The sequence below is a fragment of the Nomascus leucogenys genome, chromosome 7b (assembly GCF_006542625.1).
Source record: "Nomascus leucogenys isolate Asia chromosome 7b, Asia_NLE_v1, whole genome shotgun sequence".
In the NCBI taxonomy this organism is placed as follows: domain Eukaryota; kingdom Metazoa; phylum Chordata; class Mammalia; order Primates; family Hylobatidae; genus Nomascus; species Nomascus leucogenys.
Genome location: NC_044387.1, coordinates 53,732,391 through 53,851,636, shown reverse-complemented (window position 1 = coordinate 53,851,636; position 119,246 = coordinate 53,732,391). Strand labels below are relative to the sequence as shown.

The 119,246-nt window shown below is 48.1% G+C and overlaps 3 protein-coding genes and 1 pseudogene across 6 annotated transcripts; 2 read left to right on the top strand and 2 right to left on the bottom strand.

The window, feature by feature from the left end:
• Positions 1 to 8,702: 8,702 nt before the first annotated feature.
• CRYBA4 (crystallin beta A4) lies at positions 8,703 to 17,130 on the bottom strand. The gene is made up of 6 exons (XM_003277735.1): positions 17,108 to 17,130; positions 16,458 to 16,508; positions 15,740 to 15,858; positions 13,535 to 13,676; positions 10,936 to 11,078; positions 8,703 to 9,035 (listed from the first exon to the last, which is right to left on the bottom strand). Exons 1-6 carry the CDS (start codon positions 17,126 to 17,128, stop codon positions 8,888 to 8,890), a joined length of 624 nt encoding a protein of 207 aa, XP_003277783.1. The 5' UTR covers positions 17,129 to 17,130; the 3' UTR covers positions 8,703 to 8,887.
• Positions 17,131 to 21,018: 3,888 nt separating this feature from the next.
• CRYBB1 (crystallin beta B1) lies at positions 21,019 to 39,772 on the top strand. Its single transcript, XM_003277734.3, has 6 exons — positions 21,019 to 21,130; positions 22,759 to 22,957; positions 27,221 to 27,339; positions 31,082 to 31,214; positions 37,024 to 37,166; positions 39,380 to 39,772. The coding sequence occupies exons 2-6, from the start codon at positions 22,778 to 22,780 to the stop codon at positions 39,561 to 39,563; spliced, it is 759 nt and encodes a 252-aa protein (XP_003277782.1). The 5' UTR covers positions 21,019 to 21,130; positions 22,759 to 22,777; the 3' UTR covers positions 39,564 to 39,772.
• A 9,106-nt stretch (positions 39,773 to 48,878) lies between these two features.
• Positions 48,879 to 113,366, top strand: TPST2 (tyrosylprotein sulfotransferase 2). 4 transcript variants are annotated; one of them, XR_004030987.1, is made up of 8 exons: positions 48,879 to 48,983; positions 94,464 to 94,535; positions 97,418 to 98,347; positions 102,656 to 102,854; positions 104,143 to 104,212; positions 106,391 to 106,441; positions 110,852 to 110,900; positions 112,849 to 113,361. XR_004030987.1 is itself a non-coding variant. In XM_030816018.1 (7 exons), exons 3-6 carry the CDS (start codon positions 97,506 to 97,508, stop codon positions 110,891 to 110,893), a joined length of 1,134 nt encoding a protein of 377 aa, XP_030671878.1. In that variant the 5' UTR covers positions 48,879 to 48,983; positions 94,464 to 94,535; positions 97,418 to 97,505; the 3' UTR covers positions 110,894 to 110,900; positions 112,849 to 113,366. The 4 variants fall into 4 exon arrangements, 3 of the variants coding, with proteins under 3 accessions (XP_030671878.1, XP_030671876.1, XP_030671877.1); XM_030816018.1 differs by lacking the exon at positions 104,143 to 104,212 and having other exon boundaries at positions 112,849 to 113,366; XM_030816016.1 differs by lacking the exons at positions 104,143 to 104,212; positions 106,391 to 106,441; positions 110,852 to 110,900; positions 112,849 to 113,361 and having other exon boundaries at positions 102,656 to 103,218.
• On the bottom strand, positions 77,198 to 78,263 carry LOC105740045 (annotated as a pseudogene).
• Positions 113,367 to 119,246: the final 5,880 nt, after the last annotated feature.

The window sequence follows — 119,246 nt, the reverse complement described above, 5'->3', positions numbered from 1 at the left end:
GCCAAAATGGGCAGATCACTTGAGCCCAGGAGTTTGAGACAAGCCTGGCAAATGTAGTGAGACCTATCTCTACAAAAAGAGTTTAAAAATTACCCAGGCATGGCCCAGCTACTCAGGGGGCTGAGGTGGGAGGATCACTTGAGCCCAGGAGGTAGAGGCTGCAGTGAGCTGTGATTGTTCCTGCACTCCAGTCTTTGTGAGAGAGCAAGACCCAGTCACAAAAAAGAAAAAAAGAGAAGGCTCACATTGTGTATTATTTTCAAAGCATTTTTCCAGGTATCAACTCCTCAGACCCTCATAACAGCCTTCCTCTTTAAGAGGCGAGGAAACTGAGGCTCAGTGGGGCAAAGCAGCTCACTGAAGATCACCTTACCTGGTAAACACGGGATCCAGGATTCACACCCAGGTGTGTGCAACACCAGTGTCTTTTCTTCTGTGCTGTGTCACCTACTCACAAGTGTGAGCACCTAGGGAACAGGCTGCAAGGGGCAACATGGACAGTGCCTACCCTGTGGTCTTGGACAAGTCCCCTTCCCTCTCTGGGCAAAGAGGTTGCTGGTTTGGGATCCGCAGCCCTGGACCCTGCGTTCAGTCCTGTCGGCTGTGTGCATTGTTCCAGGTGATGGGTGTTCCATGCCTACCACTCACTTCTGACCAAATAGCATCAATAATTTAAGCTCTCTTTCTTTTATAACCTAAGAAAATTGGTCCCCTGGCAAGACATGAAAAATAATTTCATGCTCTGTTATCTCCCCTCTCAAGATAGCCCCTGACAAATTGTCTCTATTGTCTGTTGCTCTAGCATCAGCTCACATTTGGGCTCCCATTTTTTATGGTTGCCAGCCTTACTCCTGGCTCTAACTGGGGTGGCTCCTGAAATGATCACCACCAAATTTCAATTTCCTGCCTTCCTTCCTTCCTTCCTTCCTTCCTTCCTTCCCTCCCTCTCTCCCTCCCTTCCTTTCCTCCCTCATTCCATCCTCCCTCTCTCACTCCCTTCCTTTCCTCTCTCCTTCTTTCCTCCCTCTTTCCCTCCCTCCTTCCTCCACTCCTTCCTTCCTTCCTTTCTTTCTTCCTTCCTGCAGCAAGTATGGCCTGCTTAGCCCCAAGGACCTGAGGCTTTCCTATAAGAAACTCCATAGTTGTTAATACTAAAGTGTGAAGGGCTTTTTTTTTTTTTTTTTCTCCTGAGATGAAGTCTTGCTCTGTCACCCAGCCTGGAGTGCAGTGGCACCCTCTCAGCTCACTGTAACCTCTGCCTCCCGGGTTCAAGCGATTCTCCTGCCTTAGCCTCCCGAGGAGCTGGGATTACAGGTACACACCACCACGCCTGGCTAATTTTTGTATTTTTAGTAGAGACAGGGTTTCACCATGTTGGCCAGGCTGATCTCAAACTCCTGACCTCGTGTTCCGCCTGCCTTGGCCCCCAAAGTGCTGGGATTACAGCGTGAGCCACCACACCCTGCCCCTTATTTAACTCTTTTAAGGGAGGACATGAACCCAGCAACTTATTGTTTATACATTTTATTTGTGCCCATTATCGCTTTCATCCAACCCCCAAAACCTTGCACAACCTACAGTGGGCTCAATGGTCCTGCAGGCTGGGTGGTCTCCGGCAAGTTGCTTGAACTCTCAGAGCCTCTGAGCCTCACGTCTTGCTTTAAAGAGACAATAATTGCATCAAGAAGTTACTGTGAGGTTTTTTTGTTTTGTTTTGTTTTGTTTTTTTTTTTTTTTGAGACGGAGTCTCTCTGTCTCCCAGGCTGGAGTGCAGTGGCGCGATCTCAGCTCACTGCAAGCTCTGCCTCCCGGCTTCACGCCATTCTCCTGCCTCAGCCTCCCGAGTAGCTGGGACTACAGGCGCCACCACCACCACGCTTGGCTAATTTTTTTGTATTTTTAGTAAAGACGGGGTTTCACCATGTTAGCCAGGATGGTCTCGATTTCCTGGCCTCGTGATCTGCCCGCCTTGGCCTCCCAAAGTGCTGGGATTACAGGCGTGAGCCACCATGCCCGGCCCTGTGAGGTTCAAATTATATCACATGTGAAAGGGATAAGCACAGTATGTATCATCGATATTATTATCATCATTATTCTGAGAAATGTATGCTTGGGTAAAGGGTTTTGGGTGGAGATGAGGGAGGAGGTCAAAGCAAAGGGACTGAGAAATGTACAATAATACTGATAACAATATTAAGAATGATACTAACAATTTCCATCAACCTTTACTGAGAGCTTACCAAGTTCTTTGTGTGTACCCTGGGCACAGGCATATATATAATATATCATTTAACTTTTTGCAAGCAAAGAGATGAGAATTTCTCCATTAAAAGATGAGGAAACTGAGGTTACATGCTGATAAACCCAGATGCAAACCCAAACCTATGATGGCCTCTTCCTGGAGGCTGGTGCCAACTCAGCCTTCCTGTCAAAGTCAATCAGTGGCCTCTCTGTGGGAGGTGCAGCAGAGCCCTCTACATCCAGTGCCTTCTAGGGCCTCGGGGGCTCAGAGTGAGGAAACTTCTAGCTGGAAGATGGTAGCCAGGCCCAGCCCTCATTCTGGGCCTCAGAGTCCACAGAGATTGACTTCATGGGCCTCTCTAAATTGTCCTCACCCCGATGTCTTCCTAATCCCGTTTCCCTAGGACTGACCATGGAACCCGTTCCTGGACAGTACCCCTGCTCCTACAGCAACACTTACAACTTCCAAAGTCCATTTCATAAAGCTCGTTAGGAAACTAATTCATACTAGGCTGTGAGTGGCTATCCCAGCTAACTCTAGCATTTCCTACCTTATGTTCCACAGGCCACTCGTAATGCAAGGTGCTCCACAGAAGGGAAAGAACAAGTTCATAATTGTTCTGTGGTCAAATAAATTTGGAAAACTCTGAATATTCTATTCTCCCTTCCAGAGATTCACAATACATGTTAAACTATTGTAGGCACTGAGAAGTCCTGCAGTGTGGACACCAACAATACCCAAAACTAATGCACGTGATTTTTTTATTCAAAGAACAATGTTACAACATCTGTGTAACAGTCTGAAAAATTCTAACTGAGCAGCCATAGAGGTATAGGGGAAATATCTGTACCCCCGGACGATTATATAAATTCCCCAAGGCAAGGGATTTTATCTTTGTTCCCTATTAGATCCTGGAAACTGTAACAGTGTTTGGTACACAGCAGACATTTGATACATGTTGAATGAATGAATGAATGAATGAACGAACAAGTCTGTGTCTGAATCCTGGCTTTGCCTTTAACTTGCTGTATGACCTTGATCAAGTCCCCACACTTCCCTGGGTTTCCATTTCCCTACATGTTAAAAAGGGATGAAGGCCAGGTGTGGTGGCTCACGCCTGTAATCCTAACAATTTGGGAAGGTGAAGCAGGCAGATTGCTTGAGCCCAGGTATGCGAGACCAGCCGGGGCAACACAGCAAACCCCAGTCTCTACAAAAAACAAAAAACCTGGGCATGGTGTCATGTGCCTGTAGTTTAGTCCCAGCTGCTTGGGAGGCTGAGGTGGGAGGGTTGCTGGAGCCTGGGAGGCAGAGGTTGCAGTAAGCCAAGAATGTGCCACTGCACTCCAGCCTGGGTGACAGAGTGAGACCCTGTCACACACACACACACACACACACGATGAGATAAAATTATGCATTCTCAATATTGTTAAGAATGTTGTTGAAGCCCCAACCGCCAGTACTTCAGTAGAACCCCCAGGAGGTGAAAATTGATCTTGGGAAGCAAAAAACACATCTTACTCTTTATGCATAAAACACAGATGTATATACAGAGTTTGTACAGACATATATTACATACTTTATATTTGTGATATTAAAACTTCATGGGGTGGGATCTGGTGTGGTGGCTCACACCTGTAATCCAAGCACTTTGGGAAGCCAGGGTGGGAAGATCACTTGAGCCCAGGAGTTCAAGACCAGCCTGGGCAACATGGTGAGACCCCATCTCTAAAAACAAAATTTGATGGAGGAAGGTGTAGGAAAACAACATCTAAAAAGACTCTCTAGGGGGATGACAAGGAAAGACAAAAGGTTGGGAAATGCTAGACTTGATGATCTAGAAGCGTCCTTGTTCTAGATCCAGATCTAGAAGTTCTGACGGTCTATGAATCTGGCTCTATGGGAGAAAGTTGGTGGGAAATAGCAGAGGGAAGAGTGTTCTAGGAACAGGGAACGGCACAAGCTGAAAACCTCAGATGGGAATGAGCCTGGGTTATGGGCTGGACTGTGTGCCCCTCTAGCAGCTGAAATAGCTCAGATGGGAGAGGGTTTGACCAAACTATGTCCCCCTAAAATTCATATGTCCCAAACCCCCAGTACCTTGAAATGTGACTGTATTTGAAGGTAAGGTGTTGAAAGAGGTGATGAAGTTTAAATGAGACCATTAGGGTGAGGCCCTAATCCAACAGGACTGGTGTCCTTATAAAAAGAGGAAGAGGCAGCCGGGATGCACGTGCATAGCAACAAGACCATGTGAAGATTCAGGAAGAGGCTGGGCAAGGTGGCTCACAACTGTAATCCCAGCACTTTGGGAGGCGAAGGCAGGCGGATCACCTGAAGTCAGGAGTTCAAGATCAGCCTGGCCAACATGGAAAAACCCTGTCTCTACTAAAAATACAAAAATTAGCCAGGCACGGTGGCACAAGCCTGTAATTCTAGCTACTCGAGAGGCTGAAGCAGGAGAATCTCTTGAACCTGGGAGGCAGAGACTGCAGTGAGCCAAGATCTCACCACTGCACTCCAGCCTGGGCAACAGAGTGAGACTCCATCTTAATAATAATAATAATAATAATAATTATTATTATAACAATAATTATTATTATTATTATTATAACAATAATATTATAATAACAATAATAATAATTATTATTATTATAACAATAATAATAATTATTATTATTATAACAATAATAATAATAATAATAAAAGAAGATGCAGGGAGAAAGGGGCCATCTACTAGCCAAGGAGAGAGGCCTCAGGAGAAACCAGCCTTGCCGACACCTCGATTTTGGGATCCAGCCTCAAGAACTATGAGAAACATTTCTGTGGTTTGAGTCACCCAGGCTGCGGTATTGTGTTATATCAACTGGAGCGGACTCATACACTTGCCCTCTTCTTCTTCTTTGTTTTTTTAAATACAGAGACAGGGTCTTGCTATGTTGCCCAGGCTGGTCTCAAACTCCTGGGCTCAAGTGATTCTCCCACCTCAGCCTCCCAAAGTGCTGGGATTACAAGCATGAGCCACGGCACCTGGCTTTTTGTTGTTGTTCTTTCAGCGTGCTATTTTTTTTTTTTGATACAGTGTATCTCATTGCCCAGGCTGGAATGCAGTGGCATGATTATGGCTCACTTCAGCCTCAACCTCCCAGGCTTAAGTGACCCTCCCACCTCAGCCTCCCAAGTAGCTAGGGCCACAGGTGCACGCCACCAGACCTGGCTAATTTTTAAAAATATTTTATGTAGAGATGAGATCTCAGTATGTTGCCCAGGCTGGTCTTGAACTCCTGGGCTCAAAGGATCCTACCACCTTGGCATCCCAAAATGTTGAGATTACAGATGTTAGCCACTGGCATCTTTAAAGAACAACCAATACAGGGACATGAGATCAAAATAGGTTGTGGGGAGAGTGGGGAGATGCAGATGATGACAAGCTTCACAGGACTGGGAATAATACTGGGTTTTTTTGTTGTTGTTTTCTTGGCATGGTGGGGAGCATGGGAGGGTTTTAAGCAGGAGTGTGACAAGATCTGCCTTACGTTTCTAGCAGGACCACTCTGGATGCTGGGCAGAGAGCATATCACTCATGGGCAAAGACAAAAGCAGAGGGACCGTGAGAAGGAGAGAGAAGAGGGTGGCTGGGACCAGAATGGCAGCAGTGGGCATGATGAGTGGGTTGGATTCTAATACATATTAAGAGTAGAGCTAGTGGCTGGGTGCCGTGGCTCACACCTATAATCCCAGCACTTCGGGAGGCTGCGGCAGGCAGATCACTTGAGGTCAGGAGGTCGAGACCAGCCTGGTCAACATGGTGAAACCCTGTCTCTACAAAAAACACAAAAACTAGCTGGGTGTGATGCACATGCCTGTAATCCTAGCTACTCGGGAGGCTGAGGCAGCAGAATCACTTGAACCCGGGAGGCAGAGGTTGCAGTAAGCCAAGATCGCGCCACTGCACTCCAGCCTGGGGACAAAGCAAGATGCCGTCTAAAAAAAAAAAAAAAGAGTAGAGCTAGTAGGAATTGCCAATGGATTAGAATGTGAGGTGTGAGAGAAAGAGAAGGGTTATGGATCATTCCAGACATTTAGCCTGAACAACTTGAAAAGTGTAGCTTCAGTCATGTTTGGTCCAGTTTTGTTTGAGATGTGTATTAGACATTCACATCGAGGTGTCAAGCAAGTGGTCAGATGTTCAGGGACGGTCTGAGTAGAGGTAGGCACAAGAAGGGTCTGTCCCCCAACCCCATGCTTCCCCACCACAGCCCCTATCATAGAATATTTGCAAACAGCTCTGTACTTGTCTGCATTCATTCCCCATTAAACTGAGTGAGAGAAAAAACTTTACGTGTCATGTTTACCATTGTACGTCCCAGGCAAGTGATCTGTTGAATAAATGGTACAATACAATGAGGAGTTAAAGTTTACTGAGGCGCAAATGTTCCTAAACATTCCCCTCCCCTTCCTGAGCCAGATAATGTTATCTTTTCCAGCAGACTGTTCTGGTCCCCACCCCTTCCTGTCCCCATCAGACTGATCAGGGACATTTGTGGGCAGAGGGAGATGGGCCAAGAGAGCCTGAAACAAGAGCTAGAGGGCTCATGAGAGAGGTTTAGACAACCTATAAAATGCAGAGCCAGGAGAAAGTAAGGAGGGGAGGAGAAAAAGAGAGATAGAGAGAAGAGACCAATCCTGCCACTCAGTCTGCAAGTGAAACAGGGGTTTCTTTGTTTTATAGGCTTTCTTTGGAGCATGGAGGGTGTTAAATGAGAAACTCCAGGGAAGTGTGTGTGTGAGAGAGAATTGGGAAGAGAGAAAAAAGGTATGAGAAGTTTTGCTAGGGGAGAGAACTGACTCTTTCCGTGCGTGGCTTTGAAAACCACAAGCTAGGAACAATTTATCAAGAAGACATAGCAATCATAAATATATGTACACCTAACAACAGAGCATCACAATTCCTGAAGGAAAAAAAATCAGGAAGCAAAAATAGACAAAACTAAGGGAAGAAACAGATAAATCCAAATAATCAATGATTCTTTCTATGTAATTCACTAAAATTGATTTGTTGGCCGGGCGCGGTGGCTCACGCTTGTAATCCCAGCACTTTGGGAGGCCGAGGCGGGTGGATCACGAGGTCAGGAGATCGAGACCACGGTGAAACCCCGTCTCTACTAAAAATACAAAAAAATTAGCCGGGCGTGGTGGCAGGCGCCTGTAGTCCCAGCTACCCGGAGAGGCTGAGGCAGGAGAATGGCGTGAACCCGGCAGGCAGAGCTTGCAGTGAGCCGAGATTGCGCCACTGCACTCCAGCCTGGGCGACAGAGCGAGACTCTGTCCCAAAAAAAAAAAAAAAAAAAAAAAATTGATTTGTTAAAAATCAGCTGCAGTGAACTATGATTGTGCCATTATACTCCTGCCTGGGCAACAGAATGAGATCCTGTCTCAAAAAAAGAAAAAAAAAAAAAAGCAAAGCAGCAAGGATATAGAAAAATCGCATCAACACTGTTAACAAATTTGATCTGACATTTACAGAACACTGTACCCAACAACTGCAGAATATAAATAGTTTTCAAGTGTACTACCAAGCCTTTCAAAGATAGACCATGTGGCCAGGAGCAGTGGCTCAGGCCTGTAATCCTGGCACTTTGGGAGGCTGAGGCAGGCAGATGTCCTGAGCTCAGGAGTTCAAGACAAGCTTGGGCAACATGGCGAACCCTGTCTCTACCTAATACAAAAATTACCGGATGTGGTGGCAGACACCTGTAATCTCAGCTGCTTGTGGGGCTAAGGCAGGAGAATTGCTTGAACCTGGGAGGTCGAGGCTGCAGTGAGATGAGATTGCACCACTGCACTCCAGCCTGGGTGACAGAGTGAAACCTTATTTCATTAAAAACAAAACAAACAAACAAAAATAAAATAAAATAAAAATAAAAAGACCATGTGCTGGGCCATAAAATAAGTCTTAATTCATTTCAGAAGACTTAAATCTTACGGAGTATGTTCTCCGACCACATTGGTCTTTAAAAACACAACAATAACAATACCTAGAAAATCCCAAAACAAAACACACCTAGAAAATCCTAAAGTATTTGGAATTTAAATAACATCCCTTTAAATAACCCATAGGTCAAAAGAAAAAAAAAAACACAAGTGAAACTAGAAAATATCAAACTGAATGATAATGAAAACACATCAAATTAATATTTGTGGTAAGCAGCTAAAGCCATACTTGGAGGGAAATTTATAGCTAAATGACCATACTGGGTTGGGGAAAGAGAGGCCTAAAATTAATGACCCAAAAGTCTGCCTTAAAAAAAAGCTGGAAAAACTAAGAACAAAGTAGGCCTGAAGTAAATAGAAGAAAGGAAATACTGAAGTTAAGAGTAAAAATCAGTGGAATAATGATAGACAACACAAGGCTAAAAACCGGTTCTTTGAAAAGATTAATAAAATTGAAAAGCACAACTAATACCGGACTTTCTCTTTTTTATTCGTCTGAGTTTTTTGTGCTGACTGTGCATGGACCAGTTCACATGGGTGCTGGGTTCACACGGGTTACAGGGGGAGGCGGAAGGAGAGAACACGCCACAGCCTCCAGAGCGCCTCCATTGCAGACAAGCATGTATGCGCTCCTCCGTGTCGCACCCCTGTTCACTGCTGGATCCTTCGGATGCTCTGCACCTGGAAGGTCGGGGCATGAGAGCCCCATTCCCGGAAATGCTTGTAGTCACCGGAATGGTGATCGCATTCCAGCACATACTGAAATCCTCGGTAGCCCGGAAACTGGGAGCAAACCCAACTGGAAAAGAGAAAAGGCAGACAGTTACTCTACAGAGACACCGGCATGGTGATCAACACAGGGGCAAAGAGATCTATGCACATGCACACAATTCCAGCCATCCTGGCCTTTCTTCAGTGCTCACAATGTGCCATGCTGTCTCCCCTACCACAGGGCCTTTGATCATGCCATTCCCTTTGCCAGAAGCACCATCCCAGCCTTTCTTTTCCTAGACAAGTTGTATTTGTCCTTCATGGCTCAGCTTAATTATGAGGGCAATCTGACTCGTTCCAAATCAGCCCACAGTCCCTTATTATACCTTTGTAGCACTCATGTAATTCGACATTTTTCAAATTATTTGTAAAATATCAGCCTCCCCTGCCAGCAGGTAAGCTCCTGAGTGTAGGAACGTGTATGTTTTGTTCATCGTTTTCACCACCTGCATAAATATATAAAAGTCTAGCACAGAAGAAGGGATCCCTAAATATTTGCTGAATAAATGAACAAGTGAAGGAATGGGAAGTCTTGTTCTTTCCCCTTTCCCCCTCCTTCCTTATCCAGAGGCACTTCCAAGAAAAAAAGCTATCATTTCAATTCATTGATTTCTTTTTTTTTTTTTTTGAGACAGAGTCTCACTCTGTTGCCCAGACTGAAGTGCAGTGGCATGACCTCGGCTCACTGCAACCTCTGCCTCCTGGGTTCAAGTAATTCTGCCTCATCCGAGTGGCTGGGACTAGAGGCATAGCCACGACACCCGGCTAATTTTTTGTATTTTTAGTAGAAACGGGGTTTCACCATGTTGGCCAGGCTGGTCTCAAACTCCTGACCTCGGGTGATCTGCCCACCTCGGCCTCCCAAAGTACTGGGATTACAGGAGTGAGCCACAGCGTCTGGCCCAATTCATTGATTTCTACTCTGTTCAGGACAAGGATTGGTGTCTGGTTTTCCAAGCCTCCATTTCCCTTTCTGTAAAACAGGAAGTGGACTCAAGAATCACAAGGGGTCCCTCTTACTCTAAAACAACATGATTCTTTGGTGGTTCCTGAGAAAACTAAAGCCAAAAAAAGAAAAAAAAAGATGAAAAACCCTACCTCCTATCTTTGCCCCCTGCCTACCAGGAGCCAAGGGGCACCTCAGAAAGTGTCTCTGATGTCCTCCCTAAATAAGAATCTCACACCTTAGCCTTCACCTGCCACCTCCTGGGTGGAAAGGAAAGGGCCAGTCAGTGCTGAGTTTGAAGCTGGATTGTCACCTACCTGCTGATGGACTTTGAGAAGGTTGCTGGAGCCACACCTGTTTTTTATGGCTAGGGGCATTCATTCTCCCCTCTTCTAGCCAAAGAGCCTGTTGCCTCTCACTCTCAGCCAAGGTGAGAAAACGAAGCTGAATCTAGCAATGACCACATGACCAAACCTAGCCAATCAGAACACCCCATTCCTGTGGGCATGGTGATTGGTTCAGAGTTGAGCACAGGACCCAGCTGGACCAATGAGCACCTTTCTTGGAACCTTTAATAGAATCACTGAGCCTGGACACTGTCTTTCCCTAGGGCTGGATGTAAAGATGAAGCTGCCACCTTTGCCTTCACACAGGAAGAGCTTGTCTAAGAATATAGTCACACAGAGGCAGGCAGGGCAACAGGTTGGGGGTTGTGGGGGGAGAGAGATACCTGCTGTAGCATCTGGATCCAGCTGTGCTTGAAGCTAATTACAGGGGCCGGTAAATATCTTTTGGGCTTAAACCAGTTTGATCTGGGTTTCAGTCCCTCAAATTCTGCCTGATACCTCCCTGTGCCTCAGTGTTCTCCTCTGGAATGTGGGCATCAGAGCACAAAAGTCCCCAGCACACAGTTTCCACAGGAGGTACCCCTACCCCTCCCAGTATCCCCTCCCCTGCCAGGTAGAGCCTTGAATACACTTACGCCCCAGACTGGACGTGGAAGGACCCTACTTCATTGCCTTCCCATCCCATGGCCTGGAGGGAAGGATAGTCATCGCTCAGCTCTCCTTTCTTGCCCAGGAAGTTCTCTTGCTCGAAGATTGTCAGCCTCGAGTCACGGTGATTCTACAGGAACAAGGAACACAGTCAGACCACCAGGCTCCCAGCTGGAAACCCAGGAGCCTCTCCTGGCCTCCACACTCCCTGCCCTTGTCTCCCAAATCAGCCTTCCTTGCAAACCTTTTGGAAGGGCAATAAGGCAACAGGTACCAGAAACCTTACCATTTGCCCTTCCAGAAATTTCCACAAAGAAAATAATCATGGAATAAATAGGCTGCAAGAATGTTCATCATAACAGTTTTTTCAAAAACAAACAAACAAAAAAAGGAGTCAATCTTTATGTCCAAAATTGGGGATCCAGTGGGTAAGCTGAGGTATTACACTGTGGTTAAGAAAAAGGGTGTAGTGGCCGGGCGCGGTGGCTCACGCATATAATTCCAGCATTTTGGGAGGCCGAGGAGGGTGGATCACCTGAGGTCAGGAGTTCAAGACCAGCCCGACGAACATGGTGAAACCCTGTCTCTACTAAATACAAAAAATTAGCCAAGCGTGGTGGCACATGCCTGTAATCTCAGCTACTTGGGAGACTAAGGCAGGAGAATCCCTTGAACCTGGGAAGCACAGGTTGCAGTGAGCCGAGATTGTGTCATTGCACTCCAGCCTGGACAATAAAAGCGAAAACTCTATCAAAAGAAAGAAAGAAAGAAAAAGAAAAGAAAGAGAGAGAGAGAGAAAGAAAGGAAAGAGAAAGAAAGAAAGAAAGAAAGAAAGAAAGAAAGAAAGAAAGAGAGAGAGAGAGAAAGGGAAAGAAAGAAAGAGAGAAAGAAAAGAAAGAAAGGAGGGAGGGAGGGAGGGAGGGGAAAGGAAAAGAAAAGAAAAGAAAAAAGAAGGAAAGAAAGGGGGTGTAGAGATACAATCTCAAATCCTTCCTACCAGGAGGCAGCTGCCACTTACCAACTGACTGGGTTAGATAGGATTTCTGAGCCTCTGTTCCTGTATCTATAAAATGAAACTAACCATACCCATTTTTCAGGGTTCTTTTGAGGACTAAATGAAATCAGGAGTTGGAAACTGCTGGGAATGAGGGATTCTATCTGTTGCAGCCCACCACGGGTCTCCATATTAGCACAATATCTAGACTGTTTGCAGAATAAATGAACAAATGGACATTCACAAAACCGAATACTAGGGAGCTATGAAAAATGATGGAAGTGAGATTTAATCACCTGGACTGATGATTGTGACACATTTGCTCAGTGAGAAAAACTAGTTTCCAAGCCTTAGATTCATTATGATTCCATTTTTATGACAAAATTATGTGTACAATATAGATAAGATATATAGAGTATATAGATATAGATGTAGATGTTGATTTGGATGTGTATCTACATAGAGACACTAATGTATAGGTTGAACATCCCTAACCTAAAAATCCAAAATCCAAAATGCTCCAAAATCTAAAACTTTTTGAGTGACGACATGACACTCAAAGAATGCTCCCTAGAGTATTTCAGATTTTGGATTTTTGGATTCAGGCTGCTCAACTGTAAGTATTACAAATATTGCAAAATCTGGGGAAAATATTCAAAATCCAAAACACTTCTGGTCCCAAGCATTTCAAAGAAGGGATACTCAACCCTGACCATAGCAGAATTTTCCTTCAGAATTTTGGATGGTAAATATGGTGACTTATGTCATTTTAAATCAATAAGAGTTGAAAAATAAAATACACTTTTTTTTTTTGAGACAGAGTCTTGCTCTGGCGCCCGGGCTGGAATGCAGTGGCACGATCTCGGCTCACTGTAACCTCTGTCTCCTGGGTTCAAGTGATTCTCCTGCCTCAGCCTCCTGAGTAGCTGGGACTACAGGCATTTGCCACCACACTCAACTAATTTTTTTGTATTTTTAGTAGAGACAGGGTTTTGCCATGTTGGCCAAGCTGATCTTGAACTCCTGGCCTCAAGTGATCCACCTGCCTTGGCCTCCCAAAGTGCTGGGATTACAGGTGTGAGCCACCATGCCCAGCCTAAAATATACCTTTCTGAGCCTCAATTTTTTCACTGGTGAGATGGGAATAACAATGCCCACCTCCACCCACACTCCAAAAACAGCAGTAAAATGTAAGATCAGGAGCACTGATACTGAATTAGGAGCAAGAAATGAAAACTTTCCTCCCCACTTGGCCCTACCATCCCTGGTACCCAGATTCTCTCAGGGTCCCTGAATCACAAAAAAAGGGGCACAAAACTGGCAGGGGCTCCTATCACAACCAGGGTTGCTGTGAGCAGAGAGTTTAAGGCAGGCTCTGGCCAGATGTTATACGTTCTTCTTCCCAACAACATTGGTACTATTGCCCCATTTCAAGATGAAGAAACCCAGGCTTGGAGAGGAAAGAGACTGAACAGTCCTTGTCACACAGCTTGAAGTGGTGACATGAGAATTTCAACTCTGGGACATTTGATTCCCAAGTGCCTATGTGAGGGGCTTGGGCCTCCCCAGGACACAGCAGTGGTAGAACTCACAGCACAGGCCACAGGCCGGAAGGAGGTGAGCCTCTCGGCGGGGTAGGCCGTGTTGCCGCCCCAGGCATCCCAGCTTGGATATTCGCCCCGTTCCAGAATGTACTGCTGCCCTTGGAAGCCAGCGTGCTCGAAGCCCACCCACCTGCAGACAGAGGGTAGAGCATGCAGGAGGTAAGCATCCCCCTCACCCTGCCATTCTAGACCAGCAAATGGGTCTAGAACGGTCACAATCACAACCATTCAGGGGTGATTGTGCCCCTTTCACTTGACGATGCCTGGAGACATTTTTGGTTGTCACGACTGGGGGAGGGACTGCGAAGGCCATCTATCGGGTAGAGGCCAGGGATGCTGCTAAACATCCCATAATGCACAGGCCAGCCTCCCCTGCAGAGGATGATCCAGCCTGAAACATCACTAGCGCTGGAGTTGAGGAACCCAGCTCTAGACCTGACTTGCTGTGTGTCTCATAGGTAGGGAAACTGTTTCACCCAGGTGCCCTGACAACCTTGCTCCTCTGTCCATGTCCACAGAGGCCACGGAGGTGAGGCTGATCACAGACTGACCTCACCTTGGTGGAATTCCCTGTGATCCTGCCAGGGTGTGGGAGACGGGCAATCTTGCGGGGAGCTACTGCAAGGCCATCTCTCGTTTTCCTCCCTCTCTTGTGGGAGGCTGCCATGAGGCAGTCCCTCCTCTGCCTCTCTGGCCACTCTGAGATGTGGGGCTTTCCACCTCGCCGCCCCACAGGCGACAGCAGCAAGCTATCGTTGAAGCATGGAAGCAGCTCTTCAGCCATGGGGTTCCCACCATTCCTGCTGCCTGTCATTCAGTGGCCTTTGTTTTGGTGTCATCTCACAGGACAAGGGACATAGGAGGCTGACACCATGTGCACCTTGCCTTTACTGTCTGTATAAGTAATAAACTGTCTGAATCTATCCAAGCTCACTGTCTGCTTACTGGCTGAGTCTGGCAGCCTGCTGGACATATCCCTAGAAAGCCTCTGTTCCCATCTGACCCCCATTCCCCACCTGCACAAATCAGAAGCTAAAAGGGTATTTACTAAAGCATGAGATGTGCAAAAATCACCCAAGATGACCTCAGGTGGCACTCACAGGCATAGCATTAAGTGACTCCAAATCTCCTATCTACTTTCTAAACTTCTACAACCTTCTATCCAATATGGTAGCTACTGGCCACATCTCCTTTCTACTTTCCAACTTTCCAGAACCTTCTATCCAATATGGTAGCTACTGGCCACATCTCCTTTCGATCTACTTTCCAACCTTCTAGAACTTTTATCCAGTATGGTAGCTACTGGCCACATCTCCTTTCTATTTACTTTCCAGCCTTCTAGAACCTTCTACCCAATATGGTAGTTACTGGCCACATCTTTCTAACTACTTTCCAACCTTCTAGAGCCTTCTATCCAATATGGTAGCTACTGGCCACATCTCCTTTCTACCTGCTTTCCAACCTTCTAGAACCTTCTATCTAATATGGTAGCTACTGGTCACATGTAGCTAATTAAATTTAAACTTAAATAAATTAAGATTAAACAAGATTCAGTTCTCTAGTCATGCTGACTAACTTTCAAATCCTCAATGGTCACATCTGGCCAGTGGCTCTGAAATGGACAGTGCAGATGTAGAACATCTCCATCATTGCAGACAGGTCCACTGAATGGCACTGGTCTAGAAAGTCTTGGTGTGTTAGTGTGTCCTTAACACCTCTCTATGTCTCACTAATCTCTCTCTCTCACTCTCTTTTTTGTTTTTTCATTTTTTTTTAACAAAAAAATGATTGGGCCACATGCTTAGCAACAAGATTATTTAGCTAAAAATTAATAGCATTAAAACATTTTGTTTATTTTTACAGTTACCTTCTACTTTTGGTGAGTGATGTTGGCTTTCAATTTATGGCTAGGAGGGACATTTTTAGATCCAACACTGGATTCTAAGGATCTTCTCCTGCAGAGCTGCCTCATCCAGTGGGCAGGGTCTGTGTAAATGGCACCCTCCTACTGTTGGGCAGTGTGTAACCTGCATAACCTTACATGGCAGTGCTGCACACTCCTCAGCACTTCAGGAGGGCCCAACAGTAAAAGCCTAGGAAGAGAGGACCTAGAATATCTAAAAGTCCTAGCACCCGTCTCTAGGTCCCTTCCTGTCCACCCTCTACCTCAACTCAGTATCCCCCTAGACTCACGCTCCACTCAGCACTTTCAAAGATCGCACAGTCTCGAAGCCAAGCTCCAGCACGCTGGGGCACTCAGCTGTGAACTCCTGCCGCCGGCCCTGGAAGCCATCCTCATCCCACACCACCATCTGTGCCAGGAAAAAAAAAAAGGTGGAGATCCGCATCAGAGTCCCGTGGAGGGTGAGAGGTTGGGGGCTAACCCCAGGATCTGGCAGGTAAAGCAGGGATTGCAAACTCAGATTCCTCCAGGAACCAGGAAGGCAAGGGCAGTGAGGACTGTGAGATACTAGACAGCACAGGTGCCAGGTAAATGGGTGGCCTCTTCCCAGTGCCATCAATGGTTGCCAAGTGAGAATGCAGGCCAGACCTTCCAATTTCTCAAGACAATCACTAGATCTGGACTTTTATGTGGTTCTTCCAGGCTTTTAAAGGCTGATGATAAATCCAAAAGCTTTATAAAACAAACAAACACACACAGAGATGGTCAAAGAAATCATGCCCAAAGACTGCAACCTCTGCCAAAGAGTGTAACAGGTCAACTTTGGGAACCAGAAGACCCAAGTTCACATTCATCCTCCCTGTATGTGACATACAAGTCCCTTCTTGACGCTGAGTCTTGATTGCACCTCTGTGAAATAGGCATTTATAATGCCCCCCTCCTAGGATTCATGGGGACCCGAACCCTCCCCATACCCCCTGAACACCCCCTCCCCATTCCTCTTCCTACCTTCCAGGGTCCCGCTGACTTTGTGCATTGCAAGGTCATCGTGGCCTCTTCCTACAGAAGAGAAGAACATCATAATCTTCCACCCTGACCCTCCGCTCTCCTCTTTATGGAGATGGCTGGCTTGGACCTGGTCAGGATCCACATGGGGAGTCCAGGAGAGACTGGGCTAGGGGCAACGCGTGGCTTTGGCCTGTCCCTCTCCTGTCCTTTCCATCTGTCACCAATGCCATCTTCCATCCTATCACCATCTCAAAACTCACCCTTGCTGGGTCTCATTGACTCTGAGCCCCACTCTGTATTCTCTTATCTGCTTGTTATGGGAAAATTTCTGTGGCTGCCGGTGGGTGGGTGCATCACCCCAGCGAGTGCTAAAATGCTCAGCGTAAGAGAGCCCTTCCAAAGACAGCACCTAGCTCAAAGAGGTAGCTCTAATGGCGGAAATTTAGGCAATAGGGCTACAGGAATAATTTTGTTTTTAAATGAAGGAAGCAGGTGCTGGTCTTGATGGTTTGGGCTCATCCTTGGTTAGGATGAGGATGGCATTCAGGATGACACAGTGACATCCCTAGGACTGGGGACCTGGGCTCCTCGCCTCCCAGGATGCTCACTCAGAACTCTGATCCCACCCCTCCTCCAAACCCGGGACTTACCGAGATAGGCCCAGGGAACATGTCAGATCTGAGACCAGCTGAGGTCGGGCTCTTATAGGCAGGGAGGGAAGAGGGGCCCCTGGGAGACAAAGCCCCGACTCAGCAACTGGGCTGCAGAAACAAAAGCCAGCCCTGGCTGAAGAGCCAATGGCAAGCTGTCAGCAGCTCTGGCTTTAGCAGGGAGGGAATGGACCAGATCACCACCCCCAGGGATCAGCCACGGAGAAGGAAAGAGGTGGAATATTGGCCATCATCAGCCCCACAAGGTTCCTGACTAGAGCAGGAGAATGAGCACTAGATGAGGAGTCCAGAAGCATCCTTCCTAGCTATGTGAGCTTCAGCGAGTCACTTCCCCTCAATTTCTGCCTATAAAATGGGGTAGAAACAAACTATATCACAGAGTTGTTGTGAGGTTACGTAATATGCCTGGTACAGAGTAAACATTCAGGAAATGCCTATTCTTTTCCTCCTCTCTTTCCCCTTTCTCTTCCAGTTGAAGCAATCAGGATAGGCTGCCTGTTGGAGAAGGCATTTGAACTAGACTCTGAAAGATGAGGAAGATACGTACAGAGTGAGATGGAAGGAAAGGCACTCTAAGAAAAAGTTCAGAGGTGGGAACTTGGGGCACATGTACAAGAAAGAGCTGGTAGCCCAATTGGCCTGGAGCTCAGGGGACCTGAAGGGAAGTGAGGCAGGAGAAGAGGGCCAGGCCAGGGCCTGCCGGGTCCACAAAGCCTGAAGATGAATCCAGATGGCACTGTGGGCAGCAAAAAGGAGCTGTTAGTTGCAAACATGCTTAGCAAACTGTAGCACACTTGCCAAATATCCAGGACTTGTACAATTTGCTGGGCGCCTCTTGTCCCGAAACCCTGCCCTCTGAATTGGCCTATGAGGGACCTCTTAGGTCCCTCATACATACATACTTGTGTGTAAAATGGGTGTAACAAGCATAGGAAAACAGCATGACTGGAAACCAGATCATCTGAGATGAAATCCAGCCCTGCTTCTTACTTACCATCTATGTGACCTGGAGGATATCTGAGTCCTGCTCATGACCTGTAAAGTGGTCACACCAGTTTCCTTTTAAGAGGGTGAAATGCAGCTCTATCAAACGCATGACTTTAGTCTGGGCGCAATGGCTCACGCCTGTAATCTCAGCACTTTGGGAGGCTGAGGTGGGTGGATCACCTGAGGTCAGGAGTTCAAGACCAGGCTGGTCAACATGATGAAACCCCATTTCTACTAAAAACACAAAAATTAGCCAGGAGTAGTGGCGGGTGCCTGTAATCCCAGCGACTAGGGAGGCTGAGGCAGGAGAATTGCTTGAGCCTGGAGGCAGGGGTTTCAGTGAGCCAAGATCATGCCATTTCTCTCAAGCCTGGGTGACAGAGTAAGACTCCGTCTCAAAAAAAAAAAAAAAAAAAATGGAATGCATGACTCTGATGAAGGGTTGGCATGAAAATTAAAGATTAACAATGCACCCTCTACAGCCAGACTGCCTGGGTTTGCTTTCCATTCTTGCTGGCTGGGTAACTTTTAAGCATGTTACTTACTCACTCTGAGCCTCAGTTTACTTGTGTGTAAAATGGGCGTAACAAGGGAAGTTGGGATTAGCCTGAGAAACAGGGGTATTGTGAGGAGAAATGTGAATTGCACATGAATAGCAGCTGGAATTACTCCTGCAAACATCAAAAATATTACGGTATTTGCATCATCTTCATCATCATCATTGCTAATAAGAAAGATGATTATTATTAATTGTTGATGAAAAAGCAGGGGTGCATAGTTTTTCAGAGCCTGGGTTCATGAGTAAAGAAGATGTGAGTTCCAATGTTATTTTACATTTCCATTTTTATGAGAAAGTAGGCTGAGAGAGAGGAAGGAAAGGGAGTTGCTTCAGTTTCCTTATCTGTAATTGGGGTTAATCCCAGAAGCTTCATCCTTACACTGAGGAGTACAGGAAAATGCAAAAAAATAATAATAATAATAAAAAGAAAGAAAAAGAAAAAAGAAAAAAAGAAAAGAAATTGGCTCTATAAGTGAGCAAAAAAGAGAAAGATATAATGAAGGATACAGTAATAATAATAAATGCTCAGAGTGGAGCCATCAGCATGGTGGGCCAACCCCCTTCTCTGCCCCCACCCTCTGGCAGACAGCCCATTCCTAGGGGTTTCGGGGGGCACGGAACTGCCCCAGATGACCTGGCTTTGAAGCCCAGACTGGTGGGTGGGCCCCCACCACAGGCATCTTGGCCCCAGTTCCAGTGGCTACCCCATCTTGCTGTTCCTGCCCACACCCCACCCACCTAGTCTTGGCCCAGGATAAAAGGCCAAGGAGAGGCTGGGAAGCGAGGGGGTGCTGGGTGGGTGGAGGGACAGAGGCAAAGCTGGCTCGAGGCCATGGAGAGCTCAGGACAGAGCTGGGCTCCATGGGGAGCCCAGACCCCCGAAGAAGAGGCAGGAGCCTATCCAGACGCTCCCTCAATACAGCCTGCCTGGGACTGGGGAGCTGACTGCAGGTGACCTAGCTGAGCAGCTCCCCAGGCTCCCTCTGACCCCAGCTCTACTGTGAGTTCCCACTGTGTGACTGTGTTGAAGTCATTTGTTCCACCTGGGCCTCGGTTTCTCCACTTGTGAAATGAGAGGATTGGGCCCTGTGATTTCTGGCATCTGTTCTGCCGTCCTGAGGCTTGATCACCCCACCTTGACCCCTGTCTCTCCGTCTCTCGCTCCTTCACTGTCCATGTCCCCTGTGCCTCTCTGTGTCTCTGTCTCCACCTCTCTCTTTGTCTGTTACTTCTATCTGCCTCCTTACTTCTCTCTCCTTGCCTTGATTTCCCTATCTCCCCCGTACCCTACCTTCTGTTCCGCTCCATCGGAACCACCATTGAGTCACCAGTTATTGACTGAGAACCCACGATGTGCCAAGCTCTACCTAGCCAGGCGCAGCTAGGTGCTGGGGCCAGTGGTGAATAAGATGTGGTGGGCATCTGGGGCTTCCCAGGGCAGGAGGCTCTGAGACAGGCAGTCATATTCCTGGCCACCAGCACTGTCCTCCGAGTCAGATAACGTGGCCTGGGTAGAGGTGGGGAACTGGGGTGGTGAGAGGGGTCACTATCAATAGGTCAGGAAAGGATGGGGCCCAATGTGGGTAAAAGAAAAAGACCTAGGTCTCCAATATCCAACCCAGCTGAGCACAGTGCCACTCCCCCATTCCCACCCCAACCTACGAAGAGGAAGTCAGGCCAGGGGCCCTCAGGCCAAGGTCAAGGCTGGACAGCAGGAGAAGGAAGCACACAGGCCCGGAGCTGGCTGGCCTGGGCTGGCTCTGACGTCTCTGTGCCTTCACTTTCCTCTTCTGTGAAATGGGCATAATGAAAGTACCAAATAAGGCAGATTGTCCTGGGGACTGACCGAGATAACACGGGTTCGGCACACAGTAAGCACTCTGTAAAAAAGGCTGTCCATATCAAACCCACATCTGCCTTTACGAAATGCTTCTACGCTCATTGTCACCTTCTTTTCTGTGCAGCATCCAATAGGGACACGTGACCACCTTATAATTGCAGACACAGAGGCCCCCCCTAGAGGTAGAGACCTACCAAAAGCCACACAGCGCACAGTGGCTGAGTCAGGATTCAAACTCTGGTCTCCTGCCTCCTAGGGTCTCCCCTTTTCCCTGCTCCATGTTGGCAGCCAGCAGGGACCCTTTTGGGGGCCCATCCCTGGCTGGGGTTGTTGAGAAAGGGGTCAGGGTAGGGTTGGAAGGTGAAGCTGCTGTGGCCAGGGTTTCTGCTGTGTGTGCTGGCCTCACAAAGGAAAGTGCTGCTGTCTGCAGTGATCCAGGCGAGGTCAGGGCCCCAGTCCCCCACTCCCTGCCCAGGCCTGCTGAGCCAGCTTCCCCTTTGTGCCACAGACTATAGGGCCTGATGTCTGCCAGACTATAAAATGGGGGGTCGGACTCTAGTCACTCATAGCACCTGCCCGCCTGCCTGTCCTCCAGCAGGAAGTAGCAAGTCCCCAGGTAAGAGGGAACCCACAGCGCAGCTGAGAGCTGAAGGGGAGGGGAAGAGAAAAGGGAGACAGAGAGAGTGAGGCAGAGATAGCAGTGCCATGAGAGTCAGAGAGCAGGGCCACGGAGATAAAGACGGAAGTGGAGAGAGGAAGAAAGGCAGGGAGAAGGAGAGGGGAGAGAGCGAGAAAAGACAGAAATAAACAGAGGCAGATGTAAAGATAATTAAAAAGAACAGATAGAGAGATAAGCAAAGATATAATGAGGGCGAGATAGTGGGGGAGAAAGGAACAGAGAGGGGGAGAGAGAAACGACAGGAAGATAGGCAGAAAGAGGGAGAGAAGTAAGAAACAGATAGAGAGGCAAAGAGAGGGAGGAGAGGAGGAACAGAGGGAGAGGGTGAATCGGGAAGAGAGAGAAAATGAGAACATCTCCAGGAAGGCATGAGTCCAGCTGCCAGCCCTGGGGGGAGTGTTTAAAGCCACAGATGTGGCCCAGATGTCTGGCCTCACCCCTGGTGAACAGGGCACCCCAGAATATGCACAGCCTTCCTGGAGGAGGCTGGGGGAGGGATGTGCTTATCCCAGCTAGCTCCTCCTTACAGAATGTGTTCGGGAATCAGCTTGACCAGAGGGTCTTAATCTGTGCTAGCAGGGGGTCCTCAAATCCGTTAACATTGTCTCCAAGGTTAAAGGGGGCATTATTTTTGTCTGGGGACAAAGTTGAGGTATTCATCAAACATTCAAAGGAGTCCATGACCCTAAAGCAACAAGGAACCACTGGAATTGACTAAAGCCCTCTCCACCCAACGCCTACCCAGTCCCAGTCCTCATTTTCAGAACCCTCAACATGCAGTAAATACATCCTCTTGGGTCCTCCCATACACCCCAGTCCCCAGCCTGTATTTGCACCCATACACCAACCCCTCAGAGGAAGCGGACTGGGAAAGGAGCTGGGAGCATGCATTCATTTATTCTCTGAAAAAATGTTAATTGGGCATCTCCTATGTGCCAGGTGCAGAGCAAGTGTTAGGGATGGACGGTGAATAAATCAGATTAAGCAAATGGCAGAGCACTTTAAGAGCTCCGTTTCCTTGAGTTGAAATCAGAGCCCTACCACTTAGTAGCTGTTTGGGCCTGAGCTGGGCCCCTTCCTTCTCCAGCCCCCTGCTGCTCAGAGGGGATCATGATAGCAGTTACTCCATGGGGTTAGGGTCATGGTCAGATGGGTTAATTAATGTATGTCACAGTGCCTGGCATACCTTAAGTACTCCCAAATGGGACTTCTTGTTATTAGTCTAGGGAGGCAAATTGGAGTTGCACAAGCAAATCAGCGTGATAAGCAGTGTGGAAAATTGCAGGGGGCTAAGGAAGGACCTAGCAGGGTAATGGAGGGTGGAACAGCTGGTGGAGGGAACCGCATGGTCAAAAGCCTGGAGGAAAGATATATGTGGGATGAGCGGCCCCCAGACGAGAAGGTCTTGGCTGGGGAGTAGGGATGAAAGAAAAACTTCCAGGCTTAAACGTTGCAGAAGGAGATAGGAAACAAGCTCCAAGGAGGCTGAAAGCACAGGATGTGGGGCTATGAGGGCAGGAGGCAGTTTGGGGGTGTCATCCCTGAAGGCCAGGGTTTCTTTACAGACTTTTGCAGGCGGGAACCATGTCTCAGGCTGCAAAGGCCTCGGCCTCGGCCACAGTGGCGGTGAACCCAGGGCCTGATACCAAGGGGAAGGGGGCCCCACCTGCAGGCACATCCCCTAGTCCCGGCACCACCCTGGCCCCAACAACCGTGCCCATTACCAGCGCCAAGGCGGGGGAACTGCCTCCTGGGAACTACAGGGTAAGGACCTGGGGGTGCAGTGGCTGGGTGCCATGCCTTCTCTCCTTCCTTCCCTCCTCCACCTTCTCCTCTTCTTCCTCTTTCACCTCTTACTCCTCCGTACCTCTTTCTCCTCCTTTTTCTTGGCTTATTTTCTCTCCTTTCTCTTTACTCTCCCTTTTCTTCTTCTCCACCTCCCCAGACTCTCATCCTCTGTCTCTATTCTCTTTTTCCCTCACCTTGGCCTCCTCCTCCTCCCTCCTCCTTCTGGGACACAAGTGTGGCCCAGCCAATCTGGGAGCCCATAAAATACCCAGGGGTTCTGACACACTTGGAGAAAGTGGGGCCGGGCGTGGTGGCTCATGCCTGTAATCCCAGCACTTTGGGAAGCCGAGGCAGTTGGATCACCTGAGGTCAGGAGTTCGAGACCAGCCTGGCCAACATGGTGAAACCCTGTCTCTACTAAAAATACAAAAATTAGCCAGGCATAGTGGTGGGCACCTGTAATTCCAGCTACTTGGGAGGCTGAGGCAGGAGAATCACTTGAACCCAGGAGGCGGAGGTTGCAGTGAGCTGAGATCGTGCCACTGCACTCCAGCCTGGGCAACAGAGTGAGACTCCATCAAAAAAAAAGAAAAGAAAAGAAAGAAAAAGGGGACCTATTGTCGAGTTGTGCGATAACAACAACCAGAACATACCACTTCACAGCTGAAGGGACACCTGGCAATCAGGCTACACCTGCACACGCACATGCTTAGAGTTTATCGAAAGCAAGAAAAAAAAAAGAAGAAAAGGAAGTGGGCTGGCTTAGCAGCAGGGAACCAGCTGTCCTTGGAGGCTCACTGGGGCAGCAGGATGGCCTCAGACCCTGAAAATTGCTCAAGGTGGTCTGGGCTGAAAGGGATCCTGTAGAGCAAGGTGTCCAGTCCCCTGGGATTTGGTTTGGTGTGGTTTCAACCTCAGATCACAGAAGTGGGTTGCCATTTTGCAACCCCTATTTCATGACATGCTCTCATGTGGTCTGTGCATGGCAGGCTTCTATTTATGTACCTATTTAATCATTAGTTTTATTTAATTTCTAATAATGCAACATGCACCTACAAACCCACCACCCATATCAAAGCCAGGACTTTGTTAAAAACTTTCTACCTAACTCTAAGGTGTCTCCCTTGATTCCATCATTTTCCTCCCCAACTCCAGGAAATACCGTCCTATCCTCAACCTGTGTCTGTAATCTGCTTGCTTGCTTTTGTATACAATTTTATGCATTATTCCTTTAAAAAGTATACATACATACACACGTATATTTATCTACTTGTTTTATTTATTCATTTATTTTGAGACCGAATTATGAGACAGGGTTTTGCCATATTATCCAGGCTGGTCTCAAACTCCTAGCCTCAGCCTCCCCAAGTGCTGGAATTATAGGTGTGAGCCACTGCAACTGGCCGATTTACTTGTTTTTAACTTATTGAAATATGCAATGTGATTATTCTGGGCTTTTGTTTGTACTTTTCACTTACTATGAGATCTCTAATATCCATCCATATTGTTGTGCATGACTGCGGGCCATTCATTCTGCCTGCTGCCTGATATTTCAGAGCGTGACCGTCTCTTTCCTGCTAAGCACGATTTCAGTGGTTGCTAGCTTTGCTCTCATGAACAGCATGGCTTGGACGTTCTTATCCCTGTCTCCTGGTATTGGGGAACCTGCCCCAGTATTCACGTAGGTTATTTTCTATTTTTCCTAAGCATTGGCCAGCTTGAGAAATAAAGGGACAGAGTACAAAAGACAGAAATTTTAAAGCCGGGCATCCGGGGGAGACATCACATGTCAGTAGGTTCCGTGATGCCCCACAAGCCGCAAAACCCAGCAAGTTTTTATTAGGGAGTTTCAAAAGGGGAGGGAGTGTGTGAATAGGTGTGGGTCACAGACATCAAGTACTTTACAAGGTAATAGAATATCACAAGGCAAGTGGAGGCAGGGCAAGATCATAGGACCACAGGACCAAGGCAAAATTCAAAGTGCTAATGAAGTTTCGGGCACCATTGTCATTGATAACATCTTATCAGGAGACAGCGTTTTGAAGTCAACCGGTCTGACCAAAATTTATTAGGCAGGAATTTCCTCTTCCTGATAAGCCTGGGAGCGCTATGGGAGACTGGAGTTTATTTCACCTCTGCAGCCTCGACCATAAGAGACGACCATGCCCCCGGGGGGGCCAGTTCAGAGACCTATCCCCAGATGCGCATTCTCTTTCTCAGGGATGTTCCATGCTGAGAAAAAGAATTCAGTGATATTTCTCCCATTTGCTTTTGAAAGAAGAGAAATATGGCTCTGTTCTGCCCGGCTCACTGGTGGTCAGAGTTTAAGGTTATCTCTCTTATTCCCTGAACAATTGCTGTTATCCTGTTCTTTTTTAAGGTGCCCACATTTCATATTGCTCAAACACACATGCTGTACAATTTGTGCAGTTAATGCAATTATCACACGGTCCCGAAGCGACATATATCCTCCTCAGCTGACAGGATTAAGAGATTAAAGTAAAGACAGGCATAGGAAAGCACAAGGGTATTGACTGGGGAAGTGATAAGTGTCCATGAAATCTTTACAATTTATGTTTACAGATTGCAGTAAAGACAGGCATAAGAAATTACAAAAGTATTAATTTGGGGAACTAATAAATGTCCATGAAATCTTCACAATCCACGTTCTTCTGCCATGGCTTCAGCCGGTCCCTCCATTTGGGGTCCCTGACTTCCCACAACATCCTGGGGCACACACACAGGAGTTTCTCTTGGGCAATCAAGGATAGAGGTGGAAGTGCTGGGTCATGGTTATATGAACCTCCTCCTCTTACAGCTGGGGAAACTGAGGCTCAAAGAAGGCAGATAATTATGCCTTGGTCCATGTGAATGGCAACATTGTCCCAACTTAGAATAGCAAGTGGACAGGGAACCAAACATGAGGCTTAGTGAGGAGGGAAGATTAGCTCAAGTTTTCCCCTATGTTGTGGAGGGTTGGATTTGCAAGTGTCTCCTGAGCATCAGCTCTGTGGCAGGTACTGGGGCTGGGGCTGGGGCTGGAGATATAGAAATTGATCAACCTCGGCCGGGCGCGGTGGCTCACGCTTGTAATCCCAGCACTTTGGGAGGCCGAGGCGGGCGGATCCCGAGGTCAGGAGATCGAGACCACGGTGAAACCCCGTCTCTACTAAAAATACAAAAAATTAGCCGGGCGTGGTGGCAGGTGCCTGTAGTCCCAGCTACTCAGAGAGGCTGAGGCAGGAGAATGGCGTGAACCCGGGAGGCAGAGCTTGCAGTGAGCCGAGATTGCGTCACTGCACTCCAGCCTGGGTGACAGAGCGAGACTCCGTCTAAAAAAAAAAAAAAAAAAAAAAAAGAAATTGATCAACCTCGGGCCCTGCCCTGGAGGAGCCCTTGGTCTTTGGAGGGGCTGGGTAATGGGAGAGAGGGAGTGCAGAGAGAGAGGGAGACCCCAAAGCAAAATAGCAGTGACAGTGTGGTGGGTTAGTTGTGCTGCTAATGGGGAGAGGACAGTGGGGGATGCTCAACCAAGGCCGATGGAGGAAGGGGCAATCAGGGAAGGCTTCCTGGAGAAGGTGGCACCTGAGCCTAAAACAGAATAACGAGCTGGAATATGAATTAGGGAACTTCAGTTAGGCAGTGGGAGCTCCAAGCTGGATATGTGTGGTGGAGAAGGCATTCCAGGCAAGAGGAACAGCACAAAGAAAGGCCTGAAAGGGAAGTTCATAAGTTCCGAATGATGGTGCAGATCTTAGCTTCAGAATTAGGGCATGTGGCCAGGTGCAATGGCTCATGCCTGTAATCCCAACACTTTGGGAAGCCAAGGCAGGCCAATCACCTGAGCGCAGGAATTCGAGACCAGCCTGAGTAACATGGCAAAATCCTGTCTCTACAAAAAATAGCCAGGCATGGTGGTGGGTGCCTGTAATCTCAACTACTCAGAGGCTGAGGTGGGAGGATCGCTTGAGCCTGGGAGGCGGAGGTTGCAGTGAGCCATGATTGCGCCACTGCACTTCAGCTGGGGCGACAGAGTGAGACTCAGAAAAACAAACAAACAAACAAAAAAACAAAAAACAGTAAAGATTGGGGGATGGGAGGACAGGATCATTTCACAAACCGTGGCTGATCACACTTTTATGTGACTCCTACACTGCCGGCTTTTATTTATGTAGATACTTAATGAATTTTTGACTCCCCCCTCACTCTGCCCTCGGCATGGGGGCTTCTTTCCTGCAGCTGGTGGTCTTCGAACAGGAAAACTTCCAGGGCCGTCGAGCAGAATTCTCGGGGGAGTGCTTGAACCTGGCAGACCGTGGCTTCGACCGCGTGCGCAGCATCATTGTCTCCGCGGGACCGTGAGTGCTGGGCGGAGGAGGGGCACACTCTCTGCCACAGTAAAATGACCACACAACAGTAGCTGCCATTTCTCCAGCATCTGCTCTGTGCCTGCGGCCATTTGTACTCCTGGCACATACATTATTTCCAATCCTCATATCAAACTGAAGAGGGAGGGATTGTTCTCAATCTCATTTTACAGATGAGGAAACTGAGGCTCGGAGAGGTGATCCAATTAGCATAAGATCACACTGGCAGTAAGCCGTGGTTCTGGGCTCTGGAGAAATGCTGCTTCTACTATAGCAAAAACTCTAGCCCATCACCGAGGGCAGAAAGAGGCCAAAGAGTGAAGTGTCCACTCGCTGTCCCCTCTCCTGGGCGTCCAGCTGCCTGGGAGTAATGATAAGCATCTGTGGCATACCCACCAGGTGCCAGGCACTGACTCGGGACTGCACCTAGATGACTCACAGTGCTGTAGGAGGGAGAGGCTATTCTTATGCCCACTTGACAGATGGAAAGACTGAGGCTCAGAGGGGGTAAGTCTCTTGCCCAGTGTCACCTATTGGTAAGTGGCACAGCCAGGATTCAACTCAGGTTGATTGAGTTCATTCCTAAAGCTCTTAATCACCATGTTTCACTGCCTGTTCCTCTCTCTGTGGGAGTCTCTGGGCCTTAGTGACTCCCATATAAAACAGGGATAGTCATCCTTGGGCAGAGTGGTTGCCCTATGTCCAGCCTGTGTGTGCTGAGGTCAGGGTGGAGGGGCAGCCCCAGGACAAGATCCACGTGGCTCGTTTGCTCTTGTCTCCCCACTTTGAAAGCCTGTAAGGGTTCAGTCATCCTGTATTCTGAGCCCATTCTGAGATGAGCTTTGAGGTCAGACAAGCCTCGGTTTGAGTGCTGACTTCCCCTGTTTGCCTTGTTCAGTTTGCAAGCCTCAGTTTCCCCATCTTTGAAATGGGGAGAATGATGGCCCTCACCACTCCTCACAGGATTATGCTGAGGTCTGAGGGAGATCATACAGCATGGGCCTGTTACCTTGTGGGCACCCAAACATGGCAGGTGACTCTGATGGTCACGTACCCACCTCCCTGCCCTGTGAATTTAACCAACTTATCCCGGAGCCTACCCGGGACCATTTCTACCTCCTGCCCCCACTGCACCCTCAGTGTGGTCAACACAACAGCCTCAGCTCCACCCTCAGCCCCAAAACCCAGCTGGAAGCAGAAGCTACCGGATGTGGCCAGCATGGGTTTTCAGGCTTTTTTTGGTACCAGTGACTCAAACCTAGAGTATTTCTCCTCAAACAAAGATGCAGCTGGTGTCTGACGTGTGCCTTGGAGCTGTGCCTGATGGGCATGGAAACGGGCCTGTGGTCCGGGGGCCTGGGTCTGTGTGGGTGCTGGCTGGGCCATGGGAAATAAAGAATGAAGAGGGTGAGCTAGGCATGGGGAAAGTGAGGAGGCCTGCCTGCCTGAAACCCAGGAGACTGCAGCCCGATACCTGACACCATCATGTGACCTTAGGCTGGGGACTTAACCCCTCTTAGCCTCAGTTTCCATTATCTTATAAATTAAAATTCCTGCCCTACCCTCTCTCCTTGCTTGCAGGTTGAAATGAGCCATGGGAGATAAGAAAAGGCATAGATATAAACATTTAAAATTTAGATCCTCACTGGTCCTGCTCAAGAAGATAGGGGAGATTTTAGGGGGACCTTGGGCATGGTGGCAAGACCACATCAGTGTCTGTTTTTCCAGAAGCCTAGAACTCCAGTTTCCTTCTCCCTTTAATCAGCAACAGTATTAATTTGGAGGCTTACTCTGTGCTGTATCTGTTCCATGCATTCCCTCTTTTAGGCCCTCATAATCTCCCAACAAGGTAGATGCAATAAAGTAGATGTATCATTTCTTCTCTGTTACTAAAGCTTAGCAGGCGTAAGTGCTGCCTAAATTCATGCAGCAAATGGCAAAGCTTGGATTAGAACTCAGGTCTGTCTGTTTCCAGGGTCTGTCCTCTTAACTCCTACATGAAACCACCTTCCAAGGCTCCCTTGTTATTCACCCATGCATCTATCCACCCATTTATTCATCATCCATGCATTTACCCATGCATCTACCCATTCATCTATTGATCTATCAATACATACATCCATTCTCCATTTATACACACGTACCCCCTGTGTGTTCTCCATCACCCACCCATCCATCTATAAATCTATCCATCTACCCACCCATCCATCTACCCATCTACCTATCCATCCATTCAACCATCCCTTCATCCATCCCTTTATCCATGCATCCATTCATCTGTCCATCTACCTGTCCACCTATCCATCTATTCAACCATCCTTTCATCCACCCATCCATCCACCCATTCATCTGTCCATCCAACCACCCATTCATCTGTGCAACCATCCATCTATTCTCCCATTTATTTCTCTTCTACTCCAGACCAGACAGGGCTGAGGCAAATGCAACTCTATTCTGGGAAGACAAACATATCTTTAATTTACACCAGTGTGGTTAACTCATCTCTCAGACAAAGACCTGAGGCTCCTGTGATGCATTCTCTCTCAGCCCACTGTGATAGCCCATCATCCTTATCTCCTTCTGGGGAGAGCAGGGTCCCAGCAGCCCCCTGGGAGAAGATGCTAGTGTCAGTGTCCCCTCATCCGTCTCTTTTTTTCCTAAGAACTCTTGAACACACAGGCAGCAAAGGTCAAGGAGTTCCTTAGTCTCAGCTTTCTCATTTGTGGAATGGGGATTGTCTTATCTACCCCACCTGCACTGCCACAATCCCTGGTCCCTCTAACACAAGCTCACTTCTTATCCTTAATCAATCTTCACTGGGAAAGCCCGGAAAATCTTCCATCTAATTTCAAACTTCTAATTAGTCCATGTAAGGAACCTAGCACCTTCATATGTGCTATCACATTATATTATCATAGGTATCTGAGGGTAGATATTACCATCATTCCCTTCCCATTGCCTCATACTAGTTACTGAGTGTCTCCCGAATGCCAGGCCAGTGTTTACCCAGCAAGGATGCAAACACCTGTATCAATTTTTCCCTTACCCCTGTACCTTCGAGACTGTCGTTCATTTAATATATTTCGTTTAAAATGATCCTGCTAAACACAAATAAACACATTTTAAAAGAACCCTCACACCACTGTTTATAAATGGAAGGCTAGTATTATCCATACAAAATTAATTGGTATCCATACAAAATTAATTGGTATTATTATGTTGCTATTACACCATTGTCTGCTGTAGGTTCTGGGCTAGTGGTCTTTTCTCTCTTTGTTACAAAAGAAAAAAAGGAGAGATTAGTAAGTGTTAAAGGCACATTAACATCAAACAGAGCCTTTCTCCTAGCTGGCATCAAGTTTAAAATGTCTATGTGTTCCTTGGCTCCAAGTCCTGATGTACTTGAAGCACGTATGAACCCTACATCTAGAGAAATAGTGTGCTCAGATAATCACACACATTTATCTCACTTAATCCTTCACCAACTCCAAGGAAACAGGCATATGAGTGTAGATGAGAAACAAAGGCTCAGAGAGGTAAAGTCACTTGCCCATAGTCACACAGCCTGTAAGTGTCAGAGCCTAAAATCAAACCCAGACATGTTCAGCCCCCTTTGGACTTTCCTACTGGCCTCAGGGCTGCCTTGCCAGGGGAGAGAGGAAGGCAAGTAGGGAGTGGGGGCTTCTACTAACCATTTGTCTCCTGTCCGCCTCATGGTCCTTCTTGTATCCAGCTGGGTCGCCTTTGAGCAGTCCAACTTGCGTGGGGAGATGTTCATCCTGGAGAAGGGCGAGTACCCTCGCTGGAACACATGGTCAAGCAGCTACCGCAGTGATCGGCTCATGTCCTTCCGGCCCGTCAAAATGGTGAGTGGCTCTCCGGCTGGGGCTGGAGAATCAGCCAGGCGGGGCGGGGCAGGTGTAAGTCTGAGATCTGACAAGGGCAAGAAGGAGATGATGGTGGGTACGGAGGCGTGGCAGCCTCTGAGTTGTCAAAACACCGTGGATTCTTGAGTTCATCAATTCATCAGCATCCTTAACACACTCACTACGTACCCATGTAGGAACCCTGGGCAAATGATAAACACAAAAGCTTCCAAGTTAGAGCTAAAAACTTCAGCATCTTCCTTGATTCTCTTGATATCCCTGGCTGCACATTTAGACTTTACTGGGAGCTTTTTTTTTTTTTCCAAAGATGGGGTTTTGCTGTGTCCCCCAGGCTGGAGTACAGTAGTGTGATCATAGCTCACTGCAGCCTTGGACTCCTGGCCTCAAGTGATCCTCCCGCCTGGGCCTCCTAAAGTGCTAGGATTGCAGCTGTGAGCCACCATGCCAGGCCTGGGGAAGCTTTTCAAATTTCAGTGCCCATTCAAAACACCAAACATGCTGGTTGCAGATCATGCAATGGCTAAGAAGAGGGATACTGTAGCAGGGCATGGTGGCTCATGCCTGTAATTGCAGCACTTTGGGAGGCTGAGGTGGGCGGTTATGCAAGGTCAGGAGTTCAAGACCAGCCTGACCAACATGGCAAAACCCTGTCTTTACTAAAAATACAAAAATTAGCCAGGCATGGTGGTGCATGCCTGTAATCCCAGCTACTAGGGAGGCTGAGGCAGGAGAATTGCTTGAACCTGGGAGCCAGAAGTTGCAGTGAGCCAAGGTCGCGCCATTGCACTCCAGCTGGGGTGACAGTGCGAGACTCCATCTCAAAAAAAAAAAAAAATAGAAGAGGGATACTGTAGAAACGCAGCTTGAACCTCTTAATAATAAGACAATATACTGAATTAGTTTCTTATAATATTAACTAAGTCAACTTCCAGAAGATTCAAGGTCAAAATGGTGGCGATATCTCCAAGTGATTCACACTTTTTTCCAGAATTAAGTTGATGATGAGTCATGAACCAGCTACATCTTACTCACCAATGTTAGTTGCTGATGGTAACCGACTTTTGTCTTCCATGATGGGAACATTTATAAGAATTTTCATGAATGTGCATTTGAGGCTATCAAGTGCCAACCACCAGCTGTTTTGACATCACCAAATTTATCTTAATGGATTATTCAAACAGATCATTCCCAATGCTTTTCACAGAATGTAAGACTGAATTATTTGCCTTCATGATGCACTCTCTGTAAGAATTCACAGATATCTCTCCCAATCATTGAATGGTTCTTATATGCCAACCTATGTTAAGGGGTTTGTTTGGAAGAGTGATCAACCAGGCCATTTCCAGTAGCTTCTAGAAGCTTGCTATTCAACATAATAGGCACTAGCCATATGTGGCCATTGGACACTTGAATTTTGGCTAAATGGAGATGTGTCATAAGTGTAAAATGCACATTAGGTTTTGAAAACATAGTAAAAAAAATTTTAAAGAATGTCAACAATGCATTGATATCATTATATTGGTTACATATTGAAAGTATAATATTTTAGGTACATGTTTAAATAAAATATGTTATTAGAAATGTTTAGAAATCTCAAAGCCTAGACCCCACCCCAGACCAGTTAATTCTGAATCTCTGGGGCTGGGACTCCAGCACTGCTATCTTTTCTATGCCCTCTAAGTAGTCCGTCTGTGTGGCCAGGGCTGAGATCCAATGGTCTAATTCAGGGGTGCCCAATATTTTGGCTTCCCTGGCCCACACTGGAAGAATTGTCTTGGGCTACACATAAAATACACTATCACTAATGATAGCGGATGAGCTTTAAAACAATTGCAAAAAAAATCTCATAATGTTTTAAGAAAGTTCACAAATTTGTGTTGGGCCACATTCAAAGCCATCCTGAGCCACATGTGGCCTGCAGGCCGCAGGTTGAGTAAGCTTGGTCTAACCCTTCCTCTCTCTGCCCTGCCACAGTCCTGGTCCAGGCCACCATCATCTCTGACCTGGTCAGCTTCAGCTGACTCCCTGCTGGGTTCCCTGACTCCTTTCCAGCCCCCTGTCCTGGGAAGTTATAGGGATCTTTTCAAAATAAAAAAAAAAACAAAACCTGACCATGTTCTACTGGAACCCAGGCATTTTGGTTGGCCTGTTTCTATTTTCCCTTTTTTTTTTTTTTTTTTTTTGAGACACATCTAACTCTGTCACCCAGGCTGGAGCGTAGTGGCATGATCTGGCTCACTGCAACCTTCACCTCCCTGGGGCAAGCAATTCTCCTGCCTCAGCCTCCCAAGTAGCTGGGATTATAGGTGTGCACCACCACGCCCAGATAATTTTTGTATTTTTTGTAGAGATGGGGTTTCATCATGTTGGCCAGGATGGTCTCAAACTCCTGATCTCAAGTGATCTACCTGCCTGGGCCCCCGAAAGTGCTGGGATTACAGGCATGAGCCAGTGCACCCAACCAGTTGGCCTGTTTCTGCCAGGCTCTGGTTCTAGGCTCTGAGTGCAAAACTGTGCATCAAACAGACTAGGTCTCTGTCTTCATGGGACTTAAGCTACCCAGGGAGGCAGCTATCGAAAACCTAATAATGGAAATCCATCTACAATTGCAAACTGTGGTAGGTGCTACACAAAGGCCGTGCAATCTAACTAGGAAAGCAGAAGCAGGGACTGGGGGCTCAGATATTGTTAGAGGTGGGAGTGGTCAGGGGGTGGTCAGGGAAGCCAGCTCCCAGAGTTTGGAAACCAACTCAGCCATGTGAAGAGCAGATGGTAAAGCCTTCCCAGGAACGGTGTGTGCAAAACTCCTGGAGCAACGATGGACTGGTGGGACCAAGAAAATTAAAGGTGGCCAACAAAGCTGCAGCAGAGGGAGTGGAGGAGAGAGGGAGGCAAGATGGGAGGGGAGGTGCTGGTGGAGGCCAGGGTCTTGTAGGGTCTCATAGGTGATGGCGAGTTTAGTCTTGACCCCTCTAGCAGTGGGGAGCCATTGACTAACAACCTTCCCAAGGCCCTCAAGACTGTAACAATAATAAGTAATCATTGTCGTACTTTTACCACTGGCTAGTAATTGCACTAAGGGCATTTGTCTTGCCATGCCCCAAAGGGTCCCCTGTGATTACATCCCTGCCTGGCACCTTGCACTTGCCTTCCTGCACCCTGGCCACACAGATATTGTTTTTGCACATTCCCACCTCCCAGCTTTTGCCTATGCCTTCTCTGCCTCAGTGCCTTCCCTCAACCCTCCTTCCCTTCTCAGCTTTGTGCACTCCTCCTTAACCTCCAAGGCCCCTCTCTAGTGTCACTTCTTCCATGAAGCCTTCCCTGATCTGCTCTCCTTTTCTCTGGAAGAATTAACAAGTTCTTTCTTCATCTATAATCTTCTACTGGAGTCTTTCACAGAAGGATGCACTTACATCCTGGGCTCTTCCTCCTAGTGGTGGTGAATAACAGTAGACAATCACAGCGCCCATTTTTAAGTACCAACTACGTACTGGGTATATTACCTGCCTTTTACATAATCCCTACAACTGTCCTATGTGACAGGCTATGATAACATGCATTTCAAAAGCAAGGAAACTGAGATTCAGAGGTAGAAAATGACTGGCCTAAGGCCACACAGCTGGGAGTTGCTGGGGCTGAGATTTGAACCCAGGTCTGTGGGTTTGAACCTAGACACTGAGGTTGGCATCACTCTGCTATTTCCTGTTCATCTCTTTGGCTCTTCAAACCCTTGGGCCCAAAACAGTGCATGATGACTTTTGAAAAGATGGATGATCCCTGCCCTCAGAAATAACAGACAAACTTTAAAAACAAGATACAGGGTCATGAAAGCATTAAAAATAAGTGCAAGCCAGAACTGAATCGTGCCCAAATTCAAGGGTGGGCCTGGTTGTTTGTTTGTTTGTTTTTTGAGACAGAGTCTTGCTCTGTCACCCAGGCTGGAGTGCAGTGATGCAATCTTGGCTCACTGCAACCTCTGCCTCCCAGGTTCAAGCATTTCTCCTGCCTCAGCCTCCCAAGTAGCTGGGACTACAGGCACATGCCACCACGCCCAGCTAATTTTTTTTTTTTTTTTTGTATTTTTGGTAGAGATGGGGTTTCTTCATGTTGGTCAGGCTGGTCTCGAACTCCTTGTGATCCCACCCATCTCAGCCTCCTAAAGTGCTGTGATTATAGGCATGAGCCACCGCACCCGGCCGGGCCTGTTTCATAGTTGGCACTCAACCGTGAGTTGAGTAGCCATGACAATCCCACAAAGCAATAGTAACCCCATTCTTTTTTGTTGTTGTTGTTTGAGACAGTCTTGCTCTGTCGCCCAGGCTGGAGGGCAGTGGCACAATCTTGCCTCACTGCAACCTCTGCCTCCCAGGTTCAAGTGACTCTCCTGCCTCAGCCTCCCAAGTAGCTGGGATTACAGGCACCTGCGACTGCACCTGGCTAATTTTTGTATTTTTAGTAGAGATGGGGTTTCACCACATTGGCCAGGCTGGTCTGGGACTCCTGACCTCAGGTGATCTACCTGCCTCGGCCTCCCAAAGTGCTGGGATTACAGGTATGAGCCACCATGCCTGACAATAACTCTATTCTATAGATGAACAAACTGAGGCTCTGAAGGAGGCAGAGTAAAATGTCCAAGATCGCCAGTGCATAAATATCAGAGGCAGGATGTTTTTTTTGTTTTTTTTTGTTTTTTTTTTGAGACAGAGCCTCGCTCTGTCGCTCAGGCTGGATTGCAGTGGCGCGATCTCGGCTCACTGCAAGCTCTGCCTCCTGGGTTCACGACATTCTCCTGCCTCAGCCTCCCTAGTAGCTGGAACTACAGGCACCCACCACCATGCCCGGCTAATTTTTTTTGTATTTTTAGTGGAGACGGGGTTTCATCGTGTTAGCCAGGATGGTCTTGATCTCTTGACCTCGTGATCTGCCTGCCTTGGCCTCCCAAAGTGCTGGGATTATAGGCATGAGTCACTGCGCCCAGCCTAGAGGCAGGATTTGAACCTAGATCTGTGTTCCACCAACGTTCCACGTTTCACCTGGTTTGTAAGAAGCATTTACAAAAGGGCAATTGGTTAAACCCCTGATGGCACAGGGACGCTGCTTAGGAATGAAATGTTTCTCTGAAAGGTTCTGCCCCTCCCTGGCTGTGTGATGTTGATCAATAAGCTTGACCTCTCTGAGCCTTTTTGTCCCTGATCATAATTTAAAAAATAATAAATACCTTTTTTTTTGAGACAGGGTCTTGCTCTGTCACCCAGGCTGGAGTGCAGTGGTGTAATCATAGCTCACTGCAGCCTCAACTTCCTGGGCTCAAGCAATCCTCCTGCCTCAGCCTTCCAAGTAGCTGAGACTACAGGCGTGCTCCACCATGCCTGGCAAATTAAAAAAAAAAAATTTTTTTTTGAGAGACAGGATCTTGCTATGTTGCCCAGGCTCGTCTTGAACCCTTGGCCTCAAGCAATCCTCCCACCTGGGCCTCTCAAAGTGCTGGGATTATAGACATGAGCCAATAAATGCATTTATTGAGCACTTGATATATGCCAGGCATCGTGCTCAGTGCTCTATGTGGAGGCACTCATTTCATCCTCACCAGGACCCTATGACATGGGAATTGTCATCACATTTTCCTTATGTCTCCTTCGAGACTAGACAGCAGTGGTCCCCGGAGAGTCCCCCAGCAGCCTGAACAGGCTCATCTCTCTCCCTCCACACCCAGAAGGCCCCGCTAAGTTTCTTCTCTTTGTCCCATTTGTACTTCACACACGTGACCCGGCCTCTCTTTCCCCAGGACGCCCAGGAGCACAAAATCTCCCTGTTTGAAGGGGCCAACTTCAAGGGCAACACCATAGAGATCCAGGGGGACGACGCACCCAGTCTCTGGGTCTACGGCTTCAGTGACCGCGTGGGCAGCGTGAAGGTCTCCAGCGGAACGTAAGCATCCCTCCTGCCAGGTCCACGTCCCCTGCTTCAAGCACAGGCAGAATCAGAGGCTGCTCCCCTTATAGGTTATAACATCAGATTCCTAGAGAAGGCCGTGGCCCCTCCCACAGTCTCCCAGTGCTGGTTTCTGGGATTCAGCCAATAGAGCTTTATTCCTCTGGGGAATAGAGTCATACTTTGAGGAATTCCAGGTCAGTGTAAACAAATCAGCTCTAAAAAGTTGTTAGATGGAGAAAATAGGAGCTGCTAAGCCTAGTTGGGGTTGAAGGAACAATCAACTAAAAGGGCCGGCGCTGATGTGGATAGATGAGGCTGGATGCATCCAGGAACAGGGAATATTCAGGGAAATCAGGAGCTTCTGGGAGAATGAACAGAATGAGTTCTAAGCAGTGAATTTGCATCATAAGATGGCCCTGACCCTGCTACTGACATGCTGAGGAACTTGAGTGAGCCTAAACACTTCTCTGCCTCTCAGTGTTGCCAGCTAGGCAGTGGGCACACAAAACTCCCTGATCTAAGAGTGCCCTTTCTGCTCTGAATGCTCAGGATCTGAAGCTATCAAAACTGAGCCCCATGACCTTATGTCATGAGAGTACATGGAAGGGCAGGATCAAAGGAGTCACTTTATCCATCCCCCTGCCTCCAAATGAAAATGCCAGACACCCCTGATCTCCTCTAGGTAAATGTAAGGCTCTGTCTCTCCATTCCCAGACTTGTTCTGAGCTCCTGTAACACCATCAGGGCCATGGCCTTTTTCTTGTTCCTTTCTGCCTCCCTGAAACCTATATCCCTGCCATTCAAGCCATCTGAAATATACTAAGCCTTGTCTGTGAGCCAGGCACTGTGCTAGGTACACTGGGGAAAGCAGTGATGAATACAGCCAAGTTCCTACCTTCAAGGGACTTACTTGGCCTAGCAGGGGAAACCCAGATATACCTGTGAGATGGTGTCCAACAATACTAGGTAAAGAATGGGCCAGCCAGGGCAACTGTGTTGTAGGAGGTCAGAGGAGGAGAGGTTTCTAGGATTTGGCTGTGTGTGTTAGGGTGGAGGGCAGGTCAAAGGTTTATCTGCAGAGGCTGGAACTTAAACCAGGCTTTACAATATAGGGAGGGGGTCTGGCAGAGGCCTGGAAAGACCCTCTCAGCAAAGACAATGAGAGAAGTTAGAAATTAATCACTGATGATAACTTCTATTGAGTGCTTACTATGTACCAAGGACTGTGCTAACCACTTTAAATGAATAACTATTAAATCTTTATAACAAACCAAGGAGGTGGGTGCATTATCATCCCCATTGTACAGACAGTACATTGAGGTTCTGATACCTTATCCACCTAGATTCTCATAGCTAGTAAATCAATGGCAGAGCTAGGATTTGAACCCAGGTATGTTTGATACCAGAGTATGTGCTCCCAGCTGCTACACACCGATGCACTTACCTGCAAAGAAAACCATTTTTTTTTTTTTTTTTTTGAGATGGAGTCTCGCTCTGTCCCCCAGGCTGGAGTACAGTGGTGCAATCTCAGCTCGCTGCAAGCTCCGCCTCCTGGGTTCACGCCATTCTCCTGCCTCAGCCTCCCAAGTAGCTGGGACTACAGGCGCCTGCCACCACGCCCAGCTAATTTTTTTGTATTTTTAGTAGAGACGGGGTTTCACTGCATTAACCAGGATGGTCTCGATCTCCTGACCTTGTGATCCGCCCGCCTCAGCCTCCCTAAGTGCTGGGATTACAGGCTTGAGCCACCGCACCGGGCCAAGAAAACCAATTTTTTGAAATAACACTTCCTCTCTTTCATTTGCTTCATTGTTAACCAGTCCCTAAGTCCTATTCTTGCTTCCTTGGATTTGTTCTCTGAGCCCTGCATCATCACGTTTAATGGGATGTGTATTCATATTCCTACCATGCACAGGCAACATGCTTAGCAAACACTTGAAGTGCATTCTCCATTTGGCCCCCCACCAACACTCTTAATAAAACCAGGCACCGTGACCATGCTCACTTCCTAGAAAAGGAAACCGAGGCCTATCAGAGAGGCAAAGTCCTTGCCCCAGGGCACAGAGCAGGAAGGGATATAGCCAGGACAGAGGTGAAAGAGCAGCAGACTGCGGGGATCAATGAAGGACAGGCTGGTCTGGCAGGGGTCTGGGTGCCAGGCAACGAGGCAGGCTGTCTCCACTCAGTCCTTCTCACTTTCCTCTCAGATGGGTTGGCTATCAGTATCCTGGCTACCGCGGGTACCAGTACCTCCTAGAGCCTGGCGACTTCCGGCACTGGAATGAGTGGGGAGCCTTCCAGCCACAGATGCAGTCCCTGCGTCGCCTGCGTGACAAGCAGTGGCACCTCGAGGGGTCCTTCCCTGTCCTGGCCACAGAGCCCCCCAAGTGAGTTCACACCTCACTCTGCTACCTTGCCCCAACCCTTCTTCATGTTCAATTATTTCCGCCATTTTTCCCAGGCAAATAAAATTCCGTAAAGCCAAAATTTCTCCTGGATCTGTAAACAGATGTGTGCCTTGAGGTCCCCCATCATTACTGGGATGTGACTTCCTCGCTCTTAATAATTACAACGATAATAAAAGCAGCAAACACTGAAAAGTTCTTTCTGCCTTTTATGTGAGTGTACCAAATGTGTAGGCAGAAATGAATAAGGCCAAGTTCCTGCCGTCAAGGAGGTTGCTCCGCCTAGCAGGGGAAACCCAGATACACCTGTGAGATGCTGTCCAAGGATGCTAGGTAAGAGATGGTCCAGCCGGGGCATTTGTGCAGCAGGTCAGAGGAGGCAGGTTGGTTTCTGGGTCCTGAATGGATGTGTTGGGGTGGGGGACAAGTACTTGGCCTTACTCATTATGAAGACTGCACTAGGAGGTTGGTATTATACTTATTCTCATTTAACACATGAGGAAATTGAGGTTCAGAGAGGGGAAATGATTTTCCCAAGGTGACACAGTTAGCAAGTCAAGACTTGAATTTAGGCTGTCTGGCTCCAGAGCCTGTACTCTTCAAGACAAATCTATAGATTTTTTTCTAACTCTAGCCAGTTGAGCGTCCCCCTCAGGACTTTTTGCACTGTCTGCATGCCACCTGGTCTACTTTTGACAATATTTTTATTTAAATAGACTTATTTTTTGTCCTTAAATGCACTGATTTGTAAATAAATCTTTATAATGCTCCAAGAAGTGGAAAATCAGTATCATATACATAGAAAACAATCACATAGGCCAGGCGTGGTGGCTCACCCCCGTAATCCCAACACTGTGGGAGGCTGAGGTGGGTAGTTCACTTGAAGTCAGTAGTTCGAGACCAGCCTGGCCAACATGGCGAAACTCCATCTCTACAAAAATTACAAAAGTTAACCCAGCATGGTGGCGTGCGCCTATAGTCCCAGCTACTTGGGAGACTGAGGTGGCAGAATCACTTGAAGCTTCAGCTTGGGAATTCGAGGCTGCAGTGAGACATGATCATGCCACTGGACTGCAGCCTAGGCAACAGAGTGAGATCCTGTCAAAGAAAGAGAGAGAGAGAGAGAGAGAGAAGGAAGGAGAGGAGAGAGAGAGAAAGGGAGAAAGGACGGAAGGAAGGAAGGAAGGAAGGAAGGAAGGAAGGAAGGAAGGAAGGAAGGAAGGAAGGAAGGAAGGAGGCAATCATATAAATAAATCAAATACAATTTAAAGAAGGCCAAGTATCAAATTTCCAGCAGACACTACTGCCCGCAACCTGCTCACTCTTTGACAAAATGGGAGATTAGCCAGTGTTGAAAAGTGTGAAAGAGGGCCGGGTGCGGTGGCTCACACCTGTAATCCCAGCACTTTGGGAGGCCGAGGCAGGCAGATCACTTGAGGTCAGGAGTTCGAGACCGCCTGGCCAACATGGTGAAACCCCATCTCTACAAAAATATAAAAAGTTAGCCAGCTGTGATGGTGGGTGCCTGTAATCCCAGCTACTTGGGAGGCTGAGGCAGGAAAATCACTTGAACCAGGAGGCAGAGGTTGCAGTGAGCCGAGATCGCACCACTGCACTACAGCCTGGGTGACAGAGTGAGACTCCATCTCAAAAAAAAAAAAAAAAAACAACAACTAACAAAAAAAGAAAAGTGTGAAAGATGTTTGCACCAAACTGAGACTTTTTTCCTCCTTGATTTAATCAATAAAGGTTGAAAAGAGCATCATTTTCTTGTATCTGATTCAGTGTTATTCAATCCTGAGGCTGGGGTCCATCAAGAATCATCTCATTTGGAAATCTCTGCCAGACACTATTGTTTCCCATATCAACAGATAATATTGATTGATGCTATTAATCATTAATCTATGCAGACAGCCTGGTGGAACGGGGTGTGGGGGTTGCTATGGATATCTTCCTGGAAGAGGGAATATCTGAAGGGGGCTTTGAAAGATGGAGCAGGAACTTGCTTGATGGAGAATAGGGGAGATGATATTCCAGGCAGAGCAAACAGCAGTGTCTCCGCTACTCCATATGGCACCTTTGTGCAAATGATAAAAAGATGCCTCTTCCTCAAGACATTTTACTGCCATTTGTTAGAAATTATTGGTATAAATCTTGGATGTCTACCATGTGAATGTGATATCCTTGTGCTGTGCCCAACGTGCACAGCTGTACTTGGCAGCCCTGGAGCACCATGAACAAAGGCATAGAGGTTGAGAGAGTTGTGGTGGGCCCCAGTGAAGCTTACTGAGGTGGGAACATTAGCTTGGTGGTTGTGTGGGCAGAAGCGCAGGGTGGGACGGATACACTTGTACGTCGGGAGATAAAGCTGGCAAGAAAGATAGGGCCTCATGACACCCCACCCTGTGGTTTTGCTGAGCTTCAAAGTTGAGACACCACCTCACATAATCTTGCACAGGTCTCACTCACCTTCCCTCATCTCACTTTGATTCTCCCCACCTCAACAGTCTTGGCCAGCATCTTGGACTAGAAGACAGGGCTGTCTGCGGACCAGGATTCATGGACAGAAATCAGGAATATAAGGGTATTAACCCTGCTGTACTGTTAGAAGTTGGAAAGAACTAGGCAAATTGCTTCCATTCCCTGGGACTTGTTTTTCCCTTCTATAAAATGACAGCTCAAATACCCATCCAGCCCCAAGATTCTGAGGTTCCAAAGTTCCATGACTCTCTAAGGTTCTGATATTTATCTCTAAGCTTCTGTGATTCTCTGATTCCAAAGCCAAGCCACATGGATCCTCATTCTAAGTTCTTAAGTTATGTGAGTAAAGCTCTAAATTCTACTGCAGTGGAGTCCAGCTTCACAATGATAGGAGCCCCCTGAAATTAACTTCCATAGTTCTTCACCTTCAAGGTCCTATTGTTGGTAAGATGCACTATGATTTTATAATTCCAGGAGGAAAAAGAGAAATACTACCAATCAAAATATAACACAATTGTTTTCTGATCACTCAGAATTTTTATACTTATTGAAAGAATTATTTTCAACTTATTTAGACATAACAGATTTTTTTTCAGTATATCAATCTGATAAGTCCCATAAAAGGTAAACATACTAGAAATTCATCAGTTAAGTCAGTTCTAAAACCTCTTTGCGGCCAGGCACAGTGGCTCATGCCTGTAATCCCAGCACTTTGGGAGCCCAAGGCAGGTGGATCACTTAAGGTCAGGAGTTTGAGACCAGCCTGGTCAACATGGTGAAGCCCCACCTCTATTAAAAATACAAAAAATTAGCCGGACATGGTGGTGCACACCTGTAATCGCGGTTGCTCTGGGGGCTGAGGCAGGAGAATACCTTGAACCCAGGAGGCAGAGGTTGCAGTGAGATCGTGCCGCTGCATGTCAGCTTGGGCGACAGAGCAAGATTCCATCTCAAAAATAAAATAAAATAAAATCTCTTTGCATTGATAGTCCAGATTCTGGCCTGGCGTGGTGGCTTATACCTAAAACCCCAGCATTTTGGAAGGCTAAGGTGGGAGGATCACTTCAGCTCAGGAATTTGAGATCAGCCTGGGCAAGACGGTGAGACCTTACCTCTACAAAAAATAAAAAATAAGCTGGGTGCAGTGGTGCATGCCTGTAGTCCCAGCTACTGTGGAGGCAGAGGCAGGAGGATCCCTTGAGCCCAGGATTTCCAGGCAGCAGTGAGCTATAAATGTGCCACTGCACTCCAGTCTGGGGAACAGAGCAAGACCCTGTCTCTAAAAACAAAAACAAGGCCATACATGGTGGCTCACGCCTGCAATCCCAGCACTTTGGGAGGCTGAGGCAGGAGGATCATTTGAGCCCAGGAGTTTGAGACCAGCCTGGGCAACACAGGGAGACTACACATCTATAAAAAATTAGAAACAAAACACAAAGTCCAGGTCTTCTGGATCACTTTCATCTCACAGGCATTTTTTTTTTTTTTTGAGACGGAGTTTCACTCTTGTTGTCCAGGCTGGAGTGCAATGGCCCGATCTTGGCTCACTGTAACCTCCGCCTCCCAGGTTCAAGCGATTTTCCTGCCTCAGCCTCCCCAGTAGCTGGGATTATAGGCATGCACCACCATGCCTGGCTAATTTTTTGTATTTTCAGTAGAGACGGGGTTTCTCCATGTTGGTCAAGCTGGTCTCAAACTCCCAACCTTAGTTGATCCTCCTGCCTCAGCCTCCCAAAGTGCTGGGATTACAGGCGTAAGCCACTGCGCCTGGCCTCACAGGCATTTTAAAATGTGCATATTAGCATCACTGAAACAAGATATATACACTTGGCAAAATAAACACCAGAAGAAAATAACAATTAAAGTCATTTTATATTTAATGTATTGTTTGCTAATGAATTTATGAATAAACAAAATGCCTTGTAATAACAAAGGAGGACATATAAAATTATAAGCAAAAAATAAAGAATAAAGACTAAAAGAAGCAAGTTAAAGAAAATCACATGTAGTAAGGCTGAGAGTGAGTGTGACTTAGGAACCATAAACCTGGTGTTCCTTCCATGGGTCCTAGTTTCAACATATCTCTCAAAACATGAGCATCTCACCACCTGGAGCAGAATTTCAGAGCTTAAAGATAAACCACACTTTTGCCTTCAAACCAAAACTAAGGTTTCATTTCATCAGGTGCTCAACTCAAGAAATCGTGATGAGTCCAAGTCTAATATTGACGGAAACCACTGAAGCTGGACTTCCCAAGGGGCTATGTTGCCTTCAGCCTTTTCGGGGACTTCTCCAAGGCAATTTTGACTGCTCTAAATGCTGGCTTTTTATTTGTTTGTTTTTGTTTTTTGTTTTTTGTTTTTAAGCTAGAGTCTCATTCTGTTGCCCAGGCTGGAGTGCAGTGGCACGATCTCAGCCCACCACAACCTCCACCTCCCGGGTTCAAGCAGGAGTGTCCCTAAACACTGGCTTTAAAATACAATGCCTGAGGAAATTGGGAACTTCATATTGTTTCAAGGCTAGATAGATCCCAGCTTGTGAATCTTTGAGTCTCAGGCCTTTGGAAAGGCAAAGCATCTTGATTATGAGAGAGCGGCTCTCATTCTCATCGACAAGAGGCAACCCATAATCTTCTAGACACTGGAGCATAAGCCCAACGCCAGCAGTGTGTATATGTGGGGTGGAGGCAGGAGGATCACCCAGAGGCATTGAATGCTTTTGTGCCAGCACGAGATGCTGATAGATACACAGCAACTGGGCTCTGGGGAAAAGACATGGTTCCAGGGTGCCCTGCAGAGGTTCTAAAGAGATGAGCCTTGTTAGAGCCACACTTCCACCACAGCCAATCGCCTGGGTCAGATACTCAGGATCAATGAATGCTTTGTGAAGCCTGGATCCCCAGCTAGGAATAATACTACACCCTTCCAGCAGAAGAAAACCTGCTCACTTACTTTTACTTCCTGCCCACTGCCGAGCCACTGCCTTCTATCAGTGTACTAGAAAGGGTCAGAGAGACCTGAGTTTGCATTCCAGCTCTGACAATTACCAGCTATTATCCTTAGCCAAATCAAATTACCTGCTGGAGCCTCTGTTTCCACATCTGTAAAACGGGAGTAATGATAATAAAACACCAAAAGCTTGGAAAGGGTAAATGATCAGCTTAAATACAATAATTATAAGGTGTTTAGCATATAGCAAGCACCTGAATAAAGTGTTTTTTGTGGTTGGGCATGGTGGCTCACACCTGTAATCCCAGCACTTTGGGAGCCCAAGACAGGTGGATCACTTGAGGTCAGGAGTTGGAGACGAGCCTGCCCAACATGAAGAAATCCCATCTCTACTCAAAATACAAAAATTAGCCAGGCATATTGGCACATGCTTGTAATCCCAGATACTCAAAAGGCTGAAGCAGGAGGACTGCTTGGACCCAGGAGGCGGAGGTTGCAGTGAGCCGAGATCACACCATGGTACTCCAGCCTGGGCAACAGAGTGAGACTCTGTCTCAAAAAAATAAATAAAATAAAAATAAATAAAGTGGTTTTTAAAAAATTTTTAATTAAAAAAAAAAGTAGAGACAAGGTCTCACCATGTTGCCCAAGCTGGTCTCAATCCACTGGGTTCAAGCTATCCTCCCTCTTCAGCCTCCCAAAGTGCTGGGATTACAGGAGTGAGCCATTGAGCCTGGCCTAAAGTGTAGTTATTGACATAGCATCAACCTCATTCTCTTGAATGTCAGAGCTGGAAAGAATTTTTGGATCAATGTGTATTATGCTACATCTATTCTTCCTGCTTTTGATAAATATTGACTGAAGACCTCTTAAGTACTGGGTTTTGCCTAGATGCTGGGAAGACAGGTTGGGGAGGAAGACAGAAGAGGTGTCTGCTCTAGGTGTTCCCAGCTGAAGATGCAGACAGGAGGAATGAATTATTTTGTCTGCCTTCAAAGTCACATCAAATTCCTGGGCTGCACAGTCTGGTGTCTGGTCCGCCACGATGTCCTGAGGGGCAGTTAGCCTTCCTCAAGGAGGCGACAGACAGATTGAGACCTGGAAAGGTTCACTGAGCTAGGGGTACTGAGAGGAGAAGTCCCAACCTAGACAACAAGACGATCATTCTGATCCTCCTCCTTAGCCTCTCAACTGAGATCTGCCAATTCTGTCTTCCAAACATCTCTGGAACCAAAATGCCTCCTCCATGCCCACATCCCCTCTCAGGGTTCCTGAATTATTTCAACACCGTCCAAACCAGTTTCTGCCTGTTTCTTCTTCATGCAGCACCAGAGGGATCTTTGCAGAAAATCAGGCTCACCATGCCCTTCCCCTGTCGAACACCCCTGTCTCTCCATCACCGCAAGAGAAAAGCCCCGACTCCTTCCCACGGCCCACAAAGCTCTGCAGCATCCAGCCCTGCAGACACCTCTGATCTCTTCTCTCACCTCCACCACATCCTGTCCACTCTGCACTTCATGCAAGGCCCCACACTCGCTTCCTTCCTGCTAGGCCTTTGCACCTGCTGGATTCTGTGACCCATGCCTGTGGCGTATATACACCCCTGGCCCTCCCTCCCTGGACCAGGTTAATCTCTGCTGCTCCTGCCTCATCAGTTACAGGTGCTCACTTTACTGTGAAGGCTTGTTGAAGGATCTAGCTTCCCCAACTTGGACCTTTGTCCTCCTGTTAGCTGCTGAATCTGTGCCTAGCACAGAGAGCTCAGGAAATGCCATTGCTAGAATGTTATTAAACAAATGCCCCCATTCAGACCTCTTCCTCTGATCTCCATGTTTTTCATCCACAAAAGGACATTATAAGACACCCTGCTGGTGTTTAATTTATGTGTCTATCAGATCAGTCATATGAAGTCTCTAACATGCACGCAATAAACACTATGTAATGTTGTTGTATTGTTTCCAGACCAGTAATGGCTGGCTCCATGGAGGCAGCTTTATCAGTCCCAGCATTTTCCATATGGCAAGCACTATTTATTGGACACATGAATGAATGAATGACCAATGAATGAACACATGGCTGGCCATGGGCAAATTACTTAATAATATCTGTGTGCCTTAGTTTCTGTGTGTGTGTGTGTGTGTGTGTGTACTCACCCAGGATGGAGTGCAGTGGTGCGATCTACACTCACTGTAACCTCTGCCTCCTGGGTTCAAGCGATTCTCGTGCCTCAGCCTCCCGAGTAGGGGAAATTACAGGTGAGCAGCACCATGCCCTGCTCATTTTTTTTTCTTTTTTTTCTTTTTGAGATGGAGTCTCACTCTGTCGCCCAGCTGGGAGTGCGGTGGCGTGATCTTGGCTCACTGCAACCTCCGCCTCCTGGGTTCAAGCGATTCTCCTGCCTCAGCCTCCTGAGTAGCTGGGACTACAGGCATGCACCACCATGCCCAGCTAATTTTTGTATTTTTAGTAGAAACAGGGTTTCACCACATTGGTCAGGCTGGTCTTGGATTCCTGACTTGGTGATCCACCCACCTTGGCCTCCCAAAGTGCTGGGATTACTTTTTTTTTTTTTTTTGAGACGGAGTCTCACTTGTTGCCCAGGCTGGAGTGCAGTGCGATCTCAGCTCACTGCAACCCTTGCCTCCCAGGTTCAAGCGATTCTCCTGTCTCAGCCTCCTGAGTAGCTGGGACTACAGGCATGTACCACCACACCTGGCTAATTTTTGTGTTTTTAGTAGAGACAGGGTTTCGCCATGTTGGCCTGGCTGGTCTCAAACTCCTGACCTCATGTGATCCATCCATCTTGGCCTCCCAAAGTCATTTTCATATTTTTATTAGAAACAAGGTTTCACCATTTTGGCCAGGCTGGTCTTGAACTCCTAGCCTCAAGTGATCTGCCCACCCCGCCTCCCAAAGTGCTAGAATCACAGGTGTGAGCCACCGCACCTGGCCCAGAAACTTATTTTAAACAGATAATATATACATATGGCAAATAGAAAGTTAAAAGAGAACAAAGAACCAAAGTTCACAGTGAAAAGTAAGCCTGCATGCCTACCCTACCTTTTCTTCAGGTATTCAATGCACAAGCATATGATGCATAGATAGGTCTATTATTTTTCCAATTTTACACATGAAGAAGCAGAAGCACTGAAAGGTTATAGAACTTAGACTGTGCTGAGATTTATCAGTCAGGAGTTCTGTTTCATGTGTGTATATCAGGGCTTCACAACCTTTACGCTATTCGGCATTTTTTGCCGGGTTTTTTTGGGGGCTAGTGGCAGGGCCGGGGTGGAAAGGGTGTCCTATGCACCGCAGGATGTTTAGCAGCATCCCAGGCCTCTACTCACTAGATGCCAGTATCGCCTCTCCACTTTCCCAGTTATGACAACCAAAAATGTCTTCAGAGATTGCCAAATGTCGTGGTGGTGGAGGGATGTCAGGGCAAAATCCCTGATAAATGGAGAGAATGTGGTATATCCATAAAACCCCCCCACAAAACCACTGGTGTGTATGACTATACGTCAGACCACCCCTTTCCTTTTTCTGTGTTTTAGACAAACAGTAGCACAAATACACCCCGCTGCAGGTCTACTTTTCTTATACCACTTTTTGGTGATCATTCCACTTCATTGCTTACAGGCAGAAAGGAACTTCTCTTAAACAGAACTGTCCGGGAGAAGTGGTGAGCTGCCCGTCCTAGGGGTAAGCCAGCGAGCAGGCAGGGGCTTCCAGGGCGGCGGGGCGGGGCTCCCGGGGCGAGCCTCCAGGAAACTCCCCTGCCAGCCTCTGCTCACCTCGCGGTCGCCAGGCGCAGTGGAGGGGATGGGACGGGGCGGGGCCGCGTATCGGGCCCGCCCCCGTACGTCACGTCGCCGCGGCCCCGCCCCCGCGCGGGCACCTCCCCCTTCCCCGGCTGGGGCGGCTGGAGAGCCGGGAGTCGCTGGGTGCGCGGGGCTGCCTCGCCGCGCCTTGCCACGGTAGGTGGCCCTGGGGCAGCAGGGGTGGCCTCGGGCTGCAGCCGGGGGCGCGGGCTCGGGGCCGTGCGGGTCGGCCTCGGGCGCCTGGCAGCCCTCCGTCCTGGCGGCTGCCTCCGGGCCCGGCGCGACTGCTCGGGCTCCGGGGCTGGGAGCTGGGATCTGGGAGGCAGGCAGGCGGCGCGGGCGGGCGGTTCTGGGATCCGCACCCGCTCGGCGTCCCGAGCGCTTTCCGCGGGGTGCGGCACCCACTGGGCCCCAGTTACCGCGCTTCCCGCTTCGGACCCAGCGCCTGGGAGACGCTCAGCGTCTGTTGGAGGGGACTGGGGGGGAGGGCGGCGCGTCCCCGCCTTCGGAGTCCCCAACCCCGCCCAGGCGCGCGGGGACCCCCAGGCGCGTGGAAGTTAACTTGCAGCAGCCGTGGAGTTGCGAAGAGCGTCAGAAGTGGAGGCGTTGGGGGCGGAAATCGTCGGCTGGGGAGGTGGGCGCTGGGAGCACGGGGTTGGGGAGCCCTAGTGAACTTGGAGGTCACTGGTGGGGAGCGGAGAGGAATTTGACCCGAGGATCCCACCCCCGCCCCCAACCTCCCTCCGTAACCTCCGCTTCTCAGTGTGAGCTGGATGGGAGGTGCCCGGAAAGCCGGGGCTGGGACGGGTAGCAGGGGACGGGGAGCATGGGCTCAGAGGCTGAGCACGCCTGACCTGGCAGAGTCGTTGTTAGATGGGACAGAGGTCGAGGTCTGGCATTCCCACTCAAAGGCCCGTTCCCTAGGGAAGGAACCATCCACGTCAGCACAGTCAGTAGAAAGCACCGTGCCTAACATCTTGCCCCCTTCCCCTTTTACAGATGGGGAGACTGAGGCTTGGAGAGGTCACCTGCCCGTGGCCCTAGGACCCACAGCTAGGATGTGGCAGAGCTGAAACTCACTCACAGGCCTCCTGACTTAATGTCCTTGGGGATGTTGAGGAGGCGGGCTGTTGAACTCCTACTTATCCTAGAGAAGCCCCCTCAAGCAGCACCTCTTCCGGGAAGCCTTCCCTGGCATTCTCCTGGTATTGTTGGGTGCTTCCTGTTTTGAACCCCACAGAGTTAGCCAGCCCTTTTTCTCACTTCCCAAGAGACATTCCCTTGCATCTGCCAGACCGGGCTGTGGGTGGACACCTCTCCCTAGCCTCCATGTGATAACCCTTTCATCTCAGCAGGGTGGTCTGCTGGTAAGGGTAGGCTTCTGGATTTGAACAGATCTGTGACTCACACCCGATTTAGGAGTGATGTGGCCCAGGCGACCCATTTTCCTTCCTATCTAGCCTCAGTTTCCATAACTGTAAAGCTGGGTTTATTTCATTGTCCTAAAGGAATTGTTGCGTCATTTCTGAATCCCCCCACCCCACTGAACCCCGATTGTACTATTATTTACTTAATATATATCTTTGTATCACCTGATTTTTAAAAATCTCCTGCAAACTTTTGTATAACAGCTTTGTTGAGAGACAGTTCACATACCATACAATTCACCCTTTTAAAGTATATGTTTCTGTAATTTTTAGGATGTTCAGAGTTGCGCAGCCATCACCACTGTCTAATTTTAGAACATTTTTATCATGCCCAAAAGAAACGCTGTTTCGTGGTCACTCCCCAATCCTTTCTTCCCCTATCTGTTGGCAACCGCTTACTGACTCTCAAATTCTCTGTGAATTTGACTGTGCTGGACATTTCATATAAATGTAGTCATATACTATGTGGCCTTTTGTATCTGATGCTTTTCACTTCAGAGAATGTTTCTAAGGTTCAGCCCCTTGCAGCCTGTATCAGTACTTCATTCCTTTTTTTTTTTTTTTAAGTACTTCGTTCCTTTTTATGGCTGAATAATATTCTATTATGTGGATATACCACATTCTGTCCATTTGTCAGTTGATGGATGTTTGGGTTGTTTCTAATTTTTGACTATTATGAATAATACTGCTATGAACATTCATGTACAGGTCTTTGGACATACATTCTCAGTTCTCTCAGGTATATTTCTAGGAGTGGAATGATTGGATCGTAAGGTAACTTTAGGTTTCACCTTTAAATATTTTTTTATTTTATTATTTATTTATTTATTTATTTTGTAGAGATAGGGGGGTCCCGCTATGTCGCCCAGGCTGGTCTCGAACTCCTGGTCTCAAGTGATCCTCCTACCTCAGGCTCCCAAAGTGCTAGGATTATAGGTGTGAGCCACCGCACCCAGGTTTAACCTGTTGAGGACCTGCCAGACTATTTTTCCAGAACAGCTGTACCATTTTATATTCCCACCACCAGTGTATGAGGGTTCCAATAATCTTAAATACATTTAGTGTTCTCTGAAGCAGTCATAACCCTTGAAATCACTGGCCTTGATGTGTTAGTTATAAACTATTTTCAGGCCGGGCGCGGAGGCTCACGCCTGTAATCCCAGCACTTTGGGAGCTAAGGTGGGCAGATCACCTGAGGTCAGGAGTTCGAGACCAGCCTATCCAACATGGTGAAACCCCATCTCTACTAAAAATACAAAAATTAGCCAGGTGTGGTGGCACGCACCTGTAATCCCAGCTGCTCAAGAGGCTGAGGCAGGGGAACCACTTGAACCCAGGAGGCGGAGGTTGCAGTAAGCCAAGATCAATCATACCACTGCACTCTGGCCTGAGTGACAGAGCAAGACTCTGTGAAAATACTGAAGCAAGGAGAGGCAGTGTAGGACCCAGTGGCTTACAGAGCCCACCGCAGGAGCTGGCACACAGTATTAAGAGGGGGTGAAAGGAAGGTGGAAGCTACTTGGATCTTCCCACCCCAGGCCAGCCCAGAGCCCCCTTGCCAGCTGAGGCTTTGTGGAGGCCAGGGAGACCCTCCATGGCTCTCCTAGACCGTAACTGAAGGGGAAGACTTGTCCCTTGACCCCAAAATTAAGTCTAGTCCTGCTCACACCGTATCCGGACCCCCCCACGCTACTCTGAAGGTAACCTCTCTGAGTGGCCACAGGAGTGTCCTATGTGAGTTGCTGCTTATTTCAAGAGGGGCCACCCCCCAGGCCTGCGATAAGCAGTCCTGAGTTACAGACGCTTCATCTGTGAACATTCTGCACACACAACATCTTCCCCCTCCTCTCAGCATCTTCCCCACCCCTAGGACCCTATGTTTCTTCCTTCACGCTCTTTGCTTCAGCAAGAGGCTGCACCGGAAGAACTCAGGTCAGAACCCAGCATTTTCACAGAGGAAGAGTTCCTTGTAGGTAGTTAGTTCACCCCAGCTTGAACCTGTACTCTGCTGGTTCAGGAACTTAGACCAGCACTTATCTGCGTGTTCCTGTTTCCTGACAACTTGGTTGATCTGGGCAGCTGCTGTTTGGGAATGGTGTTAAGACCACGCCTCCCAGCCGCTGTATCTGGCACCTTGTGACTTTATTCTTTTTTGCATACTTGCCTTTGCTTGTCCTTTTAAAATCCTGAATTCCTGTGCATTAAGAAAGCAGCCTAGGCCGGGTGCATGGCTCATGCTTGTAATCCCAGCACTTTTGGAGGCTGAGGTGGGTGGATTGGTTGAGCCTAAGAGTTCGAGACCAGCCTGAATAACATAGTGAAACTCCATCTCTACAAAAAATACAAAAATTAGCCAGGCGTGGTGGTGCGTACCTGTATTCCCAGATAGTCGGGAGGCCAAGGTGGAAGGATCACTTGAGCAGAGGTTGCAGTGAGCTGAGATCGCACCACTGCACTCCAGCCTGGGCAACAGGGCAAGATTGTAGGGTATTAGGTCAATACACAAAAATCAATTAAATATAAAAAAAAAAAGAAAAGAAAGCAGCCTAGGGACATGAAGACAGAGTGGGAAGGCTCCCTAGGCAAGGAACTGCCACTCTCTGGGTCTCAGTGTATCCTACTGAGGAATGGGCATAGACCATTCAGAACTAAGATGTGGTGGTACCTTGGGATCGGTTAGGCTGTTGAAATGTATTATTATTATTATTATTATTATTTTTGAGACGGAGTTTCGCTCTGTTGCCCAGGCTGGAGTGCAGTGGCGTAATCTCGGCTCACCGCAAGCTCTACCTCCCAGCTTCACGCCATTCTTCTGCCTCAGCCTCCTGAGTAGCTGGGACTACAGGTGCACGCCTGACTAATTTTTTTGTATTTTTAGTGGAGACGGGGTTTCACGGTGTTAGCCAGGATGGTCTCGATCTCCTGACCTTGTGATCCGCCCGCTTCGGCCTCCCAAAGTGCTGGGATTACAGGCGTGAGCCACCACGCCTGGCCTGAAATGTATTATTGATGTGACTTTGTGGGTGTATTTGTAGCAAGAGTGGCAGATCAGATATAGCTTCACAGCCTGGGGTTGGTGACCAGAATGTACTTTTTTGGAAAAATGGGTGTGGCTTGTGTGGCTTTGATGTCCCATGTGGCACCAGGGAAGCTTCTCTGGGTAGCAGCAGCTCCTGCTCCCCGACTTGCTGCCTATTCCTATTGCTTGCAAGTCCCCGTGCTCTCTGAGGACCCACAGGTACCTGGTCTGGGGCCCCTCCAGAGATCTGGGATGACTATCCCCTCCCCTGTCACTTCTCAGGTCTCCCCCACCCTGGACTGCAGCCGGAGGAGGATTTGTGGGAATGATTCATTCAGAGCTGCCTGAGATCTTGGCCAAGCCCCAGAAATTGCTGGGAAGGACCTCAGAGGGCAGTGCCCACAGGCCCTAGGGAATGTCTGGGGCTGATGGCCCAGGGAGAAACGTCTTATCCTATGTGCTCAGATGGCTGGCAGCCAGCCCGTCTGCCGAGTGACTTTTTGTATCAGTAAGACTTTTGACCAGGGCTTCTGCAGCCAGAAAGCAGGCAGGCAGCCCAGAAAGCAGGCAGTGTGATAGGGAGCTAGGCGCACTGGCCTGTATTAGAATCCAGGTGCTCCACATCTTTCTGGGGCTGTTGGCTGTTTCTCTATGCGTTGGTTTTCTCATCTGCTGAATGCAGGTATAAGTAGAACCTATCTTCCAGGGGTGCTGGTTGGAAGGGAATGGTGGTAAAGCACTTATCTTGGTACCAGGCAAAAGCTGAGGCTCTGGGGTTAAACAGGCTCTTTGGAATTTTGAACACGTTCGTTTGTGAACCTTAGTTCCTCTGTCTGTCAAAAGGCAACAATTATAAATGCAGCCAATATCAACAGGGCTTGCTGGGTGCCAGACACCGTTCTAAGCACTGTATGTGCTTTAACTCATTTAATTCCCCAATAGCCATATGATGTGAACAGGCTGAGGCTCAGAGAGGTGAAGTAGTTTGCAGAAGGTCACCCAGCTAGAAGTGGGAGACATAGGATTTGGATCCAGAGTCTCTCTTTTTTTTTGTTTTGTGTTTTTTTGTTTGAGACAGGGTCTTGCTGTGTTGCCTAGGGTGGAGTGCAGTGGCACAATCATAGCTCACTATAACCTTGAACTTCTGGGCTCAAGCGATCATCCCACCTTGGCCTCGCAAGTGCTGGGGTTACAGGTGTGAGCCACCACACCCAGCCCAGACTCTGCCCCCGGAATTCTCATTCTTACCCCTCCTTGATATCCCATCTTAAGGCCTAGCACATAGAAAACGCACAGAAAATGTCAGGTGTTGTTATAACTATTCTGAATAAATATTGATCCACTCTCCATCCTTCTGTCCACACTCCTTCCCTGATGGACAGAACATGCAGGGCTCTTGGCCTGTAAAGTCCAGATTCCCACCCACTCCTCCCTACTCGCTCTGTTCCTCCCACTCCCACACTCTCATGCACAGCAGAGCTTGGAAGCAGCCAAGTCCCAACTCTTCCTCCAAATTGCTGTGTGACATTGGGCAAGGAGCTTCCCCTCTCTGAGCCCCAGTTTCCGTACATGTTAAATGGGTGAGTTCACCCTGCTGCATGTTTTTTGTTGAGCTCCCATGCTATGTGTGTGTTTTTAAAATTGAGTCAACATTCAAACATTTCTGGAGAAAAATTCTGATTTCTCATTTCTCTTGGAAACCCAGGAGCTTAGGCCAAACTGGAGTGGCCTGAAGCTGCCCCGTAGGTGGCCTGGGCTCTCCTGGTCACTGTGGTTTCCCCCACTCCCCATTGTCACGTAAGTGCAGCTCTTCAGGGGATCTGAGGATCTCTTCAGGGGACCTGAGGATGCCTCAGGCCTGCCTGGTGCCACCTGAATAAGCAGTTCCATTGCTTTAAAAACAATTTTTTTTTTTTTGAGATGAAGTCTCGCTCTTGTCGCCCAGGCTGGAGTGCAATGGCATGATCTCGGTTCCTTGCAACCTCCGTCTCCTGGGTTCAAGCTATTCTCCTGCCTCAGCCTCCCAAGTAGCTGGGATTACAGGCACATGGCACCACGCCCAGCTAATTTTTGTATTTTTAGTAGAGATGGGGTTTCACCATATTGGCCAGGCTGGTCTTGAACTCTTAACCTTGTGATCCGCCTGCCTCGGCCTCCCAAAGTGCTGGGATTAAAGGTGTGAGCCATCGCGCATGGCCACAATTTTTTTTTTTTTTGGACGTACTCCAAGAGCCCTTCCAGCTCTGTGTTTCTAGGACATTGGAGGTTGTCTGAGGCCTCCCGATACCCTGTCTGCCATTTTAAGCCCTCAAGGCGTTTTTTTTTGAGATAGAGTTTTGTTCTGCCGCCCAGGCTGGAGTGCGGTGGTATGATCTTGGCTCACTGCAACCTCTGCTTCCTCGGTTCAAGTGATTCTCCTGCCTCAGCCTCCCAAGTAGCTGGGATTACAGGTGCCTATCACCATGCCCAGCTAATTTTTGTATTTTTTTGGTAGAGACGGGGTTTCACCATGTTGGCCAGGCTGGTCTTGAACTCCTCACCTCAACTGATCTGCCCGCGTCAGCCTCCCCAAGTACTGGGATTACAGGTGTGAGCCACTGTGCCTGGCCTTTTATTTGTTTTTTTCTTTTTTTCCTTTTTGAGATGGAGTCTCGCTCTGTTGCCCAAGCTAGAGTGCAGTGGCGTGATCTCGGCTCACTGCAACCTCTGCCTCCCAGGCTCAAGCGATCCTCCCACCTCAGCCTCCCAGAGTGCTGGGACTAGAGGTTGTCTCCATTGCATACTCCCTGGGTGGGGAGTTCCTGTCTCTGGGCGCTAGGGTGCCATGCCACCTTACCTGGTACAGCTCTCTACCTAACTGTTGTTCCCCACAGTGAGATATTTGTTATTGACCACGCCATTTCCCAGAAGCCAAGGCTTGGAAATAATCACTTTCCCGAGGTCACACAGGCCTGAGATTCAGCACCAGGACTCAAAGCCCATCTGCCTAACTTCAGAGGCTGCCAGTGCAAGTCATGCCTTGATCCCAGCACTGCATGGATAGCCACTGAGTGATGTCTTCCACTAGAATAAGGACACATGAGAACCCTCAGCTGGATGTTGGGGTGCAAGATTTAAGAAGCAACAAGGTCCTAGTTGTCCTGGAGTTTACGTTCTGGTGGAGGCATCGGGCAAGAAAAAGTAACCCACATCTCCGATGTGAGATGTCAGCCTATGAAGTTGAGTACCCAGGCCTCTCAGATCTTAACATGCATATGATCCCCCTGGGGATCTTGTTAAAGTGCAGATTCTGTGTTTTTGGTTGTTTTTTGTTTTGTTTTGTTTTGTTTTGTTTTGTTTTGTTTTGTTTTGTTTCTAGATGGAGTTTCGATCTTGTTGCCCAGGCTGGAGTGCAATGGCGCAATCTCAGCTCACTGCAACCTCTGCCTCCCAGGTTCAAGCAATTCTCCTGCCTCAGCCTCCCAAGTAGCTGGGACTACAGACGCCTGCCACCATGCCCGGCTAATTTTTGTATTTTTACTGGAGACGGGATTTCACTGTGTTGGCCAGGCTGGTCTCAAACTCCTGACCTCAAGTGATCTGCCTGACTCGGCCTCCCAAAGTGCTGGGATTACAGGCGTGAGCCACCGCACCCGGCTAAACTGCAGATTCTGATTAGCAGGTTTGGGGCAGAGACTAAGACCGTGTTTCTAACCAGCTTCCAGGGGCCTCCGATGTTGTTTGTCTAAAGACCACATTTGCAATAGTGAGGGCCTGGATTAGAAATTGGCAGATTACCACTCATAGACCACATCCGGCCTACTACCTGTATTTGTAAATAAAGTTTTATCGGAACACAGCTATGCTTATTTATTGACATTTTGTCTATGGCTGCTGTTGTGCAACAAAAGCAGAGTGGAGTGGTTGTGATAGAGACCATAGGGCCCACGTTGCTGGCCTTTGAAGAGAAAGTCTGCTAGTCGCTTTTCTGATCATCTTTTGGGTCCCTACAAGTTATAAAACTTTGGTTTGGTGTTAGATGCTAATAAAAATAGTGATGATTGCAGTTAAGATTTGAGTGCTTTCTGGGTACTTAGCTCTTTACGTTTGTTTTTCTTGGCTCAATTCTATCATAGGCGATACTACTGCCTTCACTTTATAGGCGAGAAAACTGAATAGAGGCTGGGCCATTGGCCCAGAGTTTGTGGACCAGTGAGTAGGTGAGGCCAATTTGAGTCAAGTCGCCTGATTCTTACTGGACAGGAGCTTCTGCCTAGAACTTTTTCCCAGAGCACAAAGAGGGTTTTGTTTAGATCTCCTTATGTCCCAGAGTGTTCTGGTGCCTTCATTTCTTTCTCAATCCATCCTTCTGTTTACTCAACAAATACCTGTGCACCCTGTGCTGGAAGTTTGGGGACCATGCTAGGTTCTGAGAGGATATGGGGACTAGGATGGGGTCCCAGCCCTGCACATTCTGTGGGGTCAGCAGGGAAGCAACACCAGCAGCCACACAGGATGCTAAGCACCTTGGGGGATACTGGTACACGGAAAGGAGGCAGTCAGGGAAGGCTTCTTGGAGGAAGGGGTACAAATGATGCCAGTAGGAGTTAGCTTTGTAGAGGAGGTCAGGAAAGGTTTTCCAAGTAGAGAGAATCACAAGTGCAAAAGTTTGGAGGTGTGAGACTCTGTGGCCTGGTACGTTTGGTAGAGTTCAGGGCACAAAGACTATAGCGTGTTTGTGTGTGTGTTGAGGGTTGCGGGAATCGGTGGTGTTAAAATTGGAGGTCAGCAGGAGTTAAGTCACAACCGAGCCTCAGTGCGATGCCAAAGGACTTGAATTTTGCCCTGGAGGCTGCTGTTGCCTAGTATGAAGTGCTAAATCACAGAGCAAAAGTCTTCCTCCCCACCCTCTGATGACTTTCCGGAGAAAGCCTCCATTAGGTGTTAACGCGTCTTTAGTGCTTCTCCCCAGACTCCTCTTGTTTAACAAAGATCAGACACAGCCGGCTTCTTCGGGGATCCTTCCTTAGGCTGGCGGCTGTCTCCAGCCAGAAGGCATAAAAAAGCATTGCTTCCTTCGATTTTATTTTTGCATTAACTTTTTAATTAGGGCATGTTTTTAATTTAATCCAGCAGATTATAGTTTCCCTTGAAAATATGTTTTAAAAATATTGAATCCATTGAACAAAAATGAGTAAGATTAAAGGGAGTTCTGGATGTAATTAACATTGGGAAGGTAGTGTTCAGCAGCTTGGAATTTGGAGAGCCCCACAACAGGTGATAGGGCTGGAGGGGGCTGGGCCAGTAGTCACCTCTCTCTTAACATTCCCCTTCTTCCCTGGAACTCCAGGGGCCTTGACTGAAGGGCAGGATGGCTGTGTAGCTAAGATGTGGGTGCAGGGATGTAGGTGCCCATTGATGGTGTAGGAGCTGAGGTTCCTGCTCCAGGCTGCTTCTGCTCCTCATCTCTCTCCTCTGTCTGGTGTTCTTACTCTGCTTTTCTTTCTTTTTTCTTTTTTTTTTTCTTTTTTTGAGATGGTCTTGCTCTGTTGCCCAAGCTAGAGTGCAATGGCACCATTGCAGCCTTGAACTCCTGGGCTCAAGCAATTCTCCTGCCTCAACCTCTCGAGTAGCTGGGACTACAGGTACAGACCACCACACCTAGTTCATTTTTTATTTTTTGTAGAAATGGGGGTCTGACTATGTTGTCCAGGCTGGTCTTGAACTCCTGGGCTCAAGCAATCCACCTGCCTCAGCCTCCCAAAGTACTGGGATTACAGACGTGAGCTTCTGTGCCCAATTTGTCTTGATTTCTATTTTTGTCTCCCTGCCTCTCTCTCCCTCCCACCCATCCCCCCAACTCATGTCTTCCCCTGTCTCGTCACTCTTTCTGTCTTACTCCCATCTTTGCCTCTCCTTTGACTCTCTCTCCCCATCTATCTCCTCTGTCTCTATCTCCCTCTGTCTCTGCCTTTCTCTGTTTTTGTCTCTCTGTGTCTTCTTCCGCCCCAACCTGCACCACTTCCCCCTTCCTTCCCGCTGCCGACCCCAAGCCCACACAGGTGCCAGCACGGCCCTTCCTTTCTCTCATTAGAAACTTTTCATCTCACTTGCTTTGGCTGGTGACTGACATCCTGCCACAGAACCATCCGGATCCTTGCAGAGCCTGGGGGCTCGGCCAGAAGCCCTTGGAGGTGTGAGAAAGTGGTTGTAGCTACTTGCCAGGTGGAAGACAGAGGCCCTGTGAAGTCAGGCACCTGGCAAGGCCACCCTACAAGGCCATGGTTTCCCCTCAACCCACACCCTTTCCACGCCCCCAGGGCCCTCCCTTCCCTACCGGGCCCCAGGGCTGTGGGGAAGAAGAGGAAGCCTGGGCTAGCAGCAGGACGGCAGATACTGCTTTTGGTTTGATTTGGTTTGGGGTACTGGGGGAGTGTCGGCTACCCTGCCTCTGAGCGCTGCTGGAAGCTGCATGCAGTAGGTGCCTTTGCCCTTCATTCTGCTACGTGGTCATTCCTTGCTCAAGTGCACAGTAGACCAGTAGTGCATATTTGATGGCTAAGAGTTTTGGGAAGAAAAACAAGGTTAGAAATTGAGTCTTGCCTCCAGGCCGGGCACGGTGGCTCACACCTATAATCCCAGCACTCTGGGAGGCCAGTGCGGGCACATCACTTGCGTGAACTCAGGGGTTCAAGACCAGCCTGAGCAACATGGCGAAACTCTGTCTCTACAAAAAAGTACAAAAATCAGCCGGGCATGGTGGTGCATGCTTTATTCCCAGCTACTTTGGAGGCTGAGGTGGGAGATTGTTTGAGCCTGGGAGGTCAAGGCTGCAGTGAGCCAAGATCACGCCACTGCACTGTAGCCTGGGTGACAGAGTGAGACCCTGTCTCAAAAGAAAAAGAAAGAAAGAAAGAAATAGGGTCCAGCTTTTTCTTTTCACAGATGGGGAAACTGAGGCCCAGAGAGTTGAGGTAACTTGTTCTGGATCATGCAAATAGCTTGGAAGTAATGGGGTCTGGGTCTTCCATGCCTCAGAAGCTGGGAACAGTGTACCCCTGTGTTGAGCTGATGGCTGCTTTGACATCCCTCAGGGGTTGTTGTGTAGACACCCACTTCTGAGAGATGGGAGATTCTGGTTCGAGGCCTGGTTTGCTCTCCTCTACCTACTGCGGGACTCTGGGCAAAATCTTCCTTCTCTGAGGACCTTGGGGTCCCCAAGCATAGTCCCCGTGGCACAGTCCTGAGGATTGCAGAGCGTGGTCAGGTTTGTGGGGTCGGAGGTTGCTGACCTCACTGTGGATGGAGGGCTTGTTCAACACAGGTTGCTGTACCCCACTTCCAGAATTCCCATTCAGCGTGGTCTCCTTGAGCCCTGATAATCTGCATTTTGTGTAGGTTCCCAAGCGCTGTTCCTGCTGGTCAGAGAACCCACGTTGAGAGCTGGGGTAGTAGAGGTGCAGCAGATGAAGCACACAGGCGCTAAAACCTGCTGTGAGATCTCAGGCAAGGACTTCACCTTTCTGTGCCTTGGCTTCCTCAGCTGTAAAATGGAATGACAGAGCACTGTCCTCATAGATTAGTTGTGAGGATTAAATGAGCGATTGGGAGGCGGAGGCGGGCGGATCACCTGAGGTCAGGAGTTCAAGACCAGCCTATATAATTGATTTTAATTGAAATTCCTTTTGGTAATTCTTAAAGATAATAATACATTTTGATGTTTATTCATGAGCATTACTGATATTCCTTCCTCCAGCTGCATGATAATGTTTTCTGTCACTCCTGTGGGTGAGACCCAAGAAATGAAACTTGGCCGGACATGGTGGCTAATGCCTGTAATCCTAGCACTTTGGGAGGTCTAGACCTCTTCCTGAGGTCAGGAGTTTGAGACCAGCCTGGCCAACATGGTGAAACCCCATTTCTACTAAAAATACAAAAATTAGCTAGGCATGGTGACACACACCTGTAATCCCAGCTACTCAGGAGGCTGAGGCAGGAGAATCACTTGAACCCGGGAGATGGAAGTTGCAGTGAGCCAAGATTGTGCCACTGCATTCCAGTCTGGGTGACAGACATAGCGAGACTCTGTCTCAAAAAAAAAAAAAAAAAAAAATGGCCGGGCACAGTGGCTCACACCTGTGATCCCAGCACTTTGGGAGGCCAAGGTGGGTAGATTACAAGGTCAGGAGTTCGAGACCATCCTGGCTAACACGGTGAAACCCCATCTCTACTAAAAAAGTACAAAAAATTAGCTAAGTATAGTGGCACACACTTGTAGTCCCAGCTACTACTCGGGAGGCTGAGGCAGGAGAATCGCTTGAACCCGGGAGGTGGAAGTTACAGTGAGCCAAGATAGTGCCACTGCACTTCAACCTGGGTGACAGAGCAAGACCTTGTCTCAAAAAAAAAAAAAAGCCAATATTTGTAAAGCGTGTAGAAACCCCATCCCCCCCACCAGGCACACAGTAAGCACTATATGCATGTTTGCTTTTTTTTTTTTTTAAAGACAGGGTTTTGCTTTGTCACCCAGGCTGGATTGCAGTGGCGTGATCATAGCTTGCTGCAGCCTTGAATTCCTGGGCTCAAGTGATCTCACCCTCCCAAGGAGCAGGGACTACAAGTATGCACCACCATGCTTGGCTTATTTAATTTTCTTTTTTGTTGTTTTTTTTTGGAACAGAGTCTCGCTCTGTCGCCCAGGCTGGAGTGCAGTGGCGCAATCTCGGCTCACTGCAAGCGCCGCCTCCTGAGTTCACACCATTCTCCTGCCTCAGCCTCCTGAGTAGCTGGGACGACAGGCGCCTGCCACCACGCCTGGCTAATTTTTTGTATTTTTAGTAGAGACGGGGTTTCACCGTGTTAGCCAGGATGGTCTCAATCTCCTGACCTCGCGATCCGCCCGCCTTGGCCTCCCAAAGAACTGGGATTACAGGTGTGAGCTACCGTGCCCGGCCTTTTTTTTTTTTTTTTTTTTTTTAAGAGACAGGGTCTTGCTATGTTGCCCAGGCTGGTCTTGAACTCCTTGTCTCAAGTGATTCTCCCACCTCAACCTCCCAAAATGCTTGGGATTATAGGCATGAGCCACTGTGCCCGGCTTTGTCTTACTATTATTGTCATTCTTATTGCCGTGATTATTTACCTTCCCCTCCTCGACAAAGACTATTCTGTTCACAGCGAATTCCTTGCCATTCTCCAAATTTCCAGTGTGCTTTCACACTTCTGCCTTCTGTTCTAGCTGTTCCTTCTACTTGGGACGCTTCTTCTAACTTCTGCACGTGTTAAAATGCTGGCATTCTTTTAGACTCAGCTCAGATTTCCTTCCTCTAATGTCCGTGATGACATGACTTGCTTCCCCTAACCAAGCTCTTATTTCATTCTGTGAATTATCCTGTTACTTGGGTGTCAATCTCCTGTGCTGACCCACAGGCTCCTATAGATCTGACTTGGGGCTTTGCTGGTACAGAGAATCTCCCAGGAATGTTACTTTCAAAGTCCAGCTTTGATGGTGTTTCAAGAAGACCAGCTCCATTGTTGTCAGTGGCAGCTGTCAGAGAAGCCTTCCAAGGCGTATGGGGTGGAGCCCCGTTTGGGACATGGGATTTCCTTAATTAGTAAGAGTGTGAACTTAGCACTCCACAGCCCTAGGTTCATGTCTGTGTTTTGCCATTTAGTGTGATGCAGCCTTGGATAATTTCCTTAATTTGTGTGTGTGTGTCCTTTGCATTTTTAATTTATTTTATTTTATTTATTTTTTTTATTATTTATTTTTTTTGAGACGGAGTCTTGCTCTGTCACCCAGGCTTGAGGGCAGTGGCATGATCTTGGCTCACTGCAACCTCCGCCTCCCAGTTTCAAGCAATTTTCCTGCCTCAGCCTCCTGAGTAGCTGGGATTACAAGCGTGCATCACCACGCCTGGCTAATTTTTTTGTATTTTTAGTAGAGACAGGGTTTCACCATGGTGGTCAGGCTGGTCTCGAACTCCTGACCTCGTGATCCGCCCACCTTGGCCTCCCAAAGTGCTGGGATTACAGACGTGAGCCACTGCGCCTGGCCTGCATCTTCATTTTAAAAGGATGCCATCATCACTTACAGCAGCGGGTTTTTGTGAGGATTCAGTGGGGTCTCATTTAGGCAGCGAATATGAGCACCTCCTGTGTGCTGGATGCCAGGAATCCAGCAGTGAGCAGGAGAGACCCCGTTCCTGCCCTGGGAGAGCTGATGTTTTAGATGGACACAAGGGGAAGTATAGAAATGATAGTGTCGCTGTCTCCGGAGGATGCAACAGGAAGGAGATGGTCTTTGAGAAGCATTCTGTACATGGTCTTGCAAGTAGGAGGCCCTTAGTAATTGGTGAGTGTGATGATTACTGTTATTGCCGTAATTATTTGGGAGAGGAGGCAAAAAGGGAAGGGAGGCATTGTGGGAAGAAGGAATAGTATCAGTACAGGGTCAAGAAGGCATTCGGTTTCAAAGTCGTAATATTCATAGCCAATGTGTATGGATGCCCTAGTGTGTGTCAGGTACTCTGCTAAGGACTTCCTAGGTGCAAATTCATCTCAACCTCCAGGGAAGTGCTGTGGTATCCCCATTTTCCAGATGAAAGACATGGGGCACCGGGGAATTGGACCACTTATCTGGGAAAGTGGAGGGGCGGGAGTCAAACCTAGATTCTTACCCCTGCATCTAGGGTGTGTGATGGGAAGTGAGACTGAGTGGGGACAGGTCCTCGTAGGGAGGGCTCAAATCTTAGAAGTCATGGACTGTGTCCTCTTCCTGGAGTCCCTTAGATGGTCCGGGGATGGACAGGGTGGGGAAGTTCATGGCATATCTCATTTTATGGTCCAGAAAGCCAGTGGCATGCTGCCCCTCCAAGAGTAGGTAGGAAAGGATGGCTCCTCCTGGACCCCTTCTAGTTGGGTTCTCCTGGTTGGTGGCAAATCCCTGGCGGGGCTGGAGTTGTGGGAGGTGATAGGCACAGTGCAACCCATGGTTGGGAGCCTACATTCTGGGTGGTGAGGATGCTGGTGGGTGCTCCTTCATTGCAAGGATGCAGTTGCTTGCTGTTGCCTTTTCCTCATTTCTGCTCTCTGGGACCCTCTCTGCTTAGGACTGGGCATGAGGGGAGCCCAGGAGAAAAGCAGATAATGAGGATCCAAGGGACTTGTATTTGTCTCCAGCCGGTCGCCTCCCGAATACCTATGGCTTGCTGGTTCCTGAGCAAACAGGTGCCTCAGGGAGTATCTTTATCTTTTGTGTGTGTGATGCCGTTGGAACCTCACAGTGACCCGCGAGGCAGGCATCAAGAGGAGGCCTGCTGTTGTGAGATGATAGCAACTCTCAAGTCAGACACACTTGAGTTAGAACTCCAGCTGGCTTATGCATGAGCTCTGAGACCTTGGGCCAGACACTGCTCTGGTCCTCAGTTTCCTCATCTGTGCAACAGGGATCATAATAATGATTATTTTGTGGGTGACAGATAATAGTTATATGGCACCTAATGCATAGAAATGCTCAGTAATTCATAGCAACGAAGATTTTGTTGTTCTTCACCCATTTTACAGATGAGGAAACTGAGGCTCAGAGAAGTTAAGGGACTCTCCCCATGGCATTTTGCTTCCTGGTAATGGCCAGGCAAGTTTGCAGATGGAAATATTTTCCATAAAACCCAGGTGCCCCAAAGCCCTGTACCATTAGGAAAAGGCTGTTCCCGAACTGTGAATCCATCCCCCAAAACAGCGAACCATGAGATCATGCCCCTTCTCTCTCGTGGGTTTCTCCCTGTGATTTTTTAACTGTTCATACTCTGAGCAGCTCTTAAAGCCTTTGCAGTTCTTCCAGTTCTTCCTGCTTCTAGGAGTGAGTGAAAATGAAGAAGATATCACAGTCTGTCCAGGAAGGAAACACAGGAGCAGGTGAATGCTCAGGAAACCGGATTCCTAGTATGCGCTACCCCAGAACTGGGGCTGACAAATTCTGCTCTTAAAACCCCCACCTAGAGCCAACTGCTGCCTCTAGTAATATGCCCAAAATATTACCAGGATGAAGACCTCATGCTTCCTGGATGAACCACAAAAAAAAAAAAGGTTGAGGCCATCTTGTTGAGGAACATTACATCCAGCAAGTATTTATTTATTGTTTCTTTGTTCTTGGTCAAGCCTTTTCACTTTTTGGCCGTCAGCCATTGCAAAACCTCCACAACAAAGAAGTCGAAAGTCATGCAATCAGAAAAGCCATAAACTACAGTTGGGGCCAGGGGAAGAGGGAAGTTAGCTGAAGACTTTGTAAGCAAAAACATCAGGAAACCTTCTGACATGTTAATAAAGATACTCTAGAGTCACATCTTGTGTGGAAACTCAAATCCACATTGTTGGGGCGGAAGTCGGAGTCAATGACTGACCCCAACCATCACCCCGAGCCTTCAGATAAGATGGTGGAACTAGATGGGGCGCCGTGGCTCACGCCTGTCATCTTAGCACTTTGGGAGGCTGAGGAGGGTGGATCGCTTTAGCCCAGGAGTTTGAGACCAGCCTGGACAACATAGTGAGACCTCATCTCGACAAAAAATAAACAAAATTAACCAGGTGTGGTGGTGTGTACCTGTGGTCCTCTCTACTCGGGGGGCTGTGGTGGGAAGATTGCTTGAGCAATCCCTGGAGGAAGAAAGTAGAGCCAGGAACTATCATTAATTAAACACTTAACCAGCTCTAATATGGTAGTAAAGCCCTTATGTGTATTTAGCTGCTCTCCCAATTCACAGATGAGAAAAATGAGGCCCAGAGAGGTTAAGTGATTTACCTGAGGTCACAAAACTAATAGGTGGGGAATTCAAACTCAGGTGCATCTTTCTGCAAAACCCATTCTTTTTTCACTACTCCCTGATATCTGAGGAAACTTACTGATGAGCAAAATGACCTCAAAAAATAAAATATGAATGCCTCTCAGTGTCAGGCTCTGTGATAAGTGTAGGAAAAAAAGAAGAAGAAGAAAATAACCCACCAGACTGCAATGCCTCCCAGCCTGTGAGCACTCACAGTGGAATATGGGAAACAGAAGGGCAAACAGCATTTACCATACAGAATGGTGAGTGGTAGGCAGAGGGGACTGTGAGACATAGGAGGGTGGAGCTTAATCTAGTCGGGGTATTCAGGGAAGGCTTCTTGGAGAAGGAGATACTTGAGCTGAGGAGATAACAAGCAGCCCAAGATAAGGTGGGAAGAGGGTATGGACACACCTATTAGCTAGGACTCTTGATAAACAGAGACAGAAACCCAGCTTCCATAGCATTGAGCAAAAAGGTAAATTTATTGGATTGTGTAAGAGGTAAGCGTCAGGCATGGCTAGATCCAAGGACTCAACTAATTTCAGGGATTTATGTCTCCATCTCTTGGCTCCACCTTCCTAGGTTGGCTTTGCTCTCACGCCAGCTTTGCAGGTGGTGACTAGAGATGGCCCCACACCTCCAGCCCTATACCCTACTAGCTTAGCCTCCCCACAGAATTCTGTAAAAGTCTCCAGTTGAGTTTCATTGACCTAGATTGGGTCAAACATCCATCTTTGAACCAACACTGCAGCCTGGGAATGAAATGCTGTGGTTGGCCAGGCCTAGATTCTGTGTCTGCACCAGGGGTCAAAGGTGGACTGAGAATGAAAATAAGAAAGCCAGGGATGCATAGCACCCTTGGGGCTGATAGAAGGTCCATGGGGCTGGAGAAGGGGTCTGATCATGACATCCCTCTAAGCCATGTGAAGAAATTGCATCCTGAAAACAGTGGGAAGCTTTGGAAGTGTAGTGAAGGCAGGGGGTGACATGCCACCGTATGGGGACAGGCAGGGGTGGAAGCATGATCAGGTGGCAGACAGTGGGGACTTAGACTGGGCTGCTGGTGATGGAGAGAAACAGCTGGATCCTGGGGGTAGTGAGTGTAATGCACAGGACTCAGTGGTGATTGGATCAGGGGTTCATGGGGGAGGAAGAGTTTCATAATGATCTTGGATTTCTGGCTTGTTCCAACAGGCAAGCCTGGAAGAGAAACCAAGCTCAGGAGATCCCATTATGAATTCAGGTTGATTGTGTTGAGTTTCAAATGCTGTCAAGCATCCAAGTGACAGGCTAGTGGAGAATTGGCCATTTCACGGTTGCTATGCTGAGAGGGGCCAGTCAGGATTCTGTGGCCTCAGGAGAAGGGGTGCAGAGTGACAACTCTATCCAGTAAATATTAATTGAGCACCTACTGAGCTGCAGTGCTCAGTAAACACAGCATTCAAGGCCCCCAGACAATGAATGCAGAATATGTAAGTCAATCATATGATGTGTTAGAAGGCGGTGAGTGCTGGGGGAAAAAAAAATCACGCAGGGTGAGGGCTTCTGGATTGCCGTGTTGGAGGGGCAGGTTGCAGCATTAACTGGTTGATCAGAAGAGGCCTTGAAGAGGTGAGATGTGAGAGAGGACAGGAGGGTGAGAGAGTGAGCCAAGTGGATGTTTGGGGAAAGGGCATCCGGGCAGCGGGCACAGCCAGGGCACTGGCCCAGAGGAGGAAGGGTGCTTGTGTGTTTGAGGGACAGCAAGGGGGCCAGCATGGCTGGAGAAGAGGCAGGGGCCAGTGGGGTTGGCGGCAGAAGGGTAAGGGGCGGGGTCAAACCTGTAAGGCAAATGAGGACTGGTTTTTCCTGAGTAAAGTGGGAGCCATGGGAAGATGCGGAGCCCAGGAGGACCATGGCCTGACTTCCGTTTTCCTAAGGTTGCTGTGGCTGCTTGCTGAAAATCAACTGATGAGACAAGGGCAGAATCAGGGAAGCTAGTGATGAGGTGGCTTGGACCAGAGTGGTAAGAAGTGAACGCCTGAAACAAATGCCTGGCAGTGCGGGTGGTGAGAAATGGCAGATTCTGGCTCTGTTTTAAAGGTGAAGTTAACAGGATTTGCTGCTGGATTGGATTAGGGTGAGAAAGAAGAATCAAAGCTGCCTTCAAGGTTTTTGGCACAAGCATGAAAGGATGGAGCTGCTACCAGCTGCAGGTGGGGTATGCTGGGGAAAGGACCAGGCTCAACACCCAGGTGCAGGGAGGAAGAGAGTGGGCAACTATGTCCAAGTGAGGAGAGAGATTTGGGCTCGAGATGACAATTCAGGAGATGTCAGCCTGTGGGGAGCATCCAGGGGTGCTAGTATCTCCTGGACTGGAGGGAGGAGAGAGGGCCACAGAGACAAGTAGCCAAGTGTGACCTCCTGATACCTGTGCCAGAATGGCTGGGTTTGGCCCCGCATAAGGAAAAACCCTGTAAACTTTTTCATGGGGTGGTAGAGAAAGAGGAAGACAAGCAGACATCCCCTCCTTCGCATCTGATCAAGAGCCACCGTGGCCTGGCTGCTCATTTATTGAGTGTGGGTCTGGGAGGTGCCCGTGCCAGGAGCCGGGGTGTGGGTGGCATGATCAGAGGCTGAAGCTCAGTTCTCCTTGAAGTTCCTGGCGCCTGGCACTAGCCTAGCCCTGGGAGAGCACCGTCCTGCAAGTGTTGATTGAATGAATGCAAAGAGTCTTGTGTGTTCCTGTGCAGCAGCCGGGAAAGGTGTGTGGGGTGGAGTGGGGCGGGTAGCATACCCCAGCCAGCAATACCATTCCTCAGCATTTGACAAAATATGATTAATTAATTTTTCTTTCTTTCTTTCTTTCTTTCTTTCTTTCCTTCCTTCCTTCCTTCCTTCCTTCCTTCCTTCCTTCCTTCCTTCCTTCCTTCTTTTTTTTTTTTTAGACAGAGTCTCGCTCTGACACCCAGGCTGGAGTGCAGTGGCATGATCTCAGCCCACTGCAACCTCCACCTCCCAGGTTCAAGCAGTTCTCCCTGCTTCAGTCTCCCGAGTAGCTGGGATTACAGCTGCCTGCGACCACGCCCACCTAATTTTTGTATTTTTTAGTAGAAACAGGGTTTTACCTTGTTGGCCAGGCTGGTCTTGAACTCCTGACCTCAGGTGATCCTCCTGCCTCAGCGTCCCAAAGTGCTGGGATTACAGGCATGAGCCACTGTGCCAGGCCATTAATTTTCTTTTTTTAGGAGACAAAGTCTCTCTGTTGCCCAGGCTGGAGTGCAGTGGTGTAACCATGTCTCATTGCAGCCTCCAGCTCTTGGCCTTGAAGTGATCCTCTTGCCTCAGCCTCCCAAAGTGTTGGTGTGAGCCACCAAGCTTGCTGAAAGTGTGATTCTTTAAGACTATTTTTATTCAAGTCTAACATGTATACAGAAAAGTGCATACTTCATATGCGTACAGCTCAATGAATTTTCAAAAGACGAATGTGTTTGTGTGACCAGCACCTGGATCAATAGCTGAACTTACATAGCACCCCTCCCTGCCCCAGGACACCTTGCTCCCCCTCCAGTTACCCCTTGCCCCACCAGGGTAACCACCATCCTGACATCTCCCCCTAGAATTTCACCTGTTTTTGTACTTTATATCCATGGAACTATTACTGGAATGGGGTCCCGATCCAGACCCCAAGAGAGGGTTCTTAGACATTGTGCAAGAAAGAATTCAGGGTGAGGCTGGGCGCAGTGGCTCACACCTGTAATCCTAGCGCTTTGGGAGGCCGAGGCGGGCGGATCATGAGGTCAGGAGATCAAGACCATCCTGGCTAACATGGTGAAAGCCCGTCTCTACTAAAAATACAAAAAATTAGCCGGGCATGGTGGTGGGCACCTGTAGTCCCAGCTACTCGGGAGGCTGAGGCAGGAGAATGGCGTGAACCCAGGAGGCGGAGCTTGCAGTGAGCCGAGATCGCGCCACTGCACTCCAGCCTGGGGGACAGACCAAGACTCTGTCTCAAAAAAAAAAAAAAAAAAGAATTCCGGGTGAGTTCATAAAGTGAAAGCAAGTTTACTAAGGAAGTAAACAAACAATAGAATGGCTACTGCATAGACAGAGCCTCTCAGAGGACTGCTGGTTGGCTATATTTATGGTTATTTCTTGATCGTATGCTAAATAAGGGGAAAGGAGTGGGCAGTCCCCAGAACTGAGGGTTCCTCACCTTTTTAGACCATATAGGGTAACTTCTGGCATTGCCATGGCATTTGTAAACTCTCATGGCACTGGTGGTGGGAGTGTCTGTTAGCATGCTTATGCATTATAATTGGCCTATAATGAGCAGTGAGGATGACCAGAGGTCACTTTTGTGGCCATCTTGGTTTTGGCGGTTTTGTCCGGCTTCTTTATTGCATCATGTTTTATTAGTGGGGTCTTTATGACCTGTATCTTGTGAAACCAGCCCTGCTGACTTCCTGTCTCTGTGACAAAGAATGCCTGACCTCTTGGGAATGCAACCCAGCAGGTCTCAGCCTCATTTACCCAGCCCGTATTGGAGAGATGGAGTCGCTGTGGTTCCAGTGCCTCTGACAGAGCCAGCGTTATGGTCTCTCTTGTGCCGACTTCTTTCGCTCATCACAGGTGTTGTTATTGCGTGAGGTTCTGGCTTGTTCTTTCTCCTGGCTGTTTAGTATATATCTATTTATTTGTATTTACTTATTTATCCATTCTATTGCCAATGGGCATTTGGATAGTGTCCAGTTGGGGGCAATTACGATCGTGCCACCGGGAACATTTTGATATGTGCCCTTCGGTGAACCGTTGAATGCATTTCTTATGGATGTATAATCAGCAGTAGAAATGCTGGGTTGTAGAGAAGTTGCACATTCAGGCTTTGTCTCAGTTAAGCCAGAGTTTTTCGAAGGGGTTGTACCAGGTTTCCCTCGCGCCAGCCGAGTATGAAGGTTCCGGTTGCATTACATCCTTGCCAACACTCGGTATCCTTTTCTTTTTTTAGTGACTTAGTTACGTAATGATCCCACAATGTACTTTAAATTTGCATTTGTTTCCCTGATGGCTATGAGTTTGAGCACCTTTCATATGCTTATTGACCACTTAGATAACCTCTTTTATGAAGTATGTCTTCAGATGTTCCCATTTTTCTATTGTGTTGCCTGTCGTTTTTTTAATCGATTTCACAGAACTCTTTATATGTTCTCAGTATAAATATTTGATATGTATCACAAATATCTTTTTTCATGCATGACTTCATTTGATCCATAAGAGGAGGAACCAGGAATTGTAAGCCTCAAGGTCATTGGAATCCAGGACAAGCTTCATGTGTGTGAGCCTCAGTTTCCCTCTCTAAATCCTGTGGATATTAGCTCATTGCCTGGTGTATAGATGGAACTGTGACTGATATTAGCACCTTTGCTGGGATGAGGAAGCCCTGAATTAAAATGGGCAAAACTGGCCTTGCATGGCTTTCAACCTAAGTCATCCCTGTTTCTCAGGTCTGTATACCAACTTCCAGGCTGGGCCTTGAAAATACACAGTGAGCAAGGCCCATTTCCTACCCTTGGAGGGGACTGCACCAGCGGTGAGTGCAGGGGGCTGTGGGATCCCAGCAGAAACACTAACTGGGCTAAGGCATTGTGGAAGGCCTCCTGGAAGAGGTGAGTCTCAGGGTGGAGTAAGCCTCTTCTGTTCAGGTACAGGCTTGGGCACCTTTGTGCATCAGGCAATGGACAGGTACCTGGGAGATGGAGAGAATCGGCTCAGTCTCACCCCTCTCTCACCCCGCAATAGACCAGTGTTCTTGATGGGGATGACTGCACCCCCAGGGGACAGTTGGCAATGCCTGGGGACATTTTTGGTTGTCAGGACTCGGGGAGGGGATGCTACTGGCATCTCCTTGGTAGAGGCTGGGGATGCTGCTAAACATCCTAGAACGCACGGGACAGCCCCACCCCACACTACCACAAAGAATGATCTGGTCCAAATGTCTATAGTGCAGAGACTGAGAAACTCCAAGATGGACAATTACGATAAGATGTGAGCGGGGGAAGAGGGGAGAGCAGAGGGATTGGGAGTGTTGTCCTGGCCTTAAGGAGTTTGTTTGTTTGTTTATTTACTTACTTTGAGAGAGTCTTACTCTGTCACCTAGGCTGGAGTGCAGTGGCTCAATCTTGGCTCACTGCAACCTCCGCCTCCCGGGTTCAAGTGATTCTCCTGCCTCAGCCTCCCGAGCAGCTGGGATTACAGGCATCTGCCACCATGCCCAGCTAATTTTTGTAGTGTTTTTTTTCTTTTCTTTCTTTTTTTTTTTTGAGACAGAGTCTCGCTCTGTCGCCAAGTTGGAGTACAACTGGCGTGATCTCAGCTCACTGCAACCTCTGCCTCCCGGGTTCAAGTGATTCTCCTGCCTCAGCCTCCTGAGTAGCTGGGACTACAGGCGCGTGTCACCACGCCTGGCTAATTTTTGTATTTTTAGTAGAGACGGGGTTTCACTATGTTGGCCAGGATGGTCTCGGTCTCTTGACCTCGTGATCTGCCTGCCTCGGCCTCCCAAAGTGCTGTGATTACAGGCATGAGCCACTGCGCCTGGCCAGGAGTTTATTAACCTTCATGCCCACCACGGGAACCACGAACCACGTGTGGCTTCAGAGCCCTCAAAATGTGGCTGCTGTGGCTGAGGAACTGAATTTCAAGTCTTTATCTATTTTAATTTCAGAACAGATACTCATTCCCATTCTTGGAAAACTTTTAAGTGTGTGTGCAACAATTTGGGTGTGTGGATGTACTTTGTTCAACTATCAATTTTATGAAATCTCTGTACAGATGAGCTATTTCTACTGAGAATTTAGCATCCAAATTGAGATGTGCTGAAAGTAGAAGTTATACCCCGGGTTTCAGAGACCGAGTACTTAAAAAAAAAAAAAAGACTATAAACTCTCTCAGTAATGTTCATATTGATTAATGATAATATTTTATATATATTGAGTTAAATAAAACGTTATTAAATTTACTTCTGTAATGTAGCTACTGGAAAACTGAGAATTTGAAGTGTGTCTCACACTGCATTTCTATTGGGTGGCGCTGTTACAAACTACAGGAAGGAGCTAGAATTCTGTGGAAGGTTTTAGGCAGGGGCTGACATCCTCTGGCCAAAATGACAACAGGGGATTCCAGAGACCGGGGCAAGTCTGGCCACAGGGAGACTGCGTGGCCTAGGAGACCTGAGCCACAGCCGCCAAGAGAAGCCCTGATTCCCCAGAGAGGAGGTGCCCGCTGCCAATCCACAGGTGAGCAACAAGACTGGATCCAGAAGAGGGAGGAGCCTTTAGGAGAGGCAGGCCCATCGCAAGGCTGACTGATCCTTCAAAGGAGCCTCCCAGCTAACAGCCAGCAGGAGAGAGACCTTGGCCACCAAGGGTCTGCCAGCTCCTGGTGGTCCCCATTCCAGACACCTGCCAGCTCGAGCCTGACCCTCGCCTCCACCCTGGCTGCTGCCTGTACCGCTCTCAGGTTTGAAACCTCATCTCTTGCTGCTTGGCTCTGCTCTCTACTACTTACCAGCTGTGTCACCTAGAGCAAGTGGCTTTCCCTCTCTGGGGGCTGCCAGCTTTGCATGGCCTGGCCCATGTTGCAGCTAGAGCTCAGGGAAGATCAGAGATGCCCACAGGTGACAAGTCTTCCTGGGCTGGGTGTTTTGGAGGTGGCATTATGAAGTCTCAGTGGGGGCTATGTAGACAGTATTCTCTGTTTGCAGATGGCTTCCCCTCTCCACTTTGTGTGTTATGTCCTCATTTCACTGCTAAAAAAGTGGAGTCTCAGAGAGGTGAAGCAGCTTGCCCAGGGCCACACAGCTCCACAGAGGCAGAATTCAGATGAGTAATGATGACTTTGCAGGTCCAAGGACACCCCTCCCATGGCTATAACTCAAGTGTTCTATCAAGGGCAGAGCACTGCACCTCTCTGGGCCTCAATTTCCCCGTCTGTCAAATGGGGAGAATAACAGTGCCAGTCGGCTGCTGTGAGGCTGTAGTAAGTTGAATAAAGTAACAGAGCACTGGCCCAAAGCAAGGCTTCAGGTGGTGGCTGCTGTTTGTTGACTGATCTGTGCATAAGTGTTCACTGCAGCCTTCTGCAGTGAGTGGTAGGAGCCCATTTTTACGGGGAGGAAACTGAGGCTAAGATGGGCAACTGGTGAGAGCAAAGTTGGGGTCTCATCTGGCTTCTTGGCCCTGGAGCACTTTCCCTCCTCTGCTCGGCCCTCCGGCGTTACCTGTTATTCATGACAGGGCAAGGCTGTGCTGTGCCCAGCCTGGTCCTCGGTCCTGCATGACTGGCCATGAAGGGGCACAGGAGCAGCCTCGCCAGTGGCGCTCACAGATGTCCAGTCCACTAAGCCTGCTCCCTCCCTCAGGAACTCTGCTTCCTTTGCTGGGTGAGCTGTAACCTTTCCTCCTTCCTGCTCCAAGCAGCTGCTGAGAGCGAGAGTGGTTGATCAGGAAGCTGGTACAAAGACACCTAGGCTGTGGCCAGATCCTAGAAGGCAGAACTGGGAGAGGCCTTAGAGGTCATTGGCCCCTGGTGCTGGTTGTCTAGACACCTCATTCAGCCTCAGTCTCCATAGTTGGAAAATGGGAGGAATCGTCAGCTTGGCAAAAACGGCAACCTCTGGCAACACAAAGTTGGTGCAGAAGGGGAACATGCAGACTGCTGGCAGGAGGGTCTTTGGGAAGGCACTTCAGCAGTATCTGCTGAAATATAAAGGGAGAGTGGCCCCTGAGCCCGCCAACCCCCTATAGGTAGCTACCTAGAGCTGTGCTTCTCAAATTGTATTGTGCATGGAAATGCCTGGGGTCTGGTTAAAATGCCGGTTCGGTACCTTCTAAGGCATGGGACTAGCAGGCTTTCGGGTGGCCTTGCTGCTTGCAAGACCGTAGTAAGGCCCTAGGGCACCTTTCATGCATGGGCACAAGGAGGCATGGTCCTTTCTGAGGGTATGTCATTGCAAGAAGATGAAAGCAGCTTACATGTCTGTCAGAAGATCTTGACTAACTGAACGGTGTGCTGTTCCTGCCGGGATGCTCTGGAACAATTAAGAAGAGGGAGGGAGGGCTGGGCGTGGTGGCTCACACCTGTAATCCCAGCACTTTAGGAGGCTGAGGCGGGTGGATCACGAGGTCAGGAGATCGAGACCATCCTGGCTAACACGGTGAAACCCCGTCTCTACTAAAAATACAAAAAAATTAGCTGGGCATGGTGGCAGGCGCCTGTAGTCCCAGCTACTCAGGAGGCTGAGGCAGGTGAATGGCGTGCATCCGGGAGACGGAGCTTGCAGTGAGCTGAGATCGCACCACTGCACTCCAGCCTGGGCTGGAGTGAGACTCCGTTTCAAAAAAAAAAAAAAAAGAAGAAGAAGAGGGAGGGAAGGAGGTCCATAAAGGTGTTGCATGTTGATGTGTCTTGTCTTCTGGAAAGATATCAGTGCCCTCTGGAGGCTGGGGCTTTGTCTTGTTTACTGATTTGGCCCCGGTGCTAGAACAAGGCCTGGCACACAGTGGGTGCTCAAGCAATGTTTACTGGATGGTAGAACAAACATGCTGATACGGAAAGACCTTGTGTTGAGTGAACCCAGTCAGTTTCAGGAGGCTATGTAGAATCCACGGCTTCTTAACCTTGGCACTACTGACATTTGGGACTGGATGATTCTTTGTGCTGGGGGCTACCTGGGCATTATAAGATGTTTAGCAGCATCCGTAGGCTCTACCCATGAGATGATCCCTAATTGTAACAACCAAAACTATCTCTGGACATTACCAATGGCTCCCTGAATGGCAAAATCGCCCCTGGTCCCAGCACTTTGGGAGGCCGAGGTGGGCAGATCACTTGAGGTCGAGAGTTTGAGACCAGCCTGACCAACATGGTGAAACCCTGTCTGTACTAAAAGTATAAAATTAGCTGGACATGGTGGCACATGTCTGTAATCCCAGCTACTTAGGAAACTGAGGCAGGAGAATCGCTTGAACCTGGGAGGCGGAGGTTGCAGTGAGCTGAGATCGCTCCATTGCATTCCAGCCTAGGTGACATAGTGAGAGTCAGTCTCAAAAAAAAAAAGAAAAGAAAAGATAAAGCAAATGTAGATGGCTCCCCTCCAAACTAATCAACAGTAGTTACCTCTTAGAAAAGGGGAAGAACATAGGATTGGATCTTTTACTCCAAAGAGACTTACCTTCTCTCTCCAGTTTTTAATACGGAGGTTGTACTTATGAGTTGAGCAATTAAGTGCATCTTAAAAGTAGAAATGGCACATGGACTGGCTTGTAGAGCTGTGAGGGTTTAGTGAGGTTACACACCTGGAGCGTCCGGCACGGTGTCTGGCTCATGGTGGGGGTGCTGCCGAAGGACACCATTGTTGTTTTATTGTGTTGCATCTCTCCAGCAGCCCCTAAGCATACAGAAGCAGATAAGACCTTCTCGCATATGGGCAGACTGGAGCTCAGAGAGGGAAAGGGACTCTCCCAAGGTCACACAGCAAAGGAGGAGCTAGGCTTGCCTTCATGACTCCAAAGTAGGGACAGTTTCTCCTCTGCCACCCTGTGGCCCCCGCTGGGCCTCTGGGCCTCCTGGTCTTTGTATCTGTGGATTGAGGCTGTGTGGGCTGCTTCAAGTCCCCCAGCTTGTTGACTGCTTGGTGTTCACTAGCCCGGCTGGCACCCAGGAAGCAGACAAGGCTGGAAATGTCAGGGGGTGTAGCCTGTGGGAGTTGTGCTCTGGCTTTGCCCAGCAGCACTGGGAGGACTGCCAGGGATTTGGAGCCTGCAAGGAAGGACCTTGGCAAAGATGTTCCCTGTAGGTGGGTACTGGACTGGCTGCCAGCCCTATGCAGCTTCAAAGTCATGCTGCTCACCCACTGCTCAAACACCTGCCATGGCTCCCTAGTACCTAAGCCTAAATTTTCCTTCCTGTGCCTGCTGGGATAGCATTCCATGTCCTACAAAGGACTCTCCATGAGATGCTAGATTCCAGATACTAATAATAGTAATAATAATAATAAGACCTAGAGCACCTGCTGTTTGCTAGGCGTGGAACTAAGTGCTTCACATGCAATATCTTTTTTTTCTAATAAAAAAATTGTATTTACATAGAAGCATTCAGAATGTCAACAAAACAGCTGCAACTTTTTTTTTTTTTTTGCAATTACAGAGTGGTATTCAGTTAACAGAAAAATTATTTCGTATAAGCTGCATCAGAGACAACTGAAGATGAAAAAACTACCATCCCCATATACTAATTTGTGCTGTGCACGAACAAGAACCCGCTTTAAATTTCCATGCCAATTTACCACCCCCATACTGTACCAGGCAAGGTTAGTGGCTATTGAAAATACCACCAGGACAGGGCTATCTAAAGACACATTCGATAGTGTGTTAACTGTACAAAAAAAGGCACTGTACAGTTTAAAAACAAATCTTACACAGCCTTACATTTCAGTTTTTTTCTTTAAAAGGAGTGAGTTGTGTACGGGGGGGTTAAATGCTTTATAGACAAGAAAAAAACCTGCGCTAGAACCAACTTATTCATCATCATCATCTTCTTCATCTTCCTCCTTCTCCTCATCCTCATCTTCCTCCTCTTCCTTCTTTTTCTTGCTTTTTTCAGCCTTGACAACTCCCTTTTTTACTGCATCGGGCTTTCCTTTAGCTCAATATGCAGCAATATCCTTTTCGTATTTTTCCTTCAGCTTCACAGCCTTCTTTTCATAAGGGTGCTTGTCATCTGCAGCAGTGTTATTCCACATCTCTCCCAGTTTCTTCGCAACATCACCAATGGACAGGCCAGAATGTTCTCCTTTGATTTTTGGGTGATACTCAGCAGAACAGGAAGAAGGCCAAAGGAGGCCTCTTAGGTGCATTTGGATCCTTGAACTTCTTTTTTTGTCTTCCCTTTGGGAGGGATATGGGTTTTCATTTCTCTTTCATAACGGGCCTTGTCCGCCTTTGCCATATCTTCAAATTTTCCTTTCTCTTTAGCAGACATGGCCTTCCACCTCTCTGAGCACTTCTTAGAAAACTCTGAGAAGTTGAATGAAGCATCTGGGTGCTTCTTCTGCCCCTCCCAACAAGTTTGCACAAAAAATGCATGTGATGACATTTTGCCTCTCGGCTTCTTAGGATCTCCTTTGCCCACATTTAGTTATTTTTCCTCAGCAAGGCACAGTTGCCCATTGCCCGTCTGGCTTTCATTTGCCCCGGCGCTGTCTCTGTGGAGCTCAATGTACTGCAATGCGCAATATCTTATTTGATCCTTACAAAACTCATATGGCACTGCTGTAATATGATTCTCATTTTACAAATGAGGAACCTGATGCCCACAGAGGTTAAGTGTCTTGCCCAAAGTCATGTAGCTCTGTAGCCAGCATCTGTAGCCTGACTCCGGAGCCACACTTTAACCAGGAGGCCATCCTACCTTATCTTGTTAGGAGAGCAAGCCAGTATGATGCCAGCAGAGAAGGCCTCTGGGTGCATGGGAAGAAACCAGCCAGATGTTCAGGCCTGGCCGTGCCATTAAGTTGCTGTGTGACCTTGGCCACACTCTCCTTTCTGAGCTTGCCCAGGCTTTCTCTGAGGCCACTGCTGGCTCTGCATTCCAGAGCTCAAGGACCCAAAGTTATGCATCAAATCTAGAAATCATCTTCTCTTATTTTATATCGTATTACAGCATTGATATGTATGTGATACATATACATTGATATGATATGCTCCTATACCTCGTCTGTCACACCGTGTGGATTTCCTCAGAGGCTCCTAGAAGGCCCTGCTGTCCAAGCTAGGAGGTTTCTGGCAGCCCCAAGCTCCCTGGCTCCTGGGTGAAGGTGTGAATAGAACCATGCTGTTAAGTGGGGGTTTGCAGAAACCAGCATTTGACCTGGGAGAGCCCTAGGCAGCAGGGGATGATCAAGTGATCAAGATAATATTTTAACGCAAAATTTGAAAAATCAAAACTAATGGATGAACCTTGAACAGAGTGTGCTAAGTGGAAAAAGCTGGTCATTAAAGAACATGCTTTGCGTGATTCCATTTTTATGAAATGTTCAGAATAGGTGAACTCATAGAGACGGAAAGTAGAGTAGTGGTCTCCTGGGGCTGGGAGGAGAAGGGGGTTAGAGTTTGATACGTAAGGGTATGAGGTTTCTCTTTGGGTGATGAAAATGTTGCAAAATTGACTATAACTGTACAAAAACTCTGTGAGTGTGCTACTCTGAATATACTAGAAACCTGTGACTATACTATGTGATTATACTAAAGACCATTGAACTGTACACTTTTTTTTTTTATTTTTTTTTTTGAGACAGAGTCTCACTCTGTTGTCCAGGCTGGAGCGCAGTGGCGTGATCTCGGCTCACTGCAACCTCTGCCTCCCAAGTTCAAGCGATTCTCCTGCCTCAGCCTCCTGAGCAGCTGGGATTGCAGGCAGCTGCCACTGCACCCTGCTAATTTTTGTATTTTTAGTAGAGACAGGGTTTCACCATGTTGGCCAGGCTAGTCATGAACTCCTGACCTCAGGTGATCGCCTGCCTCGGCCTTCCATAGTGTTGGGATTACAGGCGTGAGCCACTGCGCCCAGCCCATGAACTGTACACTTTAAATAGGTGAGTTATATGATATGTGCATTGTCCCTCAGTAAAGCTGTTATAAAACAATCTGAATGCAAAAATATCCATGAAAAACAACATATAAAAATTGTAAATAATGTCAGGATCAGTATTACTGATGTTTTTTCTTTCTGCCTTGGCTCCAGTATAGCTTAGCACAGCACATCATTTGTCCTGTTTATTCAAACATTTTATTTTTTTTGTTTGTCATGGATTTTTTTCCACTAATCTAAAAAAGATTGCATTGAAACATTATTGATCTTGGTTACTGAGTTTTTTGGTACCCGCTTGAGTTTTTCTGCTCAAGGACGATGACTTGCTTACCTCACCCTGTTCCCGCCCTTCCAGGCAAGCCTTTTGCTCTCCCTAGGGTGGCCAGGGTCTCCCCCACCACTCTGTCCCTTCCTTCTCTCTGTCTCCCCATCTGACAGGTGAGACCAGCAAGCCCACCCCAAGAGAAGCTGTGATTTGTCTGTCCAGCCAGTGAGTCATGTGTGAGGACCAGAGTAGGGGGCTCTCTCCACATCACATCCTCCTCCTGCTCACATTGTCTCCTTTGCTGCTTTCTCCCTTCTGTCCTCCCATCTCCCTCCTTTTTAATTTTTTTGTTTGTTTGTTTGTTTGAGGCCAAGCACAGTGGCTCATGCCTGTAGTTGCAGCACTTTGAGAGGCCAAGGCAGGCAGATCACTTGAGGTCAGGAGTTGGAGACCAGCCTGGTCAACATGATGAAACCCTGTCTCTACTAAAAATACAAAAAATTAGCCGGTGTTGTGGCACGTGCCTGTAATCCCAGCTACTCAGGAGGCTGAGGCAGGAGAATCACTTGAACCTGGGAGATGGTGGTTGCAGTGAGCTGTGATTGCTCCATTGCACTCCAGCCTGGGTGACGTGTGTGTGTGTGTGTGTGTGTGTGTATTATATATTTTTTTATATAATAATTTTATAAACATATATATATTTTTGAGACGGAGCCTCCCTCTGTCAACCAGGCCAGAGTACAGTGGTGTGATCACAGCTCACTGCAGCCTTGACCTCCTGGGCCCAGTGATCCTCTGACCTCAGCCTCCCAAGTAGTTGGGACTACAGGAGCGTGCCACCACACCCGGCTAATTTTTAATTTTTTTGTAGAGATGGAGCCTTATTACATTGCCCAGGCTGGTCTTGAACTCCAGAGCTCAAGCAATCCTCCCTCCTCAGCCCCCGAAGTGCTGAGATTACAGACATGGGCCACCATGCCTGACCCCATCTCTCTTGTTTGAGATGGCTCCCTGGGTCCCCCAGCAGCTATCACCTGGCCTCCAGCCCTTGTCTTTTCAGGCCTCCTACACCAGAGAGAGCTTGTGTCCCCTCCCAGGTCACAACCAGACCAATGCTCACAATTTCCCACTGTCCCCAGGATAACTCCAAGCTCCTTACCTGGCATTCAAAGCCTGGCACAGTCTAGGGCTTGCCAATCTCCTTTCCCCACTTTTCCTGCTCACCACTGCTAATTTCTCATCGGTAGATTCAGATGGGACTCACAGTTATTGAAGAGCTGCAAGGCATTAGGCACACCCCTCTGGTCTTTCCCTTATTAAGCCCCTATCTCACTTAATCCTCACAGCAGCATTGCTAGTAAGAATTATTGGGCCCATTTTACAGATGAGGAAACTCAGGCCCAGAGAGTGGAGGTGATGCTGCCAAGGGTCTGGGGTAGACGCAGGTGCACACCCAGGCTGGCTGGCAGCATGGGACTCTGACCACCTGCCTGTGCCTCCCCTTATCCACTGCGGATGTTTGCTTTCCCTCAGGGCCATGTGTACAGTGCCTGTGCCAGGGTCACCCCCACTTTGGTCCCTGTTGGCCTTCACACTGCTAACTTAGTAGCCAAGGTCACATGCCAGTGTGTGATGCCAGCATGGAGAGGAGCCATGGTTCTTTTATAACAGTTGCCATCTCCTACCTACTTATATTTGGGGCTTGCTATGTTGATAGCCGCAGGCTGGGTCTCAAATTCCTGGGCTCAAGCTGTCTTCCTGCCTCAGCTTTGTGAGCAGCTGGGATCACAGGCATGAGCTGCTGCTCCTGGCCACTTTTACTTCTTAAAATAAAATCAGAACATGCAAACCATGCTCCACAATATGCATCAAGTGTTTCTGGTGCAAATCCCTACTGCTTTTGTGTTTGATGGTGGGGCGAGGAAACGGGCAGGAATGGGAGGGAAGGTGAGTCTAGACTCCTGAGGCAGGACCACGGCTCCCTGGCCCTAACAGCCATAGATTTTGTGTCCATAACGGAGCCAGATGCTGGCAGCGATTCTTAATTGGGGTCCCAGGCTGCATTCAGGGGCCTAGGAATTTGGATGGGGGAAAATTACATCTTTATTGACCGTAGTTTAACATTTCCTCCAGGTGACAACATAGGTGATAAATCACAGTAGTAGTGGCAGCACTTGCATCACCAGTAGAAACCACACTTTTTTTTGAGATGGAGTTTCGCTCTTGTTGCCGAGGCTAGAATGCAATGATGTGACTTCGGCTCACTGCAACTTCTGCCTCCCGGGTTCAAGTGATTCTCCTGCTTCAGCCTCCCAAGTAGCTGGGATTACATGGAACCTGCCACCACACCCGGCTAATTTTTTTGTATTTTTAGTAGAGACGGGGTTTCACCATGTTGGCCAAGCTGGTCTTGAACTCCTGACCTCAGGTGATCCACCCACCTTGGCCTCCCAAAGTGCTGGGATTACAGACATGAGCCACTGCGCCTGGCCCATATTTTTATATCACATTTTAGGTACCACAGATGTGTCTGCTTGCAGATGACAGTGATTATTCTGTCTGCTACTAGATCTTGTTATTGATTGCTTTAATAAAGGAGCAGATAGGTTACAGATGATATTTCACAGCAATTTTTGTAATCACATTCTTAGCCGAATTTTACTATATTGATTTCCTTTTCATCCTCTATATTTTATTGTATTCCATTTAAAAGCATTATTCTGGGAAGGGGCCCATAGATTTCACCAGATGGTTAAAGAGATCCATGGCACAAAATGGTGGAAGAACCCATTAGACCTGGGTTTGAGTCCTGATGCTGCCCTGTACCTGCTGTGTGAGTGTGAGCAGAGTGTGAGCAGCCCATTCCGCCTCTGGATTTCTTATTCATGATCCAGCCAGAGAGGGACTGTCTCCCCCACAGGGTTGCCGTGGGAGGCCTGCAGTGGGAGTCGATGCCACTTTGCGGTGGTGCCTGTCTTATTGGGTGTTATTAGGTCTTCTGGGCAGGACGTGACACCGGGTGCTCCAGCGTGCCCTGAATGTGTTCCCACCGCCTCCTGCACACCCCAGTCTGTCTGGGCATCCATCTCACTGGGTTGCTTGTCTGCCGGCTCAATGGCCGTGACACTCATTATGGGCAGGACTGTATCCGTCCTGATAAATAATGGTACAGAATTGTAGCTGATGCCTCTGAGCTCACACTCTTTGCCAGCTTCACAACAGCTCCACGAGGTAGGTGCCGTTTTCAGACTTATTTTGGAAATGTTAAACGTTATAACAGGTGAGTGAGGCTCAGAGACAAGAAGTCACTGGCTCAAGGCCACTGGTGAGTGGCCACACCAAGATCGCACCCTGGGTCTGTCCAACTTTAGGTCTACACTCCTGACTCCTGCACTCCACGACGATTGCATTCCCGAGTCTGGCCCAGGTGGGCAGCCAGTGAATAGTTAACTGGTGCAAAAGTAATTGCTTTCAATGGCAAAAACTGCATTACCTTTGCACAAGCCTACTAGAACGCTGAGTTCAGTGCCCTAAGCGGTATTTCATAGAGAGGGGGCAAGGGGCGGCAGCGCTTGTTAAAATGCAGATTCCCTCGGCTCCACCTTGCCTCTTCCAAATCAGAATATTTGAGGGCAGGCCCCAGGAAATCTGCCTTTTAAAGTTTTGGGCTATTCAGAAACACACCAAAGTTTAACCACCACCCTAAAGGGAAGGAATAACAGGTAGTAACAAAGCTCTGTTCTGAGTGCTTTATGTGAGTTTATTTATTTTGAGACAGAGTCATGCTGTGTCACCCAGGCTGGAGTGCAGTGGCGCCATCTTGGCTCACTGCAACCTCCTCCTCCTGGGTTCAAGCAATTCTTGTGCTTCAGCCTCCCAAGTAGCTGGGATTACAGGCATTCACCACCACGCATGGCTAATTTCTGTATTTTTAGCAGAGACGGCGTTTCACCATGTTGGCCATGCTGGTCTCGAACTCCTGACCCCAGGTGATCCGCCCGCCTTGGCCTCCCAAAGTGCTGGGATTACAGGCATGAGCCACTGCAAGTTTATTTATTTAGTCTTCACAAGTGCTAATGGCCTCCCCATTTCACAGATGAGGAAAGTGAGGCACAAAGTAGTTAGATAACACCTCCCCACTGACCCCCAACCCAGGGCTGCATTGCTGGGAATCAGCCAGGTGTGGAGGATTCCTGCCCCCGTGCTCAGTCCCCCACCTCTGACAGCTTCTGGGCAGAGGAGTACAGATGGGATCCCATGGTGGGTGAGGGTGAGGGCTCAGGAAGCACCGGTCCCTACAAGATCACGCTGGCCCTTTCCTGTTTGCCTTGTTTACCAGGCAGGGGCCCTCTGTGTTTCTGGGCAGGAAGTCCTGAGCAGGGGCTGTGCCAGGTGCCAGAGGCAAGACTGGGAGATAGTCCAGGAGTCTGAGCCAGGCACTACTGTGAGCAGCTGTCTGACCTGGGGCACATAGCTTCCCCATCTGTGTATGGGGTGGGGTTGAGATTTGGAAGAGGTAGTTAAGAGCTTGGGTTCTAGCATCAGATAGACCTGAGTTCCAGATCAAACTCAGCCGCTTATCGCCTGTGTGATCTCCAACAAAGCACTTCACCTCTCTCAGCCTCAGTTTCCCCTTCTGTAAAACGTGGCTAATAATAATAGTGCCTACCCTCCAAGGCTGTCATGAGGGTCAAAATATATAGTTGGCTCTCTGTCTTCACGGGTTCTGCATGCGGGGATTCAGCCAACAGTGGATCAAAAATATTCGGGAAAAAATTGGTGGTTGCATCTGTACTGAACATGAACAGGGCTTTTTTTGTCCTGTGATTGTTCTCTAAACAATACAGTGTAACAACTACCTACATAGCATTTACATTGTATTAGGTAGTATAATTGATCTAGCACTGATTTAAAATATATGGGAGGATATGTGTTAGTTATATGCAAATATTACATCATTTTGTATAAGGGACTTGATGTATACTGGTATTCAAGGGATATTCTGTAATCAATCCCCTGTGATACCGAGGGGTGACTGTATATGAAACTGCCAGCCAGGTGCAGTGGCTCATGCCTGTAATCCCAGCACTTTGGGAGGTTGAGATGGGAGGATTAAACTCAGACCAGCCTGGGCAACATAGTGAGACCCCGTCTCCACAAAAATAAAAATTAACTGGGCATGGTGGCACTTGCCTGTAGTCCCAGCTACTTGGCAGGCTGGGGCAGACAGATCATTTGAGACCAGGAGTTTCAAGGCTGCAGTGAACAGTGATCACTCCACTGCACTCCAGCCTTGGAGACAGAAGGAGACCCTGTCCCTTTAAAAAAAAAAACAAAAAAAAAACTGCCAGGCATACACAAGCCTCTCTGCTAGTCCTTATGTGGCAACAGACAGGATGCTGGATGATTCCCTATGCATGAGTGTGCACTTCTTTTTCTTTTCAATCAACTATTTGTTTTCCCGAATTGTACATTTTTCTCTTACCAAAGGCTGGCCACCTGGGTCCTCCCACAGTCCCTACTGAGATAAGTCCCAGAACCAAAACTGGCTTCCACCTCGGCTCACTGTATTTGTGCTTTGTGAGTTTGCCCAGGTTGCACTGAGGGCAGGTGCTGCTGATAGTGTTTTTTGTTTGTTTGTTTGTTTGTTTTTGTTTTTTGAGATGGAGTTTCACTCTTGTCGCCCAGGTCGGAGTACAATGGCACAATCTCAGCTCACTGCGACCTCCACCTCCCGGGTTCAAGCAATTCTCCTGCCTCAGCCTCTCCAGTAGCTGGGACTACAGGCGCCCGCCACCACGCCCGGCTAATTTTTGTATTTTTAGTAGAGATGGGGTATCACCATGTTGTCCAGGCTGGTCTCGAACTCCTGACCTCAGGTAATCCGCCTGCCTTGGCCTCCCAAAGTGCTGGGATTATAGGCGTGAGCCACTGCGCCTGGCTGATAGTGTCTTTTCGTGATACAGACTAGCGGGTTGGCAAACTATGCCCACGGGACAAATCTAGCCAACCGCCTGTTTTTGTAACTAGTCTTATCGGAACACAGCCACTTGCCTTCATGTCTGTGTCATCTTGGTGGTTTGCATTACAGTTGCAAAGTCGCAGCGGAGCTCTTGTGGCCCACAGAGCCAAAAGCATGGGTTTTATGACTTCACAGAAGCTTGCCTACCCCCAGGAGAGATGATAAAGCAGGGTCGTTGAAAGTTGGGGAAACAGTTTGGGTTCTGGCATCAGATAGCCTGAGTTTCAGTTCAGGCTCAACCAGTTACCATCTGTGTGACCTCCAACAAAGCATTTCACCTCTCTAAGCCTCAGTTTCCCCTTTGGTAACACGTGGCTAATAATAGCACCCACCCTCCAGGGTTGTCGTTTAGAGTCAAAATGTCCAGGGCCAACTGTGCATTTTTACTCTAACGACAAAGAACAGGGAGAAGAAGTCACTCCTGATCCCACCTGACCAGACCACACGTTCCTTAGGTTTGTGCTTATGTCCCTGCCAGTCTTTATCCATGTGCTGTAATGACTGATCCTAACATCAAAAGGCGGCCCGGCGTAGTGGCCCGTGCCTGTAATCCCAGCACTTTGAGAGGCCTAGGCAGGAGGATTACTTGAGCCCAGGAGTTTGAGACCAGCCTGGACAATGTATTAAGACCCCATTTCTACAAAAAATAAAATATTAGCTGGGCATGGTGGCGCACTAGCTACTTGGGAGGCTGAGATGGGAGAATTTGCTTGAGCCCAGGTGTTTGAGGCTGCAGCGAGCCATGGTTGCACCACTGTATTCTAGCCTGGGTGACAGAGCAAGACCCTGTCTCAAAAAAAAAAAAAAAAAAAAAGAAAAGGAAAAAAATTTAATAGTAATAGTTTTCTCATGCTGGCTCTGCCTGGCTTGATGGAAGTTACATAGTTCCCATGGCACTCTTCCAGGTGTTATTCCCATTTCTCAGATGAGAACACTGAGGCTCAGAGAGCTGCCCCAGATTGACCCAGGACACCCAGCCTCTGAGTGGGGGAGCCAGGATGTGACCCCCAGCCTCATCAGTCCCCACCCCCGGCTAGTCCCTAACAGAGTGCTGAACTGGGCCTCTGAAGGGGAGGCTGGGACAGTGTGTGGGATCCTGATTTGATGGTTTTAGGTAAAAAGAATGCAAAGCAAGACAGGGAGGAGAGCACAGGCTCTGGAAAGAGAGAGACTTGAGTTTTCCTTCTAGCTCCCCTGCCTCCCAGCTGCATGGCCTTTGACAGGTTCCTTTACCTCTCTGAGCCCCAGGAAATGGATGGTTAATAAGGGAGGGTCAAATAGCGTCAATGGTTAAGACAAAATGCAATGATATATGTAAAACCCTTAGTTCAGTGCCTGGTATATAATAAGGGCTCTAAGTCTGATCTAGTGGTTTTTTTGTTTGTTTGTTTGTTTTTTAGACAGAATCTCTCTCTGTCACCCAGATTGGAGTGCAGTGGTGTGACCTGGGCTCACTGCAACCTCTGCCTCCCAGGCTCAAGCCATCCTCCACTTCAGCCTCCCAAGTAGCTGGGACTATGGGTGTATATCATCACGCCCAGCTAATTTTTGTAGAGACAGGGTTTTGTCTTATTTTCCAGGCTGGTTGCAAACTCCTTTCCTGTAGCATTCCATCCCCCTCAGCCTCCCAAAGTGCCGGGATTATAGGCATGAGCCACCATGCCTGGCGTGAGCCACTGTGCCCGGCCTGAGCTAATATTCTTAAGGCTGCATGCCAGCCTCCCTGCCCTTTTTCCCTCTTGAACCACTCTGCATGCTTTTTATGCTCAAGCAGTGTCCAGAGCTTCAGAATTATTTTTCCCTTACTCACACCCCATTGGAATCTAGAGGGCTTTCTTGGCTGGCTTTCCCCTGCAATAGGTCAGAGGTCCCTGATTCCCAGGGACCCTGCCCAAGAGACCTGTGTCTCCCCAGCTCTGCAGAAGGTTGGGGCGTGGTGGGTGGGAGGTGGTGTGGTCAGCATGGTCCGGTAGGGTTGGGAATAGCCATGGCAATGGAATGTTGGGAGCTGGTTCCCATGGGAAGGAATCGCAGGGCTGATGGCTGAGCCTGAGCACGTGGGCACTGGGCCCCGCTCCAGGGCCACTCTGTAAGTGCAGTGACCTCCTGAGCTGGCTTTGTGCACTGCCAGCTCCCCGCTGTTGTCCCCTCCCTGCCCCCCTGCCACTTTTCTCTTGGGAACCTCCTGATCTGCTGAGCTTGGAGAAATGATGATTTAGAAAGTTCGTATAGATTTGAGCCAAAACTCAGTGTGGTCTCAATGCAAATGTCACTCCCTTCTTTCCTTCTTTAACCCCTGTGGAATGCCTCCACCTCTCATCATGGGCATTTGCTTCTGAGCCTTTATCACTGATGTCATTGTCTCACACACTGGTTTCTTGGCTCCCCACTGGAATGTCAGCTCTATGAAGGCAGGAACCTTTGTCTGTTGCCCTTGATGTATCCCAGTATCTTGAGCAGGGCCCTGCACATGGTACTTGCTCAGTAAACATTGGTGGAATGAATGAATCTGAGTCTAAGGGGATCTCTTAGATTGATCAGCCCCCTCCCTTCCAGGGGCATTTCAGGGTCAACAGAAAGAGGGAGCAAAGTCCCCTCCCATGGTCTCCTGCTGCCCGTTTTTTTTTCTTTTTTCTTTTTTTTTTTTTTTTGAGATGGAGTCTCTCTCTGTCACCCAGGCTGGAGTGCAGTGGCGCGATCTCGGCTCACTGCAACCTCTGCCTCCCAGGTTCAAGCAGTTCTCCTGCCTCAGCCTCCCGAGTAGCTGGGAGCTCTCAGGCGTGTTCATCACACCCGGCTAATTTTTTTTTTTTTTTTTTTTTTTTTTAAGTAGAGAGGGGGTTTCACCATGTTAGCCACGATGGTCTCGATCTCCTGACTTCGTGATCCACCTGCCTTGGCCTCCCAAAGTGCTGGGATTATACGTGTGAGTCACAATACCTGCTGAAATGAAACCCCGCTGTTTCCAACAACCAGCTGATTCTGGCTTAATCTGATTTTTTTTTTTTTTTTTTTTTTTTTTTTTGAGATGGAGTCTTGCTCTGTCGCCCAGGCTGGAGTGCAGTGGCACAATCTCGGCTCACTGCAACCTCTGCCTCCTGGGTTCAAGCGATTCCCCTGCCTCAGCCTCCTGAGTAGCTGGGATTACAGCCACGGGCCACCACGCCCGGCTAATTTTTTGTATTTTAGTACAGAGGAGATTTCACTGTGCTGGCCAGGATGGTCTCGATCTCCTGACCTCGTGATCTGTCCGCCTCAGCCTCACAAAGTGCCGGGATTACAGGCGTGAGCTCCTGTGCCTGGCTGCTGCCCCTGTTTTATGAGCCGCATGACACCACGCTAGGGATGGCACCTTGGAGACAGAACCGCATTTGGAAACTGGCCTTTCCTCTTGTTGTGTGGCTTCTGCTAATCACTCCATCTCTTGGAGCTTCAATTTCTTCACTTCTCAGATGGATAAAAATCTCCACCATACAAGGATTTGCTGAAAACAAGAGCCAGCAGGCAGGTAGCACTCGCTCTGGGCCAGGTGCTGTTCCAACATGCCCTAATTTATTTATACCTCCCAGCACTCCTACCAGACTAGTTTCTCATTTGCACTGGGCACATTTCAAAGTGCCCTTCTAGGAGGTGTTACAGGTTGCGTATCCCTTTGTCTGAAATGCTTGGGACTAGAAAGGTTTTGGATTTCAGATTTTTTTTTCTTTTGAGGCGGGGCTCCTTCTGACACCCAGGCTGGAGTGCAGTGGCATGATCATGGCTCACTTTAGCCTTGACCTCCAGGGTTCAAGTGATCCTCCTGCCTCACCATCCCAATTAGCTGGAACTACAGGCAAGCACCACCACACCTGGCTAATTAATTTTTTTTTTTTTTTTTTTTTTTTAGTGATGGGGTCTCACTTTGTTGCCCAGGCTGGTCTCAAACTCCTGGGCTCAAGCGAGCCTCCTGCCTCAGCCCTCAAAGTGCTGGTATTACAGCCATGAGCTACCACACCTAGCTTGAATTTTTTCCGAGTTTGGAATATTTGCATTATACTAATCAATTCAGCATCCCTACTCCAAAATGCTCTGATGAAATCGCTTGCTTCCTTCCTTCCTTCCTTTTTCTTTCTCTTTCTTTCTTCTCTCTTTCTCTTTCTCCTTCCTTCCTTGCTTTTCTTTTTCTTCCTTTTTTCCTTCCTTCCTTTCTTCTTTCTTTCTTTTTCCTTTTTCTTTCCTTTTCTTTTTCCTTTCCTTACCTTTCCCCTTCCCTTTCCTTTCCCCTTTCCCCTCCCCTCTCCACTCCCCCTCCTCCTCCTTTCCCCCTCCCTCTCCCCCTCCCTCTCCCCTCCCCTTCCCTTTCCTTTCAAGATGGGGTCTCGCTGTATTAACAGCCCAGGCTGGTCTTGAACTCCCAAGCTTAAGTGATTCTCCCACCTCGGCTTCCTAAAGTGCTGGAATTACAGGTGTGAACCACCATGCCCCACACCCGATGAGCGTTTTCTGTGAGCATCATGTTGGCACTCAACAAGTTTTGGATTTTGGAGCATTTCAGATTTTGAAATTTTGGATTAGGGCTACTTGGCCTATATTATCATCCCCATTTTACAGATGAGAAAACCAAGTCTCAGAGAGGCTAAGTGACTTGCCAAGGTCCTTCAGCCAGTAGCTGGTGCAGCAGGATGTTGAACCCAAGCAGTCTGGACCCATAACATGTATGGCATACAATTCAAAAATTACTAATCACTTTATTATTTTATCATATGGAAAGACAATAAGATGACACCATCAAGTTATGTTTTTAGGAGAAAAATATCACCTACCACCCGAGTACCACCCCTGGTAGCAATGTTTTTTGTTTGTTTGTTTTGAGGCAGTCTCATTCTGTCATCCAAGCTGGAGTACAGTGGTTCAATCATAGCTCACTGCAGCCTCGACCTCCTGGGCTCAAGCAATCCCCCAACCTCGGCCTTCCGAGTAGCTGGGACTACAGGCGTGCACCACCCCATGCCTGGTTACCTGGTAGCAGTTGAGTCTTATTTCCTTCTTGTCTTTTTTCTTAAGTGTGGTATCTATTTGTTGGTGATTTTGCTGTGTGGTAGAGTCATGCTCACCCTGTACCCACATGGGCCTTTCTTAGCTTAAAATGGAGAACGTGGCACCACCCGCCTGATTGGGCTGATGTGAGTATGAAACCAGGTAGGGCATGGAAAGCCCTTGCTTTGGTGTTAAATTCACAGGGATGCTGTGTATTTAATATATTCCTCCTACAAGAAAAGGAGGGGCTGGATGAAGTGGCCCACACCTGAAATCCCAGCACTTTGGGAGGCACAGGCAAGAGAATTGCTTGAGCCCAGGAGTTTGAGACCAGCCTGGGCAACATAGCAGGACTCCATCTCTACACAAAAATACAAATATTAGCCAGGCATGGTGGCATGCACCTGTAGTCCTGGATACCTGGGAGGCTGAGATGGGAGAATCTGGGAGGATCGCTTGAGCCCAAGGAAGTCAAGGCTGCAGTGAACCAAGATCATGCCACTGCACTCCAGCCTGGGCTGGACAGAGTGAGACCCCATCTAAACAAAAAAAGAAAAAAAGGAGAGCTCTTTGACTCCCATCCCTCCCTCTCATTTGCCCTGTAATCAGCACTGCCCAGCAGAACACTCTGCAGTGATGGGAATGTTCTAGTGCAGAAGTCAGCAAATTTCTATAAATGTCCAGATAGTAAATGTTTCAAATTTTGTGGTGTTCGTGTGGTTTCTATTGCCATTGCTCCTCCTCCTTTCTCTCCTCTTCCTCTTCCCTTCACCCTCTTCCCTTGATAAAATTTACAAATCATTCTTAGTTCAAAGGTGCTTTGAAAACAGGCCCTGGGTTGGATTGGGCCATCACTGGCCCACCCCATCCTAAATGTGCACTGTCCAGTACAGTAGCCACTGGTCACATGTGGCTTCTGGGCACTTGCAGTGTGGCTAGTGCAAATGAGAAGCTGGATTCTTAATTGTATTTAATGTTGCATAAGGTGAGTTTAAATAGTTACATGTGGCTGGTAGCTGCATGTTGGATGCACAGCTCCAAATGACCGACAGCCCTGACAACCTCGTTCCATTGCTCTGAAAGGGCCTGTGTTCCCTGGAGGGGGATGGCTGGGCTCGTGGGCCATGGGAGCTGCCTGGCTGGCAGGCCTCTTGGGCTCGCTGGCATTTCAAGAGCTGTCTGAGGGCAGCTGGGCGAGCCATCCTGCCTCTGGAAGAGCTTCAAGTGCCTGGTTCCTAACTGGTTTTATTTATTCCAAGAGAGCAGGCCTCACATCATTGGCCGCCCATGTCCCAGGAGTGCTGGGGCTTGAGTATCTGTAGTTTGGGGGTTGCCTGCTGGGGGGGTCTAGTTGCTGTGGTTACACCTTGGTTCCCTTTTCCATCTGGGTTTAGATGTCCTAATTGGCCTGATATTTCAGGAATAGGAAAATGGTATGGAGAAAAGGAGTGAGTGAATAGGAAGGAATGGAGGACCAAGAAATGCAGTCAACAGCCTGCAGCCTGTTTATTGCCATCATGGCACAAATAATAAAAGCTGAGGTTTTTTTTTTTTCTTTCTTTCTTTTTTTTTTTGAGACGCGGTCTTGCTCTGTTGCCCAGACTGTAGTGCAGTGGTGCAATCACAGCTCGCTGCAGCCTCGACCTCCTGGGCTTCAGCAATCCTCCCATCTCAGCCTCCCAAGTAGCTGGGACTATAGGCGTGTACCATCACCTGGATAATTATTTATTTTTTGTAGAGACTGGGTCTCCCCATGTTGCCCAGGCTGGTCTCGAACTCCTGGGCTCAAGCGATCCTCCTGCCTCTGCCTTCCAAAGTGCTGGGATCACAGGCGTGAGCCACCACGCCAGGCCTGGCTGAGATTTAAAAAGCTGAGATTGGCCAGGCGCGGTGGCTCACGCTTGTAATCCCAGCACTTTGGGAGTCCAGGGCGAGCGGATTACGAGGTCAGGAGTTCGAGACCAGCCTGGTCAACACAGTGAAATCCCGTCTCTACTAAAGATACAAAAATTAGCTGGGCATGGTGGCGCGTGCCTGTAATCCCAGCTACTTGGGAGGGTGAGGCAGGAGAATCGCTTGAACTCAGGAGGTAGAGGTTGTGGTGAGCCGAGATCGTGCCACTGCACTCCAGCCTGGCGACAGAGCGAGACTCTGTCTCAAAAACATAAATAAATAAAAAATAAAAATAAAAAAATAAAAAGCTGAGATTGTAAAGTGTTGTTACCCTGGTTAAAACCTCCTGTTTACAGAATAGGAAAAGTCTCAGAGGAGTGATGTATATAGTCTAGGAGTTGGCCAACTCCAGAGCTGCATTCTAAACCGCCCACCTTCTGAAACAGGACTAAGAGGCAGGAGGTTTAGCTTCAGGCTCAGTATGTGAGTCTGTAAAATGATTTCTCCTTGTGGGCCTCAGTTGTCCCATCTATAAAATGGGGGAAGGTATGAATTGGACTAAAAATCTTCTCTACCCTAAATGGTAAGGACACAGCACTGATATATATAGATAGATATATAGAGATATAGATATATATAGATATATAGAGATATAGATATATATAGATATATAGATATATCCATAGATATATATAGAGAGATAGATATATCCATAGATATATATAGAGAGATAGATATAGATAGATTTAGATATATATATGCCTTGCCCTAAAGCTACAAGGATCCCCTTGATTCCACTTTGGCTTGGTTCTGGCTACATGCCAGGACTCATCGTGGACACAGCCTCGTTCCTGTGACACGGGAGATTAAGTGTTAGGAAGGTCTTACAGATCTGGATGGTGAAACTCTTCCCATGTGTTCCTTGGGTAAGTTGCTCTTCCTCTTGGTGTCATGCTTTCTTATCTGTAAAATTGGGATCATCACACTTTCCTTTTATTGGGGTTTAAATGACACAGGTATTTGCGTGGTCGGCATTTGGTCAATGTTAGGTGGTGATAGTAGGATGTTGTGTTCAATTCCAGGAAGTAGCATATTCCCTGTAGGCTGGGCCTATGGTACCATTTTGAATTGTGCAGTCCACAACCTGATCAAACATACCCAGCCATCTCAGGTGGCAATAGTGGTGTGTAGTGGTGGCTGTTGTTGCTTATTGTTACATTTACTTTTCCTGGAGTCCAAGGTCCCTAGGCCAAGAGGAGGGGAGAGGCCTGGTTGGCATAAACCAGGGGCTCCCTAAGGCAGCGGTGCCTTAGCTCAGACTTCAGCTCACACCTCTCTGCCTGAGAAGTGAGCCAGTTCATTCCCTGTAGGAGCAAGTAAGTTGAGACTCCAGCTGTGGTATCTTGAGCTGAAGCGGCCTCCCCTGCATTCCAGAGTCCTTCTCCCAAATGTCACTGTCCGGTGCTCTTGGGAGCCTGAACCCTCACTCTGCCTCTTTGAAGGGGCCAGGGGCTTGGCCCCTCTCCACGGTGCCCATCCCTGATGCAATATCTCCTTTGCCTCTCCAGGGCCCTGCCAGCAGACAGCCTTGGCACACAGGCACAAGGGCTGGAGCCCAGAGATGAGAGTGCCCAAGGGAGGTAAGTGCACCTAGAAGGAACTTCCCCTGGAGTCCTGGCCCCTCCTGAGACTGCCCTCCAAAAGTCCCCTCCATGCCCCCAGCCTCCATGATTGGGCGCCTGGGCAAACTCCCCTGGCTGGTTTTCACCTTTCTATTCAGCCAGCAGGTTGGAAATCTGGTACTAGAAAAAGCTGCATCCCAGCAAGCACCATAGAGAGACAAGCATCTTCCTTGTCTCTTAGGAAGACGATTCTCCAGGTGATAGGAGAGAGAAGGCTGAGTCCCAAAGTGGGCAGGGGGCTTGCCCAGTGTCACGGAGCAGATTCAAGGCACAGCCAGAACCCAAACGCTCTTGTGTCCCGTTCTGCTGATGTTAGTGTTTTGGGTGTGCTTTCTCAGCACCCCACAGGAGTTCCTTGGCCTTCTGAATAGCTTCCTTGAGAAAAGGGTATTATTATTCTTCCTTTTTTGGAGAAGAAGAAGCTCAGAGAAGTGATATCTTTTGTCCAGATCACCAGCTGGCAAGTGGCAGAAGTGAGATTTGAACCTGGGAGTGTTGTACTCCAAGTTGGAAGCCCTCACCCATCATCCTCACTGCGAGGATGCCAGGACACCTCCCTTGCCAGGGTCCAGCAGGGTGATAAGGGTGTTGGACAGGCCTAGGTCCCTGGGCTGAGCCCTCTAGCTCCTTCCACAGTGGGGTCCCTAGCTCTGGGTAACCAGAAAGCTACTTTCTGCTTTGTGGGTTCCAGGCTGCTTTCTGTGTCCCAAGCCACCCTGCTTCTTAAGCCATCATGCAGGTCATTGCTGTCTTCTGCTCACTTCTGACTTGCCTGCTTTGAGCTGTTTTCTTCAGCCTTGGCCTGGTCTGATCCAGGACTCCCACCCTGGCCGTGCAACCTTGGGCAAGCTGCTTCATCTCTTTGAGCTTAGATACTGCAGGGAAAATGCTTTAGCAGAGTTTATGCTCCATAATTGCGAACACCTTTGCTGAACATAAAATGCTGAAGCTGGCCGGGTGCGGTGGCTCACACTTGTAATCCCGGCACTTTGGGAGGCCAAGGCGGGCGGATCACCTGAGGTCAGGAGTTCGAGACCAGCCTGGCTAACATGGTGAAACCCCGTCTCTACTAAAAATACAAAAAAAAAATCAGCCAAGGTGGGGACGCTGTCACTGAAATCCTAATAACTGACAGGATTCTGGTCACAGGTCTCAGGGGAGAATTTCACTGAGCACCTGATGAAGACAAAGGGTCACTGCAGGGATTTCGGAATGGCTTCATGTCCTGTTCAGCCTGCCTCCCCCCAGGAAGTAGCTCTGAATTAGCTTTCCCCATCACAGACCCTGAATTGAGGGTACAAATGAAGCCCCAACCTCTTCAGGAGAACTTCATCAGCACGTTTTTCTGAAGAGAGGGAAATTATCCAATGCACAGAGAGGCCGGTGACCCCAGCCTGAGATCCATCTCTGGTTTGTCAGCTGCTTCTCATATTTTCACAGCACCCTCTGAGGTCAGTGGATCCATCCTGATTTTGCAGCTGAAGAGACTGTGGCTAAGATGAGGGAAGTGACTCTCCCAAGCCACGCGGCCAGGAAATCCTAGTCTCTTAGCAGTTTCCACCCCAGGCCTGAGACTGTGTTCCCTCCGCTTTGATGTTTATTTTCCACTTGCTATAGCCTAAGAAGGCCCAGGCAGCCCAAGCCCTTGCAGGTGGATAGGCCCAGCTGTAGACTGGGCCCTTGGGTGGTTTTGGGTGGAACCTCACATCCAAAGAGGCATGCTGTCTTCCCACTGGCTTCCACCAGACCCTCCGTTCACTAAGTCACTTGCAGTTCCCCAGTCGTGCTGCATCCTTTCCTGCCTGTGGCTCTGCACTGGCTATTCCCTTTGCTGGGAACATCCTTCTTTCCCTTCTCCACCTGCCTGTTTCCTACCCACCACTCAAAATTCTGCATGAAGGCTACCTCCTGCAGGAGGCCTTCCCTCACCTACGCAGGTAGAACCCATCAGTCTCTCTCAGGCACAGGTCCATAGTAAGAGTAGACTTCGGAGGCTGAGGCTCCCAGCACATAGCAGGTGCTCATTAAATGTTGGAATAAGTAAATAACCAATGATTATGGTAGAAATCACTAATACTCTTGGGCCAGATGGGGTAACTCATGCCTGTAATCCCATCATTTTGGGAGGCTGAGGCGGGAGGATCACTTGAAGTGAGACCCTGTTTCTAAAAATTAGCCAGGTGTGGTGGTGTGTGCCTGTAGTCCCAGGTATTTGGGAGGCTGAGGCAGAGGATTGCTTGAGCCCAGGAGTCCGAGGCCACAGTGAGCTATGATCTCACCACTCAATGCACTCCAGCCTTTTTTTTTTTTTTTTTTTGAGACAGAGTCTTGCTCTGTCGCCCAGGTTGGAGTGCAGTGGCACGATCTCGGCTCACTGCAAGCTCTGCCTCCCAGGTTCACGCCATTCTCCTGCCACAGCCTCCCGAGTAGCTGGGACTACAAGCACCTGCCACCACGCCCAGCTAATTTTTTGTATTTTAGTAGAGATGGGATTTCACCGTGTTAGCCAGGATGGTCTCGATCTCCTGACCTCGTGATCCGCTGGACCGGGTGGCTCATGCCTGTAATCCCATCACTTTGGGAGACAGGTTGGAGGATCACCCAGGCCCACGAGTTTAAGAGCAGCCTGGGAAACATGGTGAGACCCCGTCTCTTTAAAAAAACAAAAAAATTTTTAAAAAGTGCCCAGTAGGGTGCCAGGCACACAGCTAGTGCTTATGAAAGTTGCCCTCTGCATTCATGTCAGCAACCTCTTGTTTGCAGTTATAGGGCTTTGCAGTTATTGGAGAGCTCACAGCTCACAGACCTCCCTGACTATGCATGTCCCCCTCTCTCCCCAGATGTGAGCCTGGCGGGCTGCCCACTAACCTATCGCTGAAGCCCCAGAAGCGGGCCCTCAGGCCAGGCCTGCCCCGCCTCCGGCCCAGCATGCGCCTGTCGGTGCGGAGGGTGCTGCTGGCAGCTGGCTGCGCCCTGGTCCTGGTGCTGGCGGTTCAGCTGGGGCAGCAGGTGCTAGAGTGCCGGGCGGTGCTGGCGGGCCTGCGGAGCCCCCGGGGGGCCATGCGGCCGGAGCAGGAGGAGCTGGTGATGGTGGGCACCAACCACGTGGAATACCGCTACGGCAAGGCCATGCCGCTCATCTTCGTGGGTGGCGTGCCTCGCAGTGGCACCACGTTGATGCGCGCCATGCTGGACGCCCACCCCGAGGTGCGCTGCGGCGAGGAGACCCGCATCATCCCGCGCGTGCTGGCCATGCGCCAGGCCTGGTCCAAGTCTGGCCGTGAGAAGCTGCGGCTGGACGAGGCGGGGGTGACGGATGAGGTGCTGGATGCAGCCATGCAGGCCTTCATCCTGGAGGTGATTGCCAAGCACGGAGAGCCGGCCCGCGTGCTCTGCAACAAGGACCCATTTACACTTAAGTCCTCGGTCTACCTGTCGCGCCTGTTCCCCAACTCCAAGTTCCTGCTGATGGTGCGGGACGGCCGGGCCTCCGTGCACTCCATGATCACGCGCAAAGTCACCATCGCGGGCTTTGACCTCAGCAGCTACCGTGACTGCCTCACCAAGTGGAACAAGGCCATTGAGGTGATGTACGCCCAGTGCATGGAGGTGGGCAAGGAGAAGTGCCTGCCTGTGTACTACGAGCAGCTGGTGCTGCACCCCAGGCGCTCACTCAAGCTCATCCTCGACTTCCTCGGCATCGCCTGGAGCGACGCTGTCCTCCACCATGAAGACCTCATTGGCAAGCCTGGTGGTGTCTCCCTGTCCAAGTGAGTGAAGCCCCTGATGCTTCCATTCAGACTCTGGCCCTGGAGTCAGAGGCACCAGGCAAGAAAATCAGCACTGCATCTCTTGAGCTGTGTGGCGTTGGGCAAGTCACTATATCTCTCTGAGCCTCCGTTTCATTATCTCAAAAAATGACAACAATTACTCCTCTCCTTTCTCAGAGAATCTGCAAACTTCGTGGGCCGCTTGTTTTTTGAGGCAGTGTCTCGGTCTGTTGCCCGGCTCGGGTGGAGTGGCATGATCACAGCCCACTACAGCCTCCACCTCCCTGTTCAAGTGATCCTCCCACCTCATCTTCCTGAGTAGCTGGGACTACAGGCATATGCCACCAAGCTGGGCGAATTTTTGTATTTTTGGTAGAGATGGGGTTTGCCCTGTTGCCCAGGCTGGTCTCAAACTCCTGGCCTCAAGCAGTCCTTCCACCTCAGTCTCCCAGAGTCCTGGGATTACAGGCATGAGCCACCACACCCAGTCTAGAATCTGCAAACTTTGAATATGCTTTGTAGTAAGGCAATAGTGGGTAAAGATTAAGAGCACAGATTCCGGAACAAGGATGTCTGGGTTCAAACCTCAGCTCTGCCACTCCTAGCTGTGTGACTCTGGGCAAAGCGACTCAACCCCTGTGCTTCCATTGCTTCATCTGTAACATGGAAATATAATTTGCCTACCTTATAGATACCTGTGGGCATCAAATAGGTTAATACATGGTAGGTGCTATTATTACTATTTTAGTGTTGATACTGCTTTTATTGATGGAGTACTCATCCTCACCATTGTCATTTAATGAGTGCCTACTGTATGGCAAGTATTAGGTTAAGCCCCCAACAAGTTTATCTCCTTTAGTCCTCACAGCAACCTGAGGACATAGGAACACCTCTTATCCACATTTTATAGACCAAAAAACTGAATCTCACAGAGGAGAAGTTACTGGCCTCAGGCTACACAGCAAACAAAGCATAGTGCTGGGATTGGAACCCAGGTCTGTTTTTTGGGGTTTTTCTTGTTTTTGTTTTTGTTTTTTTGAGACAGGGTTTCACTCTGTTGCCCAGGCTGGAGTGCAGTGGCACGATCCCAGCTCACTGCAGCCTCGACCTCTTGGGCTCAAGCGATTCTCCCACCTCAGTCTCCCAAGTAGTTGGGACTACAGGCGAGAATCTCCACACCCAGCTCATTTTTTTTTTTTTTTTTCCTAGTAGAAATGAGATCTCAGTATGTCTTCCAGGCTGGTCTCCAACCCCTGAGCTCAAGCCATCCTCCTGCCTTGGCCTCCCAAAGTGCTGGGATTACAGGCGCCTGGCCTATTGTGTTCTTAAACTCCCCATGTCCGGAACTCCTCCTATCCTCCCCTTCACTCCCCCTCATCCTTTCCTTTCCTTCCTCCCTCTGTCCCTTGTTCCCTGCCTTCTTCCATTGGAAAAGCTGCTGTCCCTATCCTGAGACCCAGAGCACTTTGAACGATGCTGGAGCAGAATATGCAGTTTCCACGCTTTCCCATCCTGATCAGGCTCTGGATATCCTGAGAGCTCAGCGAAAGGGTGGTCCTTCCCATGGCTGGTCCCTGCTGGGCCCCTGCCAGGCCCAGAGCAGAGCTAGAGGCTCGCAGCTGCTCTCCGCTAGCAACAAAGTTCCTACATGCCGGGTACCCCAGCCAGTTGGTGCTGGAGCTAGGATTTTATAAATTATGACAAAAATATTAGATTACCAAAGTAATACATCTTTACTATAGAAAATTAGAAAAGATACACCAAAGAAGAATGGAGAAACAACCCATGATCTCACCACCCAGATCTTGATGTGTGGCCTACTGCACCATTTTCAGGGCCTATTGATGAAACTGGAGTCCAACGAAACATACTCCTCTGTAGCCTTTTTCCATGGTGGTGTGGGAGCCCTTGCCAGTGGCAGCCAGCACTCTTTGGTAGCAGCATTTTTGTTGTTGTTTTGTTGTTGAGACGGAGTCTCGCTCTGTCACCCAGGCTGGAGTGTAGTGGCGTGATATCGGCTCACTGCAACCTCCGCCTTCCGGGTTCAAGCAGTTCTCCCTGCCTCAGCCTCCGGAATAGCTGGGATTACAGGCACCCACCACCACGCCCTGCTAATTTTTATATTTTTAGTAGAGATGAGGTTTCGCCATGTTGGCCAGGCTGGTCTCGAACTTGTGACCTCAGGTGATCTGCCCGCCTCAGCCTCCCCAAGTGCTGGGATTACAGGCATGAGCCACCGCGCCTGACCTGCAGCATCATTTTGAATAGCTGTGCAACAGGCTGCTACACGGATTGCCATATTTGACTTCACATTCCCTATTGGACACTTTGGTTATTTCCAGTTTTACTGATGTGTATCAAGCATTGCCCTCATTCATGTTCTGGGATGTGTCCACCTCATTTCTGCACCATAAAGCCCTAGAGACACAAGGATTTTGGCAAAAGCTGTGCACATACTTGAGATTTTTGACATGTTGGGTAGAGTTGAGATTTAAATCCAGGTTTGCAGCCTCTGAATCTGTGTTCTACCCACCAGTCCACACCCTTTCACCTTGCCCCGTTCTCCTCACCTCATGCCCGGTCTTGTCTTCCTTCTGCTGCCTCTTTCTGTTCTTTGCCAAGTCACCTCCTAGTTGGGATGAAAGCATTTAGAACTAGGCCCTTGATCCTGGGGGTTCCCCACTGTTCATCCTATCAGGCCCCTGAGTTATAATTGGTAAGATCTGCATCATTCAGGTGGCTTGGGAAGCCTGTTACAGGGAGAGTTAGGAAGCAGGTTGAAGATGATGGTTATTCCATGGTAGCTGTGAAAAGTTGGAAACAACCTAAATGTCTGTCTTCAGGGGAATGGAAAAATAAGTGATGGAGGAAGGCTACATAGCTGGCAAAAAGAATGAGGTATTGAGTGGGGAAAAAAACTGTAGCATATTTGTTTTACAGCTGCAGATGTGTGTGTGGGAGAGAGAGAGAGCGTGCATGCAGGAGAGAGAGCGTGCTAACCCTTATTAAAAATTTACAATGTGTTGGTCAGGCACAGTGGCTTATGTCTGGAATCCCAGCACTTTGGGAGCCTGAGACGGGCAGATCACTTGAGGTCAGGAGTTCGAGACCAGCCTGGCCAACATGGTGAAACCCCGTCTCTTCTAAAAATACAAAAATTAGCTGGGCATGGTGGTGCATGCCTGTAGTTCCAGCTACTTGGGAGGCTGAGGCATGAGAATCATTTGAACCCAGGAGGTGGAGGTTGCAGTGAGCCAAGATTGCACCACTGCACTTCACCCTGGGCAACAGAGTGAGACTCCATCTCCAAAAAGAAAAAAGAACTTACAATGTGCCTATGCTCTTCTAAGCACTTTCTTTGTATTAACTCATTTACTCTTCAGACAACCCCAGTGAGGTAGGTGTTATTATCATTGCCAATTACAGAAGAGGAAACTGAGGCTCAGAGAGGTGAAGTAACTTTCCCAAGGCCACACAGCTGGGGAACAGCTGGCGTCTGAACCCAGGCAGTCTGTCTCCCTGGTTTGCTCTTAACTACCCTACAAGAAAAGGTTAGAGAGGGTGGTATGCTCCACAGTGCAAAGGCTGAGTGCCTGTAGGAAGCTGATGGGCTGGCAGTGATGAACACAGTGGCTTTCAGCTTTATCATCAGTGTTTTATAACTTTTTTTAGGGACAAAATATTCATGTTAGTCATATACACTAAAAAGTGTTTCTTTTCTTTTTTTTTTTTTTGAGGCAGGGTCTTGCTCTGTTGCCCAGTCTGGAGGGCAGTGGTGCAATCACAGCTCAGGCTCACTGCTTCTTCAACCTCCCGGGCTCAAGCAATTCTCCCATCTCAGCCTCCTGAGCAGCTGCTGGGACTACAGGCGCTTGTTACCATGCCCAGCGTATTTTTGTAATGGGGTTTCACCATGTTGCCCAAGTTGGTGTCAAACTCCTGAGCTCAAGTGATCCTTCTGCCTTGGCTTTCTGAAGTGCTGGGATTACAGGTGTGAGCCATTGTGCCTGACCTAAACTGTTGTTATTTTTTAAGCTGGAGAAGTCAAGAAAGCAGAATGTACGTACCAATGGTGTATACTGCTAGTACTTTCTTCTGACTTCTCACTGCATGCTGTGTTCCCATTGTACAGAGGAGGTATGAGGAGGCAAAAATGACTCACCTGCCATCTCACAGTTGATGGGGCAGAGCTGGGTGGAGGCCAAGTTTCTCCAATCTTTCCTGCTGCCCCAGAGTGGCTGAGCAGGGAACCCGCTCAGGCGCCATCTGGGTCTGCCCTACCCTCTCCAGCGTCTCCTCTCTCCCCAGGATCGAGCGGTCCACGGACCAGGTCATCAAGCCTGTTAACCTGGAAGCGCTCTCCAAGTGGACTGGCCACATCCCTGGGGACGTGGTGCGGGACATGGCCCAGATCGCCCCCATGCTGGCTCAGCTCGGCTATGACCCTTATGCAAACCCCCCCAACTATGGCAACCCTGACCCCTTCGTCATCAACAACACACAGCGGGTGAGTGTGCACCTGTACTTGTGGAAGTGTACTCTTGGGGATTTGGGGCTTCTGCAGATGTGGAAACTCCAGCCACCTGAGGAAATGTTCCGTCTCAATTCCTGGTCATCTGATTTGTTCCTATCTGATGGACACAGTGAACTACATGATTGCTTGTATTTCCATTTTGCCTGGGCTGCAGGGAAGCTCAAAGCCAACTGGTAGCCTGTCTCTCATACTCTAACATCTAACAGCAGGCCAGCTTGTACATTAATTTCATCTTATTTCTCCAACTTTATTTACATTTTTACCCCTATTTCCCTGGCTATTTGTTTATCTGTTTGTAAAGCACCTCAAGTCTTTGTTGAGAGGGGATATAAATAAATAAACTATTGGTCCCTTTCTTGCCTTATAAGGTTTAATGTGGATTTCTCAGACAAATGTGAGTTTAGGGCTGTTTAAATTACGTTTAAAATTCTCTTTAGTTAAGGTGGTGAAGGGAAATGACTTTTTTGTTTTGTATTGTTTTGTTTGAGGCATGGTCTTGCTCTGTTGCCCAAGCTGGGTGCACTGGTGCAGTCATAGCTACTATAGCCCCATACTTCTGGGCTTAAGCCATCCTCTCACCCCAGGCTCCTGAGTAGCTAGGACTGCAGGTGCACGCCACCATGCACAGCTAATTTTATTTTTTGTAAAGGCGGGGTCTCCCTATGTTGCCCAGGCTGGTCTAGAACTCCTGGCCATAAGGGATGCCCCGCTTCACTCTCCCAAAGTGCTGAGATTACAGGTGTGAGCCTCCAGTGACTGACAAAATGCTTTTGAAGTGTTAAAGTAGGCTAACACCCACTGGGTAAAAGAACAGTTAACAAGTTGATGGCCTTATTTATACGTTGCCATTATAGCTTCTAGTTTAAGTGCTGTGTTCTAACTTCCTTATAGACAAATATTTGAAAATGGGACCCAGGCCTGAGGAAGAGCTTTCATAGCCCTTACATCATTAAGACCCAGAGTCTTTAATTTAAGCTAAGCTCAGCATTTCTGAGCGTGTGCTGATTTTAGGAAGTAAACAGTTACTGTATTGAATCACAACAGGAAAAAGTTAATCGTCTCTTAGTTCCGTAACTCTTCAGCTGGCTCAAGAAAAAGTTTCCATTTGGTGCTAACAAGTCATTAACGCCTCTCCAACACTCACTGATCCCTCTTTAACAAAGAGAGTTTACTAACACTGAGCTTTGGGGGCTGTGCCCTTGTAATTGAAGTGTAAGCTTTGTCTGTGGGTTTCATGAGTTCCTCTTCCTCTTGACATTAGTTGATTTTGCAGACATCTATTTATGGAAATACTCAGAGATTCAACGTACATACCCAGCCGACATTGACAGGTGAATAGCTGCAACCCAGATGTGGTTTGTTATTTTTATTATGAATATTATTAATTTTTATTTTATTATTATTTAATAATAGTAATCTTTAAACCCTACTTATGTGTTTTACATACTTTTATCTACGTATGGGTTGTACATGTATTATCAAAATAAAAAATTAATTAACTGAATTAAAAAGATGGTAGTGATCGCACAATCCAGCCCCAGGTGCTTCTCAGAAGCAGAGGCGAGGGCCGGCTGGGGACACAGCAGTAGTGGGCTGGATGTTGCTTACTTCACTGTTCTCAGCCAAGGGCCCAGCAGTGGCTCCTCTGGGGTCTCCTTAAAAGGTGGCTGGCTGCCCCTGGCTTGCCCCAGGCTATGGGTCAGACGCTCCTGGAGTAAGACCTGACATTATGTATTTTATAAAACACAAATAATTTTCATGAGCACTGGTGGTTAACATCAACTCTTTGGAGCTTTTTGTGTTTGTTTATTTAAAATGGAAGCTGTCTCTGATTTTCATCCAAAGAGGTTTCTTCCCTGGGGCGGTCAACAAGTCTTAGCAAGTGCTAGATCCCTGGTTTAGTTTTTGCCATAGCTTGGCTGTTACTGCAAAGATAAGTCCTCTCACTAAGCCCTGTAAGTTTGCATGCATGCCTGTGTGCTTCTGTGTGTGCTGTGGACCCTGTGCGTTCCAATAATGGATGCTGGGGCTCAGTAAATGCAGTGGCTAAAAGGACATCTATGCTGATGAAATCGTCTCTGCCTGCAGTGTCCCATATGGTAGCCACTAGCCATGTATGGCCACTGATTCTGTAAAGGGAGCCTAGTCCAAAGTGAGAGGCCCTGTTAGGTGTAAAATACACACTAGATTTTGAAGGCTTAGGACAAAAAAGTATGTAACATTTCTCATTAGTCACTTTTATATAAATTACATACTGAAATGTTAATATTTTACATAGGCTGGACATGATGGCTCATGTCTATAATCCTAGCACTTTTGGAGGCCAAGGCAGGCAGACTGCTTGAGCCTAGGAGTTTGAGACCAGCCTGGGTAACATGGTGAAACTTCATCTCTACTAAAAATATTGAATATTAGCCAGGCATGGTGGCACGTGCCTATAGTCCCAGCTACTCCGGAGACTGAGGTGGGAGAATCACCTGAGGCTGGGAAGTGGAGGCTGCAGTGAGCTGTGATCGCACCACTGCACTCCAGCTTGGACTATGGGAGTGAGACCCTGTCTCAATTTAAAAAAAAAAAATTTTAGCTATATCAGGTTAAATAAAAGATATTATTAGAATTAATCTCCCTTGTCTCATTTTATTTTTAAATGTGACTACTAGCGGAAAGGCCTGAAATGTTCTGGTTCTAACTTCAGGGCCTTTGCTCTGTTGCCTCTGCCTGGAGGGCTTTTTCTTCTGAGCTTAGCCTACCTATTTTTCCTTGTCGTTTGGGTCTCAGCTCAAAGGTTATCTATTTTAAGAGGCCCTTTTTATTTTTATTTATTCATTTTCTTAGAGACAGGGTCTCGCTCTGTCGCTCAGGCTGGAGTGGAGTGATGTGATCATACTTCACTGCAGCCTCAACCTCCCAGCCTCAACCAATCCTCCAGCTAAGAATGGAGTAGCTCCAGAGTAGCTGGGACTATAAGTGCATGCCACCATGCCCAGCTAATTTTTAATTTTTTAGAGGTGGGGTTTCAGTATGTTTCCCAGGCTGATCTCAAACTCCTGGACTCAAGTGATCCTCCTGCCTTGGCCTCCAGAAGTGCTGGGATTACAGGCATGAGTCACTGCACCTGGCCCAAGAGTCCCTTCTTGACCACCCACTCAAAAGAAGCCCCCTGGTTACTCCTAATCCCACCTCTTTACCGTACTTTCTTCACAACAGTTCCCATGGTTTGCTATGTCCTTGTTGATTTGTGTTTATTGTTTCTTGTGTGTTATCTGGTGCCCCCTCTAGAATGGTAGCTCCAGGGGAACAGGAATTTCCATTATCTGGTTAACATCATGTCAACCAGACACAATGCTTAGAATAATGCCTAGAAGAAGAGGAGCTTAATCAATGTTTGTTGGATGGAGGGATGGGTGGGTGGCGAGGTGGATGGGTGGATGACTGGATGTGTTGGGAATGACTAAATTTTATTTTTTGGTCATTTTCCTAATAGTGATATTTCTTTTTCTCTTCCTTAGGTCTTGAAAGGGGACTATAAAACACCAGCCAATCTGAAAGGATATTTTCAGGTTAGAAACCCCAAGGGGAGTTCCGAATTCTGTCTTTCTCAGCTATACCACCATCTGGCCGTATGCCCTTAGATGTGTCACTTCTCCATTCTGGTTGATAGTTTTCCCATTATAAAAAGGGGGATGTGAGCTGGCTGCCTGTAATCCCAGCACTTTGGGAGGCCAAGGCAGGTGGATCGCGAGGTCAGGAGTTCAAGACCAGCCTGACCAAAACGGTGAAACCCCGTCTCTACTAAAAATACAAAAATTATTCAGGCATGCTGGCAGACACCTGTAATCCCAGCTACTCGGGAGGCTGAGGCAGGAGAATCACTTGAACCTGGGAGGCAGAGGTTGCAGTGAGCTGAGATCACGCCATTGCACTCTAGCCTGGGCGACAGAGCGAGACTTCATCTCAAAAAAAAAAAAAGGGCTGTGGGGATGCGTGCTGGACCAGAGGGTCTCTAAGCACTGATCCAGCTGGGGCCACATCTCAGTGGCCCTTCTGCCAGGAAGCAGCCTCTCACTTCGTCTTCTGGCTTGAATGCAGCTGGAGGGACTTCATGGGGACTTTTTCTTGGGCTTTCTTTCTTGTTGAGATTGGAGTGCATGGCTCACTGCAGCCTCAATCTCCTGGGCTCAAGCAGTCCTCTCACCTCAGCCCCCCAAGTAGCTGGGACTACAGACACACACCACCATGCCCGGCTAATTTTTGTGTGTTTTGTAGAGACAGGGTTTTGGCATGTTGCCCAAGCTTGAGTTGTATTGTTTATAATAAACAGGTAGCAGTTAGTAAAGTGTTTTCCCTAGTGTCTTGTGAGCTGTTCTAGTGAATTATCAAACCAGAGTGGGGGTTGTGGGAACCTCCAGATTTGAAGTTGGCTGGGAAGAAGTGTGGATAGCCTGCGCACTCCATTGCAGCTGGCATCTAAAGTGGGGCAGTTGTGGAAATGGGCCCTTAATCTATGGCAGCTGATGCTAAGTAAGTCTGGGATCCAGTGTCAGAACTGAACTGAATTGTTGAACACCCAGTTGGTATCCAGATAATCAGAGAATTGGTCACTGATATTGGAAAACACCCATAAGCCAATATCTGAAAGATTAAAACTAGGTTTGCCACACAAAGATCTGGATAGAAAAGGCTTCCCGGCAGAGGGAACTGTAAACGCCTGAAAGTGGGGAGTGTGGCCGAAACCTCTGGAGTGCGTATGCGCTTTTGCATTCATTGCGATTATATTTTTGTTTGTTTCTACCCCAGTGTGATTTACAGGAATGTTCATTGCAGTTTTAATGTTCAAGCTGCCTTGTTTTGCTTTCTTAATATTTTCCTATCTTTTGAGTTTCACCGGCACCATTTTGGATGGCTACGTAGTGTTCTGTGGAATGTATGTGCTACCATTTACTAAACAGCTTCTTCAAGACCATTTCCAGTTTTTACGACATCCAGAATGACATTATGTGCACAGTGGAGGACAGTAGGGAGATGAGGGTTGGAAATAGAGACTTGACGCAACTTATCTGCAGGGCAGCCCTCCTGAGCGTGGGGGTATGCCATTCCTTCATATTTTATTCCTAAAAGCAACAAAAACCAGTCCCAGGTCAGCTAGACATCTTGCATATGTCATACACGGCAGGCAAGTATAAACTGGCCCAACCCTTTTGTTTTTGTTTTTGTTTGTTTGTTTTTTGTTTTTTTTGAGATGGAGATTTCCTCTTGTTGCCCAGGCTGGAGTGCAATGCCGTGATCTCGGCTCACTGCAGCCTCTGCCTCCCAGGTTCAAGCAATTCTCCTGCCTCAGCCTCTCAAGTAGCTAGGATTACAGGCATCGGCCACCATGCCTGGCTAATTTTTGTATTTTTATTAGAGAAGGGGGTTTCGCCATGTTGGCCAGGCTGGTCTCAAACTCCTGACCTCAAGTGATCCACCCACCTCGGCCTCCCAAAATGCTGGGATTATAGGCCTGAACCACTGCTCCTGACCCCAACCCTTTTGTAAAACACTTTTAGCCTTGTTGTTCAAGAGTCTTCAAAAGATCTGCACCCTTACACCTGCTGATTCCTTTTTTTTTTTTTTTTTTTGAGATGGAGTTTCACTGTGTCACCCACGCTGGAGTGCAGTGGCGCCATCTCGGCCCACTGCAACCTCCGCCTCCCGGGTTCAAGCATGATTCCATTTTTTAAAAGTGAATTCTAAGGGAATGATTCAGTAGAGCTTCAGTACCCAACAGAGGAGAGGCAGAATCAGGATGTGATGTCATTTAAAATACTGCAAAAATTGGAACCATTCTTAGGAAAGCAGTCAGTAAATGGTGGTACATGCACTCCACAGAATATCTGTAGCCATCCAAAATGGTGCTAGTGAAACCCAAACAACGAAAAAATAGTAAGAAAGCAAAACAAAGCAGCTCATACTATACAATTGCAACTAACATAAAAATGCATTTTCGGGTGGACAAAAAAAGGCAACACACAGGAGTTGGGTGCAGTGGCATGCCTGCAGTCCCAGGTTCTCAGGAGGCTGAGGCGGGAGGATCGCTGGAGCCCCTGTCTCTTAACAACAACAACAACAACAACAAAAATGAAGGCAACATGCAAAAATGAAAAGTTTCAGTTTGTGGATAATTCTCCTCATCCCCACTGTGTTGTTCTGCCTACATCAACTTTTTGGTTAAAACAAATACTAAATTAGTGCTCACTAATTCTGGCTACTTTCTTGACGTCGGCAAAAGATAGGTCTCTGATTCCCACAAAGGGAGTGGGACCTCTCCCCAAACAACCAGGAAATGCTCAAAAGCCATGGTCCCTAGCTCTCAGATCTCATTAATTTTTTTTTTTTTTAATTCAAGGCCAACACAGTGAGACCCCATCTCCCTACAAAAAAGAGAAAGCCTTAGCTGGGTATGGCACATGTGGCACATGTTCGTGCCACTGCACTCTGGCCTGGGTGACAGAGTGAGACCCTGTCTCATAAAAAAGAATACAACTCAGGTACAGTCAAATGGAAGAAGCGTAGGGTGAGGTATGGGGAATGGGTCACAAAACTTCCATGCCCTTTCCAGGCATGACACCCTCCCAGCCTCTCAATGTGTTTACCAACCAGGAAGCTTTCCAAATTCTGTCATTTAGAGATTTCAGTGGAGGTTTCATCATAGAGGCATGACTGATTAAATCTTGGGTCATGGGTGATTGCCCAATCTCCAGCTCCTAGCCCCTAGCCCTTCTCCCCTCTCCCCTCCCAGGAGGTCAGGGAGGGGAGAAGGCAGGTGGGGCTTAAAGTTCCAATCCTCTGGCTAGGTGTGGTGGCTCACGCCTGTAATCCTAGCACTTTGGGAGACTGAGGCAGGCAGATCACTTGAGGTCAGCAGTTCAAAACCAGCCGGGCCAACATGGTGAAACCCTGTCTCTACTAAAAATACAAAAAAAATTAGCCGTTTGTGGTGGCACACGTCTGTAGTCCCAGCTACTTGGAAGGCTGAGGCAGGAGAATTGCTTGAGCTCAGGACGCGGAGGTTGCAGTGAACCAAGATTGCACCACCGCACTCCATCCAGCCTGGGCAACAGAGTGAGACTCCATCTCAAACAACAAAAAAAGTTCCAACCCTCTAATCATGCCTTGGTCTTTCCATGACCCCTTCTCCTAATCCTGAAGCTATCTAGGGACCCCCAGCCACCAGTCATGTCATTAACATGCAACAGATACCTTTTTTTTTTTGATACCTAGTCTCCCTGTGTCACCCAGGCTGGAGTGCAGTGGCATGATCTTGGCTCACTGCAACCTCTGCCTCCTGGGTTCAAGCGATTCTCCTGCCTCAGCCTCCCGAGTAGCTGGGATTACAGGTGCCCGCCACCACACCTGGCTAATTTTTGTATTTTAGTAGAGACAGAGTTTTGCCATGTTGGCCAGGCTGGTCTCGAACTCCTGACCTCAGGTGATCCACCCGCCTCGGCCTCCCAAAACGCTGGGATTACAGGTGTGAGCCATGGCGCCCAGCCAAGATACCCTTATTCCTTCAGAGATTCCAAGAGTTTGGGGAACTATGTGCCAGGAACTGGGGTCAATGACCAAATATTTATTATTATACCACAGCTGAAATGCCATCTTGTAGAGTCCTTTCCTGGCCACCGTTTTTGAAGTAGCACAGATACTGATCACTCATAGCAGGCTGTCACATGGCCCAGGTTTGACATTTTCTTGCATCTGTGCGTGTTCAATAGGCTTTTTATCCAACTCGAACGTAAGTTCTGTGATCCTAGGTTTGGGTCTGTCACGCTCACCATGCTATCCCAGCACCTGGCTCATAGGAGATGTACAGTAAATACTCCATGAATAAGCATGTGCATGACTCAATGATGCTGAGGGGTGACCCTCAAGACAGCGAGGCATCCCCCACCTGGCCGTGACCCCTTCTTCTGTGTATCGTCTTTCTCCAGGTGAACCAGAACAGCACCTCCTCCCACTTAGGAAGCTCGTGATTTCCAGGTAAGCCTATGGACTTCACTGGGGGTTCCTGCTGCTTCTGGGTGGCCCCGGAGCCACTTTTCTGAAAAGCCACTTTTCTGTCCTTCCAGGGCCTCCCTGGGGGAGACATGTCCACTAGGGTGGGCTGACCCAGCCCCATCAGAGGTTTCCATGGTGACAGACTGGGGCTGCTATTTATAGAATCAAGGCTTAGTTTTCTAGCTCTGGATCAAGGACAGGGAGAGGGATTAACGCTGAACCAACCAGAAAAAGGTTTGTCTGACACTGGGGATGGGGCAGGAAGGACCACTATGATGGGGGAGGGGGAGATTCTGGAACCATTTTTGCACAGAATGCTGTCTGCCAGTCTGGCTTCTAAAAACAGCATCAGAGTTGGGCCAAAGCAATTAATGTTCTAATAACAGTCACAAGCCATTCTGTTCTAAGAATAACCCCCACGGCCGTTGGGCCAGGTACTGGTCCTGTGTTACTCATTTAACCCTCAGCATCCTTGGGAGGCGGATGACATGATCATTCCATTTTACAGAAGAGAAAACCAAAGCACAGAGAAGGAAGGGCTTTGACTTGCCCAAGGCTACACAGCCACCAAGGGACAGAATTCCTCCCAGGTTTGCTTTTAGTGAATGATTTTAAGTGCATATTTATCCATCCATATTCTACTAAGGGGTGGGGAAAGGGATTTTTTGAATTTGGTAATTCAAAGATTTAAGAACTCCAGGTTTAACTTCCTTCAGCCCCTGTTTTCTTCATCTGGAGAATGGGGATTCATCATTGTCCACCTCCGAGGTTGGCCATGAGATGGCGTGAGCTGGCCCAGGTGGGAGTGCTTGGAAACTGTGAAGTGCTGGGCCCTCCCTGTGGACTTGGGCACTGGAGTTCAGGCTGCATGAGTGAGCTCACTTCCTTCTGTCCCCCAGCCTCTGTGATCAGGTTAAAGGAAACCTCAAGAGAGGTTATTTTACATGGAAACACAGCTTCCAGCTTGGACTCTTATTTTTAGTCTCTTTATCTATTTTTAAACAATCGGCATATGTTTTAGTTTTTCTTTCAATTTACTTTGCTCCAACCTGCAAGGACTCGGTCATTATCAGGGTTCCCATCTTAAGTTGCACTAAGATCCCAGAGTTTTTGTTTTTGAGACAGAGTCTCACCCTGTTGCCCAGGCTGGAGTGCAGTGGCATGATCTCAGCTCACAGCAGTCTCCACCTTCTGGGGTTCAAGTGACTCTCGTGCCTCAGCCTTCCAAGTAGCTGGGGTTACAAGTGTGCGCTACCACACCCAGCTAATTTCTGTATTTTTAGTAGAGACGGGGTTTCACCATGTTGGCCAGGCTGGTCTCGAACTCCTGGCCTCAAGTGATCTGCCCGCCTCAGCCTCCCAAAGTGCTGGGATTACAGGCATGGGCCACCACACCTACCCAAGATCCCATAGTTCTATTCCAAAGAAAAGAACCCTCTCATGAAAAACAGCTTTCCTCCCTGTTCCTCACTAACTCCGTTCCCTCGCTTCCCTTCTGCAGATCATTAGTAGAATCCTGGACCTTCTCATTGACAAAAGCAGATTTGTTACTTGTTTTACTGTTTAAATGAGATACCATATAGAGCTGCTTTAGCTGATCCTGGGTACAGAGTTGGCCTTGAACAAACATGAATCCTTCTCTTGCCTCCAAGAATTCATCAGTATTTATCACATAATCACTGTCATTTGCTCTGTGTCCATAAGAAAAGTGTATATTTGAGGTCAAGTGGATGCAAGATGAGATGTGGGGAAGAACCCAGGAAACGTTTTTAAATTTAAACTCTCTCTGGCCATCTGGGATGCGTTCTTAAAACATTACATGCTTATGCGAATGGATGAAGACAGTATGTTGTGCAATCACATGTATAAATATAAATGATCTATTTCAGAATTGTTACTCTGAGCCTAACACAGTCTTCCCCCCTTTCAGATCTCTGCAAATGACTTCATTGCCAAGAAGAGAAGAAACTGCATTTAAGTGGAAATCGGACCTCTAATCCAAGCATATTGCTTGCTATTAATCGCCAAAACAGGACTGCTGATGAGGAATGTATTTGCATATGTTTGCAAAAGCTGAATCATTGAAAACGTACCTTGAAACTCTCTATCTTTGGACACTCCAGGGTAGAGAATGAAGGGTATGGAAGTAGTCCGGCTTTTGAAACTTAGGTATTTTATATTTTTCCCCTCAAGAACTTTTTTTTAAGAGACAGATTTGCCATCCTCCTTAATTTGCAGGACTGCCTTGGTGGCTTTGTTTGCTGGGACAAGGCCCACAACCTGTGCCTCTCCTATTGACCCTTTGAATTCAAAGAATCTATTTAAGAATTTAATATATGAGGCTTTCTTTGATTCCTCCTCCGTTCTACCTAGTTTCACAGAGAAAAAAAAAATACTCTTTGAATAAAGTGAACAGAGGCTCATTTGTTTGTGCCTTACTTTACTGAATGAATAGGGTTTTTTTTTTTTTCTTTCCATATTGGATTTTGCCAGGTAGATTTGTGATGAGCAAAAAGCTGGAGAATATAGATGCATGTAAGGCACAGCCGAATTCCTGTGTCAGGGTCCCCAGGGCCACCCCCAGGATCAATGATTGGCTAGAAGAACTCAGAATTCAGAAGAGCTATTATCCTTATGGTTATGGTTTATTACAGCAAAAGGATAAACATTAAAATCAGCAAAAGAGGCCAGGTGGAGTGGCTCACGCCTGTAATCCCAGCACTTTGGGAGGCCAAGGCAGGCAGATCACCTGAGGTCAGGAGTTCGAGACCAGCCTGGCCAACATGGTGAAACCCTGTCTCTACTAAAAATACAAAAATTACCTGGGCCACCTGTAATCCCAGCTACTCAGGAGGCTTGAACCTGGGAGGCGGAGGTTGCAGTGAGCGGAGATCGCGCCATTGTACTCCAGCCTGGGTGACAGAGCAAGACTCCATCTCAAAATAAAATCAACAAAAGAAAAAGGTGCATAGGGCAGAGTCCGGGAGAGACCAGCCTCAAGCTTCCAGTTGTCGTCTCCGGGTAGAGTCTGACAGACACGCTTAATTTTCCCAGCAATGATATGTGACAACACATACTAAACATTACCAGCCAGAAAGCTCACCCTAGCCTTGGGGTCTAGGTTTTTATTGCATGTCAGTCACATAGGGCAATCACATGACTGACTTTAGTTACTTAATCACCAGCTGCTCCAGAGGTCAAAATGATACAGCATGGCCCAAGGTCCCCAAAATAAATCACATTTTTAGCACAAACTATCTGGCCTGGTATGGCCCAAGGCCTGAGCTATACAAAGACACCCCTACTTCGGAGGATATTCCAAGGACTTAGAGTTTATCTCCCAGGAGCCCATTAAGGCCAGTTTTTTCTCTGAGATGTGCTGGGTTTGGACACTTCAAGCCTGCTGAGTTAACCCTTATAGCACAGTCCCCAAATGCTGAGGGACCAACTGGGCCTACAATAAGTTTGTATCTTTAAGGGTTAAGGTGTTTTACCCATACCTCCTTGCCTTATAGCTCATGATATTATGAGGCTTTTGGAAGGCAGTGACTTATTGTGGCTTGGGACATGGGTTTTTGGAGTCAGGCTGACCTACTGGCTGTATGGCTTGAGACTGTCTCTTCATCTGTAAAATGGGGAAGTTAAAACTTCATTGTGTGTGTGTGTATGTGTGTGTTTAGACAGAATCTCGCTCTGTCACTCAGGCTAGAGTACAGTGGCATGATCATAGCTCACTGCAGCCTCGGTCTCCTAGGGTCAGGTGGTCCTCCCATCTTAGCCTCCTGAGTAGCTGGGCATGTGCCACCACACCTGGCTACATTTTAAATTTTTTTTTTTTTTTTTTTTTTTGTAGAGATGAGGTCTTTCTATGCTGTTCAGGCTGAACTTCATGGGTTTATTGGGGATGGCTAATGGATGACATTGGTGGTGGTCCTTAGTACCAGATAAGCCCTCAGTGTGAAGCAGCTCTTATCTTTCCTTGTCTTGAGATTGCTCTGGAATGGTAATTAGGCTTTTTTGAAGGTGTGACCCTTTTTGTTCATTTCTTCAGCAGTTACTTTTCATTTTTTAAATTTTTGACCCACAGTCTCTGATAAATAATCATTCACCAATCACCGATTACTCTCCTTGCTCTGTTAAGTGTGACACTGTCCCTTTGAAAATCTGGCGACAGCTATGTATCCCATCCCCACACACATAAAAAAAAAAAAATTTATATCTGGTTCCAGGAGTTACCTTTTATGAGAAGTCCATCCGTGAAGACCCTGGATATTCAGAGAACTTCCTGGGAAAACACTGAAAGAAAATAAAGAGGCCGGGCCTGGTGGCTCATGCTTGTAATCCCAGCACTTTGGGAGGCCGAGGTGGGCAGATAACCTGAGGTCAGGAGTTCGAGACCAGCCTGGCCAATGTGGCGAAACCCCATCTACTAAAAATACAAAAATTAGCTGGGCGTCGTGGTGCATGCCTGTAGTTGCAGCTACTTGGGAGGCTGTGGCAGGAGAATTGCTTGAACCCAGGAGGCAGAGGTTGCAGTGAGCCAAGATCGTGCTAGTGCACTCCAGCTTGGGCAACAGAGTGAGACTCCATCTCAAAAATAAAATAAATAAAACAAAATAAAATAAATACAATTTCTGTTTCTAGCCCCCAAGTGGTAGCACTAGGTCTTATTCCCTGAAAAAAACTAGGCTTAGAATCCACTCTCATTTCATCTCCCCTGATTTGATCTGAAAAGATTTTGTTTAGAGTACTACATGAATATATTATAAAACATGGGACAATCAGGATTGATAGTAAGAAGGCAAGTGGCTCTATTTGTACTTCCTCTCAATATCTCCTTTCTTCCCTAAAGGTAATGCTACCATTTTCTGTTTGTACATAGTCTTCCAGACTTTAAATTTTTGAACATATAAATATTATCATCTTAGTTGTATAAAAAAAAATTTGAATAGGTTATTCCAAAATGTAATTTGACAAATTGTTTGTTTGTTTTGGAGACAGAGTCCCGCTTTGTTGCTCAGGCTGCAGTGCAGTGGCACAAACACAGCTCACTGCAACCTCTAACTCCTGGGCTCAAACAGTCCTTTCACCTCGGCCTCCTGAGTAGCTGGACCTTGACACCTGGCTAACTTTTTATTTTTTGTAAAGAAGGGAATCACTGTGTTGCCTAGGCTGGTCTCAAACTCCCGGGCTCGAGCAATCCTGCCTCAGCCTCTCAAAGTGTTGGGATTACAGGCGTGAGCCACCGCACCTGGCTCCTGGAGCGTTTCTGATGTGAACATCTGCTGATCTAACACCACTCCTTTTACCAGCTGCCTGTTCTAGAGCAAACCATCTTTTTGAGCATTCCACTTTGGCTAGGCCCTTAGGCTGTTAGCAGTTTTCATTGCTACTGGCAAAGCTGCAGTGGACATTCTCCTGCACATATAACCTCTTGGTGCCACTGTATGAGTGAGTCTCTGCAAAATGAGAAGTAGAATTGCTGGGGTGAAAGGCATACATATTAACTTTTTTGATTAATTCCACCCATGTACCCTGATTTGGGCAGAATTTTAATCTCAGAGCTTTGTTCTAGAGCCTTTCTTGGGGGTTCCGTGGAGCAGTGGGTCAGCCATCACTTGTGCCGTGGCCCATCCTCTGTCCAGCTTGGGCAGCATGCATCATCCATTCTGATTCCTTAATTTGCCATATGTGAAAACATGGTAATCTATACATTACTTGGGTGCTATTATTACATATAACTAGCTTTGGAGTCAGAATCAGCGTCTCATCCTGGCTTTACCACTTTCCAACTGTGTGACTGTGGCCAAGTGACTCCACTTCTCTGAGCCTCAGTTTTCCTCTTCTGTAAAATGGGGGTAAAGGGATAAGAACTGTAGGGGGATCTCAGGGGATGGTTAAGAGAAATCCCTGAGATAAGCAAACACATTATCTAGTTTAGTAAAGCTACGCAATGAAGACTTACAGCCCCATGGTGAAGGCTTCATAAATGGTAGCTATAATGATTACTATTAATATTGTGAAATAAAAGATAGGTTCTGATGAACCAACCATATCTTCTCATCGGGATGTATGTTTGTCCAACTGATAGCCAGCCATTTGTAGTCATGATCTGGGGTTGGAGAACGGTCTTCTGCACATGTGCCAGATGGACTGAATATAGATCTTCACTCTCGTTAGCAGCCGCCAACCTGGTTGAGACATCAGGGCCTCCAAAGGGCTTGGCAATTTTTCATTGAAAACAAAAACACTCTTAATCTATGTCTACCCAAAGAATAAATCCTCTACCCTTCCAGGGTAAGGGATGGACAGCTGATGGAATTACAGACCCAGGAAGCTCATGGTGGCCAGTCATTGGGTAGCAGAGGACATCCAATCTCATTCATTGTTCCACTCATCTCTTGCGGCCCAACCAAGCAGCCCCAAGCTGAATGACTTAAAACAACTTGTTTTTTTGTTTGTTTGTTTGTATGTTTTTTTGAGACAGTTTCACTCTTGTCACCCAGGCTGGAGTGCAATGGCATGATCTTGGCTCACTGCAACCTCCACCTCCTGGGTTCAAGCAATTCTCCTGCCTCAGCCTCCAGAATAGCTGGGATTACAGGCACCCGCCACCGCACCTGGCTAATTTTTGTATTTTTAGTAAAGATGGGGTTTCATCATGTTGGCCAGGCTGGTCTCAAACTCCTGACCTCAGGTGATTCACCTGCCTCGGCCTCCCAAAGTGCTGGGATTACATGCGTGAGCCACCGCGCCTGGCCACAACTTGTTAAATCTCTCAGTTCTAGCCAGGTGCAGTGGCTCATGCCTGTAATCCCAGTAAGTTGGGAGGCCAAGGCAGGAGGATCACTTGAGCCCAGAAATTCAAGACCAGCCTGTGCAACATGGTGAAACCCTGGTCTCTAGAAAAAAAAAAAAAAAAATGGCATGGTGGCATGTGCCTGTAGTCCCATCTACTGGGGAGACTGAGGTAGAATCACTTGAGCCTGGGAAGTGGAGGTTGCAGTGAGCTGTGATTACGCCACTGCACTCCAGCCTGGGGGACAGAGTGAAACCCTGTGTGAAAAAAAAAAACTCTCAGTTTTGGGAATTAATTAGAGTGAGCTGGTGGTTCTCTAGTTAGATGGCAGCTGAAGGTTTCTTCATTCATTTGTCTAGTACTTGGGCTGGGATGGTTGGGGCGTCTAGAGGCTTAGTGGGGTATCTCTTATCCATGTAGTCTCTCCGCATGGCTAGACTGGGCTTCTTCAGGACATGGCCATCTCAGGGTGGTTAAACTTCATACATGGTGTTGGCTTCCCCCTGAACAAATGTCACAAGAGTCCAGGAGTTCGAGACCAGCCTGGGCAAAATAATGAGACTTTGTCTCTATAAAAAGTTTAAAAAATTAGCTCGAGCTGGGTGTGGTGGCTCATGCCTGTAATCCCAGCACTTTGGAAGGCTGAGGCTGGCGGATCACCGGAGGTCAGGAATTCAAGATCAGCCTGGCCAACATGGTAAAAACCCATCTCTACTAAAAATACAAAAAAAAGAAAAAATTAGCGGGGGGCTGGGTGTGGTGGCTCACACCTGTAATCCCAGCACTTTGGGAGACCAAGGCGGGTGGATCATCTTGAGGTCAGGAGTTCAGGACCAGCCTGGCCAACATGGTGAAATCTCTCTATTAAAAATACAAAAAAATTAGCTGGGTGGTAGTGGCGCATGCCTATAATCCCAGTTACTCAGGAGGCTGAGACAGGAGAAGCGCTTGAGCCTGGGAGGCAGAGGTTGTGGTGGTAAGCCAAGATTGAGGCATTGCACTCCAATCTGGGTGACAGAGTGAGACCCTGTCTCACAAGAAAACAAAACAAAAAAATTAGCCGAGCGTGGTGGCTCACGCCTGTATCCCAGCTACTCGGGAGGCTGAGGCAGGAGAATTACTTGAGCCTGGGAGGCAAAGGTTGCAGTGAGCCGAGATTGTGCCACTGCACTCCAGCCTGGGCGACAGAGTGAGACTCCATCTCAAAAAAATAAATACATACCCAGCAGGAAAATAAATACAAAACCTTAACGATTATAAAAGTGCTTCAGAGAGAAATAGCTGGGCATGGTGGCAAGCACCTGTAGTCCCAGCTACTTGGGTGGCTGAGGTGGGAGGACCACTTAAGCCCAGCAGGACAAGGCTGCAGTGAGCCTTGACTGTGCCACTGCCTGCACTCCAGCCTGGGTTGACAGAGTGAGACCCTGTCTCAAAAAACAGAAAACAAACCACAACAACAACAGAAAACCCATCAACAATTGGCCACAGTTATCCTTAAAAAACAATTGGTCAGCCTCAATTGTGGGTCA

Excerpts from the sequence above, each read along its gene's own strand:
- CRYBB1 (XM_003277734.3), top strand. The coding sequence starts at position 22,778 with ATGTCTCAGGCTGCAAAGGCCTCGGCCTCGGCCACAGTGGCGGTGAAC. Across the intron at positions 31,215-37,023 it reads CCTTCCGGCCCGTCAAAATG|GACGCCCAGGAGCACAAAAT; the intron begins GTGAGTGGCTCT and ends CTCTTTCCCCAG. Across the intron at positions 37,167-39,379 it reads GTGAAGGTCTCCAGCGGAAC|ATGGGTTGGCTATCAGTATC; the intron begins GTAAGCATCCCT and ends CTTTCCTCTCAG.
- CRYBA4 (XM_003277735.1), bottom strand. The coding sequence starts at position 17,128 with ATGTTCCCTGGGCCTATCTCG. Across the intron at positions 11,079-13,534 it reads TCCGGCCTGTGGCCTGTGCT|AATCACCGTGACTCGAGGCT; the intron begins GTGAGTTCTACC and ends TTGTTCCTGTAG. Across the intron at positions 9,036-10,935 it reads TTCCACGTCCAGTCTGGGGC|TTGGGTTTGCTCCCAGTTTC; the intron begins GTAAGTGTATTC and ends TCTCTTTTCCAG.
- TPST2 (XM_030816016.1), top strand. The coding sequence starts at position 97,506 with ATGCGCCTGTCGGTGCGGAGGGTGCTGCTGGCAGCTGGCTGCGCCCTG. Across the intron at positions 98,348-102,655 it reads GGTGGTGTCTCCCTGTCCAA|GATCGAGCGGTCCACGGACC; the intron begins GTGAGTGAAGCC and ends CTCTCTCCCCAG.